This window comes from Bos mutus, chromosome 19, assembly GCF_027580195.1.
Source record: "Bos mutus isolate GX-2022 chromosome 19, NWIPB_WYAK_1.1, whole genome shotgun sequence".
NCBI lineage: Eukaryota > Metazoa > Chordata > Mammalia > Artiodactyla > Bovidae > Bos > Bos mutus.
The window spans coordinates 42,756,132-42,862,382 of NC_091635.1; the positions used below are offsets into that span (position 1 = coordinate 42,756,132).

Genomic DNA, 106,251 nt, shown 5'->3' on the forward strand with positions numbered 1-106,251 from the left:
CATGGTCTGTAGCCCACCAGGCCCCTCTGTCCATGGAATTCTCCAGGGAAGAATACCAGAGTGGGTTGCCATTCCCTTCTCCAGGGGATCTTCCCAACCCAGGGATTGAACCCAGGTCTCCTGCATTGCAGACAGATTCTTAATGGTCTGAGGCACAGAGAGGCCCTACAGCGGGCTGCCCTCAGCAACAAAAAGGGACTGAAGATGCAAGCAAGTGCATCAGTGAAACTCACAGATGAGCACAGGAGCCAGAAACAAATGAGCACTGGCTAGGAGCATTCTGATTACATAACACCCAACATCCGTCGGAATAGTGATGACCTGTGGAGGGCACCAACTAAGAAGGACCCTAAAGAGTCATCTGGGTGCCGGAAGTGTCCTAGAGCTTGACCTCAGTGGTGGCCCACACAGCTGTTTACAACATAAAAACTCATCCAGCAGCCTAGGGTCTGTGGATTTACCTGAATCGTATCTCAATAAAGTTCTGTTTTCATTTTTATATATATTAAAAAAAAAAAAGAAAAAGAAAAACCTCCCAGGGCCCAGGCAGACACAGGGACAGCTAGAGTTCCAGGAAGTACTCACTTTGGCATTGCTAGGTGGCTTGGAGGTGAGTCCCAGGGAGTCCAGCCCCAAAGGAGAGCCCAGGGTCCTCTGCTCCTGCCCTGCAGGGAGGGGCAACAGCCAACATGAAGGCCAATGGGTTTTCAGGTGATGGAGACAGTAGGGAGGCGTCTCCAAGACCCAGTGCCTGGCACAGTTGACCTCAGCAGCCTGGCATCACTGTGCAGTCACTGAGACTTGTTCCCAGGGCCTGGCTTTTGTCTTAAGAAGGTGAGAGGCAGCCCTCAGAGCTCCGTTTTTGAAAGTCCAGACACTTGTCTGAGGCTCTCTGTTCTCTGCATCGTGGATGGTAAATCTGTTCTAAATGTGTCGGCCACCTCACACTCTTGAAAAACCAGAAACTGACAAGTATTGATGAGGATGTGGAGGAAGGAGGCCTTTTGTGCTGTGGGTGGGAATATTTAATGGGAAGGTGGTGATGGGAAATGTAGTATATGTGCTTGATCCTAAGGGCCTGGCGTTAAGCCTCTGATTGTCAAAGCACCCATTTCGAAGACACCCATCTTGTGTAAACACATCACCAGCTGTATGACAACTTCTAAGCAAGCACCCAGTCTGGCCTCACCCATGACATTCTCCTTCCTGGGAAGCTTTGGGGTACCTAGATAACCATGTGTGGGACCCCACATGTCTCTTCCTGCTCCTTGGTCCCTGCTTAACCACCCCACCCTTGGACCCTAGTAAGAGCCCCCACTCCCACCTCCCATTTGGATGATCTTGTGTAGCCCTCAGGACTTGAGAGTAATAATCCTTGTTTTTTTTCAAAGCTCCCAGACTGTTGTTGCTGAGCAGCACCCTGTAATAGTAGTAAGAACCACGAGGGCCAGTCCAGCCACAGCACTGGCTCCAGCTGGGCTAATGACCTGGGGGCTCCCACAGGTTCTAAAGACCCACGTGAGCACCCCCAGACGTTCCTAAACTGACAGCATCAGCATGCATAGGCTGAGACGGATGTCACAAAACAGTATGGCTGCTGCTGCTAAGTCGTGTCCGACTCTGTGCGACCCCATAGACGGCAGCCCACCAGGCTGCCCCGTCCCTGGGAGTTTCCAGGCAAGAACACTGGAGTGGGTTGCCATTTCCTTCTCCAATGCATGAAAGTGAAAAGTGAAAGTGAAGTCGCTCAGTTGTGTCCGACTCTTCGAGACCCCATGGACTGCAGCCTACCAGGCTCCTCCGTCCATGGGATTTTCTAGGCAAGAGTACTGGAGTGGGGTGCCATCACCTTCTCCGAAAACAGTATGGAGGTTCCTCTAAAAACTCAACATAGAATTACCATATGATCCAGCAATTCCACTTCTGGGTGTAAACCTTAAATAACTGAAGGCAGGGACTTGAGGAGATGTTGGTACACCCATGTTCACGGTATTATTTACAACAGCCAAGAGACAGAACCAGCCCAAGTATCTATTATGGATGACTATGTTAGGTAGGTAGAATAGGGAAAAGGAGTCCAAAATGGCGGTGGCTAAAAGACAAGGAAGGTCAAAGGAAGGTCCGAGGACCAGAGTGAAGACTTCAGGCAGAACAAACAGAACAAACAGCACTCCTGGCTAAGCCCAATCTGCATAGGGCAGGCCCAGGTGGAGGAAAAAAACATATAAAAGGAGGAGCCAAAGCACTTTCTCTCGGACTCTCTCTCCCACGTGCGTGTGCTCTTTTCTTTCTCTCTCTCTCTCTCACTCTCTCTCCTGCTATCTTCTAAATAAAATAGAGCTGTAACACTGATTTGCCTAAGAGCTGTAGCACGGTTTGTCCAAGACCCGAGAGCTGTGACACGCCGAGGGCTTTAATGTCCGTTGCTCCAAATCTTTGTTGTGATGAGACAAAGAACCAAGGAACATACACTCGCGAGACAACTAGATAAGCAAAATGTGGTCTATACATACAATACAATGGCATTCAGCCTTGAAAAGGAGGGGAATTCTGACTCAGGTTTTAGCATGTGTGAACTTTGATGACGTTGAGGAAGGAAGAAATTTTCCTCTACCCCTCTAGGTTCTTCTGGCCAGTCTAAGAATTAAATTGAAAGAAGACAGATTAACAGGAGAAAATCTAACAAAAGTTTAGTAACATATATACATGGGAGAGACCCAGAAGAACTAACTCACCAAAATGGTCGAAGCCCTCACCTTAAATACCACCTTGAGCTAAGACAGAAGAGGATGTTGAGGGCAATGGTTGGGATTTCAATGAGGAAGAAGCCAGATAAACAAATGCTTGGTAAATAAGAGCTTTCTGGGTGCAGAGTGGACTCTGACCTCTCCAGGTTTCACCCAGAACACCTCGCCCATGTTCTGTAGATATCGTAGGTCCCGGCTGTATTATTGGAACAGGTCTTTATCTACATTCTTTGCAGCAGTTGAGGAGGAGTAACAAGAAAAACTTCAGGTCTTCAGGTTCTTAAAAAGATTTGGCCTAAATGAATCCTCCTTGTGACACATTTTGGTATGTGTCACAAGTGACACATTTTGGGATGGCAAATTTTGCTCCCCTACACTGTTTTAGTCTTTCACCATTTGCAAGATGTAGCATATTGCAGGCCTTATTTGATATGATTGTCATGAGCATTGATTGAGCTGAGGCTGGAAAGCACTTAGTTTGGCTGTGACTCACCAAAGTGAGTCCCAGTTGTCTTCCATCAGGAGATTTGACAGCAATAGGAGCAAAGACTCCCCTTTAACCTCCTTGGAAGAGACTGTACCAGGTCGTCCCAACTACCCAGATGACAGTCAAGCTCCAGGGACTTGAACCTTGGATACACATCTCACAACTGAAGAAGATCCCACCTGATACCTGGTGCTGTACGAATGCTGGAGACCTTGAACCAAACTGAGGAGGAAGAGTAGCTGACATTCAGGTAAACTGCTTCTGCCCAAGATGATGGATGATTTTATACTTTAATTAAGCATGAAACCCTTTCTCCTTTTCCCTTTCCTTTCCTCCAGCATTGACCTGGAAAGATAATACCCTCCTCTAAATCCCACAAGCCATTGCTAAGGAAGGTAATCTTTCAACTGAATTTATCATCTAAGTTTCCAACCATCTGAAACTAGATCAGACTTACCTCCACTCACTAAGAGCTCATCCACCTGCAGTAAAGCCAATCTACTGACACTGGGTGGCAGGAAAGGAAAGTGCAGCGTTTATTGCAGGCACCAAGCAAGGAGTCCAGACAGCTAATGCTTGAAAGGCCCGAACTCTCCTATGGCTTTCAGGAACAGGTTTTAAAGACAGGGTGAGGTAGAGGGTTGAGTGGGGTATGATCAGCTCATGGATATCTTCTGATTGGTTGGTGGTGTTGACTAAAAAAACTCCCACAACTTGAGAGTTGTGAGTGAAGTTTTATTTGGGGCAAAATGAGGATTGTAGCCCAGGAGGCAGCATCTCAGATAACTGTGAGTTCAGCTCAGTTCAGTTCAGTCGCTCAGTCGTGTCCGACTCTTTGCGACCCCATGAATCGCAACACGCCAGGCCTCCCTGTCCATCACCAACTCCCAGAGTTCACCCAAACTCATGTCCGTCGAGTCGGTGATGCCATCCAGCCATCTCATCCTCTGTCGTCCCCTTCTCCTCTTGCCCCCAATCCCTCCCAGCATCAGAGTCTTTTCCAATGAGTCAACTCTTCACATGAGGTGGCCATCGTATTGGAGTTTCAGCTTTAGCATCATTCCTTCCAAAGAATACCCAGGACTGATCTCCTTTAGAATGGACTGGTTGGATCTCCTTGCAGTCCAAGGGACTCTCAAGAGTCTTCTCCAAAACCACAGTTCAAAAGAATCAATTCTTCGGCGCTCAGCCTTCTTCACAGTCCAACTCTCACATCCATGCATGACCACTGGAAAAACCTTAGCCTTGACTAGACAGACCTATGTTGGCAAAGTAATGTCTCTGCTTTTGAATATGCTATCTAGGTTGGTCATAACTTTCCTTCCAAGGAGTAAGCATCTTTTAATTTCATGGCTACAATCACCATCTGCAGTGATTTTGGAGCCCCCAAAAATAAAGTCTGACACTCTTTCCACTGTTTCCCCATCTATTTCCCATGAAGTGATGGGACCAGATGCCATGATCTTAGTTTTCTGAATGTTGAGCTTTAAGCCAACTTTTTCACTCTCCTCTTTCACTTTCATCAAGAGGCTCTTTAGCTCTTCTTCACTTTCTGCCATAAGGGTGGTGTCATCTGCCTATCTGAGGTTTTTGATATTTCTCCTGGCAATCTTGATTCCAGCTTGTGCTTCTTCCAGCCCAGCGTTTCTCATGATGTACTCTGCATATAAGTTAAATAAACAGGGTGACAATATACAGCCTTGACGTACTCCTTTTCCTATTTGGAACCAGTCTGTTGTTCCATGTCCAGTTCTAACTGCTGCTTCCTGACCTGCATATAGGTTTCTCAAAAGGCAGGTCAGGTGGTCTGGTATTCCCATCTCTTAAAGAATTCTCCACAGTTTATTGTGATCCACACAGTCAAAGGCTTCAACATAGTCAATAAAGCAGAAATAGATGTTTTTCTGGAACTCTCTTGCTTTTTCCATGATCCAGCAGATGTTAGCAATTTGATCTCTGGTTCCTCTGCCTTTTCTAAAACCAGCCTGAACATCTGGAAGTTCACGGTTCACGTATTGCTGAAGCCTGGCTTGGAGAATTCTGAGCATTACTTTACTAGCGTGTGAGATGAGTGCAATTGTGCGGTAGTCTGAACATTCTTTGGCATTACCTTTCTTTGGGATTGGAATGAAAACTGACGTTTTCCAGTCCTGTAGCCACTGCTGAGTTTTCCAAATTTGCTGGCATATTGAGTGCAACACTTTCACAGCATCATCTTTCAGGATTTGAAATAGCTCAACTGGAATTCCATCACCTCCACTAGCTTTGTTTGTAGTGATGCTTTCTAAGTCCCACTTGACTTCACTGAAATTCCAGGATGTCTGGCTCTAGGTGAGTGATCACACCATTGTGATTATCTGGGTCGTGAAGATCTTTTTTGTACAGTTCTTCTGTGTATTCTTGCTACCTCTTCTTAATATCTTCTGCTTCTGTTAGGTCCATACCATTTCTGTCCTTTATCAAGCCCATCTTTACATGAAGTGGTCCCTTGGTATCTCTAATTTTCTTGAAGAGATCTCTAGTCTTTCTCATTCTGTTGTTTCCCTCTATTTCTTTGCATTCATCGCTGAGGAAGGCTTTCTTATCTCTTCTTGCTATTGTTTGGAACTCTGCATTCAGATGCTTATATCTTTCCTTTTCTCCTTTGCTTTTTGCTTCTCTTCTTTTCACAGCTATTTGTAAGGCCTCCCCAGACAGCCATTTTGCTTTTTTGCATTTCTTTTCCATGGGGATGGCCTTGATCCCTGTCTCCTTGATCTCTTGAACCTCCGTCCATAGTTCATCAGGCACTCTATCAGATCTAGACCCTTAAATCTATTTCTCACTTCCACTCTATAATCATAAGGAATTTGATTTAGGTCATACCTGAATGGTCTAGTGGTTTTCCCTACTTTCTTCAATTTAAGTCTGAATTTGGCAATAAGGAGTTCATGATCCGAGCCACAGTCAGCTCCCAGTCTTGTTTTTGCTGACTGTATAGAGCTTCTCCATCTTTATCTGCCGCGCAGATAGCTCTGAGAGACTGCTCCAAAGCGGCAGTGGGAAAAGGTCAATATATAAGGTTTTGGTGAAGAGGGAGTTCAATACCATGAAACACTCATTTTACAAAAGGCTTTTTGTTGGTCATGAGGATCTGATGTCACCATGAAGGGATTTAGTGCTTCTGTAGATATGAGGAGATGCAAGCATTGAGATCATAAAATCTGTTCCTAAAAGCATCCAACTATCTAAAGACCTGTCCCGCCTGATTTCCTGGAGCATAGAGTGCCTCCCTCCACCCTGCACTCCCTCAGAGGGTGTTGCAGGTCAACAGATGCAGCATGGGGCTCACTCTCCGTAGAGGCGGGTGGCAAACGCCTTTGTGGTCAGTCGTTGGCAATGCTCTTGGTAAGTGCCCATTTGTGGTTGACAGCGGTGAGGTAACTGGGAGTCAATATCATCAAGCTTCTGGTCCCAGCCTGTTTGAGGTCTACATGCTATGGGTGGCATAGAGATAACTCCTTCCACCTAGTGGAGGTTTCTACATCTGCAAAACAACACAAAGGATTTGGCTCAGAAGATTATGTATCGCCCGGAGGAAGAACTAAAGGAACTAAACACATTGACCGTGTTCAATGGCTAAACTATTATCATTTTGACCTGTTTGACTGTTTTCCTTCGTTTCTGTGCTTTTCTCACTTCTCTGATTAAATTTTTTTCCTTGGACTTGGGGAAGGCCTAGGAGGCTAACTACAGACAGGAAGGTAGTGGTGGGGCTGTCACAGGAAGCCTCCATTGGCCCTGCTCTGTTACAAATGTGACGGAAATTAAACAAAAACATCATGACCACTAAATACCATATCAAAGGTCAACAAAGCTGTGGGAACTACAGATCAGTTACTGAGAGTAATGGCAATGCCTTATCTCTTGGTTAACCTGACATTTTGCTCAAAAGTGGGGAATAGTTAAAGAGAAAAACACAGGGTCAAAATGAAGACACTTTTGCTAAAGTCTTTGATACCAAACCGGGATGTAATACCTGACCTAATTATAGCTTCCACCTTCCCCAGAAATGTAGTCTTAATCAGCCAGTTTGGAATTTTCTGGTCAGCACCCTGGAGGTTATCTGCCTCCTGGGCTCTCTCCATCCTCAGGAGGAAGAAGCAATCTGTCTGACCTTTTTTCCCCCTAAATGGTGGTGAAATGCACACCACAAAGAACTGACCATCTTAAGTATTTTTAACTGTACAGTTTGGTGGTGTAGAGTTGACTCCCATAGATGGGGAGCCAACAAGCCACCATGAAGCTCTAGAATTTTTCATCTCGCAAAACAGCTCCCGACCTTTTCTTTTTAAAAAAAAAAAATATTTAATTTTAATTGGAGGATAATTCCTTTACAATATTGTAAAGCAATATTGCTGGTTTCTGTGTTGATTTCTGCCATACATCAACAAGAATCAGCCATAGGTTTACATATGACCCCTCCCTCTTGAACCTCCCTCTCATCTCCCACTCCTCATTACCATAAGTAAAATAGATAGCCCCCGGGAATTTGCTGTACGACTCAGGGAGCTCAACTTGATGCTCTGTGACATCCTGCCCTTTATGAATTTTAGACTTTCAAGAATTTGAAAACACAGAGAGGGTCAAATAGACTCAGCTGTGACCCAGACAGGCTATTCTGTGCCCCATGATGTAGAGTGCCTCATTGAACTCACACGAAAACCCTGGGACAGCAGACCATGCTCCTTCCACAGGTGAGCAAACCAAGGCTGGGAGAGATGAAGTCATTTCTAAGATCTCCCAGCCTACGAGAATGGCAGAACTAGAGATTCAAACTGGATTCAGTTTTATTTCAAAGCCTGGGTTCTTTCTAGAACCACACGGCCACCTAACCAGGATGGGGGATGGAGAATGGCAAGAGACGAGTGGTCAGCTCCCCTCCCATCTCCCCAAGCCCAGAGACGCCACTCTGCTCTCAAAAGCAACTACAATGCCCTGCACAACTAAGCAACAATGTAACAGAAAAACAAATGTTCCCAGGGACCTGGAGTGGAAGAAGGGCTACAGCAGAGGAATGGAAACAGTTTGGACATTAAAGACTGGGGAGGCCAAAAAGCGCTATGGTGATTTATCTGGTGCTTATTTCCAGAGTAAAAAAAGGAACAGGTGTACCTGTAGATGCCGGTGAAGATGTGTGAGGGGACTGCAGCCTTACAAGGAAATGGTCCTCTTTTCTGTACAAAGGTGTTGCTCACGTGACTAAAGACTGCTCAGTGGGCCTGGTAGGCTGCAGTCCATGGGGTCTCTAGGAGTCGGACACAACTGAGTGACTTCACTTTCACTTTTCACTTTCATGCATTGGAGAAGGAAATGGCAACCCACTCCAGTGTTCTTGCCTGGAGAATCCCAGGGACGGCGGAACCTGGTGGGCTGCCGTCTATGGGGTCGCAGAGAGTCGGACACGACTGAAGCGACTTAGCAGCAGCAGCAGCAGCAGTGGGCCTGACTGAGCTAGGGGACAGGCAGCTGAAGCAAAGAGAGGAGAGTTCCAACTCACCTTGAACTCCGAGCTCTGTACGTGGAAGCAGAGCTCAAACCTACCTTCCCTCTGGAAAGGAATCTCCCAGATCCTCACCTCAGTCCCCCATTTTCCTTCTTGCCTTGTGTTGCAGACCACATACCTGTCACATTTAAACTGAGGGTTGAAGTGGAAGACAATGTCAGTGGGAAATCAGACAACGTGCTGGCTGACTGCCAAGGGCGGGAACAGGAGATGCTCACACTTTGACCAACTGACATCGTCTGGGAACCTGTGAGCAATCTAGTGGCTGGTTGGTACCGTGCCTAGTTGGTTGCCATCACTTTTGTCTACCTAATTTGCATTTAGTGTGTTTTGGGGCAGTTACCGCAGTTTGCCCTTAGAGTGTGATTTTTGAAAAATATGGAGGTAATGGGTAAAGAAATCTGCGTCCAAGATGGAAGGGGAGAAATGTGCTTGGTTATGAGAGTCTTTGGGGACAAGTGGCGGTTCACTGGAGGCCAGCCCAGGTCTGCTTAGCTGGTAAAGAAGAGGACAAATAGAAAGAACAGGTGCATTGATGGGACACCTACAGAGATGGTAGAGACACAGCAAATACGAGGTCTCCAGGTGCTGGGATCTCAGAGTGTGAGTCTGTCCTTCAGTGGAGGCCGTTGTGTGTCCACCCGACCTGAGTGAGGTCAGCAGGCCTGGACCCTGACCCCATCTCTGCACTCTTTGTCACTTGCAGTGACCTTGCTATCCTCAAGCTGCCCCACCCAGAGAGGCGGTGACTGCCTTCCTTCGGGAATGATGACTGAGGCAGCCCAAGTATGCTCCCAAGCAAGTAACACTTCTTCTCAACTCTCTTCTGAGGAAGCCCCTCACATCTCAGTGTTCTCTGAGTACAGCCATGACTATAAGAAGCCTGAACACAAAAGGAGCTTCCGAGGGACCTGACTCACCAAGCATGCATAGTCGCTCAGTCACGTCCAACTCTTTGAGATCCTTTGGACTGTAGCCTGCCAGGCTCCTCTGTCCATGGGATTTTTCAGGCAAAGATACTGGAGTGGGTTGCCATTTCCTCCTCCAGGGGCTCTCACCAAGCAAGGGAAGGAACTCGTGTCTTTTGTGTCTCGCACATTGCAGGCGTAACCTTTATTTGCTGAGCTATCAGGCAGAGGGCACAATAAATGTTTGTTTTGCCTTTTTCCAGTTAGCGCTCACCCATGTTCCCAAATCAAGTCCGTCCAATCTGAGTTTCTCCAGGGAGTGAGGGTCTGACTTCCACCACCTTGCCTGAACTCAGCACCTGTATGTTTTGCAGCTTCCTGGGGTCACTCAGGCTCCCTAGCTAACACACGGAAGCCAGACAGCATGCCTCACCCCCACGTCATCCCCACAGAGCTAGGTGCTGGACCACACCCACGGGTGGCCCTTGATGGATACTCTACTTGTAGATCCTGTGTTTTGTTTCGGTTTTTATTTTTTGTGGCTTGGCTTGCAAGACCTCAGTTTCCCAGTCAGGGATGGAACCTGCGCCCTCTCCATTGGGAGCCTAGAGTCTTAATCACTGGACCATCAGGGAATTCCTGAGAACCTGTTTGCTTTCTCACTTAAGGGGGCGAGTTCTGGGTGCTGAACTCAACACTGGGGCACTCTGTAAGCACTCAACCAGCAGGCCCCATGGGAGCCAGCTTAAAGCTGAGCCTAACTGCTCCCTCTGGAAACACCAAAAGGAAAGGAAGCTCTTGGTGATCCTAGAACAAGAACAAGAATATCTAAGTTCCTTCTCCTCTTAAAATGAAGAGTGTTTCTGAAATATCTCTGGGGGTTTTCCCTTTGCAGTCCCCCAGCTTCATTGCTGTGTTCCTTTGAAAATTCCATCCCCGGGAAGGAGAGAACAACAGCTCCCATCAGAAAGGGGACCCTCGGAGGTAGAGATAGGCTCTATTAGACAGAGTGGGAGTAGAAAGCCATCCTGTGCTGGGAGGAAGGGTCAGCAGAGGAAGAGGGAGAGAGAGGGATGGAAGTTCAGAGTCAAGGTGCGGATTCCCCTGCTGGGAGGGTTTCTGGAGAACTGGGTGCCTCACTTCCCTCTGAGTCCCATAGTCAGTGTGACTGTGTCACCTGGCAGGGGAAGCAGTGGCAGAGGAAGTCATCCAGAAACCAGATGCAGAGGTAGGGCTGTGGGGGAGGGGCCTGGAGGGATCCAGAAGGTCCTGAGCCCCATGCAAAGTGATGAGAGGACCAGTGAGGGCAGAAGCCAGCTGAGATTGCACAGAGAGGCTTCCGAGATAGGGCACATGTCCAGAAGGGCTCCCGTGGGCACTGTGGACCTCAGGGTGCAGCCCATGAGAACCCCACCCAAACTAGGCACAGGTCCCAGGCCACCCAGCCACCCAGAGCTCAGCAGAGCTCCTTGTGAACACCTGAGGACCCCTCCCACCTCTGAGAATATGTGCAAGTTCTTCTCTGTTCCCAGATGGCCCACCTTGGGAAGGAGGGAGATGGGAAACAGAGCTGAGATACTTGAGCGTGAGCTTCAGCAGCCCCCAAGCACTTGCTGCCCCCATCCCACCCCCACGCCTGTGAAGGGCTCCATCAGCCCACCTGGCCAGCCTCTCAGGAAGCTGAGGCCGGGAGAGGCTCCTACTGCAGGGCCGGGCCAGGACACAGGGAGCACAGCAACGTCGTGGGCCCCCAGCTGCTGCTGCCTGCCCGCCTCCTCCTCTCCCAGGGCTCTCTGTGGGCACCTCCTTCCTTGCCATCTAGGGACCTTTGACAAGTGGCCTCTACCTCTATAAGATTCAGTTTTATGTATATGATATGGGGATGATAAGGATTTAAACCAGCTGTCCCCAACCTTTGGTAGCAGGTTCTGGTATCATGGGAGACAATTTTTCTAAGCACGTGGGGATGGGAGTGATGGGTAGTGGCTGTAAATACAGATGAAATTTTTCTAACTCTTTTGCCACCCAACTCCTGCTGTGAAGCCTGGCTCCTAACAGGCCAGAGACCAATACCAGTCTGCGGGCTGGGGTTTGGGGAACCCTGGTTTAAGCAAGGCTGCCTAGGACAGTGCCTTCACAAAGGAAGCAAAAAGGCAGCCATTTGTGCCCCTGTGCAGGGGCACCTGCTCCCCTGACTCAGGCACCCTTGACCCGCCCTGCCTTGCTCTCAGCAGGCAGACGCCTCCTCAGGAGGCCTTCCCTGCTGCCTGCAGACTCCTGACAATTCAAACACCTCCGTGGCGTCCACGGTGGGGCAGACACCATTCAAGTTCTCTTAATGGACTAAGTCACTTATCTTTCCCCCAGCCCTGGGCAGTGACTGGAGGATTATCCCCATTATACAGATACAGAAACTGAGGCCCAGAGAGGGAAAGTTATTTGCTTGAGGTCACCCAGTTATTAAGTGGCTGAACCCAGGGAGGACTTCTTCAAGGTAAGTACCCTTTGCTGCCATGGTGAGTTGTTACTCTCCCAGAGGCTCTGGTTACCTCTCCCTTCATGCAAAGCAATAAAAAAAAAAAAGAGCATCTCCTTCCTAGTTGTTATGTAGGTCCTTCTTGCTCGTCTGAGCACCTAGAACAGGAGAGGCACCTGGAGAGAGCTCAGCAAACATGTGTCACGTGCACAAACATGTGCTCCACACCCACTCCAACCCAGAGTGACACCTGGGAGACGGGGGTGGGGCAGAAGTTGTGTAAGGTTGCCATAGCTGGTGTATCTGTCCTTGCGTTTTCTTTAGGACGCCACCTTCCCCCACCCCCAGTCACCAGCAGGAGCTGTTTCCTCAGAGCCCCAGAGATGCTTCCTGCCCGCTGGGGCTGCCCCCAGCCCCGGAACTCACTGGATTCACATAGGCAGCCTGGGTGTCAACGAAGGGCATCTCTCTACCACCTCTGTGCCCACTGCTGCTTTGCATGCTGAGTGATCAGGCCCTGCAAGGAGAGGACTTAACAAGATATAGAATCCAAAATAACTTACCTGTTATTCAATGGGGAGGAGCCAAGAATAAGATAATGTGGGTTTAGAGAAGAGGAGAAAGGTAGGGAGGAGGACTGAGGGTGGAAGTGGGTACTCCTCACCCGGGACCTTTCTCTCTGCTCTCCTCCTGCTCTCTGATCCAAGACCAGATAGTTCATAGAGGTTCATGTATATTCAGAGATCCTCACCACACGCACACGACAGCGAGCTTCTAGAAGACACTGCCCCTGAGCATGTGGCTGTGTCATGAATGGCCAGACAACAAACCCGAGTGATGGGACCTGCCTGTCTATGGGATGGCAGTGCTCCCGGGAAGGCCTGGTTATACCCATTTTGCAGACAGGGGAACTGAGGCTCAGAGACTCTATGGGTCATGCCCAAGGTCACACAGCTCATTAGTGGCAGCCTAAGCCATATGAGGCTACTTTGGTTCTTAAAGTGGTCTTCCTCCCCTTTAAAATTCTATTCCTCACATATAAACATTATCATATAGAGAGAAATGTCTTGCAAATAGAAAACCTCGTACTGGAGGTTCCCTTATCCTTGTGTACAATGATGCTCCGGGAGCTTCTGATCCCTCCTCTCTATGAATTTCTCTCTTAAATCTGGGCTTTAGAATGGGGAGCAGAGAGGTCTCAGACATAATACAAAATTTCAAGTGACATGAAGGTGGGTGCAATGTGTTGAATAAACTGTTTTTAATGGGCACCAGCACCTTGTTAAAGGAAATGATTAACTGAAATAGAGACTCAGGATCAGCTGGGTAAGGATGCATGGTGGGCAGGAAAGGCATGATGACAATAGACCTACGTGGTGTCAAGTGGGTCCTATCGTGTGCTAGAGACAGGGCCCTAGGGTCCAGCCTGGACAGGCAGCTGACATCCTGCAGGCACTGAGGGAGAGCAGGTGTCCCTGGGTCCGCATATGGGTCTGCACCTCTCTCCCTTCTTGCACTTACCTGGGTGCCCCAGAATTTGCAAAGACTGACTTCTTTGAGATGCTCCTATAGACTGAGCCCACTTGCTTCCTCTATCTACCCTCCATCCCCAGTAAATTCCTGGGTCAACCAGAATTCAAATGGATTTAAGATGCAGAAGACACAGCTGAAGCAAAAAGGAGGAAAAGGACGCATTCTTTGCAATCCTCTTTGACGACTGGCATACCCAGCAACTGGAACTCATTCACTGCAGGTTGGAGTGTAAAACAACAGTATTGAAAACATGTTGGTGGATCATAATAAAGTCAAACCTCTACCTCTCCTGTGTCCTGGCTCTTCTGCTCCTAGATATTTACCCAAGAGAGATGAGAACATACGCATATGCGCATAACAGCTTCACTCATCATAACCCCGCACTGGAAGCACACGACTGTTTACAAGTCGGAGAAAGAAAAAATGAATGGTGATATACCTACAATGTACTAGCCTTCTGCAATAAAAAGGGACTGAAGATACAGGCAAGGTCATCAACGAACCTCACAGTTGAGCACATGAGCCAGACACAGCTGAGCACAGGCTGGGAGCATTTTGATTACATTAAATCCAACAACCTATCAGAAAAGTGGTTACTCGTTGTGGGAGCCAACTATGAGAGACCTGAAAGAGTTATCTGGGTGCTGAAAATGTCTAGAGCTTGGTCCGGATGGTGGTGACACAGCTGTTTACAAAATAAAATCTCATCCAGAAGCCTAGCTCCAGGAATGTTAAGTGGTGAGGCTGTGACGGGAAATGCAGTGCACATGCCTGATCCTAAGGGCCTCGCATTAAGCTTCTCTTTGCTAAAGCATCCTTTTCAAACAGCTGGAGACAGCTTCAATTCAAGGTGCCAGGCCAGCCCAGCCCATGAAGTTCTGGTTTCCAGAAAACCTTGGGAACCTACATAATCATGTGAGAGAACCTGAATGTCTCTTCCCGCCCCCTGGCTCCTGCCTAAGCACCCTCACCCTTCATTTCAGCTCAATTCAGTTCAGTCACTCAGTCTGACTTTTTGCAACACCATGGACTACCAACTCCCGGAGCTTGCTCAAACTCTTGTCCATCGACTCAGTGATGCCATCTAACCATCTTATCCTCTGTCATCCCCTTCTCGTGCCTTCAATTTAGGACTGATTTCCTTTAGGATTGACTGGTTTGATCTCCTTGCAGTCCAAGGGACTCTCAAGAGTCTTCTCCAACACCACAGTTCAAAAGCATCAATTCTTCAGTGCTCAGCTTTCTTTGTAGTCCAACTCTCACATCCATAAATAACCACTGGAAATACCATAGCTTTGACTATGCAGACTTTTGTCAGCAAAGTAATGTCTCTGCTTTTAAATATGCTGTCTAGATTTGTCCTAGCTTTTCTTCCAAGGAGCAAACGTCTTTTAATTTCATGGCTGCAGTCACCATCTGCAGTGATTTGGGAGCCCAAGAAAAGAAAATCTGTCAGTTTCCATCGTTCCCCCCTCTATTTGCCATGAAGTGATGGGACCAGATGCAATGATCTTCATTTTCTGAATGTTGAGATTTAAGCCAACTTTTTCACTCTCCTCTTTCGCTTTCACCAAAAGGCTCTTTAGTTCCTCTTTGCTTTCTGCCTTAAGGGTGGTGTCATCTGCATGTTTGATGTTACTGATACTTGGTTATTATTTGGGGTTCAAGGAACCCCACCCTTGGATCCCAATGAAGGCAGAACTCCAGGTCTGTACTCTCTCCCTCTCGTCTCCACTGGCCATTGTCACTGTGTGGCCCTCAGGCCCCGAGAGTAATAATCCTTGAGCGCCCTGATGATCGTTGCTAATATGTGTCTTGCAACTGTAAAAAGAACTCCAAGGTCCTGTCCAGCCACAACTTTGTCTCCAGCTGGGGAGATGCTTTTGGGCGCTCCCACCAGTGGTAACGGCCCCCATGAAGGCCCCAGGTATTCCTGAATGGTTAGCATCACTGTGCATAGGCTGAGACAGACATCAACAAACAGTATGAAGATTCCTCCAAAACTAAACATAGAATTCCCGTATGATGCAAAAACTCCACTTCTGGGTATATACCCTGAAAAACTGAAAGCAGGGGCTTGAAGAGATATGTGTACACTCGTGTTCATGGTATTATTCACAGCAACCAAGCAATAGAAGCAACCCAAGAGTCTATCATGGATGACTCGATAAGCAAAATGTGGTCTGTACATGCAATGAGATATCATTCAGCGGTGAAAAGGAAGGGAATTCTGGGAATTACTTGCTGGTCAAGTGGTTAGGAGAGAAGGTGATGGCACCCCACTCCAGTACTCTTGCCTGGAAAATCCCATGGATGGAGGAGCCTGGTAGGCTGCAGTCCATGGGGTCGCGAAGAATCGGATACAACTGAGCAACTTCACTTTCACTTTTCACTTTCATGCATTGGAGAAGGAAATGGCAACACACTCCAGTGTTCTTGCCTGGAGAATCCCAGGGACGGGGGAGCCTGGTGGGCTGCCATCTGTTGGGTTGCCCAGAATTGGACACGACTGAAGTGACTTAGCAGCAGCAAGTGGTTAGGACTCTGCGCATTTACCGCCAAGGGTATGAGTTTAATCCTTGATTAGGAAACTAAGATTTCACACTCTGTGCAGCACAGCCAGAAAAAAATAAAAAAGGGGAAGGAAATTCTGAGACAACATGGATGTTGGGGAAGTAAGAAATTTTCCTGTACCTGACTAGGTTCTTCTGGCTGGTCTAAGAAATGAATTGATATGAGACAGATTAACAGGAGAAAAATCTAACAAGGGTTTAATAACACATATACAAGAGAGAGATACAGGAGAACTAACCCAACAAAATAGTCAAAGCCCTCACCTTAAATGCCACTTTCAGCTAAAGACACCAGAGACTGTTGAGGGTAATGTTTAGGGACTTCAATGAGGAGGAAGGCTATGCACAGAAAAACAAATGTTTGGTCAATAAGTGCTCGCTGGGCACAGAGTTGACACCAATCTCGAGGCCCTTCCAGGTTCCCCCACCACACCTCGCCCAAGTTCTTCCATAGATACCACTGGTCATGGCTCTATTTCTGGAATAGACCCTTTATCTACAGTATTTCTGGCATTGAGTGGCAGGAGGAGAAGGGGACAACAGATGATGAGAGAGTTGGATGGCATCACCAGCTCAATGGACATGAGTCTGAGCAAGCTCTGGGAGATGGTGAAGGACAGTGAAGCCTGGCATGCTGCATTCCTTGGGATCACAAAGAGTTGGACACAACTGAGTGGCTGAACAACAGCAGAAAAACTTTGGGTCTTCCATTTCTGAAAAAGAATCAGCCTGGGGACTTCCCTGGTTTTCCCGTGGCTAAGGCTGTGTGTTCCTGCATTTCCACTGCAGGGTCACAAGTTTGATTCTTGGTCACGGGAACTAAGATTCCTCTTGCCCTGAGGCAAAAAAAAAAAAAAAAAAAAAAGTTTAAATGAATCCTCATGGCAAAGCAAAAGCACATATTTTGGGGTGACAAAATTGCTCCCCTACATCTCTCTAAAGGTTTTCCAAGTGGCTCAGTATAAAGAATCTGCCTGCCAAACGGGGGACTCAGGTTCCATCCTGGGTCAGGAAGATCACCTGAAGATCTGAATGCATTCCAATATTCTTGCCTGGGAATCCCAGGGACAAAGGAGCCTGGTGGGCTACAGTCCGTGGGGTCCCAAGAGTTGAACACCGCTTAGTGATTGAACAACAACAACACTCTCTAAGCCTCGGTATTTGCTTTTCTGTGAGAAGCAGCTAATCACGGGCCTTATTTTATATGACTGTTGGGAGCACTGAATGAGCTAAAGCTTCTAAGGCACTTAGCTGATGCCCGACACAAAGCAAGTACCCCATAGATTCCATCTGTACCCTCCAGTATCTGACCTGAGAGGCCCTGAGAGGTGTCTTTTCCTTGGATGGCAGGGGTAGGGGGTAAGGAGTAGAAGAACTTGCAGCCCCAAGGGATGCAGCACCCTCGATGTCACAATCTGGTTACACTTCCTCCTTCGGGGAAGAATCTGTGTCATATTAGCTGATTAACCAGGCACGCAGCTGCTTCTGCTTTCAGTCTTTGATGACTCCCTTGGGACCAGTCAGCCTTACTTCCCAATTTCCTTTAAATGACTTATTATAGGCATTTTTTTTTTTAAGAAACCCTGCGTCATGACCATAAATGAAAAACATTACTACTTCCATAAATAAAACTACTGGGGGCCAAAATTTGTGACAGTGGTCACGTGAATTGGATGGATGGTGGGGCACCATATTCAAGCCAAAGCTGTTGACAAATACCCTAAACATCACAAAAATCTGGGAAAATACTATTTTTATTAATTAATATCTTCGCACCATAAGACTTTCTTTTTTTGGCCTCATACTCTCCTTCTTCATGTGATGAAGATTGGACATGTTCTCTACGGAGAAAGTAGAAAGATCATTCTGTCTTTCCAATGACCTGCTTTTCTCCACTGCACATATACTTTGGGTCCCAGGCAACATGGGACATATCCCTTCATGATGCCCCTCAGGCCCTGCATCTTTGTACTGGACCCAGTACAAGGAGAAACCAGTCAATCCTAAAGGAAATCAGTCCTCAATATTCATTGGAAAGACTGATGCTGAAGCTGAAATTCCAATACTTTGGCCACCTGATGCAAAGAGCCGACTCATTGGAAAAGACCCTGATGCTAGGAAAGATTGAAGGCAGGAGAAGGGGAGGCCAGAGGAAAAGATGGTTGGATGGCATCACCAACTTGATGGACATGAGTTTGAGCAAGCTCTGTGAGTTGGTGATGGACAGGGAAGCCTAGGGTGCTGCAGTCCATGGGGTTGCAAACAGTCGGACACAGCTGAGTGACTGAACTGACTGAACTCAACAGGTGAGTTGGCATAATGGGCAGGAGTATTCTGGAAGCCACTCCTAAGCTGGGGAAAGTGGACTGTTCATGGAATAATTATACTTGCACCTCTGTAGACCTTAGATTCTAGTGCTCTTAATTGTCTTTGAGGTTTTGTCTTATATCTGTAAACTAGACTGGATCCTGAATTCTAGTTTCTTCAAACATCTGACTATGACTCAACAAAGTAATGTTCCCAATTGTCTTCTATCATCTGCTTGGAATCACCAAGAGCAAACACTGCCCTTTAATCTCCTTGGAAGGAACTGGACCAGGTCCTCTCAGCTGCCCAGATGGCAGTCAAACTCTTGAACCTTGGATACATATCTCACAAGTGAAGATGACCCCACCTGCCACCTGTTCCTGACAAGTGCCGGAGACCTCCGAATCAAACAGATAAGGAAGAACAGTAGCTGACATTCAAGTAGGCTGCCTTTGGTGGGGATAATGGATTCAGACTTCATATTTTAAATAAACATGAAACCCTTTCTCCTTCTCCTTTCCTTTCCTCTTCTAAGAAGTAAGCGTCTTTTAATTTCATGGCTGCAGTCACCATCTGCAGTGATTTTGGAGCCCAAGAAAATAAAATCTGTCACTGTTTCCATTGTTTCCCAATCTATTTGCCGTGAAGTGATGGGACCAGATGCCATGATCTTAGTTTTATGAATGTTGAGCTTTAAGCCAACTTTTTCACTCTCCTCTTTCACCTTCATCAAGAGGCTCTTTAGTTCTTCTTCACTTTCTGCCATAAGGGTGGTGTCATCTGCCTATCTGAGGTTATTGATATTTCTCCCAACAATCTTGACTCCAGCTTGTGCTTCTTCCAGCCCAGCATTTCTCATGATGTACTCTGCATATAAGTTAAATAAGCAGGGTGACAATATATAGCCTTGACGTACTCCTTTTCCTATTTGGAACCAGTCTGTTGTTCCATGTCCAGTTCTAGCTGTTGATTCTTGAACTGCATACAGATTTCTCAAGAGGCAGGTCAGATGGTCTGATAGTCCCATCTCTTTCAGAATTTTCCACAGTTTGTTGTGGTCCACACAGTCAAAGGCTTTGGCATAGTCAATAAAGCAGAAATAGATGTTTTCTGGAACTCTCTTGCTTTTTCGATGATCCAGCAGATGTTGGCAATTTGATCTCTGGTTCCTCTGCCTTTTCTAAAACCAGCTTGACCATCAGGAAGTTCACGGTTCAAATACTGTTGAAGCCTGGCTTGGAGAATTTTGAGCATTACTTTACTAGCATGTGAGATGAGTGCAACTGTGTGGTAGTTTGAGCATTCTTTGGCATTGCCTTTCTTAGGGATTGGAATGAAAACTGACCTTTTCCAGTCCTGTGGCCACCGCTGAGTTTTCCAGATTTTCTGGCATATTGAGTGTAGCACTTTCACAGCATCATCTTTCAGGATTTGAAATAGCTCAACTGGAATTCCATCACCTCCACTAGCTTTGTTCGTAGTGAGGCTTCTTAAGGCCCACTTGACTTCACATTCCAGGATGTCTGGCTCTAGGTCAGTGATCACACCATCATGATTATCTGGGTCATGAAGATCTTTTTTGTATAGTTCTTCTGTGTATTCTTGCCACCTCTTCTTAATATCTTCTGCTTCGGTTAGGTCCATACAATTTCTGTCCTTTATTGAGCCCATCTTTTCATGAAATGTTCCCTTGGTATCTCTAATTTTCTTGAAGAGATCTCTAGTCTTTCCCATTCAATTGTTTTCCTCTCTTTCTTTGCACTGATCACTGAGGAAGGCTTTCTTATCTCTCCTTGCTATTCTTTGGAACTCTGCATTCAGATGGGTATAGCTTTCCTTTTCCCTTTTGTTTTTCACTTCTCTTCTTTTCACAGTAAGTCCTCCTCAGACGACTATTTTGCTTTTTTGCATTGCTTTTCCATGGGGATGGTCTTGATCCCTGTCACCTGTACAATGTCACAAACCTCTGTCCATAGTTCATCAGGTACTCTGTCTATCAGATCTAGTCCCTTAAATCTATTTCTCACTTTCACTGTATAATCATAAGAGATTTGATTTAGCAGTACATGCATGGGATCTTTTGAAGGAGGTCACCATTATCTTCATTACCTCCACCATAGTTAGGCCCCAGGTAAATAGCAGGGAGGAACACAGCCCTCTCAACAACAGAAAATTGGATTAAAGCTTTACTGAGCATGGCCCCACCCATTAGAACAAAACCCATTTTCTCCCTCAGTCAGTCTCTCCCATCAGGAAGCTTCCATAAGCCTCTTATCCTTCTCCATCAGAGGGCAGACAGACTGAAAACCACAATCACAGAAAACTAACTAATCTAATCACATGGACCACAGCCTTGTCTAACTCAATGAAACTATGAGCCATGTGTCTAGGGCCACCCAAGACGGACAGGTCATGGTGGAGAGGTCTGACAGAATGTGGTCCACTGGAGAAGGGAATGGCAAACCACTTCAGTATTCTTGCCTTGAGAACCCCATGAACAGTATGAAAAGGCAAAAAGATAGGATACTGAAAGAGGAACTCCCCAGGTTGGTAGGTGCCCAATATGCTACTGGAGATCAGTGGAGAAATAACTCCAGAAAGAATGAAGAGATGGAGTCAAAGCAAAAACAACACCCAGTTGTGGATGTGACTGGTGATGGAAGCAAGGTCTGATGCTGTAAACAGCAATATTGCATAGGAACCTGGAACGTTAGGTCCATGAATCGAGGCAAATTGGAAGTGGTCAAACAGGAGATGGCAAGAGTGAACATTGACATTTTAGGAATCAGCGAACTAAAATGGACTGGAATGGGTGAATTTAACTCAGATGACCATTATATCTACTACTGTGGGCAAGAATCCCTCAGAAGAAGTGGAGTAGCCATCATGGTCAACAAAAGAGTCCGAAATGCAGTACTTAGATGCAATCTCACAAACGGCAGAAGGCTCTCTGTTCATTTCCGAGGCAATCCATTCAATGTCATGGTAATCCAAGTCTATTCCCTGACCAGTAATGCTGAAGAAATTGAAGTTGAACGGTTCTATGAAGACCTACAAGACCTTTTAGAACTAACACCCAAAAAAGATGTCCTTTTCATTATAGGGGACTAGAATGCAAAAGTAGAAAGTCAAGAAACACCTGGAGTAACAGGCAAATTTGGCCTTGGAGTACAGAATGAAGCAGGGCAAAGGCTAACAGAGTTTTGCCAAGAGAACGTACTGGTCATAGCAAACACCCTTTTCCAGCAACAGAAGAGAAGACTCTACACATAGACATCACCAGATGATCAACACCAAAATCAGATTGATTATATTCTTTGCAGCCAAAGATGGAGAAGCTCTATACAGTCAGCAAAAACAAGACCGGGAGCTGACTATGGCCCAGATCATGAACTCCTTATTGCCAAATTCAGACTTAAATTGGAGAAAGTAGGGAAAACCACTAGACCATTCAGGTATGACCTAAATCAAATCCCTTACGAAGTGGAGAATAGTGAAAGGGAAAACCACAGGCTCAAAATGGTGTCACTTTTGCTAAAGCCCATGACAGCAAACCTTATACTGACCTAACAGTAGCTTTGATCTTCCCCAGGAGTGTAGGCTTAATCAGCCAGTCTGGAAATTCTGATAAGCACCCTGGAGGAAATCTGTAGCCTGGGCCCTCTCCATACTCAGGAGGAAGAAGCAATCTGCCTGACCTGTTGTTTTTTTTTTGTTCTTCCTCTATATGGTGGTGAAATGCACATTACATAAAACTGACCATCTAAGTAGTTTTAACTGTGCAGTTTAATGGTATAGAGTCAACTCCCATAGTTGTGGAACCAACACCACCACCAGGCAGCTCCAGAACTCTTTCATCTTGCATACAGCTCCTGACCTCCTGACATTTTTGAATTGTAAATATTCAAAAATTTGAAAACACTGAGAGGGTCAGATAGACTCAGGTGGGACCCAGACAGGCTATTCTGTGCCTCCTAACATGTATCGCCTCACTGAACTCACACCAAGACCCATGAGACAGCAGAGACCGTGCTCCTTCTACAGATAAGAAAACTGAGGCTGGGAGAGGTGAAGTCACTTGTCTCAGATCCCCCAGCCAGTGAGAATGGCAGAGCTGGGGATTTGACCAGGATTCAGTTTGATTCCCAAGCCCGGGTTCTTTCTACAACCACATGGCCTCCTAAGCAGAGTGGGGATAGAGAGAAACAGAGATGAGTGGCCAAGGAGTCCAGGAGACTGAGTGGGTGTCCCAGATAGAGACAGCGACACAAAGACAGGACCAGAGAGCTAGAGGCGTATCCCCAGAGTCACCTGGATAGGAGACTGGTTGACATCTGTGGGTTCATGCAGCAGACCCTGGGCACAAAGAATGGGACCCCAAACCCAGCCCCAGGGACAGGTATTGGGTGGGCAGACTGACCTGGAAACTTCTGCAGGCACGGCGCCCATATGTAGATGGTGTTGACTTCACTGAAGGGCACGCGGTGAAGAGGTCCCCGTACACCATCACCTATCGAGATGTGAGCACATGCCAGGAAGGGTCCCCAGCCAGGTGGGAGGACACCCGAGCCTCTGGGACGCCTGCTACTAGAACTTTAAACCTAAGTCTAGTTTTCATGTTTATTCCCTGTAGGTCCAGGCATCAGCCTTCAGAGCTGTGCCAGTTATAGGAACATGCTTGGGACCCAAAGGGCATCCAAACACAATCTCTACATGCATTTAGTTGTTGGCTTTTTAATTCTTCTGGTTGTTGGTTTATCACAGTAGGTTTATCTCTCTAGTCCTGGCTCACCTGGGTTCGACAAATGTTGCTGGGGAGCAGAGGAGAGGTGAGATCACATTGCATGATGAGAGGGTGGGGACATTCGTGTTCACACAAAGAAGCACAGACACAAATGGACTCACACCCCACCCCCCAAGCCCAGAGACAGTGCTCTGCTTGCAAAAGCAATGTGAAATGTCCTGTAAAGCTCAGCCGTGAATAACACCTGGATAAAGGCAGCAACAGGTGACAGAAAAAGTAATGTTCCCAGGGACCTGGAGGGGAAGAAGGGCTACACAGAGGAATGGAAATAACTTGAACACCCAGGAGGCCAAAAAGCACCAGGGTGACTTATCTAGTGCTTATGTCTGGGGTAAAAGTAATAGGTGTGCCTGTAGATGCAGGTGAAGGTGTGTCAGGAGACTGCAGTCTTATAAGGAGATAGTTCTCTGTACAAAGATGTTGCTCACGTGACTAGTTAAAGGCTGCTCACCGGGTCTGATTGCATGGGACAGGCAGTTGAAGAGAAGAGAGGAGAGTTCCAACTCACCTTCAACTCCGAGCTCTCTACCTGGAAGCAGAGCTCAAACTTACTCCCTCCTCTGGAAGGGCATCTCACAAATCTTCTCCTCAGTACCCCATTTTCCTTCTTGCCTTGTGTTGCAGATCACATAGTCACTGCTGTCATCTTCAAACTGAGCGCAGAAGTAGAAGGCAATGTCATTGTCCCCAGTTGGTTTTGAGGTCCACAGCAAACCTGGGGGAGAGGGAAATCAGACAGCACATCACCCAAGAGTGGCACTTCATAGACATTCTACCTGTAGATCCTGTTTTTTGTTTCTGTGTTTTTGTAGATTGACTTGCAAGGTTTTAGTTTCCCTACCAGGGATCAAACCCTTGTACTCTGCAGTACAAGCATGGAATCCTGACCACTGGGCTTCAGGGAAGCTTCCAGAGCCCTTTGCTTTCTCACCTAAGGGGATGAGGCTTCCCTCATAGCTCAGCTGGTAAAGAATCTGCCTGCAATGCAGGAGACCTGGGTTGGGAAGATGCCCTGGAGAAGGGAAAGGCTACCCACTCCAGTATTCTGACCTGGAGAATTCCATGGACTATACAGTCCATGGGGTCACAAAGAGTTGGACACAACAGAGAGACTTTCACTTTCACTTTTTCACTAAGGGCGTGATTTATGGATGCATCCTGAACACCAGGGTGCTGTGTGAGCTCTCGGCCATCAGGGCCCTTGGAAACTGGTGTAAATTTGAGCCTAACTGCTCCCTCTGGGAATACAGAAATGAAAGGAAACTCCAAGTGACTCTAGAGTGAGAAAATTTAAGTCCCTGTTACTCTTAAAGTTGGAGAATAGTGTTTCGAAATCAGTCAGTTCAGTTGCTCAGTCGTGTCTGACTCTTTGTGACCCCATGGACTGCAGCACGCCAGGCCTCCCTGTCCATTACCAACTCCTGGAGTCCACCCAAAGCCATGTCCATTGAATCGGTGACGCCATCCAACCATCTCATCCTCTGTCTTCCCCTTCTCCTCCTGCCCTCCATCTTTCCCAGCCTCAGGGTCTTTTCAAATGAGTCAGCTCTTTGCATCAGGTGATTAAGTGTTGGTGTTTCAGCCTTAGCATCAGTCCTTCCAATGAACACCCAGGACTGATCTCCTTTAGGTTGGACTGGTTGGACCTCCTTGCAGTCCAAGGGACTGGACTCTCAAGAGTCTTTTCCAACACCACAGTTAAAAGCATCAATTCTTCGGTGCTCAGCTTTCTTCACAGTCCAACTCTCACATCCATACATGACCACTGGAAAAACCATAGCCTTGACTAGATGGACCTTTGTTTCTGAAATATCTGGGTGTAATTTTCCCTTTGCCACTCTCCAGTTTCATTGCTGTGTTCCTTTGAAAATTCCGCCCCAGGGAAGGAGAGAACAGCAGCTCCCATTGAAAGGGGGATCCTCGGAGGTAGAGATAGGCTCTATTAGACAGAGTGGGAGTAGAAAGCCATCCTGTGCTGGGAGGAAGGGTCAGCAGAGGGAGAGGGAGAGAGAGGGATGGAAGTTCAGAGTTGAGGTGCTGGATTCCCCTGCTGGGAGAGTTTCTGGGGAACTGGTGCCTCACTTCCCTCCGAGTCCCTGGGGGCACGCAGGGCTCTCAGAGTCCATGGTCAGTGTGGCTGTGTCACCTGGCAGGGGAGGCAGTGGCAGAGGAAGTCATCTAGAATGGACATGTGAAGGTAGGGTTATAGAGGGAGGGGCCTGGAAGGATCCAGAAGGTCCCAGACCCCATGCAAAGTGATGAGAGGACCAGCAGGGACGGAAGCCAGCTGGAGTTGGACAGAGAGGCTTCAGAGAGAGACCACGTGTCCAGAGGGGCCTCGGTGGACAGTGTGGACCTCAGGGTGCAGCCCATGTGGACCCCACCCATACGGGGCACAGGCCCCAGGTCTCCCCGCCACCCAGAGCTCAGCAGAGTTCAGCCAGGGCTGCGTGAACACCTGAGCACCCTCCTGACTCTGAGAATATGCACAGGCCCTCCTCTGTTCCCAGATAGGCCCCTTGGGAAGGCGGGGGATGGGAAACAGAGCTGAGATATTTATATTTCGAATTGATTTTAAGGTCTTTACAGCAAACACCTTAAAACTGAAAGAGATTAAATTGCAACTTTGATGACAAGTTTATGTCCAGGACACCTCAAATGAGGTTTCTGAAGTAGATGAGGGTGGGTGTAGGAAATAGAACAAGTTGATGTTTCTGTAACTCTGGGTCATCCTGTACAAAGTTCAGCCCCAGAACTCCGTCTCTGGGCTGGCCTGCTTCCCTCCCTAACTGTGAGCCTCCATCCCCCCCTGTCTCTGGAGAGTCTGGTTAATGGTACCCTGGATGCTATGGTGGGTGGCAAGGGTCTTGTTGGCAGGGCTGGGCCTTCCCATCTCCTGAGCCAGAACGCAGGTGCTCATAGGATGCTGGGTGGACCCTCCTGAGCTGACAGCATTGTGGTTCACTCAGGGTGAGGCTGAGAGACAACAATTTCCGGTGCATGTTTCCTCCTGAGGGAAGAACAGTCCCAGCGATGGGGACCCTGTGTCCGTCCTGGAGACCCCCTGCTATCCCTGTGAAGGACAGGGGCTGTGGGGAGAAGACGGTGGTCAGTGGGTGTTTTCCTGAAAATCTGCACTTGCATCTCAGGTTCAAAGGATTTGTTAACAAAATAAGCCACTCATTGAAAAGTGAAAGTGAAGTCGCTCAGTTGTGTCCGACTCTTTGCGACCCCATGGACTGTAGCCTACCAGGTTCCTCAGTCCATGGGATTTTCCAGGCAAGAATACTGGAGTGGGTTGCCATTTCCTTCTCCAGGGGATCTTCCCGACCCAGGGATTGAACCAGGGTCTCCTGCATTGTAGGCAGACACTTTACCGTCTGAGCTACCAGGGAAGCCACTCATTATATACAATAAATAATACCAGTATTTATTAGAGAATTATCTAGCTTACTTTCAATATACTAACATTAAAGGCAAAGACGAAGATCATGGCATCCGGTCCCATCACTTCATGGGAAATAGATGGAGAAACAGTGGAAACAGTGTCAGACTTTATTTTTCTGGGCTCCAAAATCACTGCAGATGGTGACTGCAGCCATGAAATTAAAAGACGCTTACTCCTTGGAAGGACAGTTATGACCAACCTAGATAGCATATTCAAAAGCAGAGACATTACTTTGCCAACAAATGTTCGTCTAGTCAAGGCTATGGTTTTTCCTGTGGTCATGTATGGATGTGAGAGTTGGACTGTGAAGAAGGCGGAGCGCCGAAGAATTGATGCTTTTGAACTGTGGTGTTGGAGAAGACTCTTGAGAGTCCCTTGGACTGCAAGGAGATCCAACCAGTCCATTCTGAAGGAGATCAGCCCTGGGATTTCTTTGGAGGGAATGATGCTAAAGCTGAAACTCCAGTACTTTGGCCACCTTATACAAAGAGTTGACTCATTGGAAAAGACTCTGATGCTGGGAGGGATTGGGGGCAGGAGGAGAAGGGGACGACAGAGGATGAGATGGCTGGATGGCATCACTGACTCGACGGACGTGAGTCTCAGTGAACTCCGGGAGTTGGTGTTGGACAGGGAGGCCTGGCGTGCTGCGATTCATGGGGTCGCAAAGAGTCGGACACAACTGAGCGACTGATCTGATCTGATCTGATCTGAAAGGCAAAGAGAAACAGAAACAGCAGAAGATACATCGCCCAATTGGGTTTTGACATCCAGACTCAAACAGCGCTGGCAAGTCCTATGATACAGCACATCTGGAGTCCCAGTTGGGAAAGGGTCCCAGGCAGCATGTCTGCTCCATGGGTGAGAGTTCAAAGGTTGCAGTTTGGAGTTCTCACTTACAATCCCAGGACACAAACTGATACCATCATCCATCTGTGAGCAAATTGCAGCTCTGGTTTCATGTTAATACTGTTGCTTTATCTTATAAAACTTAGAATATTGTTAAGCCTGGGGCTTGGTTGACCTGGGCTCCTCCAAGGGCTCAACAGTTTCAAGATTTGTCCACTATCTTATCTATGATGCCACAGGTCTTGCATTCAGAGCAAACAGTCAGGGTACTCACAGTCAGAGCAGTGTCCAGGCAGCTCAGAAGCAAGGTCAGAGGCCTGTTCTGCTCTGTTTGAAGCCTGAACAAGACTACTTATATAATTTGCCTAAGAGTGGCCCTGCCTCCTTCTCTCCATCCCCTTCAGCCGCTGGCCTGGGTATTGGGTACCAGGCTAGGGGCCAAGTGCAGCTGTGAACAGAACAGAAGGAGGCTCGGCTCCACGGACCTTCCAGGCCTGGAGTGAGGAAGTTACACAGATATTCTGAGGTTGAGAGAAGGAGCCCCTCAGGCTCTGAGAGGATGTGACAGGGTCAGATTTGTGTAGGGAATAGGCTATGCACAGGCCTGTACTATAATTAACAGGGCTTCTTTGAAAAATAAGAATGACCTTCTCATCACCCCCAGGTGAAGGGCTGGGAGCAGTAAAAAGTACAGTGTGGAAAGACATCTTGAAAACAAGATGTTGAAGTACTGATGTGACTGATGGAAAACTGTTAGTGACTGTTCCCTTAACCAGAGCCTTGAGGGAGTTGCTGAGAAAGAGTGTCACTAGCCAAAGGGCTAAACAAAGTCATGAAAGGCCTGAAGGTTTGACATTGAGGACTGTGCATTGTATCAAATCCCCGATCTGAGATTGTAAAGAACAGATGTCTCTAGAGCACGAACAAGGAAGTAGATGTTAACAATAAAAGGCATGCTAGCATTAGGATCTGGGGCTTTTGCCTGCGAATGGCATCGGCCCCCTGACCCCCACCTTATTTCCGAGTCTTCTTTTTCCTTACTCTTCTGTGGCACCGCTCCCTCAGATCGGTTCATTGTTGGGCTGGTCCTGACATTTGGCAGCTGAACAGGGTCCTGAGGGCACAAGTAGATTTTGAGGCTTTTTTTGACAGTGCCAGAAGACGTGGGGAATTCCAGCCGGGAGATCAGAGGACAGTGGAAGCATTTGGTAAGTACACCCCCGTGGATTTGTCAATCAGGGACACGATGGGGCAATCACCTTCTAAACATGCTGACTATATTGTGCTTCTAAACACCTTTACTATGTAGCTCTGGAGTGAAAGTGAAAGAATAGAATTTTTTTGGAAATTATTTCAGGCAATTCATAAGCACTGTTACTGGTTGGACCCAGAAAAAGGGACTTTGCGTCTTAATGAGTGGCAAGAAGTGATGCGTTGTTTGGGTAGAGCCTGTCAGTCTGGGGAACGCATTCCTGTAAGTGTGTGGTCTCTGTGTAACCTTATTCATATTCCTTTGGCTCCTTTACAGTCTGAACGGTCTGACTCTTCTGACTGAGAATCCGATACTCCTGCTCCTCCTGTATCTCAGGAGTCACCTGTCTGGCTGCCTCATATTTATGAATATCTGGATAAAGGGAAATATAATCCTTTGGAAGGGGAGAGAGGCTCAATTTTTGAGTCCTAAATCCCATGTTAAACTGGACACCATCCTGAAGCTTTCCCTTTATCGCCAGTCTCACAGCCTTCGGCTCCTTGGCGGAGCCCCTATAGTTCAGGAACCTCGTCCACTAGACCCCAGTACACCATGGGGAGATGGGGTATTTAGAGGCGTGGTCACAATACCAAAGACACCTGCACCTACTCTCTCACCTTTTCAGCAAGCTGTACAAGCAGCGAGGCGGGAAGGCGACCTTGATGCTTTGATTTTGCCTGTTATCATGACTGAGGTGCTCCCTAATGCTCAACTTCCACAAGGCGGAGTACAATTTGAACATACTCCTCTCTCTCTTTCAAAACTATTAAGGAGATTAAACAGGCATGCACACAATATGGATCTACATCTCCTTACACCACAGGTCTTATTCAAGGGTTGGCTCAGTCTGGATGACTCATTCCATATGATTGGGAAATGATTGCTAGAACCTGCTTATCCACTTCAGAATTTTTACAATTCTGAACCTGGTGGCAAGATGAAGCCTCTCAACAGGCTCAAAGAAATGCAGCTGCTAATCCTCCTCTTAATATTACTGTGGAGCAATTAATGGGGTCAGGGGCGTATCAAGGGATTCAGAGACAATTAAATTCGATGATCAACTTATAAGTCAAATTAGATTTATTTGTCTTAGGGCATGGGAAAAGGTTAGCCCTCAGAACAGTCTTCTTCTTTTGTTAATGTGAAACAATCTAATGGAGAAATTTATACTGATTTTATTGCCCGATTAAAACAAAATCTGGTGAGAACTATTGCTCAAACTGAATTAAGGGATATGTTATTACCGATGCTTGCCTATGATAATGCAAATTCAGAATGTCAAAAGGTTTTACACCCTCTCAAAGCACGAGGAAAGCTTTTAGAAGATTATATTAAGGTTTGTCATGATATTGGATCAGAACCCTATAAGATGCAATTGTTGGCTCAAGCCATTACGGGCTTGAAACAACAAACGAATCAGCAAGTTAAATGTTTTAGTTGTGGTAAGAGAGGACATGTGCAGAAAAATTGCAAGACTAATAAAAACACACCTAATAAGCCTACTCCCTTGGAAGGAAAGTTATGACCAACCTAGACAGGATATTCGGAGAAGGCAATGGCACCCCACTCCAGTACTCTTGCCTGGAAAATCCCATGAATGAAGGACCTGGTGGGCTGCAGTCCATGGGGTCTCGAAGAGTTCACTTTCACTTTTCACTTTCATGCATTGGAGAAGGAAATGGCAACGTGTTCTTGCCTGGAGAATCCCAGGGACGGGGGAGCCTGGTGGGCTGCCGTCTATGGGGTCACACAGAGTCGGACACGACTGCAGCGACTCAGCAGCAGCAGCAGCAGCAGACAGCACATTAAAAAGCAGAGACATTACTTCATCAACAAAGGTCCGTCCAGTCAAGGCTATGTTTTTCCAGTGGTCATGTATGGATGTGAGAGTTGGACTGTGAAGAAAGCTGAGCGCCAAAGAATTGATGCTTTTGAACTGTGGTGTTGGAGAAGACTCTTGAGAGTCCCTTGGACTGCAAGGAGATCCAATCAGTCCATCCTAAAGGAGATCAGTCCTGGGTGTTTCATTGGAAGCACTCATGTTGAAACTGAAACTCCAATACTTTGGCCACCTGATGTGAAGAGCTGACTCATCTGAAAAGACCCTGATGCTGGGAAAGATTGAGGGCAGGAGGAGAAGAGGATGACAGAGGATGAGATGGCTGGATGGCATCACCGACTCAATGGACATGGGTTTGGGTGGATTCCAGGAGTTGGTGATGGACAGGGAGGCCTGGCGTGCTGCAGTCCATGGGGTCGGACACGACTGAGCAACTGAACTGAACTAAACTGAAGCCTACTCCCACAAATGAAAAGATACAGGTTATGCCCTTGCTGTAATAAAGACAATCATTGGGCTAATCAGTGTAGATCTAAATTTCATAAAATTGGATCCCCTTTGTCTGGAAACTGGAAGAAGGGCCCCATTCAAACAATATGAGCTCTCAACAAACCTGGAACGCTGCTCCTTTTGTGTACCCAGCCAGCGAACAGCAACCGCATCCAGCCCTCCCAAACCAAACACCTGGATTGCCAACCTCCTTCCTGCAACATCCGGGAGCACAGCATTAGATATTCCCATCATTGATAATTTACTTCTCATGCCAGCTATGGGAATTTATAAAATCCATACTGGAATTAAAGGTCCAATACCTAAAGGAAATGTGGGATTATTATTAGGATGCAGTAGTTTAACACGGAGAAGGCAATGGCACCCCACTCCAGTACTCTTGCCTGGAAAATCCCATGAATGGAGGACCTGGTGGGCTGCAGTCCATGGGGTCGCTAAGAGTCAGACATGACTGAATCGACTTAGCAGCAGCAGCAGCAGCAGTTTAACAAGTAAGAGAGTTCTAGTCCTAATGGGGATTATAGATGAAAATTATGAGGGCGAAATTTCTATTATGATGAAAACAGAGTATCCTTATCAAATAATAAAAGGAGATCATATTGCTCAATTGTTATTATTACCTTATATCACTACTAGTAAATCTCATATTAATAGAACTGGAGGATTTGGAAGTACAGGAAAACAGGTATATTGGCAAACTTTTGTATCTGATTCTAGACCTACATTATCTGTATATTAATAACAAGCAATTTTCAGGACTAATATCTAAAAAGCATTGGCCAATTTCTTGGCCTTTAACAGATGTTCCTATTATGTTAACTGGAATTGGAACTATGCAAAATATTCAAAAAAGTACTAGTATTTTGACCTTTTCAGGTTCCAAAAAACAACCTGCAACTTTACAATCTTTAATTGCAGATATCCCCACTAATTTATGGGGACGAGATCTACTGATGCAGTGGGGAGCTTATGTAACAATTCCTACATATCCTGTCAAGCTAAACAAATCATGACAAATATGGGATACAATCCTGTTCAAAATACACAGGTTTTAGTGGAGGCCACTGCCAAACAACAAAAAACAGCACTTAAATTGACATGGAAATCTGATGAGCCTGTTTGGACAGAGCGGTGGCCCTTATCACGTGAAAAGTTACAGGCTCTTGAACAGCTGCTAAGTCGCTTCAGTCGTGTCCGACTCTGTGCGACCCATAGACGGCAGCCCACCAGGCTCGCCCGTCCCTGGGATTCTCCAGGCAAGAACACTGGAGTGGGCTGCCATTTCCTTCTCAATCTTGAACAGCTAGTAGAGGAACAATTACCTCTTAATCATATTGCCTCAACTACTAGTCCTTGGTATTCTCCTGTCTCTGTTATTAAGAAGAAATCTGGGAAAAGGAGAATGTTAACTGATTTAAGAAAAATTAATGCTGTAATCATACCTATGGGTGCTTTACAACCAGGCATTCCATCACCTTCTCTGATACCACAAAACTGGAAAATAAAAGTCCTTGATTTTAAAGATTGTTTTTATACTGTTCCTCTATAAGAATCGGATGCCCTCCATTTTGCTTTTACTGTACCATCAGGTAATAATAAAAAAAGCAATGTCTCGATATTATTGGAAGGTACTGCCACAAGGAATGCTTAATAGTCCTCAGTTCAGTTCAGTTCAGTTCAGTCACTCATTCGTGTCCGACTCTTGGCAATCCCATGAATCCCAGCACGCCAGGCCTCCCTGTCCATCACCAACTCCCGGAGTTCACCCAGACTCACGTCCATCGAGTCAGCAATGACATCCAGCCATCTCATCCTCTGTCGTCCCCTTCTCCTCCTGCCCCCAATCCCTCCCAGCATCAGAGTCTTTTCCAATGAGTCAACTCTTTGCATGAGGTGGCCAAAGTACTGGAGTTTCAGCTTTAGCATCATTCCTTCCAAAGAAATCCCAGGGCTGATCTCCTTCAGAATGGACTGGTTGGATCTCCTTGCAGTCCAAGGGACTCTCAAGAGTCTTCTCCAACACCACAGTTCAAAAGCATCAATTCTTCGGCACTCAGCTTTCTTCACAGTCCATTTCTTACATCCATACATGACCACTGGAAAAACCATAGCCTTCACTAGACGGACCTTTGTTGGCAAAGTAATGTCTCTGCTTTTGAATATGCTATCTAGGTTGGTCATAACTTTCCTTCCAAGGAGTAAGTGTCTTTTAACTTCATGGCTGCTGTCTAATAGTCCTACATTATGTCAATTATATGTCTCCCATCCACTTGAATTTATTAGAAAACAATTCCCTCATGCTTATATTATCCGTTGTATGGATGACATACTTTTAGCTTCTCCTTCTGCCAAGGAACTTCAACATATTTTCTTAAATACAGAGATTAAATTAAAAGAATATAGGTTACATATTGCTGTTGATAAATTACCAGAGCAGGAACCATATACCTATTTAGGATATATATTGCAAAAAAATATTATTAAACCAAAAAAAATACAAATTCAAACTGATTCCTTAAAAACTTTAAATGATTCTCAGAAATTATTAGGAGATATAAATTGGTTGTGACCATCTTTAGGGATTCTTAATCATTCCTTGACACGGCAGACTCTGATTTAAATACCCTCGGGGTACTAACCAGAGAAGGCAATGGCACCCCACTCCAGTACTCTTGCCTGGAAAATCCCATGGATGGAGGAGCCTGGTAGGATGCAGTCCATGGGGTCGCTAAGAGTTGGGCACGACAGAGAGACTTCACTTCCACTTTTCACTTTCATGCGTTGGAGAAGGAAATGGCAACCCACTCCAGTGTTCTTGCCTGGAGAATCCCAGGGACGGGGAGCCTGGTGGGCTGCCGTCTATGGGGTTGCACAGAGTTGGACACAACTGAAGCGACTTAGCAGCAGCAGCAGCAGCAGGGGTACTAACAGAACAGGCTAAAGAGGAATTGGATCTTGTAAATCAAGCTATACAGAAAAGACAAATTAAATAAGTAGATTTGACTGTACCAATTCCTTCACTTATTCTTCCTACTTTAGATTCCCCTACAGGAATATTATGGCAACTGCAGGGTTGAATGGAGATTTTTATCCCACACTCCTAAGAAAATAATGACTTCTTACATAATGCTTATTTTCTTTCTTGTTTCAAAAATGAGATCCAGATGTATACAACTTTCTGGTTATGATCCATATGAAATTTTTCTTCCTTTCATTAATGATCAAACCCATAGATTACTTGTTACCAGAAAGGGTTGGCAAATTGCCATTGCTGATTTTGTAGGTGAGGTTCATAACCATTTTCCAAAATCACCTTTGATTACTATTGCTGCTAAACACAAATGGATAATTCCTATTATTACTAAAAAAATTCCTCTTGCTAACTCCCCTGTGTATTTTACTGACGCAAATAAAACTCTCAAAGCCGGTTATATTGGACCCACAACAAAGATCTGGCAATCTACCCCAGCCTCTGTTCAACAGAAGCTATTGCTACCTTATTACAGGGTATTTCTGTAGGATTAAATATTGTATCAGATTCTCAATATGCTGTACGGATAACACAAATTATTGAAACCATATCTCTACCAAGGTCTTCTTCTAAATCATCTATTATTATGCAATATTATCTCAATTACAAAACATAGTAAGGCTTCGTTCTGCCCCCTCTTACATTACACATATCAGATCTCATTCTAATTTGCCTGGACCATTGGCAAAGGGCAATGATTCCATCGACTCTTTGTTCATTGCTTGTCTTACTCCTTATGAATTTCATCAACTCACACATATAATACACATGGTTTGATGAATAAATTTCAATTATCCAGACAGGAAGCCCGAGGTATTGTTTCTGCCTGCCCCACATGTACTGTTACTCACCACGTTCCTATAACTACAGGGGTTAATCCCAGAAGCCTTTGTCCCAGTGATATTTGGCAGACTAATGTTACTCATGTCCCTTCTTTCAGACATATGGGAGCTGTTCATATTTCTGTGGATACTTATTCAGGCATAATTTATGCTTCTGCTCATCCTGGAGAAACATCTGCTCATGTTATCTCACACTTTATGCAAGCCTTTTCTTACATGGGCCTACCAAAACATGTTAAAACTGATAATGGCCCTGCATATGTGAGTCATGGTTTTGCAAAATTTTTATCTGATTGGAATATTTCTCATTCTACAGGTATTCCATATAATTTTCAAGGCCAGGCTTTTACACACTCATCGTACTCTTAAAAATATGCTATTTAAATAGAAAGGGGGAGAAAAGTATGGCATATTGATGACACCAAAAGAGAAATTAACCCAAGCTTTATTTACTTTAAAGTTTTTGGATTTAAGATTGGATCATACAACACCAGCAGCAACACTGCATTTTCAGAACACCATTCTTAGTGAAAATTATACTCCTGGTCAAATGATTGCAGATAATACTCCAGTATGGTGGAAAAATGCTATGAATAATTGGTGTAAGGGCCTTAGACTTAAGAAAGGACGAGGTTATGCTCGTCATTTCAGATGATGGTCAACACCACTGAGTACCAGGAAGACATGTCAAAGAAAGGAAAGAAGAGGACATAGTTCGACATCAACCCTCCTGGAGAGCCGCCAGTGATGGGGAAAACAAGACTGATGATCAGCAACCACCCCAAACTGGTTCCAAGGACCAAACAAAGCCAAACTGCCCACTTGGGGTCAGCTGAAGAAATTGACCATTGAAGGGGAAGAATCGGTCAAAGAACAGGGACAGTCTTTGACTTCGGCTACCTTGTTCCTGGCTGTGTTATCTGTGGTAACCACCACATCTGGCAGCCAATCACCAAGAAAGTCGAGGGACAGGACATGGAAGCAACCTAGATGTCCATTGGCAGACGAATGGATAAGAAAGCTGTGGTACATATACACAATGGAATATTACGCAGCTATTAAAATGAATGCATTTGAGTCAATTCTAATGAGGTGGATGAAACTGGAGCCTGTCATACAGAGCAAAGTAAGTTAGAAAGAAAAACACTAATACAGTATATTAACACATGTATATGGAATTTAGAAAGATGGTAACGATGACCTTATATGTGACAGCAAAAGAGACATAGATGTAAAGAACAGACTTTTAGACTCTGTGGGAGAAGACGAGGGTGGGATAATTTGAGACGATAGCATTGAAACATGTATATTACCATATGTGAAACAGATCGCCAGTCCAGGTTCGATGCATGAGACAGGGTGCTCAGGGCTGGTGCACTGGGATGACCCTGAGGGATGGGATGGGGAGGGAGGTGAGAGGGAGGGGCAGGATGGGGAACACATGTACATCCATGGCTGATTCATGTGGATGTATGGCAAAAACCACCACAATATTGTAAAGTAATTAGCCTCCAATTAAAATTTTTTTAAAAAGTTGAGGGACAACAACATCAATTAGCAATTATTGCTTTGGTTTCTATGATCACCAATAATCACCAAAAATAAGCTTCAAAAAATAAAAAAGGGAGATACAAAGGGAATGTGCTATGCACAGGCCTGTATTATAATTAACAGGGCTTCTTTGAAAAATAAGAATGACTTTCTCATCAACCCCAGGTGAAGGGCTGGGAGCAGTAAAAAGTATAGCGTGGAAAGACATCTTGAAAACAAGGTGTTGGAGTACTGATGGGACTGGTGGAAAACCCTTAGTGACTGTTCCCTTAACCAGAGCCTTGAGGGAGTTGCTGAGAAAGGGCGTCATTATCAAAGGGCTAAACAATGTCCTGAAAGGCCTGAAGGTTTGACACTGAGGACTGTGCATTGTGTATCTTTATCCCTGATCTGAGATTGTAAGGAACAAGGAAGTGGATGTTAACGATAAAAGGCATGCTAGGATTAGGATCTGGGCTTTTGCCTGCAAATGGAACCAGCCCCCTGACCCCCACTTTATTTCTGAGTCTTCTTTTTCCTTACTCTTCTGTGGCACCGCTCCCTCAGGTTGGTTCGTTGTTGGGCTGGTCCTGACAGTTGGCAGCTTCTAAGAGGAAGAAGTTACAGGAACGGATTGGCAGCTGCTAAGAGGAAGAAGTGGCACGTGCACAGCCCTGAGACAGGAAGGAACCAGGGGAGTGAGGGGGGTGGCTGGACCCCAGCCCAAGCTCCTACGAAGTCCCCAAGCCCTGGCTGGGGATTCAGGGGGCCCCAGGTACCAAAGGGAATCCCACCTGTTCTCGAGGATAAACCTGCTCACCTGAGCAGGCCAATAAGAAGTCATCCTCCCCCTCCTGCCTACCCCACCCAGAGAACAATGGTGACCTTGACCTTTGCCCCCCCCCCACAGCCTCAGAAAGCTCCTCTTCCCGGGTGCTTTCTGCAGCCAGGGGGCAGCCCCCTCTTCTGCTCCTGCTCCTGGGCTCCCATCCTTTCTCCAGGCCCCAGGAAGCCTCCCAAGTCCTCACTGGCATCTCCACTCCTCCTGGGCCCCATCACTTTGTCATGTTCTCTTTCCTGAGCCTCTTGAAAGGACCCAGGCTTATGGTGAAGATGCTTAATTTTAGAGCCAGACAACCTCCAGGTTTGAATTCTAATCGTGCTGCTTGTTACCTGAGTGGCCTTGAGAAGCTTGTTTAACTTCTCTTTGTCTTGGTTTCCTCATCTGTGAGACAGGGATAAATCCCACCTTCTGGGTGAACTTGTGATTGAGAAAAAGTCTGTGGATAAGAATGGCGTGTAGTAGGTTGTCTCTCTACCACCCACTGCTTTCACCCTGGTCCCTCTAAACAAAATTTCCAAATTGATTACATCTCTACTTCCTTTCAGAATGCCTTTTATCTAATGTGGTTTTGAAGGAGGAAACAGACAGAACAGGCTCCATCTTGAAAGCAGGACTCACTCCATCTTGGGCCAGACTGTGGACTTTGTGCTATATGCCCAGCATCTATGGAAATGACATACCAACTGGAAAACCAGACCCTCCTCCGGATGGGAGAGCCCCAGGGCTCGTACGGAGACTCTCCATCACCTAAAAGAATGCCCTAATTATCTGTGTAACCGAATAGAATCATTAATTCTATTACTCTTATTGGGGTATGACCACAGGCCTATTGATAATTGTCCACTGTTAACTGTCTAGGCTTAAGGCATACAAATCATGGGTTAGCTTTATATCTTTCTTTTCCTTTGTTCAGACCAGTTTCAGGGAATTTGGGGAGGTGGGTTTGGGCACCCACACTTAAGGTATATAAGGTTTTCACAAAAACTGGTTGGGGTCCTTGTCTAAGAGGAGACTCTGCCTTGGGCCCGCCAGTGTAATAAACTGCACTCCACTATCTGCATTGCCCTTCTGAGTGAGTTTGTTTCCCAGAACGCATGGCTACAACAGTTTTACAAACTGCCTTCAACACAGTTCTATCTCATAGTCTATTTTCACATTTTTCAAGTTGTTGAAGTCTTTCCTGCCTTCTCCTTTAAGTCAGTTTCATACAAAACTTAAATGCTTAGAGGAGCCAGGCAGGTGATATGTACAGCTGAGCTGGCCAGGTAGGGTACAGTAGGGAGTGGTGGGGACTGCAGCAAAGTAGGCATCATCATCCTTATCGAAAGAGCAATGTCCACTCAGCTGTAACCCATGATCATCTTCCAGTCCAGTCGTTGCAAGAAGGCGGACCCCTTCCAGGCCCCGAAACTGGGCTCTTGTCTAACACTCGGAAATGAATTGTCCGAGGAGACACATGTGCTGACAAAGCAAGAGACTTTATTGGGAAAGGGCACCCGGGTGGAGAGCAGTAGGGTAAGGGAACCCAGGAGAACTGCTCTGCCGCGTGGCTCAAGTCTTGGGTTTTATGGTGATGGAATTAGTTTCCGGGTGGTCTTTGGCCAATCATTCTAATTCAGCGTCTTTCCTGGTGGTGCACGCATCGCTCAGCCAAGGTGGATGCTAGCGAGAGGGATTCTGGGAAGTGGACGGACACGCGGTGTCTCCTTTTGACCTTTCCCGAACTCTTCTGGTTGGGGGTGGCTTACTCGTTCCATACTCCTTATCAGAATCTCCTGTCATAAAACAACTCATGCGAATGGTTACTATGGTGCCTGGCCAGGGTGGGCGGTTTCAATCAGTGTGCTTCCCCTAACACAGTGTGAGCAGTTTCCAAGTCTTTAGGAGGAGACAGAAATCTAGAATACTTTTTTTCTGTAAAACTTTCTAATTTGTGGGGCATAGCCTTTATAAGGAGAAGGAAATGGCAACCCACTCCAGTGATCTTGCATGGAGAATCCTGTGGGCAGAGGAGCCTGGTGGGCAGCCATCTATGGGGTCCCAGAGTTGGACATGTCTGAAGCGACTTAGCAGCAGCAGCAGCAGCAAGCCTTTATAAAGGATTGTAGATGAGTTTCTTTGTGATAGAGACATATCAATATTTGCAATGAGATAATATATCTAGATTTGCTTCAAAATAATCCAGGGGTGGAAAGGGAAGGAGGGTTGGATAGAAGTGAAGCAGATAGGTCAAGAGTTGAAACTGAGGGGTAGGTGTGTGTTGTTTATGATACTGTTATCTCCACATTATATATTTTCTTTGGCAGCAAATTAAAGTAAACACTGTGAAGGCCAAACAAAAAAACACCCACAAGCCTAGTTCAGTCCTTCCCTGTGTCCTTGAGCCGTGCAACCACTCAGAGTCCAGGGAAGCCCCTCCGAGCCCGGTGTGCACAGCTGGCCCTGGGAGATAACCAGTGAGGCCAGGATCCCATTCAGACAGACTGTGCTCTCCATGCACCTTGGGCAGAGGTGTCTTTTGTGGCACCCCTGGCCAGGTCTGAACTCTGCCAGTAAACACTTTGGTGACCTTAAGCAAATCACAATGTCTCTGCACCTCTAAGTTCTTTCTGTTGTCTGTCCATGTCAGTGATTTTGGAGTTGAATCAGCCTGACACAGTGAGGCTGACCAGCATGGTGCTTTCCCTGAAAAAGAATCCCCTCATTTGTTGCTTGAAATTCTCTTAAAAGCCTTTGAGAGACAAGGCTTGAAATGCATCCTTCTGGCAGCATGGGCGCCTCCCTTAAGCATATTCACACGAAGGTATAAAGAACTGAAAGTACAGTGCGATGGGATGAGGTCCTCAGGGCACAGAAGGAAGGCGGGATGGAGGAAGCCCTGTGTAGATGAGGGCGAGCTGTAGAGGTTAATAAGGAGAGATTCCCCCTAAAAAGTTTTATGAGATTTTAATGTCTTAAAAGGTGCCTTCAAATTCTGAAACACAAAATGATTTCAAATCGAGTATAATCCTAAAGACAAGATTACTCATTGGTGCATTGTAATTGCAAAGAATTGGAAACAAATCCAAAGTTCACCAGGAAGAAATAGTGAAATTGATTATGATACCTGATCCAGTCAAAAATAAATAATTGTTTTTAAAAAGAAATACAAGGAGGGAGCCACAAACCAAGGCAAGTGGGCAGCCTCTGGAAACTGGAAATGGCAAAGAAACATTCTTCCCTGAAGCCTTGCTAACACTTGATTTTAGATTTCTGACCTCAGAACTGTAACAGAGTAAATTTGTATTGTTTTAAGCCTGAGTGGCCCAGGACCCCACTGTGTGTGTGTGTGTGTGTGTGTGTGTGAGAGAGAGAGAGAGAGAGAGAGAGAGATCTTAGCAAGAAACAGCAGCACCTGTACGACTCAGGAGGACAGATTTTTTTTCCTTTCAAACTTTGTATTTTGTATCAGGGTAATGCCCATTAACAATGTTGATAGTTTCAGATGAACAGCAAAGAGACTCAGCCATACATATACATGTATCCATTCTCCCCCAAACCCTCGAAGAGGATGGGTTTTTATGTTGGATTTATGGTCCTACAGCATGGACTCACCTCCCAGCTCCCCAAGCTGGCAGCTCCGATGTTGACCAAGTCACGTGAACTGTCTGCGCCCTAGTTCCCTGCTCGGAACAGCGAGACACTAACGAGGCCAGCCTGGCAGTGTCCTTAAGAGGATTAGCTGAAAGGCTAAGTGCAAAGTCCTTGGCTGGAAGGACGAGACGATGGCAACTCTGCATCAGAATGACTTAACACTTCTGCTGGGTCCGAATTTGGTCTCAGCTCCTGGCCATGCCTGGAGGATGAGGATATTTTCCTCCTCTTCATATCCTTCCAGAAAGAGGAACCAGGCCCTACCAGCCAGGGGTGGGCAGCCCCCTTCTGGAGACCCAGTGTCACAGAGGCCACCCAGCCATACCTGGCTAAGGGGCTCACCCACAGGGGGCAGCACTGCTACCCTTCTGGTGGCCTCCCTTCCGTGTCTGAGTTAGCTCATCTTCCCAACACTGCTGGTCATTATTAGTACCACGTTTACAGATGAGGAAACAGGAACAAGAAGTTTGCCTAACTTTCCCAAAATCACACAGCTGGGCAGTGATATAGACAGTTTGAATCACAGCACCACGCTTTTAGCCCCAACCCGGGGCGCTTCTCTCAGTGAAGCCCAGGACATCCTCACTCCCCTGGACCCAACAGCAAGTCTTGTCCTGACTGTGAGGCCAGCTACCCTCCTGGCCCTCTGGGGGGCTGGACCAGATGGGGCTGGAGGGGGTGGTTGAGGAATTGGGGGGAGGTGCTCCCGAGGCAGGTCCTAGAGGCGTTGACTCAGCCGATTAGCTGAGCGGGTGACCTTCCTGACATGCTTTGGAGGAAGTGAGGTCCCAGGCACTGGGGGTCACTGGGTGCTCTAGGAGAATGTGACCACGTGGGGTGGACAGTGCTCTGGGTGCCTGTGGGGGCAGCTCAAGCCTCTCTCTCATCTAGACTCCAAGGCCCTGTTTTGACTCTCTGCTGCCCATGGAAGGAGTTCCCCTCTGATTTCAAATCTTTGACTTTTGAATCCAAGGATTAGAAAGTCATGTCACCAGAATAATAAAATGTCAGGGCCTAGAAGGGGCTCTGGGCCCCCCATCTGATGGAGAACAAGACCCAGGTGATGCATCTGGAGCCGAGGACACTGTGGAGGCACCCAGTGGGCAGCCCAGCTTCCTCCAGCCCCACCCAGGTGCCCCCACAGGGAGGATCGAGGAGCACTAGCAACTGCCCAGAGCAAAGAGGCCCAGCAAAGGCCCCTGGGGAAGTGGGCTTGGGTGTGAGCCTCAGTGGACCCCCAGCATCTGCTGCCTCCGCCCCCCTCCTGCCCCAGGTAGGGTTCCATCAGCCCACCTGCCCAGCCTTTCAGGAAGCATAGCTGGGTCCAGGACATCATGACCATAGAAAGGTCCTGGGACCCAGACTGCTGCCTGTCCGCTTCCTCCTCCCCCGGGGCTCACTCTATGGGCTCCTCCTTCCTCCAGGGTGGGGGAAACTTTTTTAATTTATTTATTTTTAATTGGAGGATAATTGCTTTACAACGTTGATTTCTGCCATACGTCAACATGAATTAGCCACAGGTATACATATGTGTCCTCCATGAACCTCCCTCCCATATCCCACCCTTTCCCACCCCTCCAGGTTGTTACCGAGCCCCGTTTGAGTTCCCTGAGTCATAGAGCAAATTTCCATTGGCTGTCTATTTCACATATGGTATGTATATGCTTTCATGCCACTCTCTCCATTCACCTCACAGGGCTGGGGGATTTAAGGAACCTCCCTCCTTGGCCACTTACCCTCTGGGGACTTTGGACAAGTGGCCTCCATCTCTCTATCAGTTTCACATGTATGATGTGGGGATAATAAGGGTTTAAGTCAGCTGGCCCCAACTTTTTAGCACTAGGGACAGGTTTCATGGAAGAAAATTTCTCCAGGAACTGATGAGGGGATGGGAGTGACGGGGTGTGGCTGTAAATACAGACGAAACTTCTCTCTCTCCCCACTCACCTCCTGCTATGCAGCCCGGTTCCTAACAGGCCTTGGATCAATACCAGTCCACGGCCTGAGGGTTGGGGACCCCAGGTTTAAAGAAGACCCCCTATGACAGGGCCTCCATCCTGGAGGCAAAGAGCCACAGAAGGCAACCATTTGAACCCCACAGTTTAGGAGCACCCTGCTCCCCTTTAACTCCCGAGATGGTCCTTCTCAGACACCCTTGACCTGCCCTTCCTTGCTCTGTCAGCCTTCAGATGTTGGACCCCTGCTCGGGAGGTCTTCCTAGCTGCCCCCAGACTCCTAACCATTTTAAACACTTTCGGAGCCCCCACAGTGGGCCAGACACCATTCAAGCTCTCTTGCTGTGCTACCTTGCTTAATCCCTCCCCCAGCCCTGGGTGGTGACTTGAGGATTATCCCCATTACACAGATGCAGACACTGAGGGGCCCCTGGAGAGAGCTCCATAAATGTGTGTCAGATGCACAAAACCTGGGGATGCTCACCTGCGCCAGGCCTGAGTGGCACCAGAGAGATGGGCATGGAGCGGAAGTTGTGTCTGCCCTTCTGTGTTCTCTTTGGAATACCGCCACCCTCCCTACCCTCTGGTCAACAGCAGGAGCTGTTTGCTCAGAGCCCCAGGGATGCTTCCCACCCACTGAAGCCACCCCCAGCCCTGGAACTCATTGGATTCAGGAAGGGAGCCTGGGGGTTGACGAAGGGCATCTCTCCACCGCCTCTGTGCCCACTGCTGCTTTGCACTCTGGCTAATCAGGCCCTGCACTGGAGAGGACTTAACAAGATATAGAATCCAAAATAACTTAGCAGTTATTCAATGGGGAGGAGCCAAGAATAAGATAATGTGGATTTAGAGAAGAGGAGAAAGGTGGGGAGGAGGGCTGAGGGTGGAAGTGGGTGCTCCTCACCCAGGACCCTTTCTCTCTGCTCTCTTCCTGTTCTCTGATCCCAGACCAGATAGTTCATAGGGGTTCATGTATGTTTAGAAATCCTCACCACACGCACACCACAGTGAGCTTCTAGAAGACACTGCCCCTGAGCGTGTGGCTGTGTCATGAATGTCCAGGCAGCAATGGGGCTGCTTAGGAAAGGCTGTGTGGCAGGGCACTGCCTGTGTGTGGGGTTGTGGTGGTGCTGGGAAAGCCTGGTTATACCCATTTTTCAGATAGGGAAACTGAGGCTCAGAGACTCTATGGGTCATGCCCAAGGTCACATAGCTCACTTGTGGCAGCCTGAGCCATATGAAGAAACTACTTTGGTTCTTAAAATGGTATTCATCCCCTTTAAAAGTCCATTCATATTCCTCACATACAAACATAATCACATAGAAAGAAATGTTTTGCAAATAGAAAACTCGTACTGGGAGTTCCCTTATCCTTGTGTACAATGATGCCCTGGGAACTTCTGCTCCCTCCTCTCTGTGAATTTCTGTCTCTCTCCTCTCTCTCGAATCTGGGTTATAGAATGGGGAGCAAAGTAGTCTAACATAATGCAAAATTCCAAGTGACATGAAGGTAGGTGCAAGATATTGCATAAGCTGTTTTAATTGGCACCAGCTCCTTGTTAAAGAAAATGATTGACTGAAAAAGAGACTAAGCATTGGCTGTGTGGGGAAGTGGGTAGGGAGGAAAGATATAGCGACAAGAGACTTCCATGATGTCAAGCCGTTCCCACTGTGTGTTACAGACAGGGCCCCCTCCGTCCAGCCTGGCCAAAAAGCTGGGGGTCGTACAGGCACCGAGTAGGGAGGAGGTGCCCCAGGGCTGCACACGGGTCCACATGTCTCTCTCTTCTTGCACTTACCTGGGTGCCCCAGAATTTGCAAAGACTGACTTCTTTGAGATGTTCCTGTGGACTAAGCCCACTTGCCTCCTTTGTCCATACTTCATCCCCACCAGATCCCTGATCAACCAAAATTTGACTGGATTTAAGAGGCAGAAAGCACAGCTATAGCGGAGAGGACGGTCCTCTTTGCAGTCCTCTTTGACACCAGGGACACTGGGACCATCTCCTCACTGGCTGGGATACAGAGCAACAGGGACTCTCATTCACTGCAGGTTGAGGTGTAAAATACAACAGCATTGAAAACATGTTGGTGGATCCTGATAAAGTCAAATCTCTACCACTCCTGTGTCCTGGCTCTTCTGCTCCTAGATATTTACCCAAGAGAGATGAGAACATACGCACATGTGCATAACAGCTTCACTCATCTAATGCCACACTGGAATGACACAGCTATTCATGAGCAGGAGAAAGGAAGAGCCAATGGAATGGTGTTGTGCCTACCGTGGACGAGCCCTCAGCAGTCAAAAACGACCGAAGATATAGGCAAGGTCATCAGCGAACCTGACGGTTGAGCACAGGAGACAGACACAGGCTGGGAGCATTCTGATTACATAAAACCCAACAATGGATGAGAAAAGCAAATGCCTGTGGGAGCCGCCTAGGAGGGACCCTAAGGAGTCAGCTGGGTGCTGGGAATGTCCTGGAGCCTGATCTGGATGGTGGTCACACAACTGTTTACAATGTAAAAACTCATCCAGCAGACCAGGCTCTGTGTGTTTACGTGAACTGTATCTCAGTCAAGTTCTGTTTTTCAAAAAAACCCAAATCTCCCAGAAGCCAAGGAGACACAGGCACAGCTAGAGTTCCAGCAAACACGCACTCTGGCATCTCCAGCCTCCTTGGGGCTGAGTCCCAAGGAGTCCAGTCCTAAAGGAGAGCACAGTGCCCCACTCCTACCCTGCAGGGAGGGGCAACACCCAAACCCAAAGGCCAATGGGTTTTGAGGTGAATAGAGACAGTAGGGAGGCATCTCCAAGACCCAGTGCCTGGCACAGTTGACCTCAGCAGCCTGGCATCACCGTGCAGTCACTGAGACCTGTTTCCAGGCCTGGCTCTGGTCTTAAGGAGGGCTCCTCACCACACCTCGTGCCACCACACCTTGTCTGTGCTCTTCTGTAGATCTCACAGGTCATGGCTCTATTTCTGGGACAGGCCTTTATCTACATTCTTTGCAGCGCTTGAGGGGGAGTAACAAGAAAAACTTCAAGTCTTTAGTTTCTTCCTCCCCACTGAGCACCTAGACCGGTATGTGCAGACTGACTTCTCTGAGACGTTCTTGTAGACAGAGCCCACTTGCCTCCTCCATCCACCCTCCATCCCCACTAGATTCCTGGGTCAACTAGAATTTGACTGGATTTAAGGGGCAGATGGCACACTCGGAACAGAAAGGAGGGAAAGAAGGAGAGACTCTTTGCAATCCTCTTGGACACTGGGGACATGAGGACTGTTTCCTCATTGATTGGGATAGGGACAACTAACTGGAACTCTTTCACTGCAGGTTGGAGTGTAAAATACAACAGCACTGGAAACTTGGTGGTGGATTATGATAAAGTTAATCCTATACCTTTCCTGTATCCTGGCTCTTCCACTCCTAGATATTTACCCAAGAGAGATGACATCATATGTACATGTGCACAACAGCTTCACTCATCATAGCCTCTCACTGGAAACAACACAACCATTCACCAGCAGAAGAAAGGGGAAAGTGAATGCTCTCTGCAAACCCTTGGACTATAGCCCATCAGGCTCCTCTGTCCATGGATTTATCCAGGCAAGGCAAGAATATCGGAGTGGGTTAACATTTCTTCCTCCAGGGGATCTTTCCAGCTCAGAAATCCAACCCATGTCTACTGGGTCTCCTGCACTGGCAGGTGGATTCTTTTTTTTTTTTTTAAACCACTTTATTTTTTTACTGAAGGATACTTGCTTTACAGAATTTTGTTGTTTTCTTTAACAATCAATAAGAATCAGCTGTAGGTACACCCATGTCCCCTCTCTCCCATCTCCCTCCTCATCCCACCCTTCTGAGTTCCCTGAGTAATACAGCAAATTCCCATTGGCTATCTACTTTACATATAATATTGTGAGTTTCCATGTTATTCTCTCCACTCTCTGCCTCTGCCCCTCCCCGCCGTGTCCATAGGTCTGTTCTCTGTGTCTATTTCTCCAGTGCTGCCCTGCAAATAAATTAATCAGTACCACCTTTCAAAGTTCCATATGTATGCGTCAGTGTATGATATTCATATTTCTCTTTCTGACTTGCTTCACACTGTATAATAGGCTCTAGTTTCTTCCACCTCATCAGAATTGACTCAAATGCATCCCTTTTTATGGCTGAGTAATATTCCACTGTGGTATATATAACCACAAATTCTTTATTCATTCATCTGTTGATGCATCTAGGTTGCTTCCATGTTCTAGCTACTGTAAATAGTGCTGCGATGAACATTGGGGTACATGTGTCTTTTTCAATTTTGGTTTCCTCAGGGTATACGCCTAGGAGTGGGATTGCTGGGTCATATGGTGGTTTTCGGAGAAGGCAATGGCATCCCACTCCAGTACTCTTGCCTGGAAAATCCCATTGACGGAGAAGCCTGGAAGGCTGCAGTCCATGGGGTTTCGAGGGTCGGACACGACTGAGTGACTTCACTTTCACTTTTCACTTTCATGCATTAGAGAAGGAAATGGCAACCCACTCCAGTGTTCTTGCCTGGAGAATCCCAGGGATGGCGGAGCCTGTTGGGCTGCCGTCTATGGGGTTGCACAGAGTCGGACACGACTGAAGCGACTTAGCAGCAACGGCAGCAGCGTGGTGGTTTTATTCCTAGCTTTTTAAGGAATCTCCATATTGTCTTCCATAGTGACTGTATCAATTTACATTTCCACCAGCAATGCAAGAAGGTTCCCTTTTCTGCACACCCTCTCCACCATTTATTGTTTGTAGACTTTTTGATGATTGCTATTCTGACTGGTATGAAGAGATATCTTATTGTAGTTCTGATTTGCATTTCTCTAATAATGAGCAATTTGAGCATCTTTTCATGTGTTTGTTAGCCATCTGTATGTCTTGGGAGAAATGACTGTTTAGGTCTTTTTCCCACTTTTTGATTTCGGAATACCACTTTCTGGTATTGAGTTATATGAGCTGCTTGTTTATTTTGCCAATTAATTCTTTGTCAGTTGTTTCCTTTGCTATTATTTTCTCCCATTCTGAGGGTTGTCTTTTCACCTTGTTTGTAGTTTCCTTTGCTGTGGAAAAGCTTTTAAGTTAAATTAGGTCCCACTTGTTTATTTTTGTTTTTATTTCCATTACTCTAGGAGGTGGGTCATGGAAGATCTTGCTTTGATTTATGTCATCGAGTGTTCTGCCTATGTTTTCCTCTAAGAGTCTTGTCGTTTCTGATCTTACATTTAGGTCTTTAATCCATTTTGAGTTTATCTTTGTGTATGGTGTTAGAAAGTGTTCTAATTTCATTCTTTTGCACATAGCTGTCCAGTTTTCCCGTAACCAACCACTTATTGAAGAGGCTGTCTTTGCCCCATTGTATATTCTTGCCTCCATTGTCAAAAATAAGGTACCCATCAGTTCAGTTCAGTCACTCAGTCATGTCTGACTCTGTGTGACCCCATGAATTGCAGCATGCCAGGCCTCCCTGTCCATCACCAACTCCCCGAGTTCACTCAAACTCACGTCCATCGAGTCGGTGATGCCATCCAGCCATCTCATCCTTTGTTGTCCCCTTCTCCTCCTGCCCCCAATCCCTCCAAGCATCAGAGTCTTTTCCAATGGGTCAACTCTTCACATGAGGTGGCCAAAGTACTGGAGTTTCAGCTTCAGCATCAGTCCTTCCAAAGAACATCCAGGACTGATCCCCTTCAGAATGGACTGGTTGGATTTCCCTGAAGTCCAAGGGACTCTCAAGAGTCTTCGCCAACACCACAGTTCAAAAGCATCAATTCTTTGGCACTCAGCTTTCTTCACAGTCCAACTCTCACATGCATACATGACCACTGGAAAAACCATAGCCTTGACTAGACAAACCTTTGTTGGCAAAGTAATGTCTCTGCTTTTGAATATGCTATCTAGGTTGGTCATAACTTTCCTTCCAAGGAGTAAGCGTCTTTTAATTTCATGGCTGCAATCACCATCTGCAGTGATTTTGGAGCCCAAAAATATAAAGTCTGACACTGTTTCCACTGTTTCCCCATCTATTTCCCATGAAGTGATGGGACCACATGCCATGATCTTCGTTTTCTGAATGTTGAGCTTTAAGCTAACTTTTTCACTCTCCACTTTCACTTTCATCAAGAGGCTTTTGAGTTCCTCTTCACTTTCTGCCATAAGGGTGGTATCATCTGCATATCTGAGGTTATTGATATTTCTCCTGGCAATCTTGATTCCAGCTTGTGCTTTCTCCAGCCCAGTGTTTCTCATGATGTACTCTGCATATAAGTTAAATAAGCAGGGTGACAATATACAGCCTTGACATACTCCTTTTCCTATTTGGAACCCGTCTGTTGTTTCATGTCCAGTTCTAACTGTTGCTTCCGGACCTGCATATAGGTTTCTCAAGAGGCAGGTCATGTGGTCTGGTATTCCCATCTCAGAATTTTCCACAGTTTATTGTGATCCACACAGTCAAAGGCTTTGGCATAGTCAATAAAGCAGAAATAGATGTTTTTCTGCAACTCTCTTCCTCTTTTGATGATCCAGTGGATGTTGGCAATTTGATCTCTTGTTCCTTTGCCTTTTCTAAATCCAGCTTGAACATCTGGAACTTGATGGTTCACGTACTATTGAAGCCTGGCTTGGGGAATTTTGAGGATTACTTTACTAGCGTGTGAGATGAGTGCAATTGTGCACTCATAATTTGAGCATTCTTTGGCATAGAGTGCCTGATGAACTATGGACAGAGGTTCATGACACTGTACAGGAGACAGGGATCAAGACCATCCCCATGGAAAAGAAATGCAAAAAAGCAAAATGGCTGTCTGAGGAGGCCTTACAAATAGCTGTGAAAAGAAGAGAAATGAAAAGCAAAGGAGAAAAGGAAAGATATTCCCATCTGAATGCAGAGTTCCAAAGAATAACAAGGAAAGATAAGAAAGCCTTCCTCAGCAATCAATGCAAAGAAATAGAGGAAAACAACAGAATGGGAAAAACTAGAGACCTCTTCAAGAAATTTAAAGATGCCAAGGGAACATTTCATGCAAAGATGGGCTTGATAAAGGACAGAAATGGTATGGACCTAACAGAAGCGAAAGATATTAAGAAGAGGTGGCAAGAATACACAGAAAGTGAAAGTGAAGTCACTCAGTCGTGTCTGACTCTTTGCGACCCCATGGACTGTAGCCCACCAGGCTCCTCTGCCCATGGGATTCTCCAGGCAAGAATACTGGAGTGGTTGCATTTGGTAGTACAGTCATTTTTATAATATTGATTCTTCCTACCCAGAAACATGGAATATCTCTCCATCTGTTTATGTCGTCTTTGATTTCTTTCATCAGTGTCTTATAATTTTCCATATACAGTTCTTTTGTCTCCTTAGGTAGATTTATTCCTAGATATTTTATTCTTTTTGTTGCAATGGTGAATGGGATTGATTCCCTAATTTCACTTTCTTATTTCATTGTTAGTATATAGGAATGCAAGTGATTTCTGTGTATTGACCTTGTATCCGCAACTTTGCTGAATTCACTGATTAGCCATAGTAATTTTCTGATAGTTTCTTTTGGGTGCAGGCAGATTCTTTACCAGTGAGCCACAAGGGAAGCCCCTGCAATGGACTAGCCCTCAGCAATAAAGAAAGACCAAAGATGCAGGCAAGGTCTTCAACGAACCTTACAGTTGAGCACAGGAGCCAGACAAGTGAGCACAGGCCGGGAGCATTCTATCAGATAGAATCCAATAATAAGTCTGAAAAGCAATGACCCATGGCAGGCACCAACTAGGAGGGACTCGAAGGAGTCATCTGGGTGCTAGAAATGTCCTGGAGCTTGACCTGGATGGTGGTCATGCAGCTGTTTGCAACACACAAACTTGTACATCTGTGTGTTTACATGAACATAAATAATATGTTCTCAATAAACATATTGAGATATGAACCATATCTCAAGAAAGAACTGTTTAGAAAACACCACAAAACTTCCGTGGTGGCACAGTGGATGGGAATCCACCTGAGAATGTAGAGAACACAGGTTTGATCCTTGGTCCCAGAAGACTCCACATGTGATGGAGCAACTAAGCCCACGAGCCACAACTACTGAGCCCATGGTCTAGAGCTCACGTGCTGTAAATGCTGAAGCCCACACCCCTAAAGCCTATGCTCAGCAACAAGAGAAGCCACAGCAATGAGAAGCCCAGGCACTGCACTGAAGAGTAGCCCCCGCTCACTGCAACTAGAGAAAGTCAGTGCAAAGCAACGAAGAACCAGTACAGCCAAGTAAAATACATAAATTAGTAAATTAAAAAAAAATTGAAAACCACCCCTAAACTCCCAGAGTCCAGGCAGACACTGGGAAAGCTAGAGTTCTAGCAAACACACACCCTGGCATCACCAGGCTGCTTGGAGGTGAGTCACAAAGAGTCCAGTCCAACAAGGAGAGCCCATGGTCTCTCCCCAACTGCCGGGAGGGCAACAGCTAAACCCAAAGGCCAGTGGGTTTCCAGATGAATGGAGACAGTAGGGAGGCATCTTCAAGACCCAGTGCCTGTTACAGTTGACCTCAGCAGCCTGGCATCACTGTGCAGTCACTGTGATCTGTTCCTAGGGCCTGACTCTGGTCTTAAGGAGGTGAGAGGCAGCCCTCAAGTTTCATTATTCTAAGTCCAGACACTCATCTGAGGGTATCTATTCTCTGCACTGTAGATTATAGGATCTGTTCTAAAAGTGCTGGCCACCTCACACTCTCAAAAAGCCATTAACCAACAAGTGTTGATGGGGATGTGGCAAAAGGAGGCCTTTTGTTTTGTTGATAGGAATGTTAATTGGTGAGGCTGCAGTGGGAAACGCAGTGTGCCTGCCTGATCCTAAGGGCCTGGCATTACGCTTCTGATTGCCAAAGCATCCATTTCAAACATCCATATTGAATAAACACATCACCAACTGGACGACAGCTTATAGGAAAGCTCCCAGCTGGCCCGGCCCATGAAGTTTCCCTTTCTAGCAAGCCTTGGGAAACCTAGATAACCATGTGAGTGACCTTCTTACCCCCTGGTTCCTGCCTAACCACCCTACCCTCGAGCCCCAATAAAAGCAGAAACCCAGGTCTGTGCTCTCACCCCCTCCTTCCCACTGACCATTGTCCTGTGTGGTGGTCAGGACTTGAGAGTAATAATCCTTATTTTTTCAAAGCTTCCTGATGGTTGATGCTGACTATGTCTTGCAGTCATAATAAGAACCACAAGGATCTGTCCAGCCACAGCACTGGCTCCAGCTGGGCTAATGTCTCTGGGGCTCCCACGAGTAGTAAATAAACATGTGAATGCCTTTAGGTGTTCCTGAATGGAGAGCGTCACTATGCACAGTCAGAGACGGACACTACAAAATGGTGGGTCCTCTAAAAACTAAACACAGAATTACCGTATGATCCAGCATTTCTACTTCTGTGTATATACCCCAAAGAACTGAAAGCAAGAACCTGAAGAGATATTTGTACCGTCATGTTCATGGTATTAGTACAATAGCTAGATAAGAGCTATCCAAGTGTCCATCGAAGGATGACTAGATACACAAAATGAGGTCTGTACATACAATAATATCATTCAACCTTAAAAAGGAGGGGAATTCTGACACAGGTTAGAACATGGATGTTGGGGAATGAAGAAATTTTCCTCTAAGCTGCTAGATTCTTCTGGCTGGTCTAAGATTAAATTGAGATGAGACAGATTAGCAGGAGAAATATCTAACAAGGGTTTAGTAACATATATACATGAGAGCAATCCAGGAGAACTAACTCACCAAAATGGTCAAAGCCCTCATCTTAAATACTGCTGCTGCTAAGTCACTTCAGTCGTGTCCGACTCTGTGCGACCCCATAGACGGCAGCCCACCAGGCTCCCCCATCCCTGGGATTCTCCAGGCAAGAACACTGGAGTGGGTTGCCATTTCCTTCTCTAATGCATGAAAGTGAAAAGTGAAAGGGAAGTCACTCAATCGTGTCCGACTCTTAGCGACCCCATGGACTGCAGCCTACCAGGCTCCTCCATCCATGGGATTTTCCAGGCAAAGTACTGGAGTGGGGTGCATACTACCTTTGGTCAAAGATGGGAGAGGATGTTGAGGGTAATTGTTTGCAACTTCAAAGAGGAGGAAGGCAATTCACAGAAAAGCCAGTGTTTGGTAAATAAGAGCTTGGTGCACAGAATGGACTCTGATCTCTAGTCTCTGTCGGGTTTCCCCACCACATCTCCCCCAGGTTCTTCTGTAGATAACATTGGTCAAGGCTCTTTTTCTATAAAGATGTTTTATCTATATTCCTTGCTGCAGTTGAGGAGGAGGTAACAAGAAAAACGTCCAGTCTTCAGTTTCTTAAAAAGAATCAGCTTAAATGAATCCTCATGCCAAAGTGACATGTTGTGGGGTAGCAAATTTTGCTCCCCTATACTCTCTAAGTTTCAATCTTTCCTCATCTGTGAGATATAGTTAATCACAGGCCTTGTTGTATACAATTGTCATGAGCACTGAATGATCAGAGGCTTGGAAGGCACTTAGCCTAGCTATGACTGGGCAAACTCAGTCCCAATTGTCTTCTACCATGTTTGAAATCACTAAGAGCAAAGACTCCCATGTTATCTCCTTATAAAGAGATTACCATGTTCTCCCAACTACCCAAAAGGGAGTCGAGCTCCAGAGACTTGAACCTTGGATGCACATCTCATGACTGAAGAAGATCCCAACTGACACCTGGTCCTGTACAAGTGCTGGAGACCTTGAATCAAACTGATGAGGAACGGCAGTAGCTGACAGCCAGGTAGACTGCTTCTGCCTGAAAGGTGGCAGATGAAGTCTTCAACTTTAACCAAACATTAAACCCTTCCTCCTTTTCCTTTCCTTTCTTTCTCTGGCATTGACTTGGGAAGATGTTGCCCCAGTTGTATGCCCCAATTCCTTGCTAAGCAAGGCAATCAGTCTTTCAACCATATTTATCATTAGAATTTCCAATCTATCCATAACTATCTAGATCAGATTTTTCTTCACTAATTAAGATTCATCCATGCACAGTAAAGCCAATCTACTGACACCAGGCTGTGATGAAGGGAAGTGCAGTGTTTATTACATGTATTAAGCAAGGGTGACTCAGCAATAAAGAATCCACCTGCAATGCTGGAGACGCACGTTTGATCCCTGAGTCAGGGAGATCCCCTGGAGAAGGAAATGGTAACCCACTCCAGTAATCTTGCCTGGGAAGTTCCCATGGACTGAGGAACCTGGCGGGCTATAGTCCATGGGGTTGAAAAGACTTGGACATGACTTAGCAACTGAAAACGAAACAAGCAAGGAGTTCAGACAGCTCGTGCTTAATAAAACCCAAACTCTCTGATGGCTTTTAGGGAAAGGTTTTTAAAGACAGGGTGAGGGAGAGAATTGTGGGGTGGGTGATCAGCTGAAGGATATCTTCTGATTGGTAGGTGGTGAGGTAATTGGGAGTCAGCATCATCAAGCTTCCTGGTTCTATGTCCTTGTGGACAGCATACAGTTAACTCCTTCCACCTGGTGGGGATTTTTGCTTCTGTAAAACAAGACAAAGGATTTGGCTCAGAATATTGTCTGAGTCAGACACAGCTGAGTTAAAAGAGCATGTCTTCATTATCTATAGCTCTTCAGGAGGAACTAAACGTCTTTCTGTTTAACGGCTAACTATTATCATGTTGTCTTGAACGTTTTCCTTTGTTTCTGCATTTTCTCACTTTTCTGATTAAAGTTTTTCCTTGAAACTTGGGGAAGGCCTAGGAGGCTAAAGGTTTATTACAGACATGGGGGTTAGGGCTCTCCCAGGAAGATGCTATAGGGTGCTGCTTGGTTATAAATGTGTCACAAGGATTAAGCAAAAATGTAATGGCTCTTGAAGGACTTCCCAGGTGGCTCAGCAGTAAAGAATCTGCTTGCAATACAGGATACATGGGTTCAAACCCTGGGTTGGGAAGGTCCCCTGGAGAAGGAAATGGCAATCCACTCCAGTATTCTTGCCTGGGAAATCCCATGGCAGATGACCGTGGTGGGCTATAGTCCATGGGGTCACAAGAGTTGGACACAACTTAGCAACTAAACCACCATCAAGGACTTCTAAATACCACACCAAGGGTCAAAAAGCTGTGGGGACTAGAGATTGGTAGCACAGAATGATATTAAAGCCTTAAATTCTGATTACATCTCTTGATTAGGCTGACAGCATGCTCAAGAATAGCTGTGCTGTGCTGTGCATATCTCTCAGTTGTGTGCGACTCCTTGCCACCCCATGGACTGTAGCCTACTAGGATCCTCTGTCCATGAGATTCTCCAGGCAAGAATACTGGAGTTTTTTACCATGCTCTCCTCCAGGGAATCTTCCCAACCCAGGGATCGAACCCAGGTCTCCTGCATTGCAGGTGGATTCTTTACCATCTGAGCCACCAGGGAAGCCCAAGAATACTGGAGTGGATAGCCTATCCCTTCTCCAGTGGATCTTCCCAACCCAGGAATCAAACCGAGGTCTCCTGGATTGAAGGTGGATTCTTTACCAGCTGAGCTATCAGAGAAGCCTGCTCAAGAGTATAGTTAAAAGATAAAACCACAGGCTTAAAATGGCTTCCGTTTTAAGGAAGTCCACGAAACCAAACCTGCATGTAACACCTGACTTAACTGGATCTCTGACCTTCCCCAGGAATGTAGTTTTAATCAGTCAGTATGGAATTTTCTGGTTAGAACCATGGAGGTAATCTGTCTCCTAGGCCCTCTCCATCCTCGGGAGGAAGAAGCAATCTGCTTGACCTCTTCCTAAATAGTGGTGAAAAGCACATCACATAAAACTTACCATCTTAAGTGTAATACAGTTCAGTGGCATTAAGTCCATTCTCATAATTGTGCCACCATCAGCACCATCCAGCCCCAGAAATTTTTCATCTTGCAAAACTACTCCTGACCTTATAGATGCTGGTTACACACTCAAAAAATTTAAAACACAGAGAGGGTCAGCCAGACCCAGGAGTGGCCCCAGCAGACTATTTTGTGCCCTGTGATGTGTATGGCCTCACTGAACTCATATACAAAGACCCATGGAGCTGCAAGCTGTGCTCATTTCAATGCGGAGGAAACCAAGGCTGGGAGAGGTGAAGTCACTTGTTTCAGATCCCCCAGCCGATGAGAATGGCAGAGCTGGGGATTTGAGCTGGGTTCAGTTTGATTTCCAAGCCTGGATTCTTTCTAGAACCACACAGCCCCCTAAGCAGAGTGGGGATAGAAAGTAACAGAGACGAGTGGCATAGGAACGAGGAGACTGAGCGGGGGCCCCAGGCAGAAACAGCGGCGCAAGGAGGACAGGACGGGGAGCCAGAGGTGTGTCCCCAGAGCCATCTGGAAAGGAGACTGGCTCACACCTTTGGGTCCACACAGCAGGGCCCACACAGAGTCTGGGGCCCTGAGCCAGGGGCTGGGTTCCCTGGGGACAGTCTTACCTGGAAGCTGATCTTGGACACATTCACAAGGCTGGCGACTGTGATGGTGTTGACACTGTGCAAGGGTATGCAGTGGGCATACTGCATGAAGAGGTTCCCATTCACCATCACCTGTCAAGATGAATATACATGTCAAGAGAGTGTCCCTGGTCAGGTGGGAACACACCCAAGCTTCTGCACCCCTGCCTCTGGAGTTTAGACCTGTGTCTAGTTTTCATATCAATCCTCTGCAGGTCTGGGCATTAGCTTTCAGAGTTGCAACAGTTATAGGAACATGCTTGGGACCCAAAACACATCCAATCTCTAGGTGGCTCTAGTTGTTGGATTTTCAGTTCTTCTCCTTGTTTATTGCAATAGGTTTGTCTTTCTAATCTTAGATCATGTGGGTGTTACTGAAATATGCATATTGAAATATACAAACAAATGTTGGTGAGGAGCAGAGGAGAGGTGACCTCAGGTTGCATGATGAGGGGCTGGGGACATCCATGTTCACACAGAGAAGCACAGACACAGGTGGACTCATCCCCCTTTCCCTCTCCCCAAGCTCAGGGACACTGCTCTGCTCTCAAAAGCAATGTGCAGTGCCCAGTAAAGCTAAGCCATTAGTAACACCTGGATAAAGGCAGCACGAACATAACAGAACCAAAAATGTTCCCAGGGACCTGGAGTGGAAGAAGGGCTACAACAGAGGAATGGAAATAACTTGGACTTTAAAGACCCAGGAGACCAAAAAGCACCATGGTGACTTATCTGGTGCTTATTTCCAGGAAAAGAAGCAACAGGTGCACCTGTAGATGAAGTGAAGGTGTGCAAGGAGACTGCAACCTTATGAGGAAATGGTCCTCTTCTCTGTACAAAGGTGTTGCTCATCTGACTAGTTAAAGGCTATTCAGGGCACCTAATTGAGGTGAGGGACAGGCAGCTGAAGTAAACAGAGGAGAACTCCTGCTCACCTTGAACCAGCTCTCTACCTGGAAGCAGAGCTCAAAGTGAATCCCCCTCTGGAAGGACATCTGCATCTTCCTCTCCTCCGGCCCCCAGCTTCTGTTCTGCCTTGTGTTGCAAACCACATAGCCATTGTCTTCAAACCGAGGGTTGAAGTGGAAGGCAATGTTGTTGATGTCACTGAAAGCAATCTGAAAGTTTACTTCAAACCTAGGTCAAGGAAAATCAGACAGTATCCTGGCTTACTGCCAAGGGTGGGAACAGGAGGTGCTCACTCTTTGACTGACATCCATCTGGGAACCTGCATACAACCTGCGTGGCTGGTTGGTACTCATCCCTACTCTCTTCCCATCCCTTTGGTTCACCTCATTCACCTTAGTGTGTTTTGTACAGTTACCACATTGTGTCCTTACAGTGTGGTTTTCTAAAAATAAGGAGGACCATTTTTTGATTGGGTTATTTATTTTTCTGGAATTGAGCTACAGGAGTTGCTTGTATATTTTTGAGATTAGTTCTTTGTCAGTTGCTTCATTTGCTATTATTTTCTCCCATTCTGAAGGCTGTCTTTTCACCTTGCTTATAGTTTCCCTTGTTGTGCAGAAGCTTTTAATTTTAATTAGGTCCCATTTGTTTATTTTTGCTTTTATTTCCAATATTCTGGGAGGTGTGTCATAGAGGATCCTGCTGTGATTTATGTCGGAGAGTGTTTTGCCTATGTTCTCCTCTAGGAGTTTTATAGTTTCTGGTCTTACGTTTAGATCTTTAATCCATTTTGAGTTTATTTTTGTGTATGATGTTAGAAAGTGTTCTAGTTTCATTCTTTTACAAGTGGTTGACCAGTTTTCCCAGCACCACTTGTTAAAGAGATTGTCTTTTCTCCATTGTATATTCTTGCCTCCTTTGTCAAAGATAAGGTGTCCATAGGTGCATGGATTTATCTCTGGGCTTTCTATTTTGTTCCATTGGTCTATGTTTCTGTCTTTGCGCCAGTACCATCGGAGAAGGCAATGGCACCCCAGTCCATTACTCTTGCCTGGAAAATCCCATGGGCGGAGGAGCCTGGTAGGCTGCAGTCCATGGGGTCGCTAAGAGTCAGACGTGACTGAGCAACTTCACTTTCACTTTTCACTTTCATTCATTGGAGAAGGAAATGGCGACTCACTCCAGTGTTCTTGCCTGGAGAACCCCAGGAACGGGGGAGCCTGGTGGGCTGCCATCTATGGAGTCTCACAGAGTCGGACACGACTGAAGTGACTTAGCAGCAGCAGCCAGTACAATACTGTCTTGATGACTGTGGCAAAGAACTAAACAGACATTCCTCCAAAGAAGACATACAGATGGCTAACAAACACATGAAAATATGCTCAATATCACTCCTTATCAGAGAAATGCAAATCAAAACCACAATGAGGTACCATTTCATGCCAGACAGAATGGCTGCTATCCAAAAGTCTATAAGCAATAAGTGCTAGAGAGGGTGTGGAGAAAAGGGAACCCTCTTACACTGTTGGTGGGAATGCAAACTAGTACAGCCACTATGGAGAACAGTGTGGAGATTCCTTAAAAAACTGGAAATAGAATTGCCTTATGACCCAGCAATCCCACTGCCGAGGAAACCAGAATTGAAAGAGACACGTGTATCCCAATGTTCATTGCAGCACTGTTTATAATAGCCAGGACATGGAAGCAACCTAGATGTCCATCAGCAGACAAATGGATAAGAAAGCTGTGGTACATATACACAATGGAGTATTACTCAGCCATTTAAAAGAATACATTTGAATCAGTTCTAATGAGGTGGATGAAACTGGAGCCTATTATACAGAGTGAAGTAAGCCAGAAAGAAAAACACCAATACAGTATACTAACGCATATATATGGAATTTAGAAAGATGATAATGATAACCCTGTATGCAAGACAGCAAAAGAGACACAGACGTATAGAACAGTCTTTTGGACTCTGGGAGAGGGAGAGGGTGGGATGATTTGGGAGAATGGCATTGAAACATGTATAATATCATATATGAAACAAATTGCCAGTCCAGGTTCAATGTATGATACCGGATGCTTGGGGCTGGTGCATTGGGATGACCCAAAGAGATGGTACTGGGAGGGAAGTGGGAAGGAGGTTCAGGATGGGGAATACATGTATACCCATGGCGGATTCATGTTGATGTATGGCAAAACCAATATAATATTGTAAAGTAATTAGCATACAATTAAAATTCATAAATTTATATTAAAAAATAAAGACAATAAATATACAAAAAAATAATAAAAATAAGGAGGAAATGGGTAAAGAAATTTGTGTCCAAGGTGGAAGTGGAGAAACATCCCTAGAAGTGAGAGTCTTTGGGACCAAGTGGTGGCTCATTGGAGGCCAGCCTGTGTCTGCTCAGTTGGGAAAGAAGAGGACACATGGAAAGAACAGGTGACATCAATGGGACACCTACAGAGATGGTGTCTAAGGGGAGACATAGAATAAGCACTAGGTTCAGGAGTGGGGACCTCACGTGAGCCCGTGTCCCTCAGTGGAGGCTGGTGTGTGTCTATCTGTGGGGTCAGCAGACCTGGATCCCAACCCCAGCTCTGAAGTTTTTGTCATTTGCAATGATCCTGGACTATGCTATCCTCAAGCGGCCCAGCCCAGAAATAGGGCGACTGCCTTCCTAGGAAATCCCCAAGTAAGTAACTCTTTTTGGAAGGACTATGAGTGGATAGCTGGAATTAACTCTTTTAAATTATTTTAAATTTATTATTAATTGGAGGATAATTGTTTTACAATATTGTGTTGGTTTCTCCCATGTATCAACATGAATCAGCCATAGGTATACAAATATCCTCTCCCTCTTGAACTTCCTTCCCACCTCCCCACCCCATCCCAGCCTTCTAGGTGTTCCAGAGCACCAGATTTGAGTTCCCTGTGTCATACAGCAAATTTCCACTAGCTATCTAGTTTTGCATATGGTAATATGCATGTTACTTACTCAATTTGGCCCACCCTTTCCTTCCCCACTGTTTCCACAAATCTGTTCTCTATGTCTGCATCTCCATTACTACCCTGCAAAGAGGTTCGTCAGTACCATTGTTCTAGATCCCATATATATATGCATTAATATATGATATTTGTTTTCCTCTTTGTGACTTCATTCATCTACCTCATTTAACTGACTCAAATGTGTTCCTTTTTAAAGGGAGTAATATTCTGTTGTATGTATGTACCACAATCCTGGTACATCCAATCATCTGTTGATGGACATCTAGGTAGCTTCCATGTCCTAGCTGTTGTAAATAGTGCTGTGATGAACACTGTGGTACATGTGTCTTTTTCAATTATGCTTCTTCAGGGTATCTGTCCAGGAGCCCTCTTATTTGCAGAGCCCATTTGCTTCCTCTGTGAAGGAGGTGATTTCTGGATGCTGTCCTCAACACTAGGGTGCTCTGTGAGGTTTAATCCAGCAGGGCCACGAGGAACTGTTATGGCCCTGAACCCAGCCGTCCTCTATCCAAGGAAAAGGAAGCTCCAAGTGACTGAAATGGCAACATCTAAGTCCCTATTCCTAAAGTGGAGAAAAGTGTTTCTGAAATATCTCTGGAAGTAGTTTTCCTTTGGGGGTCCTCCAGCTTCATTGCTGTGTTCCTTTGAAAATTCCGCCCCTGGGAAGGAGAGAACAGCAGGTACCATCGGAAGAGGGACCCTCAAAGGTAGAGACGGGTCTATCAGGCAGAGCGGGAGTAGAAAATGCTCCTGTGCTGGGAGGAAGGGTCAGCAGAGGAAGAGGGAGAGAGAGAGATGGGAGTTCAGAGACAAGGTCCCCGATTCCCCCACTGACAGAGTTTCTGGGGAACTGGGTGCCTCACTTCCCTCCGAGTCCCCTGGGGGCACGCAGGGCTCTCAGAGTCCATGGCCACACAGTCAGTGTGTCACCTGGCAGGGGAGGCAGTGGCAGAGGAAGTCATCCAGAATCCAGATGTAGAGGTAGGGCTGTGGGGCGAGGGGCCTGGAGGGATCTAGAAGGTCCTGGACCCCATGCAAAGTGATGAGAGGACCAGCGAGGGCAGAAGCCAGCTGAGATTGGATAGAGAGGCTTCAGAGAAAGACCACGTGTCCTGAGGGGCCTCGGTGGACAGAGTGGGCCTCAGGAGAGTTCTACCTGGGATTTGTGAACACCTGAGGACCCCTACTGCTTCTGAGAACATGTGCAAGTTTCCCAATAGACCCCTTGAGCAGGAGGGGAACGGGAAACAGAAATGAGATATTAATATTTTGAATTGATTTGCATTTTCCGGAAAAGATCTTGAAACTGAAAGAGAAACTGAAACAAATTACAGCTTTAAAGGCAACTTTAAATATTTCCACATCCCCTCACATGAGGGTTCTGAAGTAGATGGGAGTGGCTATTAGAAATGGAGAAGGTTGACGTATCTGCAGCTCTGGGTCATTGTGCACAAAGTTCAGTCCTAGAACTTCTCTGGGCTGGCCTGCTTCCCTCCTAGACTGTGAGCCTCCATTCCCCCCGTCTCTGGGGAGTCTGGTTAATGGTGCCCCGTCTGCTACAGGTAGGTGGCAGGGGGGCTTGAGAGAGTCATTTCCTAGGCAGGTTGATAAGGAGTCTAGGGGTCCCCAAGGAGAGAGGGGTCTGGAATTCTCAAGGAGGAAGAAAAGACAAACTTTTTTTCCTTCTCTACATTCCTTAGGATTATATAACAATAATGTATCCTGCCTGAGGACAGTCTCTGGATTAAGGACAGTCTCTGGATTAAACCTTCTGGCTAATTCTGTTATCTTAAAATGTAAATTATGGGAGTAGGTCTGGTGAGGTCTTTACAACCTCCAGACATTCTTTGGATTATATAACCTCATTGTTAACACTAGAAAGAGTACACTAGTACTCTTTCTGCCCCCTTCTGATGCTTATGTCAGAAGCTTTCTCTATCTCCTTTATACTTTAATAAAACTTTATTACACAAAAGCTCTGAGCGATCAAGCCTCGTCTCTGGCCCCGGATTGAATTCTTCTCCTCCGGGGGCCAAGAATCCTGGTGTCTTCACATGATTCAACAACAACCTTTCAGGCTGTGCATTGTTGGTAGGGGCGTGGGGCCCTTCCCATCCCCTGAGCTGGTGAGGGTGCTCAGAAGGTGCTGTGTGGACCATCCTGAGCTGACAGCACCATGGTTTGCTCAGGGATGAAGCTGAGAGAGACGACCATTCCCAGTACCTGTTCCCACCTAAGGAATGAACACTCCCCATGATGGTGATCTTGTGTCTGAATGGAGACCCCCTTCTATCCTCCCGGTGAAGGGGATGTGCTGCGGGGAGGGAACAGTGGTCACTGGTCTGCTTCCTTCTCTCCATCCTCTTCAGCACTGGCCAGGGGCTGGCCTGGGTGTGGGGCAGCAGGCTAGGGGCCAAGTGCAGCCGTGAACAAGACAGAAGGAGGCTCAGCTCCACGGACCTTCCAGGCCTGGAACGAGTTAGTTACACAGACCATCTGAGGTTGAGAGAAGGAGCCCCTGCAGCTCTCAGAGGATGTGACAGGGACAGATTGGCAGCCTGGCATCACTGTGTTTCACTGCATCCCATTCCAGGGCCTGGCTCTGGTCTTGAGGAGGCAAGAGATGCCCCCAGAGCTCCATTATTCAAAGACCCAGACACTTGTCTGAGACTCTCGGTTCTCTGCACCCTACACTGTGGCATGTGTTCTGAATGTGTCAACCCCCTCACACTCTCAAAAAACAAAAACTGACTGTCACGCGAGTGTATGTTCCTCAGTTCTTTGTCTCGTCACAACAAAGATTTGGAGCAACGGACATTAAAGCCCTCGGCGCATCACAGCTCTCGGGTCTTGGACAAACCATGTTACAGCTATTAGGCAAATCAGTGTTACAGCTCCATTTTATTTAGAAGATAGCAGGAGAATCCAAGACTCGAAGAGAAGAGAGTGGAGGAGTGCATGGGGAGGGAGAAAGAGAGAGAGAGAAAGAGAGAGAGAGCGCATGCATGCACGCGGGAGAGAGAGTCCGTGAGAGAGCGCTTTGGCTCCTCCTTTTATATGTTTTTTCCTCCACCTGGGCCTGCCGTATGCAAATTGGGCTTAGCCAGGAGTGCTGTTTGTTCTGCCTGAAGTTTTCACTCTGGTCCTCGGACCTTCCTTTGACCTTCCTTGTCTTTTAGCCACCGCCATTTTGGACTCCTTTTCCCTATTCTACCTACCTAACACTGACAAATGTTGATGACGACGTGGAGGAAGGAGGCCTTTTGCACCCTTGGTGGGAATGTTAAAAGGTGAGGCTGTGATGGGAAATGGAGTGAACATGTCTGATGCTAAGTGCCTGGCATTAAGCTTCTGATCTCTAAAGCATCCCTTTCAAACACCCATCCTGAATAAACACTTTGCCAGCTGTATGACAGCTTCTAGGTAAGCACCCAGGCCAGTCCCATCCATGACGTTCTCCTCTCTAGAAAGCCTTGGGGAACTTGGATAACCAAGTGAGGGACCCACATGTCTCTCCTGCCCTCTGATTCCTGCCTAACCACCCCACACTTGGACCTCAATAAATGTGGAACCCAGGTCTATGCTCTGAACCCTCCTCCCAACTGGATGATCTGGCCGTGTGGCATTCAAGACTTGAGAGGAATAATCCTTGTTTTTTCAAAGCTCTCTGATGGTCGTTGCTAAGCTGTGTCTTGAAGTCATAATAAGAACCACAAGGGCCACACCAGCCACCTCATTGATTCCAGTTAGGGAAATGTCTCTGGGGACTCCCACGAGTAATAAAGGCTCACGTGTGACCCCAGGTGTTCCTAAACTGATCACATCACCATACATAGGCTGAGAAGGATACTACAAAACAGTCTGGAGTTTCCTCTACAAAGTAAATACAGAATTATCATATGATCCAGCAACTCCACTTCTAGGTGTATACCCTAAAGAACTGAAAACAGGAACTTTAGGAGATACTTGTACATCGCGTTCATAGTATTCTTAAGATAGCCAAGAGATAGAAGCAACCCAAGTGTCCATCAGCGGATGGCTAGATAAAATGAGATCTGTACATACAAAGCAGTATCGTTAGTCTTAAAAAGGAAGGGAATTCTGACTCAGGTTATAACATGGATGAACTATGATGATGTTGAGGAAGGAAGAAATTTTCCTCTACCCCTCTAGGTTCTTCTGGCCAGTCTAAGAATTAAATTGACAGGAGACAGTTTAATGAGAGAAAAAGCTAACAAAAGTTTAATAGCATGTATACATGGGAGAGACGCAGGAGAGCTAACTCACCACAGTGGTCGAAGCCCTCTGCTTAAATACCACCTTCAGCTAAGACAGAAGACGATGTTGAGGGTGATGGTTTGGGACTTCAGAGAAGAGGAAGGCAACTCACATGGTACAGAAAAGCAGATGTTTGGTAAATAAGTGCTGGCTGGATAGAAAGTAAACTCTGATCTCTAGGCCCTGCTGGGTTCTCCCACCACACCTCACCCAGATTCTTCTGTACATATCACTGGTCACGGTTCTACTCCTGGCACAGGCCCCTTATCTACATTCTTTGCAGCAGTTGATATGGTAGTAACAAGAAAAATTGAAGTCTTTTTATTTTTTCTTAAAAAGAATCAGCCTAGAGCTTCCCTGGTGGTCCAGTGGTTAAGCATCTGCCTTGCAATGCAGAGGGCTCAGGTTCGATTCCTGGTCTGGGAAGATCCCCCGTGCGGTGGAGCAACTAAGCCAGTGTGCCACAGCTACTGGGCCCACTCTCTAGAGCCTGAGAGGCGCAACTACTGAAGCCCACATTCCTAGGGCCCATGCTCCGCAACAAGAGAAGCCACCACAGTGAGAAGCCCGAGTGCTGCAGCTAGAGAGTGGCCCCCACGTGCCGCAACCAGAGAAAGCTCGCGTGCAGCAACAAAGACCCCCCACAGCCAAAATAAAAAAAGAATCAAAAAAAAAGAATCAGCTTAAATAAATCCTCGTGCTGGAGTAATACATTTTGGGGTGGCTAGTTTTGCTCCTCCGTATTCTCTAAGCCACAGTCTTTCCTCATCTATGAGATGTATTAAATAGCTAATCACAGACCTTATTTTACAAGTTCGTTGTGGGCACTGAATGAACTAAGGCTTGTACGACACTTAGTGGATGCCAGGCACAGAGCGAGGACCCCGTAGATTCCATCTGTGTCCCTCTGTATCTGACCTGTGTATGCTGAGGCCCTGAGAGAGTCCAGAGAGGAGGTGCCTTGGGCTGCATCTTAAAGTGTCAGTGGCATCCCTTCCATGTATGGCAGGGGTAAGGATCAAGTTCATTCAGTTTCCTTTGTAAGATGGCTATAGTAGCACTTAGTGGTCTTTAACTTCATTATAAGCAATTTTATTAGATTATATTGTGACAGCTAGCATATCAGCATGCATTAAAAAAAAAACTTATCAAAATCGGTGAATTTTTGTGTAGCCATTTAATATTGAAGTAAAAAAAGCAACATTTTTGGCATATTATGCTTTATTATTAATATTTCAAGAAAGGTAAAAACGCAACTGAAATGCAGAAAAGGATTTGTGTAGTGTATGGGGAAGGTGCTCTGACTGATTGAATGTGTCAAGAGTGGTTTGCAAAGTTTCGTGCTGGAGATTTCTCTCTGGACGATGCTCCAGTGTCAAGTAGACCAGTTGAAGTTTATATCGATCAAATCAGAACATTAATTGAGAAAAATCAACATTACACCACATGAGAGATAGCAGACATACTCAAAATATCTATATGACACATTGAAAATCATTTGCACCAGTTTGGTTATGTCAATGGGCAGGAAAAAAAAAAAAAACTTCTTGGCCATATTTTCACATGTGATTCTCTACTTAAAAGTAATGAAAATATTCCACTTTTAAAACAAATTGTGAAAAAATAAATTAAAATAAATAAATAAATAAATAAAACAAATTGTGACAGGTGATGAAAAGTGGAAACTGTAAAATCATGTGGAATGGAAAGGATCGTGGGCCAAGTGAAATGAACCACCACACACATACCAAAGGCTGGTCTGCATCCAGAGAAGGTGGTAATGTGTATATGGTGGGGTTGGAAGGGAACCCTCTATTATGAGCTCCTTCCTGAAAACCAGGTAATTCATTCCAGCAAGTACTGCTTCCACTTAGCCCAGCTGAAAGCAGTACTTGAGAAAAAGCGTCCAGAATGAGTCCACAGAAAACACACAGTCTTGCATTAGGATGACGCAAGATCACATGTTTCTTTGATGACCAGGTGAAAGCTTTTATAGCTTGGCTGTGAAGTTCTGATTCATCTGCCATTTTCACTAGACACTGTAACTTCAGATTTCCATTTATTTCAGTCTTTAAAAAATTATCTTAATGGAGAAAAAATCTGATTCCCTGGAAGACTGTAAAAGGCATCTGTAACAGTTCTTTGCTCCAAAAGATAAAAACTTTGGGGAAGATGGAATTATGAAGTTGCCTGAAACATGGCAGAAGGTAGTGGAACAAAATGGTGACTATGTTGTTCAATAAAGTCCTTGGGGAAAATGAAAACTGTTGTCTGTCATTTTTACTTAAAAACAGAAAGATCTTTTGGGCAACCCAACACTTGTAGCCACAGGATGCAGCACATTCAGTCACACTGGTCACACTTCCTCCTTAGGGAAGCCACGTGAGCAAACATTTAGTACCAGACATGAAAATGATCAGCGTTGTATCAGGGGATAAATCAGACACACAGATGCTTCTGCCTTCAGTCTTTGTGTGACTTGCCTGGGACCAGCCTTACTTCCCAATTTCCTATAAACAAACTTATACGCATTTATTTAAAAAGCAAATGCTATGTCGTGACCATAATGAAAACCATTACCACATCCATATATAAAAACTGCTGATGGGGCTTCCCTGGGGATCCAGTGTTAAGAATCCTCCTTGCAATGCAGGGGACACAGGTTCAATTCCTGGTCAGGAAACTAAGATTCCACATGCTGTGGAGCAAGTAAGCTCAAGGGCCACAACTACTGAGCCCTCCTCGTGCCACAACTAGACTCCTATATGTGACAACAAAGATCTCATGTGCCAGAACTAAGACCCCAGGCAGTCAAATAAATAAATAAATATTTTTTAAAATGAAGGGCTTCCGTGGTAACTCAGCTTGTAAAGAATCCACATGCAATGCAAGAGACCCCAATTCGATCCCCTGGAGAAGGGATAGGCTACCCACTCCAGTATTCTTGGGCTTCCCTGGTGGCTCAGCTGATAAAGAATCCGCCTGCAATGAGGGAGACCTGGGTTTGATCTTTGGGTCAGGATCCCTGGTTCAATCCCCTTGGAGAAGGGAATGGCTACCTACTCCAGTATTCTGGCTACCCACTCCAAAATTCCAGGGACTGTATAGTCCATGGGGTCACAAAGAGTTGGACACAACTGAACGACTTTCACTCAAGGGCCACAACTACTGAGCCCTCACTTCACAACTAGACTTCTATATGCCACGACAGACATCCCACGTGCCAGAACCAAGACCCCAGGTGGCCAAATAAATATTTTTTAAAACAAAGATTAAAAATTACTTGTGGCTGAAATGGATGATAGTGGTCATGCAAATTGGGGTGGGGGGGGTGCGGATACACCATACTTGAACCATCAGTTCAGTTCAGTTCAGTCTCTAAGTTGTGTCCGACTCTTTGCGACCCCATGAATCGCAGCATGCCAGGCCTCCCTGTCCATCACCAACTGCCGGAGTTCACTCAGACTCACATCCATCGAGTTGGCGATGCCATCCAGCCATCTCATCCTCTGTCGTCTCCTTCTCCTCCTGCCCCCAATCCCTCCCAGCATCAGAGTCTTTTCCAATGAGTCAGTTCTTTGCATCAGGTGGCCAAAGTATTGGAGTTTCAGCTTCAGCATCAGTCCTTCCAATGAACACTCAGGACTGATCTCCTTCAGAATGGACTGGTTGGATCTCCTTGCAGTCCAAGGGACTCTTAAGAGTCTTCTTCAACACCACAGTTCAAAAGCATCAATTCTTCGGCGCTCAGCTTTCTTCACAGCCCAACTCTCACATCCATACATGACCACAGGAAAAACCATAGCCTTGACTAGACGGACCTTTGTTGGCAAAGTAATATCTCTGCTTTTCAATATGCCCTTGAACCATAGCAGTTAACAAATACCCCAAACATCACAAAATTCAGGAAAATAATACTTTTCTTCACAAATATCCTAGATATTTAATACTTTCCAGCTTTTTGGTTGCTCTTTGCTTCTTCATGTGATGAAGATTTGACATGTTCTCTACAGAGAAAGTAGAAAGACCATTCTCTTTCCAATGTTCTTCTCTTCTCCACTGCTCACGTACTTTGGGACCCAGGCATGGGACCCATTCCTTCACGACACACCTCATCGAGTTTCCAATTGATCCATAACTATCTAGATCAGATTTACCTCTACTCCTAAGAGCTGGTTCACACTCAGTGAAGCCAATCTACTGACACCAGGTTGTGGTGAAGGAAAGTGCAGCATTTATTGCATGCAGCAAGCAAGGGGTCCAGACAGTTAGTGCCTAAAGCACAGAAACTCCCAATGGCTTTCAGAGAAAGGTTTTTAAACACAGGGTGAGGGAGAGGGTTGCTGGGTATGTGATCAGCTCATGGATATCTTCTGATTGGTGGGTGATGAGGAATCAGGAATCAATATCATCAAGCCTCCAGGTTCTATGTCCTTGTGGGCAGCACACAGTTAACTTCTTCTACCTGGTGGGGTTTTCTTTTTCTGCAAAACAGCACAAAGGATTTGGCTCAAAATATTATCAATAACTCTTGAGGAGAAGTAAATGTCCTTGATTATGTTTAATGGTTTTCACTTTGTCTTGCTTGACTGTTTTCCTTTGTTTCTGCATTTTCTCACTTCTCTAATTAAATTTTTTCCTTGGAATTTGGGGATGGCCTATGAAGTTAAAGGATTATTACAAACATGGAGGGTAGGGCTGTCCCAGGAATCCCCCATAGGGTCCTGCTTGGTTACAAATGTCACACGGGCTAAGCCAAAAGTCATGACCTCTGGATACCACATCAAGGGTCAACAAAGCTGTGGGTTCTATAGAATGGTAGCTGAGAGTGATGCTAATGCCTTAAATTCTTATTGCATTTCTTGGTTAGGCAGAGAGTTTGCTCAAAAGTGGGGACTAGTTAAAGAGAAAACCACAGGCATCACTTTTGATGCCCCAAAATGGCATCACTTTTGCTGAAGCCCATGACACCAAACCTAGGTGTAACACCTGACCTAACTGTAGCTTCCACCTTCTCCAGGAAAGTAGTCTTAATTAGCCAGTTTGGAATTTTCTAGTCAGCACCTGGGAGGTAATGAATCTCCTGGGCCCTCTCCATCCCAGGGAGGAAGAAGCAATCTGCCTGACCTCTTTTCCTAAACAGTGGTGAAATATATATCAGGTAAAATTGACCATATTAAGTATACAAAATTTCAGTGGTGTTAAACTCACTCTCATAATTGTCCAACCATCACTACCACCGAACTCCAGAACTTTTTCACTTTGTAAAACTGCTCCTGACCTTTTTAGGTGTTGTAGATTCAAGGGACTAGATCTGATAGACAAAGTGCCTGAAGAGCTATGGATGGAGCTTTGTGATATTGTACAGGAGGCAGGGATCAAGACCATCCCCAAGAAAAAGAAATGCAAAAAGGCAAAATGGTTGTCTGAGGAGGCCTTACAAATAGCTGTGAAAAGAAGTCAAATGAAAGGCAAAGGAGAAAAGGAAAGGTATACCTGTTTGAACTCAATGATCAGTGCAAAGAAATAGAGGAAAACAATAGAATGGGAAAGACTAGAGATCTCATCAAGCAAATTAGAGATACCAAGGGAACATTTCATGCAAAGGGAGGGAAGTAGCTCAGTTGTGTTTGACTCTTAGCAACCCCATTGGCTGTAGCCTACCAGGCTCCTCTGTCCATGGAACTTTCCAGGGAAAAGTACTGGAGTGGGTTGCCATTTCCTCCTCCAGGGGATCTTCCTGACCCAGGGATCGAACCTGAGTCTCTCACATTGCAGGCAGACGCTTAACCATCTGAGCCACCAGGGAAGCCCATGCAAAGATGGGCACAATAAAGGACAGAAATGGTATGGACCTAACAGAAACAGAACATATTAAGAAGAGGTGGCAAGAATACACAGGAGAACTAAATGTTTGACTGAAACAGAGACCCAGGATCAGGTTTTGTAGAGAAGAGGGGTGGGGAGTAAACACAGCAACTACAGACTTAGCTGAAGTCATGTGGGTCCCTGCCACGTGCTAGAGACAGGGAGCCCAAGAACGTAAAATTAGGAGCCCAAGAAAATAAAGTCTGTCACCGTTTCCATTGTTTCCCCACCTATTTGCCATGAAGTGATGGGACCAGATGCCATGATCTTTGTTTTTTGAATGTTGAGTTTTAAGCCAGCTTTTTCACTCTCCTCTTTCACTCTCATCAAGAGGCTCTTTAGTTTCTCTTCACTTTCTGCCATTAGAGTGGTATCATCAAGTTCTAAGGTTATTGATATTTTTCCCAGCAATCTTGATTTCAGCTTGTGCTTCACCCAGCCCTGAATTTCTCATAATGTACTTTGCATAGAAATTAAATAAGCAGGGTGGCAATATACAGCCTTGTCTTACTCCTTTCCCAATTTTAGTGCTTTTGAACTGTGGTGTTGGAAAAGACTCTTGAGAGTCCCTTGGACAGCAAAGAGGTCAAACCAGTCAATCCTAAAGGAAATCAATCCTGAATATTCACAGAAGGACTGATGCTGAAGCTGAAGCTCCAATACTTTGGCCACCTGATGTGAAAAGCTGACTCATTAGAAAAGACCCTGATGCTGGGAAAGATGGAAGGCAGGAGAAGAAGGGGATGACAGAGGACAAGATTGCTGGATGGCATCACCGATTCAATGGACATGAGTTTGAGCCAGCTCCGAGAGATGGTGAAGGACAGGGAAGCCTAGTGTACTGTAGTCCATGGGGTCGAAAAGAGGTGGACGTGCCTGAGTGACTGAATAACGGCAACAACAGTGTACAGCCTTGTCTTACTCCTTTCCCAGTTTTAGCCACTCAGTTGTTTCATGTCCAGTTCTAACTGCTGCTTCTTGACTCTCGTACAGGTTTCTCAGGAGACAGGTAAGGTGGGCTGGTCCTTCCATCTCTTTAAGAATTTTTCACTTTGTGGTGATCCACGTAGCTAAAGGTCATAGTGTTGTCAGTGAAGCAGAAGATATTATTCTGGAATTTCTTTACTTTGTCTATGATCAACAACTGTTGGAAATTTGATCTCTGGTTCCTCTGCATTTTCTAAACCTGACTGTACATCTGGAAGTTGTCAGTTCACACACTGCTGAAGCCTAGCTTGAAGGATTTTGCTCATAACCTTGCTAGCATGTGAAATGAGTACAACTGAGTCACAGGGAATCCAACCCAAAAAGAAGAGCCCGCAGCCCTCTGCTCCCACCCTGTAGGATGGGAGGGGCAACAGCCAAGTCTGAAGGCAAATGCATTTTCAGATGAATGGAGACAGCAGGGAGGCATCTTAAGACCCAGGGCCTGGTACAGTTGACCTCAGCAGCCTGGCATCCCCATGCCATCATCACAACCAGTTCCCAGGCCCTGGCTCTGGTCTTAAGCAGGCAAGAGGTGGCCCTCAGAGCTGCATTATTCAAATTCTAGACATTTGTCTGAGGGTCTCTGTTCTCTGCCCTGTAGAGCACAGCATCTGTTCTAAATGTATCGGCCACCTCACACTCTACGAAAACTGACAAGTGTTGATGAGGACGTGGAGAAAGGAGGCCTTTTGCACTTTGGTGGGAATATTAAATGCTGAGGCATGATGGAAAATGCCTGATCCTAAGGGCCTGGCGTTAAACTTCTGATTGCCAAAGTATCCATTTCAAACACCCATCTTGCATAAATACATCACAGCTTCTAGGGAAGCTCTTAGACCAGCCCTCTCTGCGCCCTCTGCCATGAAGTTCTCCTTTCTAGAAAGCCTTAGGGAATCTAGATAACTACATTTCTCTTCCTGCCTCCTGGTTCCTGCCTACCACAGCACCCTTGGACTCTAATAAAGGCAGAACTCCACGTCTGTGCTCCCTCTCTCTCCTCCCCACTGGCCATTGTCCTGTTAGGCCACAGGACATGAGACGAATAATCCTTATTGTTTCAAAGCCCCCGGATGGTTGCTGCTCAGATGCATTCTATAATAGTAATAAGAACCACAAGGGCCCATCCAACATTTGCACCAGCTGAGGAAATATTGGCACAAGGGGTTAGCGAGGTGAGGGTCTCCCACGGGTAGTAATGGCTAAATTGTTATTAGTCTTCCTTGAATGTTTTCCATTGTTTCTGCATTTTTTTCACATCTCTGATTAAATTTATTCCTTGGAACTTTGGGAAGACCTAGTACTTTGGCCACCTCATGCAAAGAGTTGACTCATTGGAAAAGACTCTGATGCTGGGAGGGATTGGGGGCAGGAGGAGAAGGGGACGACAGAGGATGAGATGGCTGGATGGCATCACCGACTCGATGGACGTGAGTTTGAGTGAACTCCAGGGGTTGGTGATGGACAGGGAGGCCTGGCGTGCTGTGATTCATGGGGTCGCAAAGAGTGGGACACGACTGCGCGACTGAACTGAACTGAACTGAGAAGGCTATGAGCTTCCTTGGTGGCTCAGATGGTAAAGAATTTGCCTTCAATCCTTGGATTGGGAAGATCCCCTACAAAAGGAAATGGAAACTCACTCCAGTATTCTTGCCTAGAGAATCCATGGTCAGAGGAGCCTGGCAGGCTACGGTCCATGGGGTCACATAGAGTCAAACATGACTGAGCAACTAACTCTTCACTTTGCTTAGGAGGCTAAAGGTTTACTACAGTCATGGAGATGGGGGTATGGATGTCCCAGGAAGCCCCTATATAGTCCTGCTCTGTTACAAATGTCACAGGGATTAAGCAAAAACACTATCATATTACCATGAGTCCATGCTCACTCTGCTCACCACATGACAGCCCAATAAATCTGAGAAACGAGGCACTGAGGCAAGGAATATTACTATTCAGAAAGCCAGCTGACCAAGAAGATGGCAGACTAATGTCTCAAAATGACCATCTTGTTGGGTCTGGATGCCAGGTTCTTTTATAGAACCAAAGAGAGAAGCAGGGAGGAACCAAAGTCAAAAGGCAGAATAAAGTGGGAGAGGCAATGAGGAAGTAAAGTAAAAGGGGCCATAAGTCTTGCAAAATTTCTCTGGGAAGGGCCAACCTTTGGAAGGAGTGTGTTAATCTCTTCTTTTCTTTGTAGCAATTCACAGATGGGCAGGGTCAGATTATCTCTCCATAAACTGAACAAAGTCACTTTAGTTTAACAATCAGGCAGAGGGGCAGTGTCCTTTGAGGCAGACCATTATGTATGCTTATAAAAACAACAGCAATGAAAAAAGCAGGTCAAAGAAACAGTTCCAACATGGAGTCAGAATTGGTTCTTCTCTGCAACAATTCTCCACTGTCAAAGTTCATTCCACAATCTTGTGGAAAAAGGGAGTAATGAGCGTTCTGCTTAATCAGATGGATCTTTCTGGGAGTGTCTGCCATTAATGCCTCTGTTCCAAATGTTGATATTTGTCTTCTTTTTGTTCCTCTTTGGAAAGTGCCTACCTGACACCTGTAGACTTAGAAATACTGAACTTCAAACCCAAGAGGCAGCATTTCAAGTTAAGGAGTTTGGCACTTTTCTATATGTGGGAAGATTTAAGAGTCAGAGCTCATTAAAATTTTGTCCTTGGTATGTGCCTCAGCTCTTTGTGGGCCTGTAATCCTGTATTCTCAGAATTTCCTCAAGGTTCACCATAGGGAGTGGCTGCAATCTGATGCCTGCTAGATGGCAGGTATTCCCCTTTCTTGGGGCTCACTGTCTCACGTTGAAGGGCTGCAATCGCTGATTCCGCTTCTCAGGTCTTCTTCTCTTGGTCAGGAAGTTGACCAATATTTGGGACACATTTCACGATCACCTTTGTCCCATGGCACTGGAAGGCTCATCCCAGATCTGGCAAAAATTTTTCATAGGCACTCAGGTGCTAAATTTTTGAACAGGCCTCATCAATAATTAAAGACTCTCTGGATTCTGCCTAATTTAATCCAAGAGTCATTTTTCCTTGTTGCTTCTCCCCATATCTAGAATCACACTATTGCAATTATTTTATGTTATAAATGAGATTTTATCAAAATGTTTAGCCATAGAAGTTCTGTGGGAAGCCCGATTACACACTGGTTACTGTAATCTTATAAATTCGACAGGATATAAGCAACGCTGCTAGTAACATTGATAACGACATAGAGCGTCAGGGAAAGAAAAAGCACGATTTGAAAACAAAGAATAAATTTAAGCAACGATTATTATAACTAACTATAATCCAGTTGCAATAATCAAGCAACCAAAGGAGCCACACAGATTTTATGAGCTATCTGCAGTTTCATTGTACCAGCCATTCACACTTTATGCACGGCTTAACGTTTGAGACAAGCATATATATTAGTGGCAGGATCAACCAGGTAGAGAGAATAAAACAAATCTATCCGTAACTATCTAGATTAGATTAGCCTCCACTTACTAATAACTCATCCGTGTGCAATAAAGCCAACCTACTGACAGCAGTGGGCAGTGAAGGAAAGTACAGGATTTATTGCAGGCACCAAGCAAGGAGTCCAGACAGCTAGTGCTTAAAAAACCCAAATGAAACCCTGATGGCTTTCAGGGAAAGGTTTTTAAAGACAGTGAAGGAGAGGGTTGCAGCGTGTGTGATCAGCTCATGGATATCTTCTGATTGGTTGGTGGTGAGGTAACTGGGAGTCAACATCACCAAGGTTCCAGGTTCTATGTCCTTGTGGGGAGCATACAGTTAACTCCTTCCACCTAGAGGGGATTTCTGTACCTGCAAACAGCACAAAGGATTTGGCTCAGAATATTTTCTATAGTCCTTGAGGAAGAACTAAAGGTCCTTGAGTATTGAATGGATAAACTAGTATTATTTTGTCTTGCTTGACTGTTTTCCTTTGTTTCTGCATTTTCTCACTTTGCTGATTAAATTTTTTCCTTGGAACTGGGGAAAGCCTAGGAGGCTAAAGGTTTATTACAAACACGGGGCGTAAGGATGTCTTAGGAAGCCCCCAAGGGTCCTGCTCAGTTACAAACATCACAGGGATTTAGGTTAAAAGTCATGACCTCTAGATACCACACATGGTGTCAACAAAGCTACAGTGACTATAGATTGGTAGCTGACAGTGATGATAAGACAGCAAATTCTTTTTTTTTTTAATTAATGTATTTATTTTAATTGGAGGCTAATTACTTTACCATATTGTAGTGGGTTTTGCAATACATTGACATAATCAGCCATGGGTATACATGTGTTCCCCATCCTGAACACCCCCTCCCACCTCCCTCCCCATCCCATCCCTCAGGGTCATCCCAGTACACTGGCCCTGAGCACCCTGTCTCATGCATTGAACCTGGACTGGTGATCTATTTCACATATGGTAATATACGTTTCAATGCTATCATCTCAAATCATCCCACCCTCGCCTTCTCAAACAGAGTCCAAAAGTCTGTTCTTTAAATCTGTGTCTCTTTTGCTGTCTCACATATAGGGTCATCGTTACCATCTTTCTAAATTCCATAATAATATACTGTATTGGTGTTTTTCTTTCTGACTTACTTCGCTCTGTATGATAGGCTCCAGTTTCATCTACCTCATTCTTTTTAATATCTGTATAATATTACATTATGTATATGTACCACAGCTTTCCTATCCATTCGTCTGCGGATGGACATCTAGGTTGCTTCCACGTTCTAGCTATTGTAGACAGTGCTGTGATGAACTTTGGGGTACAGGTGTCTCTTTCAATTCTGAAGACCTCAAATTCTGATTGATCTCTTGGTTAGGCTGAAAGTTTGCTCAATAAGTGGGGAATAGTTAAAGAGAAAACCACAGGCTCAAAATGGCATCACTTTCACTGAAGCCCATGATACCAAACCTAGGTGTGACACCTGACCTAGCTGGTAGCTTCCACCTTCCCCGGGAATGAAGACTTAGTCAGCCAGTCTGGAAATTTCTGGTGAGCACCCTGGAGGTAATCTGTCTCCTAGGGCCTTTCCATCCTCAGGAGGAAGAGCAATCTGCCTGATCTCTTTTCCTAAACAGTGCTGAAATGCAAATCACTGAAAACTGACCATACTAAGAGTAAATACATTTCAACCGTGTTAAATTCACTCCCATCACCACTGTCCAGCTCCAGAAAATTTTCATCTTGCAAAATTACAATTGACCTTTTAGATGTTGGTGAAACATTCAAAAATTGTAAAACACAGAGATGATCAAATAGACCTGAGTGTCCCCAGCAGGCTACTTTGTGCTCTTTGATCTGTCGCTTCACTGAACTCACACAGTGAGCTGTGGGGCCTCAGACTGCTCATTCCACAGGTGAGAAAACCAAGGCTTCGAAAGGTGAAGTCACGTGTCTAAGATCCCCCAGCCGATGAGAATGGCAGAGCTGGGAATCTGAGCAGGATTCAGTTTGATTCCCAAGCCCAGTTTTTTTTAAGTATCCCACGGCCTCCTAAGCAGGGTGGGGACAGAGAGTGACAGAGACAAGCGCCTTACTAGTCCAGCAGACTGAGCAGATATCCCAAAGAGAGACGGGACACAAGAAGGGCAGGACAAGGGAGCCAGAGGTGTCCCCAGAGCCCCTGGGTAGAAGACTGGCTGGCGAATTTGGGTCCATGCAGCAGGGCCCAGACACAGAGGACAGGGCCCCACACCCAGCCCCGGGTAGGGGACAGCCTGACCTGGAAGCTGATGGAGGACAGCTGTGCAGATTCCGTGACTCAGATGGTGGTGACTTGACCAAAGGGCACGCAGCGTTCATATTACATGAAGCTCTTCTCGTTGACCATCACTTGCTGAGATGAGAGCACACGCCAGTAGTGGGCCCTGGCCAGGTGGGAGCACACCCGAGCCTCTGGGACCCCTGCCTCTAGAAGTTTTGACCTGTGTCTGTAGTTTTCACATCAATCCTCTGTAGGTCTGGGCATCAGTCTTCAGAGCTGTATCAGTTACAAGAACATGCTTGGGACCCGAAATGCATCCAAACACAACCTCTACACTTAGTCATGTAGCAGGATGAGGGGGACATCCACGTTCACACAGAGAAGCAGGGACATGGATGTACTCACTCCCCCTCCCATCCCCCCAAGCCCAGAGATACTGCTCTACTTCCAAAAGCAATGTGCAATGCCCTGCAAAACAAAGCCATTAATAACATCTGGATAAAGGCCAGTACTTTGGCCACCTCATACAAAGGGTTGGCTCATTGGAAAAGACTCTGATGCTGGGAGGGATTGGGGGCAGGAGGAGAAGGGGACGACAGAGGATGAGATGGCTGGATGGCATCACCGACTCGATGGACGTGAGTTTGAGTGAACTCCGGGAGTTGGTGATAGGCAGGGAGGCCTGGCGTGCTGTGATTCATGGGGTTGCAAAGAGTTGGACACTACTGAGCGACTGAGCGACTGAATTGAACTGAACTGAAAGGCAGCAACAGTGTAACAGAAACTCAGATGTTACCAGGGACCTAGAGCAGAAGAAAAGCCAGAGCAGAAGATTGAAATCAACTCGGATTTAAGGACCCAGCAGGCCAAAAAAGTACCATGGTAACTTATCTAGTGCTTATTTCCAGAGTAAAAGAAGCAAGAGGTGCACCTGGAGTTACAGGTGAAGGTGTGGAAGGAGACTGCAGCCTTAGCCTTACAAGGAAATGGTCCTCTTCTCTGTACAAAGGTGTTGCTCACGTGACTGTTTAAACACTGTCCACAGCACCAGATGGGGCCAGGGGACAGCCAGCTGAAGGGAAGTGAGTTCCTGCTCCCCTTGAACTCTGAGCTCTGTATCCGGAAGCAGAGCTCAAATTGGCTCCCCCTCTGGGAAGGCGTCTGCATCTTCTACTCCTCAGGCTCCAGCTTCTTTTCTGCTTCCTGTTGCAGACCATGTACCCTGTGTTTTCAAGCCGAGGGCTGAAGTGGAAGGCAATGTCACTGTCACTGCACCTGGTCTGAAAGTTCCCAGGAAACCTTTGTGGAGGAAGTCAGACAGGGCTTGGTGTCCTGGCTTACTGCCAAGGGCGGAACAGGAGGTGCTCGCACTTTGACTGACACCCATCCGGGAATCTGCATACCACCTGTGTGGCTGGCTGGTACCCGTCTCTAGTTTGTTGCCATCACTTTTGTTCACCTAATTTGCACTTAGTGTGCTTTTGTGCAATTACCACATTTTGCCCTTAGAGTATCATTTTCTAAAAATAAGGAGAAAATGGGTAAAGAAATTTGTGTCCAAGATGGAAGCGGAGAAATGTGCCTAGAAGTGAGAGGCTTTGGGGTCAAGTAGTGGCTCCTTAGAGGCCAGCCTGTGTCTGCTCAGTTGGGAAATAAGAGGACAATTGGAAAGGACAGGTGACATTGATGGCACATGAACAGATCTGGTGTCTAAAAGAGAGACAGAATAAACAGTAGCTCTCCAAGTGTAGGGACCTCAGTGTGCATGTCTTTCCCTCAGTGGAGGTTGGTGTGTGTCTAGGAAGCCCTCTTCTTCCCCACGCCCAGGAAGCCCTCAGTCAGCCCACTTGCCCAGCCTCTTGGGATGCTGAGGCAGGAGAGGCTCCTACCGCAGCGTCGGGCCCAGCACACGGTGAGAAACCACTTGCCCTGGGGCCGTCCCCTCTTTGCCTGTCTCCTCCCACAGGGCAATGTGGGCACCTCCTTTCTCCAGGTCCGAGGAATTAAGGCACCTCCCTTCTTGGCCACTTTCCATCCAGGGGCCTTGAACAAGTGACCTCCACCTCTATGAGGCTCAATTTTACATGTATGACATGGAGTGATAAGGGTTTAAACCAGCTGGCCCCAACCTGTGTGGCAAAGGGACCGGTTTTGTGGAAGATTATTTTTCCAAGGACAAGGGGATGCGAGTGATGGAGAGTGGCTGTAAATACAGATGAATCTTCACTAACTTGCCTGCCATTCACTGCCTGCCGTGGGGCCCAGTTCCTAAGAAGCCCTGGACCAACACTAGCATGTGACCTGGAGGTGGGGGACCCCTGGTTTAAACAAGGCATCCTGTGATGGAGCCTCCACACAGGAAGCCAAAAGGCACAGAAGGAAGCCCTCTGCACCCCCCAGTGCAGGGGCACCCAGCTCCCCCCAACTCCTGAGATGGCCCCTTCTCACACTCCCTTGACCTGCCCTGCCTTGCTCTTTTGCCCCTCAGAGAGCAGACACCTCCTCAGGAGGCCTTCCCTGCTGCGCCCAGTCTCCTAACAACTCTAAACACTTTCAGAGCTCGTGCAGTGGGCCAGACATCATTCAAGATCTCTCAATCTTCATTCAAGCTCGCTTAGTCTTCCTCCAGATCTGGGGATTAACACACTCCAGGATTAACCCCATTATATAGATGCAGAAACTGAGGCCCAGAGGTAAAGCAACTTGCTTGAGGTCATCCAACTAGTAAATGGTTCAGCACAGAGAGGCCATCTTTAAAGTATGTCTCTTGCTGCCATGCTGGCTTGTTACCCAGCCCAGAAGCCCTGCTCCCTTCATGCAGAACAACCATCATTTTTCTAGTTATTACTTAGAACAGTAGAGGCACCCACAGTGAGCTCAGTAAACATTTGTCAGATGCAGGAATCCTGGGGATGCTTACCCACCGCAGTCCTAAGCAGCACCCAAGAGATGGTCGTGGAGAAGAAGTTGTGTCTGCCCTTCCGTGTTCTTTTTAGGTTGCTGCTCCCCTCCTCTGTCACCTGCAGGAGTTGTTTTCTTAGAACCCCAGAGCTGCTTCCTGTCCACTGAGACACACCCCACCCCCCAGCCCTGGAACTCACTGGGTTTCTGTAAGGAGACTGGGTGTCCACGAAGGCCATCTCTCCACCACCTCTGTGGCCACTGTCGCTTTACACACTGGCCAGGAAGACCACTGCACCTGGAGAACTTAAAAATGTGTAGAAACCAAAGCACCTGGACTGTTACTCAATGGGGGAGGATCCGGGAGATGATGTAGGTTTAGAAAAAGGGAGAAAGGTAGAGAGGAGAGGAGAGGGTGGAAGTGGTGCTCCTCACCTAGGGCCCTTTCCCCTCTGCTCGCCTCCTGTGATCTGCACTGAGATCCAATAGTACATAGAGGTTCACGTCGGCTCAGAGATCCTGACCACACTCATACTGCAGCAAGCTTCTAGACGTCACTGTTCCTGAGAACGTGGCTGTCTCTTGCGGGTCCAAACAGAAACAGAACTGCTTGTTGGGGCCCAGGCAGCTGGGTGCTACTGGTGCACGGGGTGGAGGTTGTGCAGGGAAGGCCTGGTTATACCCATTTTCCAGATAGGGAAACTGAGGCTCAGAGTGTTTAAAGGTCATTCCAAAAGTCACACAGCTCATTAGTGATAGCCTGAGCCATATAAGGCTTCTTGGGGCCTCAAAAAGGGGTATGTTCCCTCTAAAATTCTATTCCTCACATAAAAACCTAGTCATGGAGGGATTTCCCTGGTGGTTTAGTGGTGAGGACTCTGCTTCCACTGCAGGGGGGATGGGTTTAATACTTGGTCAGGGAACTAAGAACATGCATATAGCATGGTCCAGTCAAAAAAAAAAAAGAGAAACAAAACAATATATGATCAGATGGAAAGAAATGTTTTATGAATATCAATAGAAAACCTTATCATGAAGGTTACCTTATCATTGTGTTTAATGATGCCCCAGGAACTTCTGATCCCTCCTCTCTAAGAATTTCTCTCTCCCTTCTTTTCTCTTTTCTCCCTTCCTTCTGGGCTGTAGCTGGGGAGCAGAGAAGATTTAGACATACTAGAACTTTCTGACGGAGAAGGCAATGGCACCCCACTCCAGTACTCTTGCCTGGAAAATCCCAAGGACAGAGGAGCCTTGTAGGCTGCAGTCCATGCGGTCGCTAAGAGTCGGACACAACTGAGCAACTTCACTTTGACTTTTCACTTCCATGCCTTGGAGAAGGAAATGGCAACCCACTCCAGTATTCTTGCCTGGAGAATCCAGGGACGGCGGAACCTGGAGGGCTGCTGTCGGTGGGGTTGCACAGAGTCGGACAAGACTGAAGCAACTTAGCAGCAACAGCAGCAGAACTTTCTGAATGACATGGAGGAGGGTCACTATGTTAAATAAATGTCTTTAATTGGCTCCAGCACCTTGTTAAAGGAAAGGATTGACTAAAACAGAGACCAGGATCAGCTGGGTAGCAAAGTGGGGTAGGGAGGAAATGCGTAGCAACAACAGACTTACCTGAAGTCAAGCGGTACCCCGCCGTGTGCTCTACACAGGGCCCTGGGGTCCAGCCTGGATGAGCAGCTGAGGGTCCTACAGGCACCAAGTGGAGAGCAGGTGAGCAGGTGCCCCGGGACCACACACAGGTCTGCACCTCTCTCCCTTCTGGCACTTGCCTGGGTCCTCAGAATTTGCAAAGACTGACTTCTCTGAGACGTTCTCATTGACGGAGCCCACTTGCCTCCTCCATCCACCCTCCATCCCACTAGATTCCTGAATCAACTAGAATATGACTGGATTTAAGGGGCAGATGACACACTTGGAACAGAAAGGAGGAAAAGGAGGAGAGATTCTTTAAAGATATCCTCTTCAACACCGGGGATACAGGAAATTTTTCCTCATTGACTGAAATAGGAAGCAACTGGAACTCATTCACCGCAGGTTGGAGTGTAAAATACAACAGCGTTGGAAACTTGGTGGATTATAATAAAGTTAATCCTCTACCTCTCCTATGTCCTGGCTCTTCTGCTCCTAGATATTCACCAAAGAGAGATAAGAACAGATGTACATGTGCTTAACAGCTTCACTCATCACAGCCCCTCACTGGAAACACCACTGTTTAAAACAGGAGAAGGGGAACAGTGAATGCTCTTTGCAAATCCCTGGGCTATAGCCCACCAGGCTCCTCTGTCTGTGGATTTATCCAGGCAAGAATATTGGTACAGGTTGCCATTCTCTCCTCCAGGGGATCTTCCCAGCTCAGAGATCCAACCCATGTTTCCTGGGTCTCCGGCACTGGCAGGCAGATGCTTTACTACTGAGCCACCTGGGAATTGCCTGCTATGGACTAGCCCTCAGCAAGAAAATGGGACTGAAGATAAAGGCAAGGTCTTCAGTGAACCCCAGTGTTGAGCGCAAGAGCCAGACACAAGTGAGCACACACTGGGAGCATTCTGATAACATAAAATCCAGAAACGGGTCAGAAAAGCAATGACTTATGAGGGGCACCAAATGGGAGGGACCCGGAGGAGTCATCTGGGTGCTGGGAATGTCCTGGAGCTTGACCTGGATGGTGGTCATACAGCTGTTTACAGCATAAAAACTCATCCAGCAGACTAGGGTCTGTGTGTTTACACGGACCGTACCTCAATGAAGTACTGTTTAAAAAACACCGCAGGCCACGTACAGTGGCACCGTGCGTGAGAATCCACCTCACCGTGCAGAGAACGCGGGTTTGATCCTTGGTCCTGGGAGACTCCACACGTGGTGGAGAAACTAAGTCCATGTGCCACGATTATTGAGCCCAGGTTCTAGAGGCCACCTGCTGTAAATACTGGATCCCACACCCCTACAGCCTGGCTCAGCAACGAGAAACCATACATGGCACTGAAGAAGCTCCCCACTTGCTGCAACTACAGAAAGCCACTGCAAAGTAACGAAGAATAAGCACAGCCAAAGGAAAATAAAATAAGTGAATTTTTAAAAATTTAGAAACCACCCCAAAACTCTCAGAGCCCAGGGAGAAACAGGGACAGCTAGAGTTCAAGCAGACATGCATTTTGACATCTCCAGGTGATTTGGAAGTGAGTCACAGAGAGTCCAGCCCAAAAAGGAGAGCCCAGGTTCTTCTGCTCCAGCCCTGTAGGGAGGGCCTACTGCCAAACCCAAAGGCAAGTGGGTTTTTGGGTGAATAAAGACCGTAAGGAGGTGTCTCCAAGACCCAGTGGCTGGCACAGCTGACCTCAGCAACCTGGGGTCACCATGTGTGCCATCACTGAGACCCTTTTCCAGGACCTGGCTTGAGGTGAGAGGCAGCCCTCGAGCTCCCTTATTTAAAGTCCAGACACTTGTCTGAGGTTCTCTGTTCTCTGCACTGTAGACCATAGGATCTGTTCTAAATGTGTCGGCCACCTCACCCTCTCAAAAAGCCAGAAACTGACGAGTGTGGATGAGGACAAGGAGAAAGGCCTTTTGTGCTGTTGGTGGGATGCTAAACGGCGAGGCTGTGATGGGAAACATAGTGTATGTGCTTGACCCTAAGAGACTGGCATTAAGCTTCTGATTGCTAAAGCGTCCATTTCAAAGATACTCATCTTTTGTAAACATGGTGCCAGCTGTGTGACAGCTTCTAGATAAGCTGCCACGCTTGCCCCACCCATCAAGTTCTCCTTTCTAGGAAATACTGGGCAACCTAGATAACTGTTTGAGTGACCCCACGTCTCTTCCTGTCCCCTGCATAACCACCCTACCTTTCGACCCCAATAAAAGCGGAACCCCAGCCTGTGCTCTCACCCCCTCCTTCCCACTGGCCATTGTGCTATTGGCCCTCAGGACTTGAGAGTAATAATCCTCTTTTTTTCAAAGCTACCTGATGGTTGTTGCTGAGCTGTGTCTTGAAGTCATGATAAGAACCACAGGGGCCCATCTGGCCACAGTACTAGCTCCAGCTGGGCTGATGTCTTTGGGGCTCCCATGAGTAGTAAAGACCCACATGAGTGCCCCCGGTGTTTCTGAACAGAGAGCATCACTATGCATAGTCTGAGACTGACCCTACAAAACAGTACGGATGTTCCTTTAACAACTAAACACAGAATTACCATCTGGTCCAGCAATTCCACGCCTGGGTCAGATGGTAAAGAATCTGCCTGTTATGCAGGGCACCTGGATTTGATCCCTGGGTCAGGAAGATCCCCTGCAGAAGATCATGGCAACCCACTCCAGTACTCTTGCCAGGAGAATTCCATGGACAGAAGAGCCTGGCAGGCTACAGGCTATATGGTCGCAAAAAGTCAGACACAATGGAAGCGACTTCCCACTGCCAGCAATTCCATGTCTGGCTATATACCCTAAAGAGCTGAAAGCAGAGGCTTGGAGAGATACGTGTACACCCATGTACCTGGTATTATTTACAACAGCCAAAAGATAGAAGCAACACGGGTGTCCATTGATGGATGACTAGATAAACAAAATGAGGTCTATACATACAATGCAATATTGTTCAGCCCTAAACAGGAAGTGAATTCTACCACGTTACAACATGAATGTTGGGGAATGAAGAAATTTTCCTCTACCCTTCTAGGTTCTTCTGGCTGGTCTAAGATTGAATTGACATGAGACACATTAAAAGGAAAAAAATCTAACAAAGGTATAGTTAACACTTACATACATAGGAGAGACCCAGGAGAACTACCCACCAAAATGGTCAAAACCATCACTTTAAATACCACCTTCAAGAGGGAGGGTATGGGGAGGGAGGAGGGAGGAGGGATCAGGATGGGGAACACAGGTATACCTGTGGCGGATTCATTTCGATATTTGGCAAAACTAATACAATATTGTAAAGTTTAAAAATTAAATAAAATTAAAAAAATAAAAATAAAAGTAGAGCCAAAAAAAAAAAAAAATACCACCTTCAGCTAAAATCACAAGAAGACGTTGAGGGCAATGGTTTGGGACTTCAAAGATGAGGAAGGCTATTCACAGAAAAGTCAGTGTTCGGTATGTAAGTGTTTGCTGGGTGCAGAGTGGACTCTGATCTCCACACCTCGCTTGAGTTCTTCTGTAAGTATCACTGCTCACGGCTCTATTTCTATAACAGGTCCTTCGTCTGCATTCTTTGCTGCAGTTGTTCAGTTCAGTCACTCAGTCGTATCCGACTCTTTGCGACCCCGTGTTGAGGAGGAGGTAAAAGAAAAACTTCGAGTCTTCAGTTTCTTAAGAAGAATCAGCCTAAATGAATACTCATGCCGAAGTGACACATTTAGGGGTAGCAAATTTTGCTCCCCTATACTCTCTAAGTTTCAGTCTTTCCTCATCTGTGAGATGTAACTAATCACGGGCCTCCTTTGATACGATTGTCGTGAGCACCAAAAGAGCTGAGGCTTGGAGGGCACTTAGTCTGGCTACAACTCACCAAACTCAGTCCCAGTTGTCTTCTACTGTCTGATTTGGAATCACTAAGAGCAAAAACTTCCCTTTAATCTTGAAAGGGACTGTACCAGATCATCCCAACTACATGGATGACAGTCAAGCTCTTGAATCTTGGATATATGTCTCAGGACTGAAGAAGACCCCACATGGCACCTGGTCCTGTCCAAGTGATGGAGACTTCAGAATCAAAGTGAGGGGGAAGAGCAGTAGATGACGTTCAGGTAGGCTGCTCTGGCCCGAGAGAATGGATCAAGTCTTCACACTTTAACTATACATGACACTCTTTCTCCTTCTTTTCCTTTCTTTTTCTCTGCCACTGACTAGGAAAGATAAAGCCCCAATCTATAACCCCCAATACATTGCTAAAGAAAGTAATCTTTCAACTGAACTTATCATCAGAATTTCCAATCCATCCATCCCTATCTAGATCAGATTTACCTCCACTCAGTACGATTCATCCACACACAGTAAAATCAATCTACTGACACAGGGTTATGATGAAAGAAAGTGAAGCATTTACTGCAGTTCCCAAGCAAGGAGTCCAGGCAAGCTTAAAACACCCAAACTCCATGATGACGTTCAGGGAAATGGTCTTAAACACAGGGTGAGCAAGAGGGTGAGGGGTATGCGATCAGCTCATGGACGTCTTCTGATTGGTTGGTGGTGAGGTAATTGGGAGCCAATATCATCAAGCTTCTGGGTTCTATGACCATATGAGCATCAGGAGCCAATATCATCAAGCTTCTGGGTTCTATGACCATGTGAGCACCATAGAGTGAACATCTTCCACACTATAGGGATTTCTATATCTGTAAAACAGCACAAAGAATTTGGTTCAGAATACTGTCTATAGCTCTTGAGGAGGAACTAAAGGTCCTTGATGGTGTTTAATGGTTAACCTATTATCACTTTGTTTTGCTTGACTGTTACGCTTTGCTTCTGCATTTTCTCACTTAAATTTTATCCTTGGAGCTTGGGGAAGGCCTAGGAGGCTAAAGGTTTATAACACTCATGGGTCATAGGGCTGTCCCAGGATGCCCCCATAGGGTCCTGCTGGGTTACAAATGTCAGAGGGATTAAGCAAAACAGTCATGGCCATGGAGACCACACCAAGGGTGAACAAAGCTGTGGGGACTATATATCGGTAGCTGAGAGTGATGCTAATGCCTTACATTCTGATTATATCTTTTGGTTAGGCTGAGAGTTTGCTACAAAGTGGGGCATAGTTAAAGAGAAAACCACAGGTGCAAAATGGCCTCACTTTTGTTGAAGCCCATGATACCAACCCTAAGTTTAACACCTGACCTAACTGTAGCTTTGTCCTTCTCCAGGAATGTAGTCTTAATCAGCCAGTCTGGAATTTTCTAGTCAGCATCCTTGAGGTAATCAGTCTCCTGGGACCTCTCCATCTTCAAGAAGAAGAAGAAATCTACCTGACCTCTTTTGCTCAACAGTGGTGAAATGCACATTACGCAAAATATCTTAAGTGTACTAGCTCAGACTGTAAAGAATGTGGGAGACCTAGGTTTGATCCCTGGGTTGGGAAGATCTGCTGGAGGAGGGCCTGGCAACCCACTCCAGTGTTTTTGCCTGGAGAAGCGCCATGGACAGAGGAGCCTGGCGGGCTCCAGTCCATGGGGTCGCAAAGAGTTGGACATGACTGAGCAACCGCACACACACACAAGTGTACCTACAGTTCAGTGGTCCACTCCTGTGGTTGTGCAAAAGTCACCACCATCCAATTCCAGAACTTTTTCATTTTGCAAAATTGGTCCTGACCTTTTAGATGTTGCTAACACATTCAAAAATTATAATACACAGAGAGGGTCAAAAAAACCCAGGAATGGCCATGTAAAGGATATACTGTGCCCTTCGATGTGTATGGTCTTATTGAACTCACACAACGACCTGTGGGTTGGCCGATCATGCTCATTCCACAGGTGAAGAGACTAAGGCTGGGAGAGGTGAAGTCGCTCGTCTAAGATTCCCCAGCCGATGAAAATGGCAGAGCCGGGGATCTGAGCTGGATTCAGTTTGATTCCAAGTTCTTTCTAGAAGCACAGGGCCTCCTCACCAGGGGGATGACAGAGAGTGAAAGAGACAAGAAATCTACTAGTCCAGGAGCCTGAGTGGGTGTCCCAGACAGAGACAGCGACACGAGGACAGACTGGGGAACCCAGAACCACCTGGAGATGAGACTGGCTGGCACCTTTGGGTTCACACAGCAGGACCCACACAGGGGACGCGGCCCCACACCCAGCCCCTGGGGACGAGTGCTGGGTGGAGTCTGACCTGGAAGCTGATGTAGGACAGATGCACACCGCCCTTGATGGAGATGGCGTTGAGTTGGTAGAAGGGCACACGGTGTACATAATACAGGAAGATGTTCTTGTTCACCATCACCTGTTGAGATGAGCACACATGGCAGGAGGGGGTCCAGGACCAGGTGGGAGCACACCTGTGCCTCCGGGACCCCTGCTTCCAGACGTTCAAACCCGTATCTGGTTTTTACATCAATCCTCTGTAGGTCAGGGCAACAGCCTTCAGAGCTGTGCCAGTCACAGGAACATGCTTGGGACCCTAAGTGCATCGAAGGGCAACCTCTACCTGACTCTAGTCCTTGGCTTCTTCATTCTTCTGGTGTAGGTTTGTCTTTCTAGTCTTAGCTCTCCTGTGGTGTTACTGAAATATACATGCAAATGTTCACGGGGAGCAGAGAAGAAGTGATGTCAGGTTGTATGATGAGGGAGTGGGGACATTCATGTTCACACAGAGAAAAAAGACACAGATGTACTCAGCTCCCCTCCCATCTCCCCAAGCCCAGAGACACTGCTCTGCTTGCAAAACCAACGTGCAATGCCAGGCAGAACTAAGTCTTTAATAACACCTGGATAAATGCAGCATCAAGGTAACAGAAAAACAAATATTCCCAGGGACCTGGAGTGGAAGAGGGGCTACAACAGAGAAATGGAAATAACTTGGACTGAAGGACCCAGGAGGCCGAAAGGCATCACGGTGACTTCTCCAGTGCTTACTTCCAGAGTAAAAGAAGCAACAGGTGTGCCTGTAGATGCAGGTGAAGGTGTGTAAGGAGACGGCGGCCTTACAAGGAAATAGTCCTCTTCCCTGTACAAAGTGATGCTTACATGGCTATTTAAAGGCTGCTCGCAGCACCTTATGGGGCTGGGGAACAGACAGCTGAAGAGAGGAGAGCTCCTACTCACCTTGAACGCGGAGCTCTCTACCTCGAAGCAGATCTCAAACAAACTCCCCTTCTGGAAGGGCATCTGCATCTTCCTCTCCTCCGGCCCCCACTTTCCTAGCTGCTTCGTGTTGCAGACCACATACCCGCCTTCTTCAAACCGAGGATTGAAGTGGAAGGCAATTTCATGGTCAGTGTAGTCCATCTGAAAGTTCACTGAAAACCTAGGTCAAGGAAAATCAGACAGTATCCCGGCTTACTGCCAAGGGTGGGAACAGGAGGTGCTCGCTCTTTGACTGACATCTGTCTGGGAGCCTGCATACAACCTGCGTGGCTGGTTGGTACCCATTCCTAGTCTCGTCCCATCCCTTTGGTTCACTGAATTTGCACTGTGTTTTGTGCAGTTACTGCATTTTGCCCTTACAGTGTGGTTTTCTAAAAGTAAGGAGGAAATGGGTAAAGAAATTTGTGTCCAAGATGGAAGTAGAGGAATGTGCCTAGAAGTGAGAGTCTTTGGGGCCAAGTGGTGGCTCCCTGGAGGTCAGCCTGTGTCTGCTCAGTTGGGAAAGAGGACAAATGGAAAGAACAGGTGCATTGATGGGACACCTACAGAGATGGTGTCTAAAGGGGAGACACAGAAAAAACCCTAGATCTCTGGGCATGGGGACCTCAGAGTGTGCGTCTGTCCCTCTTCAGAGGGTGTCGTGTGTCCACCTGACCCTTAGGTCACTTCTGACCCCCTGACCCCTCCTCACTTATGAGGTCAGCAGGCCTGGACCCTGACCCCAGATCGGCCCTGTTTGTCATTTGCAATGACCCAGGACCATGCTATCCTCGAACTGCCGCATGCAGCAAAGGGGTGACTGCCTTCCTTCAGGGATGACAACTGAAACGGCCCAAGGGCACCCCTAAATAAGTATCTCTTGTTCCCATCTCACCTCAGAGGAAGCCCCTCACCATCTCCATCTCTTTGGGATATAGCTGAAACTATAGGGTGAGGGGTGAAGACAAAAGGAGCTTCCAAGGGGCCTAGCTCACAAAAGGGGTGCGATAAATCCTTGTTCTGCTTTTTCCCAGATGGAGCTCATGCATGTCCCCTAACCAAGGTCCAGCCCGAATTATCCAATGAGCATCTCTCTCCCAACACCTTGCCTGAACTCAGCGCCAGTGTGGTTCCCAGTCTGCTTCCTGGGGTCACTCAGGCTCCCAGCTAACACACAACAGTCAGACAGCACGTCTGGCTCCCATGTCATCACCACAGAACTGGGCACTGCCCCATGCCCACGGGTGGCCCTCAGTGGGCATTCTACCTGCAGAGTGCTCTGTTTTGCTTGTTTATCTGGGGTTTCTTTTGGCTTCGTGGCTCGAGTATCTTAGTTCTCTGATCAGGGATCAAATCCATGACCTCTGCAGTGGACGACTGGAGTCCTGACCACTGGACCACCAGGAAACCCCCAGGGCCCATCTGCTTTCTTGGATAAGGGTGTGAGTTCTGAATGCTAAATACCAGGATGCTAAATACCTAAATACCAGGATGCTCTGTGTTCCTCTTGCCCCTCAGCCATCAGGGGCAAGAGGAACTGGTGTGTTTCTGAACCCAGCAGCCTTCCCTCCAATGAAAACGAAGCTCCAAGTGACCCTGAAATGAGAAATTTTAAGTTCCAATTTCTCTTAAAGTGGAGAATAGTTTTTCTGACATGTCTCTGGGTGTCGTTTTCCCTTTGCAGACCCCCAGCTTCATTCCTGTGTTCCTTTGTAAATTCTGCCCCAGGGAAGGAGAGAACAGCAGCTCCCATCGGAAAGGGGACCTACTCGGAGGTAGAGACAGGCTCTATTGGACAGAGTGGGAGTAGAAAGCCCTCCTGTGCTGGAAGGAAGGGTTAGCACAGGGAGGGGGAGAGAGGGGTGGAGTTCATAGTCAAGGTCCCGGGTTCCCCTGCGGGCAGGGTTTCAGAACTGGGTGCCTCATTTCCCTCACAGTCCCCTGCAGGCACTGAGGGCCTCAGAGTCCCACATCACTGTGGCCGGGTCACCTGGTAGGAGAGGCAGAGGCAGTGGCAGAGGAAGTCATCTAGAAGCCAGGTGTAGAAGTAGGGCTGTGGGGGGAGGGGCCTGGAGGGATCCAGAACGTCCCCAGGCCCCATGCAAAGTAATGAGAGGAACAGCGGGGGTAGAAGTCAGCTGGGATTGGACAGAGAGGCTTCTGAGAGAGGCCACGTGTGCAGAGGGGCCCCCGTGGGCACGGCAGACCTCAGGGTGCACAGGCCCCAGGCCTCCACGCCACCCGGAACTAAATATAGTTCATCCAGGGCTGCATGAACTCCTGAGGACCTCCCACCTCTGGAATACGTGTAAGTTCTCTGTTCCCAGAAAGTCCCCCTCGGGAGAAAGGGAATGGGAAACAGAGCTGAGTTATCTATATTTTGAATTGACTTTAGTGGGAAAAACCTTGAGACTGAAAGAGACCGAATACAATTTTGATGGCAAGTTTAAATATTTCCAGGTCACCTCAAATGAAGTTTCCAAAGTAGATGAGACTGGCTAGAGGAAATGAAGGGAGTTGACGTATCTGCAGCTCTGGGTCATTGTATACGAAGTCCAGTCCCAGAACTCCACCTCTGGGCTGGCCTGCTTCCCTCCCTAGACTGTGAGCCTCCATTCCCCCTGTCTCTGGGGAGTCTGGTTAATGGTGCCCGGATGCTACAGGTAGGTGGTAGGGGGCACTGAGCATTGTTGGCAAGGCCAGGCCCTTCCCATCCCCTGAACTGGGTGTGGGCAGCTTGGAGGATGCTGTGTGGACCATCCTGAGATGACAGCACCCTGGTTCACTCAGGGGTGAGGCCGAGAGCGACAACAATTCCCGGTACCTGCTTTCGCCTGTGGAAAGAACACGCCCCATGACGGTGATCTTGTGTCCATCCTGGAGACCCCCTTCGATATTCCCAGTGAAGGGAACAGGCTGTGGAGAGGAGACAGTGGTCAGTTGGCCTGCCTCCTTCTCTCCATAGCCTAGGGACCAAGTGCAGCCATGAACAGGACAGAAGGAGCCTCAGCTCCACGGACCTTCCAGCCCTGGAGGGAGGAAGTTACACAGATATTCTGCGACTGGGAGAAGGAGCCCCTCAGGCTCTGAGAGGATGTAACAAGGTCAGATTGGCAGCTGGCAAAGGAAGAAGTGGCGAGTACACAGCCCTGAGACGGGACGGAACCAGAGGAGTGAGGGGGGTGGCTGGACCCCAAGCCAAGCTGCTAGTAAAGACCCAAGTCCTAGCTGGGGACTCAGGGGTCCACCATGGACCAAAGAGACCCACCCACCTATCCTGGAGGATAAACCTTCTGCTCACCTGAGCAGGCCAAGAAGTCATCCTTCCCCTCCTGCCCACCCCACCCAGAGAACAATGGTGACCTTGACCTTTGTCCCCCACGCAGCCTCAGAAAGTGTCTCTTTCCCAGGTGCTCTCTGCAGCCAGGGGGCAGCCCCCTCTTCTACTTCTGCTCCTGGGCTCCCATCCTTCCTCCAGGCCCTGGGAAGCCTCCCAAGTCCTCACGTGGCATCACCACCCCTTCTGGGCCCCATCACTTTGTCATGTTCTCTTTCCTGAGCCTTTTGAAAGGACCCAGCATTATGGTGAAGATGCTTCATTTTATAGTCAGGCATCCTGCAGGTTTGAATCCTAATTCTGCTGCTCATTACCTGAGTGGCCTTGGGAAGCTTATTTAAGTTCTCTTTGCCTCAATTTCTTCATCCATGAAATGAGAACAAGTCCCAGCTTCTGGGTGACATTGATGATTAGTGAAAAAATGTCTGTGGGGAGAGACTGGCGCATCCTTCCAGAATACTTTTTATCTAACGTGGTTCTACAAACTGCCTTCAATACAGCTCTGTCTCCAAGTCAATTTTCACGTTTTCACACTGTTGAAGAATTTTCTACCTTCTCCTCTAAGTAACATTTTACAAAGATTAAATGCTTTCAGGAACCAGGCAGGTGATTTGCATAGTTGAACTGGCCAGGTGGGGGAGAGTCGGAAGTGGTGGGGACTGCAGCAAAGTAGGCATCATCTTCCTTATCTAAAGAGCAGTGTCCACTCAGCTGTAACCTGATTACCTTTCAGGCCGTGTTGTCAGAGCTTCCAAGTCTTTAGGAGAAAATAGAAATCTGAGCTTTTTCTTCTTTAAAACTTTCTAATTTGGGGGGGGCGAAATGCTTTGAAAAAGATTGTAGTAGGTTTCCTTTGCATATAATGAAATATTTGCATTGAATTGATATATCTAAATTTGCTTCAAAACAATCCAGGGGTGGAAAGGAAAGTAGAGCTGGGCAGAGATAAAGCAGATAGTTCATGAGTTGAAACTGAGTGACTGGTATGTGTTGTTTATGATACTAATATCTCTGTATTATACTTTCTCTTTGGCAATGAGTTAAAACAAACAGTCTGAAAAAAAAATAAATAAAACAAACAGTCTGCAGGCCAAACAACAACAAAAAAATACACACCAGCTCGATTCAGGCCTAGTCCATGTCCTTCAGTTGTAGGACCACCCAGAATCCAGGGAAGCCCCTCCGAACCCAGTGTGCACAGCTGGCCCTGGGAGATAGCCAGTGATGCCAGAACCCCATTCAGACAGACTGTGCTCCCGGACCTTGGGCAGAGGTGTCTTTTGTGGCCCCAGGTATGGTCTGAATTCTGCCATTAAAAACTTTGGTGACATTAAGCAAATCACAACATCTCTGCATCTCTGAGTTCTTTCTGTCAAAATCCATGTCGGTGAGTTTGGAGAAGTAGAATCAGCCTAACACAGGCTGACTAGCATGGTGCTCTTCCCTGAAAAAGAATCCCCTCATTTGTTGGAGTTTGAAAGCCTCCTAAGAGCCTTTCTCACCATCAGGAGAGACAAGGCTAAAATGTATCCGCCTGGCAGCATGGGCTCCTCCCTTAAGCATATTCACACTAAGGTATAGAGTGGTAGGAGGGGTCCTCAGGGCACAGAAGGAAGGCAGGATGGAGGAAGCCCTGAGTGGATCATGGGGCGGGCAGTACAGGTTAATCTTAAGGAATGATTCCCCCAAAAAACTTCATGAGATTTTAATGTCTTAAATGGTGCCCTCACATTCTGAAACACAAGATGATTTCAAATTGAGTATAATCCGAAGACAAGATTACTCATTACTGCGTTATAATAGCAAAGAATTGGAAATGAATCCAGAAGTCCACTAGGAAGAAAATGGTGAAATTAATTATGGTATTTCCATACAACAGATTCTAGGGAGACTTAACAAGAAAAGAGGAAGAAGGGACCACTTTGAAAACTGATAAGTAATATTGCCCTCTGTAATATTTTTTAAATGGGTAGGAATGGCTATATACATATATTTACTTATTATAAATAAAATTTTCTGGAAAGATTCAAAGAAACAGCTAATATTTATTGACTCCAAGAAGGTTATGGTAGACTGAGTAATTACACCCTCCCCCTTTTCCCACCAAAAATGTCTACATTATAATCCCCAGAAGTTGTGAATATGTTACTTTACCCAGCAAAAGGGACTCTGCAAGTATGATTAAGAATCGCGAGATTGTGGGGGGTTATCTGGGCTATCTGCGTGGGCCCAATAGTCACAGGGTCTGCAAAGAGGGAGGCAGAGGAGGAGAGTCAGTTGTCGGAGATGTGACAACAGAAGCAAGAAGCTGCTGGCTTTAGAGAAGGAGGAAAGTGAAGAGTTCCCTGGTGGTCCAGCTGTGGTTAAGTATCTGCCATCCAGTGCAGCGATTGAGGGTTAGATCCCTGGTTGCGGAACTAAGATCCCACATGGGCCACAGCTGGAGAGCCCATGGGCCACAATGAAGATTGCTTGTGCCACAATTGAGACCTGACACAGTCAAAAAAGAAAAAAAAAAATCACAGGAGGAGGAAGGGGCCACAAGCCAAGGCAAGCGGGCAGCCTCTAGAAGTTGGAAAAAAACGACACATTCTCCCCTGAAGGCTCCAGAAGGAAACAGCTTTGCTGACATTTGATTTTAGATTTCTAACCTCAGAACTGTAAGGAAATACATTTGTATGGTTTAAGCCTGGTGTGGCTGAAGACCCCTCTGTGTGTGTGTGTGTGTGTGATCTTAGCAGGAAAGAGTAGCATAGGCTTTTGCTTCCTATGACCCAGGAAGATGGATTTTTATGTTGGATTTATAGCCTCACAGATTAGGCTGGTCTCCCAACTCCCTGTGCTGGCAGCTCTGATGTCACCAAGTCACGTGACCTGTCTATTCAAAAGTTGGGCTTTTGAATCCAAGGATTAGAGAGTAAAAACATGTCATCAGAATAATAAAATGGCTGAACCTGGAAGTGGCTCCGGTCCCCATCTGATGGAGAACAAGACCCAGGCGACACATCCTGACTTAGACCACTGTGGAGGCTCCCACCAGGCAGCCCAGCTTCCTCCAACCCAACCCGGGAGCCCTCACTAGACGGGCTGAAGGGCATTGGCCATTGCACGGAGCACATAGACCACACCAGGGCTCCTGGGGAGGTGGGCTTGAGTATGGATCAAGCAGCTCCCCAGCACCTGATGCCCCATGCACCCCCTCCCCATGAAGGGCTCCGTCAGCCCCCCTGCCCAGCCTGCCAGGAAGTTGAGCCCGGGAGAGGCTCCTACTGCAGGGCTGGGCCAGGACTCAGTGAGCTCAGAAAGTTCCTGGGACCCAGGCTGCCGCCTGCCTGCCTCCTCCTCCCCTAGGGGACTCTCTGTGGACACCTCCTTCCCCCAGGATGGGGGAAATCAAGGCACCTCCCTCCTCAGCCCTTATCACCTGGGAACCTTACAAGTAGCCTCCACCTCTGTGAGCTCAGTAATACATTTATGTTGTGGAGATGATAAGGGTTTAAACCAGCTGTCCCAATCTTTCTGGCACCAGGGACTAGTTTCACAGGAGACAATTTTTACAAGGCAGGGAAGATGTGAGCTATGGGGAGTGGCTATAAATACAGATGGAGCGTCACTAGCTCACAAGCTGCTTACCTCCTGCTATGCAGCCCAGTTCCTACCCGGCACAAACACCAGCCCATGCCTGGAGGTGGGGGACCGCTGGTTTAAACAAGGCTACCTATGACAAGACCTCCACACAGAGGGTAAAAATGCCCAGAAGAGAGCCCTATGCACCCCACAGTGCAGGGGCAGCCTCCTCCACCCTCCTGGGACAGTCTTTCTCAGACACCCTTGACCTGCCCTGCCTAGCTCTCTCAACCCTCAGATGCCAGACACCTGTTTGGGAGGCCTTTCCTCCTGCGCCCAGACTCCTAACAATTCTAAACGCTTTCAGAGCCCCCCACAGTGGGCCAGATATCTTTCAAACTCTCTCAACGTGCTACCTTGCTTAATCCTTACCCGAGCTCTGGGTGGTGACTTGATTATTCCCATTATACCCAAGCAGAAGCTGAGGCCCAGAGAGGTAAAGTAACTTGCTTGAGGTCATCCAGCTAGTAAATGGCTGAATCCAGGGAGGTCATCTTCCAAGTAAGTGCCCTTAAGTGCCATGCTCCCCAGGAGACGTTTACCTTCCTTCAGTTAAAAAAAAAAAATGGAAATTCACTTTTCTATTTATTACTTAGACTCTTCTTCCCCCACTGAGCACCTAGAACAGGAGAGAGATCAGGAGAAAGCTCAGTAAACATTTGTCACACGCACAAATCCTGGTGACCCTCAGCCTTGAGTGGCACCGAGGAGATGGGCACAGGTAGAAGTTGTGGCAGGGCCGCCCTGGTTGGTATGTCTGCCCTTCGTCTGTTCTCTTTGGAACGAGGCCCCCCGGCCTCCTGTCACCCCAGCAGGAGCTGTTTCCTCAGAGCCCCAGAGCTGTGTCCCCCTGGCCGAGGCCTCTCCCAGCCCTGGAACTCACTGGGTTTATGTAGGGAGGCTGGGTGTCCCTGAAGGCCACGTCTTCATCGCCTACGTGACCACTGCCGCTTTGCATGCTGTCCAGGCAGACCTCTGCAACAGGAATGACTCACCAAGATACAGAATTCAATGCAGATAATCTGTTATTAAATGGGGAGGAGCCAGGAGCAGGAGAAAGTCAGTTTAGAGGAAGGGAGAAATGTAGGGAGGAAGATGGAGGACAGAAGTGGGTGCCCCTCTCCCAAGGCCTTCAGACCTTCTGCTCTCCTCCTACCCTCCACCCCAAGTCAGAATAGTTCACGTAGGCTCGGACATTCTCACCACGTGCACAGCTTCTAGAAGACACTGTCCCTGCGCGTGTGGCTGTGTCATGTCCCGACAACAGTGTGTGTGATGGGGCGCTGCCAGGGCATGGGGTGGCAGTGCTGCAGGAAGGCCTAGTTATACCCATTTTGCAGACCGGGAAACTAAGGCTCAGAGAATCTACAGGTCATATCCAAGGTCACACAGCTCACTAGCGGCAGCTTGAGCCATATAAGGCTACTCCACTTCTTAAAAAGGTATTCCTCCCCTTTAAAATTCTCCTCCTCACATAAAAGCATAATCATATAAAAAGAAATGTTTTGAAAATAGAAAACCTGGTGATGGAGGTTCCCTTATCCTTGTGCATAATGATGCCCCCGGGAACTTCTGACTCCTCCTCTCTGTGAATTTCTCTCTCTCTTCTCTCTCTTGATTCTGGGCTTTAGAATGGGGAGCAGAGACAACTCAGACATAATAGAATATTCCAAGTGACATTGAGTTGGAGGCAATATATTGAATAACTGTCTTTAATTGGTTCCAGTACCTTGTTAGTGGAAATGTTTGACAGAAACAGAGACTCAGGATCGGCTTTTGTCGGAAAGGGGTTTGGGGAGGAAACACACAGCAACAGACTCACCGGAGATTCAGTAGGCCCCCACTGTGTGCTAGAGATGGGACCCCATGTCCAGCCAGGACAAGCAGCTGGGGGTCCTATAGGTACTCAGTGTGGAGCAGGTACCCTGGGGCTGAGAACCTGTCTGCACCTCTCTCTATTCTTGGGCTTGCCTCGGTGCCCCAGAATTTGCAAAGACTGACTTATTTGAGATGATCCCATAGATTGAGCACACATGCCTTCTCTGTCCACCCTCCGTCCCCTCTACATTTCTAGATCAACCACAATGTGACTGGATTTAAGGGGCAGATGGCACAGTTGAAGCAGAAAGGAGGAAAAGAAAGGGAAATGCTTTGCAATCCTGTTTGACGCCAGGAACACGGGGACCATTTCCTCATCTACTGGGATAAAGATCACGGAACTCTCATTCACTGAAGGTTGAGTGTAAAATACAGGAGTGTTGGAACCTTGTTGGTGGGTCTTCTGCCTCTACTGTGTCCAGGCTCTTCTGCTTCTAGATATTTACCCAAGAGAGACGAAAACATATGCAGGCATGCATAACAACTTCACTCACCGTAGCCCCACACTGGAATCACACTGTTCATGAGCAACAGAAAGGAAAAATGAATGATGATGTGACTACTGTGGACTAGCCCTTGGCAATAAAAAGGGATCAAAGATATAGGCAAGATCATCAGTGACTCTCACAGTTGTGTACAGGAGCCAGGCATGACTGAGCACATGCTGGGAGTCTTTTATTAGATAAAATCCAACAATCAGTCAGGAAAGTGATGACCCATGGAGGGCTCCAACTGGGAGGAACCCGAAGGAATCATCTGGGTGCTGGAAATGTCCTGGAGCTTGACCTGGATGATGGTCACACAGCTGTTTACAACATAAAAATTCATCCAACAGACTAGGGTCTATGTGTTTACCTGAACCATAACTCAATAAAATACTGTTTTGTTTTGTTTTTTAATTCTCAGAGCCCAGGGAGACACAGAGACAGCTAGAGTTCCAGCAAACACACTTTGGCATCACCGGACAACTTGGAAGCTGTCGTTCAGTCGTCAAGTCACGTCCGACTCTTTGCAACTCCATGGACTGAAGTGTGCCAGGCTCCTCTGTCCTACACTATCTCCTGGAGTTTGCTCAAATTCATGTCCATTGAGTCGGTGATACTATCTAACCGTCTCATCCTCTGTCGTCCCCTTCTCCTCCTGCCTCCAATCTTTCCCAGCATCAGGGCCTTTTCCAATGAATAGGCTCTTTGCATCAGGTGGCCAAAGTACTGGAGCTTCAGCCTCAGCACAAGTTCTTCCAATGCATATCCCAGGTCGATTTCCTTTAGGTTTGATTGGTTTGATCCCCTTGCTGTCCAAGGGACTCTCAAAGAGTCTGCTCCAGCACCACAATTCAAAAGCATCAATTCTCGGGCGTCAACCTTCTTTATGGTCCAACATTCACAACTGTACCTAACTACTGGAAAGACCATAGCTTTGACTATGAATATTTGTGGCAAAGTGGTGTCTCTGCTTTTTAAAATGCTGTCTGGGTTTTTCATAGCTTTCCTTCCAAGGAGCAAGCATCTTTTAACTTCATAGCTGCAGTCACCACCTGTGTGATTTTGGATCCCAAGAAAATGAAATGTGTCACTGTTTTCACATTTTCACCTTCTATTTGCCATGAAGTGATGGGACCAGATGCCATGATCTTAAGTTTTTTTTTATGTTGGATTTTAAGCCGTCTTTTTCACTCTCTTCTTCTACTTTCATCAAGAGGCTCTTTAGTTCTTCTTCAATTTCTGCCATTAGAGTGGTACCATCTGCCTTTCTGAGGTTGTTGATATTTCTCCCAGCAATCTTGATTCCAGATTATAATTCATCCAGCCTGGCATTTCTCATAATGTACTTTGCATAAAGTTAAATAAGCAGGGTGACAACATACAGCCTTGTCATACTCCTTTCCCAATTTTGAGCAGGTCAGTTGTTCCATGTCCAATTCTTACTGTTGCTTCTTGACCCTCATACAGGTTTTTCGGGAGACAGGTAAGGTGGTCTGGTGAGTAAGTAAGTGAAAGTTGCTCACTCGTGTCGGACTCTTTACCACCCACTCCATGGATTATACAGTCCATGGCATTCTCCAGGCCAGAACACTAGAGTGGATAACCTTTCCCTTCAGGGCATCTTCCCAACCCAGGGATTGAACCCAGGTCTCTTGCATTGCAGGTGGATTCTTCACCAGCTGAGCCACAAGGGAAGCCCTAGAATACTGGAGTGGGGAGCCTATTCTTTTTCCAGTGGATCTTCCCGACCCAGGAATCGAACCGGGGTCTCCTGCATTGTCGGCGGATTCTTTACCAACTGAGCTATCAGGGAAGCCCAAGGTGATCTGGTACTCTTTAAGAATTTTCCAGTTTGTTTTGTTCCACACAGTCAAAGCCTTTAGTGTCAAAGGCTAGTCAATGAAGCAGAAGTAGGTGTTTTTTATGGAATTTCCTTGCTTTCTCTATGATCCAACAAATGTTGGCAATTTGATCTCTGGTTCCTCAGCCTTTTCTAAGCCTAGCTTGTACACCTGGAAGTTCTCAGTTCACGTACTGCTAAAGCCTAGCTTGAAGGATTTTGAGCATACCCTTGCTGGCATGTGAAATGAGCACAACTGAGTCACAGTGAGTCCAACCCAAAAAGAATAGTCCACGGCCCTGCTCCCACTCCACAGAGAGAGGCAACAGCCAAATTTGAGGGTCAGTGTATTTTCAGATGAATGGAGACAGTAGGGAGGCATCTCCAAGACCCAGGGCCTGGCACAGTTGACCTCAGCAGCCTGGTATCACCGTGCAGTCACTGAGATCCTTTCCCAGGGCCTGGTTCTTGTCTTAAGGAGGTGAGAGGCACCCCTCAGAGCTCTGTTATTCAAAGTTGCAGACACTTATCTGAGGCTATCCGTTCTCTGCCCTGTAGACCATAGGATCTGTTCTAAATGTGTTGGCCACCTCACACTCTCAAAAACCTGACAAGTATTGATGAGGTCTTGGAGAAAGGAGGCCTTTGGCACTGTTGGAAACACAGTATACATGCCTGATCCTAAGGGACTGGTATTAAGCTTCTGATTGCTCAAGCTTCTGTTTCAAACACGCATTTTGCATGAACACATTGTCAGCTGTATACTGGCTTCTAGGTAAGCCCCCACGCCTGCCTCCCCCATCAAGTTCTCCTTTCTAGAAAACCCTGGGCAACCTAGATAACCATGTGAGTGACCCCACATGTCTCTTCCTGCCCCTGGTTCTTGCTTAACCACCCCACCCCACCCTTGGACTCCAATAAAGGCAGAAGCCCAGTTCTGTGCTCCCTCCCCCCTCCACACTGGCCACTGTCCTGTATGGCCCTCAAGATGTGAGAGTAAGAATCCTTGTTTTATCAAAGCTCCCTCTTGGTTGTTGCTGAGCTGCATCTTTCAATTGTAGTAAGAACCATAACATTTGCACCAGCTGAGGAAATGCCTGTGGGGACCTCCACGAGTAGTAAAGGCCCATGTGAGGGCCCCCAGTATCAGTTTAGGAACTTCCCTGACAGTCCAGTGGTTAAGACTTCCATTGCAGGGAGTGTGGCTTTAATCCCTGGTAGGAGAACTAAGATCCCTCAAGCCACGTACCAACCCCCACCTCCCACCCCCGACCCCGCCAATAAAATAAAGAATCAGCCTAAATGAATCCTCCTGGCAAAACTGGAAAGTCACATCAATGTGACTTCCTAGTCCCATTAGACCTGTGACCTTTCTCCAAAGGGCCAGAGTTTTTCTTCACAGGGGAGCACCCCAAACTGGAGCTGAAGCTTCCGACTGTCAAAGTTACCTGGGGCTCCTGTAGGGAAATTAGAATCAGACACCTCAAGCTCAAAGGAGCCTCTGGGACTCTTCATTTATTATCATTGTGTCCCTCTCCTTTGCAAAGCATTTCTGACTTCAAGATTGTATAAATGTGAGCCATTAAGGGGCCATTGCTCTCCTTATCTTAACATATCTAATATATACCTCAAAGAGCTTTCCTTCAGGACATGAAATACTTCCTGTTTTTAAAAGTTTCATAACACCAAAACACAAAAGACATAGGAAAATTCCAACAAAGACGGCACAAATTCCATCGTTGGTGCACAGATCAACCATTTCCCAAACCAGGTAAATAAATTTACCCTACAAAACAAATGACCTAGTTCCTACTAGGCTGTTCCTACCCCCACAAGAACGAGTTCCCCCATGAACTGGTTCCGACTCAGAAACAGTCCAACCACAATTCCCCTTCTTCAAGGTTCAGTTCAGTTCAGTCACTCAGTCGTGTCCGACTCTTTGCAACCCCATGAATCACAGCACGCCAGGCCTCCCTGTCCATCGCCATCTCCCAGAGTTCACTCAGACTCATGTCCATCGAGTCAGTGATGCCATCCAGCCATCTCATCCTCTGTCGTCCCCTTCTCCTCCTGCCCCCAATCCCTCCCAGCATCAGAGTCTTTTCCAATGAGTCAATTCTTCGAATGAGGTGGCCAAAGTACTGCAGTTTCAGCTTTAGCATCATTCCTTCCAATGAACACCCAGGACTGATCTCCTTTAGAATGGACTGTTGGATCTCCTTGCAGTCCAAGGGACTCTCAAGAGTCTTCTCCAACACCACAGTTCAAAAGCATCAATTCTTTGGTGCTTGGCTTTCTTCACAGTCCAACTCTCACGTCCGTATATGACCACTGGGAAAACCATAGCCTTGACTAGACGGACCTTTGTTGGCAAAGTAATGTCTCTGCTTTTCAATATGCCATCTAGGTTGGTTACCCCAATCAAATTGGCTTGTCTTGTAGAGGAAAAGCCTAAATTGAGGGGGGAATATGTTTCCAGAGGGCACACTGGAGCGACTTACCCTACAAAATGTAGTCCATCGATCAGTAATACAAAAAGGCACACGGCACAGATGAACCAGTTCCCAACTCAGGCAAATAAATTTACCCCACAGACAAATGAACCGGTTTCAACAAGGGTAGGATTATCCCCACAAGAACTAGTTCCCCAATGAACTGGTTCCAACCCAAGTAGAGTCCAACAATTCCTCTCTCCACAAGTGGAGGCGGGAATACACTGACTCACAACACAAAAGGGCACACAGGCTTACCAACAAAATCGAGTTTGTCGGTTCCTTGCTTCAGCTGCCAAGTGCTGGGGCAGCTGGTGCCGCTTCAGGGAATCTTGAGCGAAAGATCTTCAGGACAAATGGTCCCAGCAGCTGCTAGAGCCTTGCTCCAATATTCCCTGACTAGGGCCAGCTAACCATTGAAAGGTTGTTGTTGAATCACGCGAATATACCGGGATTCTTGGCCCCCGGAGGAGAAGAATTCAATCCGGGGCCAGAGACCGGCGTGCAAGCTCAGTGCAAGACTGAGCGTGCAAGCCAGAGGCTTGATCGCTCAGAGCTTTTGTGTAATAAAGTTTTATTAAAGTATAAAGGAGATAGAGAAAGCTTCTGACATAAGCATCAGAAAGGGGTAGAAAGAGTACCCGCTTGCTAGTGTTAACAATGAAGTTATATAATCCAAAAACTATCTGGAGGTTGTAAAGACCTCATCAGACCTACTCCCATAATTTACATTTTAAGATAACACTGTCCTCAGGCAAGATACATCCTTGTAAAGACCAGGTCTACTCCCATAATTAACATTTTAAGATAACAGAAGGTTGAATCCAAAGACTGTCCTTAGGCAGGATACATTATTGTTATATAATCCTAAGGAATGTGGAGAAAGAAAAAAAGTTTGTCCTTTCTTCCTCCTTGAGAATTCCAGACCCCTCTCTCCTTGGGGACCCCTAGACTCCCTATCAACCTGCCTAGGAAATGACTCTCTCACCATGAGCAGCAAGGCTCCTGCCTGGCTAAGCCAAATTTCTTACCAAGTCCAAGCTTGTTGTGCCTGCTGCACAACTGGCCAATGAATCTGAGAGACAAGCTGTGTTGAGGCAAGGAATACTGTTGCAGGGAAAAGCCAATTCTGACTCCATGTTGGAACTGTTTCTTGTTTTACATTGCTTTTGTCATAATCTTATAGACTGCCTTGGAGAATCCTACCCCTCTGCCAGACTGTTAAACTAAAGAGCCTTTGTTCAGAACCCTGTCTACCTGTAGAAGATGGCAGGAAGGAAGAAATTAACACATTCCCTGCCTGAGGCTTGCCATTCTAGGAGATATTTGCAAGGTTAATGGTCTTTTTACTTTGTTTCCTCACCAACCCCCACCGCTGATCTATAAAAGAACCTAGCATCCAGACCCCAATAAGATGGTTATTTTGAGACATTAATCTGCTGTCTTCTTCAGTCAGCCAGCTCTTCAAACAAAGTCATATTCCTTGAGTCAAAACCTCATCTCCAATTCATTGGTCGGTCAAGGGCAAACAGAAAAAACTTGGACTTGGTAACAATGGGACTTTATTCAGGAAGCTAACTGACTGAGAAGATGGCTGACTAATGTCTCAAAATGACCATCTTGTAGGGGTCTGGATGCCAGGTTCATTTAAGAATCGGAGAGAAAAGCAGTGAGGATCTTAGGTCAAAAGGTAGAATAGAAAGAGAGAGGCACTGAGGAAGTAAGTAAAAATGCTGTTAGCCTTGCAAAATATCTCTGGGAAGGGCCAGCCTTTGGAAAAGGTGTGTAAATCTCTTCTTTTCTTTGAAGCCATTCACAGCTGGGCAGGGTCAGATTATCTCTCTTTGAGCTGAACAAAGGCACTTTAGTTTAATAGTAAGGCAGAGGGGCAGGGTCCTTTGAGGAGGACTATTCACTGCAGTCAGTTGCTCAGTCGGTCTGACTCTTTGCGACCCCATGGACTGCAGCATGCCAGGCCTCCCTGTCCATCACCAACTCCCAGAGCTTGCCCAAAACTCATGTCCAGAGAGTCAGTGATGCCATCCAACCATTTCATGCTCTATCATCCCCTTCTCCTCCCACCTTCAACCTTTCCCAGCATCAGGGTCTTTTCCAATAAGTTAGTTCTTTGAATCAGGTGGCCAAAGTACTGGAGTTTTAGCTTCAGCATCAGTCTGTCCAATGAACACCCAGGACTGATCTCCTTTAGGATGGACTGGTTGGATCTCCTTGCAGTCCAAGGGACTGTCAAGAGTCTTCTCCAACACCACAGTTCAAAAGAATCAATTCTTCAACACTCAGCTTCCTTTGTAGTCCAACTCTCACATACATGACCACTGGAAAAACCATAGCCTTGACTAGACAGACCTTTATTGGCAAAGTAATGTCTCTGCTTTTCAATATGCTATCTAGGTTGGTCATAACTTTCCTTCCAAGGAGCAAGCGTCTTTTAATTTCATGGCTACAATCACCATCTGCAGTGATTTTGGAGCCCAGAAAAATAAAGTCTGACACTGTTTCCACTGTTTCCCCCATCTATTTGTCATGAAGTGATGGGACCAGATGCCATGATCTTAGTTTTCTGAATGTTGAACTTTAAGCCGACTTTTTCACTCTCCTCTTTCACTTTCATCAAGAGGCTCTTTAGTTCTTCTTCACTTTCTTCTATAAGGGTGGTATCATCTGTATATCTGACGTTATTGATATTTCTCCCAGCAATCCTGATTCCAGCTTGTGCTTCATCCAGCCCAGCATTTCTCATGATGTACTCTGCATATTATAAGTTAAATAATCAGGGTGACAATATACAGCCTTGACGTACTCCTTTTCCTATTTGGAACCAGTCTGTTGTTCCATGTCCAGTTCTAACTGTTGCTTCCTGACCTACATACAGGTTTTTCAAGAGGCAGGTCAGGTGGTCTGGTATTACCAGAATTTTCCACAGTTTATTGTGATCCACACAGTCAAAGGCTTTGGCACAAGCCAAAGAAGAAATAGATGTTTTTCTGGAACTCTCTTGCTTTTTTGATGATCCAGTGGATGTTGGCAATTTGATCTCTTGTTCCTCTGCCTTTTCTAAAATCAGCTTGAATATCTGGAAGTTCATGGTTCACGTATTGCTGAAGCCTGGCTTGGAGAATTTTGAGCACTACTTAACTAGTGTATGAGATGAGTGCAATTGTGTGTTAGTTTGAGCATTCTTTGTCATTGCCTTTCTTTGGGATTGGAATGAAAACTGACCTTTTCCAGTCCTGTAGCCACTGCTGAGTTTCCCAAATTTGCTGGCATATTGAGTACAGCACTTTCACAGCATCATCTTTTAGGATTTGAAATAGCTCAACTGGAATTCTATCACCTCCACTAGCTTTGTTTATAGTGAGGATTCTTAAGGCCCACTTGACTTCACATTCCAGGATGTCTAGCTCTAGGTGAGTCATCACACCGACATGATTAACTGGGTCATGAAGATCTTTTTTGTACAGTTCTTCTGTGTATTCTTGCCACCTCTTCT

The 106,251-nt window shown here is 46.5% G+C and overlaps 2 protein-coding genes across 2 annotated transcripts; both read right to left on the bottom strand.

Moving 5' to 3' along the window:
• Nucleotides 1-23,928: 23,928 nt before the first annotated feature.
• LOC102268987 (galectin-9-like) lies at nt 23,929-80,540 on the bottom strand. The gene is given in 8 exon segments (XM_014478519.2): nt 23,929-24,095; nt 28,719-28,791; nt 29,204-29,323; nt 56,609-56,719; nt 57,562-57,763; nt 62,775-62,823; nt 62,826-62,865; nt 80,502-80,540. Coding segments are annotated over 8 exon segments (801 nt in total).
• A 1,414-nt stretch (nt 80,541-81,954) lies between these two features.
• Nucleotides 81,955-97,003, bottom strand: LOC102268703 (galectin-9-like). Its single transcript, XM_005896694.2, has 5 exons — nt 96,929-97,003; nt 91,906-91,997; nt 89,061-89,262; nt 88,129-88,239; nt 81,955-81,999 (listed from the first exon to the last, which is right to left on the bottom strand). Exons 1-5 carry the CDS (start codon nt 97,001-97,003, stop codon nt 81,955-81,957), a joined length of 525 nt encoding a protein of 174 aa, XP_005896756.2.
• Nucleotides 97,004-106,251: the final 9,248 nt, after the last annotated feature.

Coding starts and splice junctions, on each gene's coding strand:
- LOC102268703 (XM_005896694.2), bottom strand. CDS start 97,003: ATGCAAAGCGGCAGTGGTCACGTAGGCGATGAAGACGTGGCCTTCAGG. Junction 91,998..96,928: donor AGCCTCCCTACATAAACCCA/GTGAGTTCCAGG, acceptor TCCTCTCCACAG/CCTGTTCCCTTCACTGGGAA. Junction 89,263..91,905: donor CTTTCCACAGGCGAAAGCAG/GTACCGGGAATT, acceptor TCCTTGACCTAG/GTTTTCAGTGAACTTTCAGA.